Below are 104,810 nucleotides of genomic sequence, written 5' to 3' on the forward strand. Positions count from 1 at the left end.
CACAGGTACGTACACGCACACCCACACACACATACACACACACACACACACACACACACACACACACACACACACACACACACACACACACACACACACACACACACACACACACACACACACACACACACACACACACAAACACACACACACATAGTATCTTATATAAGTTAGGACACACACATACATACACCCATTAAGAAGACAGATGACATGCACGCACATACAGTCTTACTTCAGTGCCTTATAAGGATAAGTATCGCTATCCCTAACCCTAACCCTGTCTAATACACACACACACTCACTCACACATGGACGCGCCCCTCTACCACGCACGGACATCTGACCCCACACACATGTGGACAGTGGGAGCGCCTACATACATATACATGTATATACATGCCCCAGAGCCTTACCACGAGAACCTTCCCACGGTGTACTAGAGAGAGTAACAGCCCGTCAGACTGACCATGTAAACGTATCTTCAATAAACCCCATCTTTAATGTTACCTACTTTTGCCTGACTGACTGCCTGACTCATTTTACAGCCACTATTCGTCTCCAAGGCCATACTTAAAGATACCACATCAACATGGACTTCCACCACACTGCCAACAGCCCGCTCCTCCCCGCCCCCCCCCTGCTCCCCCAGCAAATCAAACCTTGCAGGTACTGTAGTTGTGGGCTACTCTGTAGCCCACAACTACTGGATGTGACACATACTAACCACTGCAGCCAGCAGTGATTCAAACATGACATATCAGCAGGGGTGCACATAGCTTTTTAGGTCTGGTACGCAGAAGAGCACCTGGACATGTGACTTGGTGCGCATGGCGCCCGTCCCGTTTTGTCAATGCGGGGGGGGTCAGCCCGGACAGTTTTGTCAACGGGGGCGGGGGGGTTCAGCACGGTGCCCACCGGACAGTTTTGTCAACGGGGGGGGGGGGGGGGGGGGGGGGGAAAAGGACGCTCTGCTTCTAAATTCCGCCGATTTTCGTCGTTTTTTTTTTTCTCACGCTGTTACATAAAGCCCCCAAGGTTGGTGCCCTGTGCTGCTGCGCTGATTTTATCCGCCAGATTGGGACGTTCACGGCATATTTTGCAGGTGCGTTCATCATCGGTGACGAGTGCCTCTAACAGCCGCTGCTGGCTGCGTGCACGCTGCGAGGCAATGCGAGGCGATGCGAGGCGACGCGGGTAGAGATATTATCTCTACCCCTGTGCGTAATGGCTGTACATGGGGCCGACGGGTGCTTTAGAGTGATTGTGTGAGTTTGGCTTCAGGAAGTAAATTCCTAGCCTCGATCTCCAGGCTTTTATTTTTTATTTTTGCTAAAAAATAAAAGCTTGGAAATTCCTGTCCCAGCTGTTGGTGCGCAAAAGCGCCTCGCGTCGCCTGATGTGGTGCGCATTTTTTATTTTGGGTGCGCATGCGCACCTGCGCACCAGTTATGTGCACCCCTGCATATCAGATCCACCGCCTCCCATCAGTAAATTGGTTAAATCAGTAAACCAGTAAATGTGTACCAGTATCATAAAAAATAGTTTGTAGATCTGCTATTTTTGAAAATAAAATGTGCGCAAATCTTTGAATATATATATATATATATATATATATATATATATATATATATATATATATATATACATTTTTAACTCAAATCTTTCGCGCAGAAAAATACATATCATTTTGGGTTGTCCTGACATGAAAAACAGTGGACCACTGATATTATAGCAACATAAGTATGTTTTCAAAAAAAATGTTAGGATTTAGAAGACATTTGTAGAATACCAAAGATTTGAGTTAAACATTTTCGCTTTAAAAAACAAATATATTCAAAGATTTGCACACATTTTCACGAAAAAAAAAGCTCTACAAGCTCGTAGCGTGGCGCTATGTTTTTCCGGAAATTAACGCCCTACTTGATCATACTACAGCGTCACACAAAAGCATCAAAAGTAGCAGATCCACAAGCTCGAAACTTTGGACATAATGAGGTTGATTTTGGACATAGTGATACTGTATGTCATGTTTTCCCCCGACAGTTTTCATTCCTTCAGTCTAATACTCACCCAGCTTGTCTCCTGGTGTGATGCTAGTTATCACGCTGCTCTCCTTGTGTATGTTCCTCAAGTATTCCAGCATCTCCAGGGCTAAAAGTTGTTGGTGGATAAAAGTAGAGACATAAAGGCCTTATAATAAAAAAAAAAATGGTAAAAGCAGGAATAATAATGGTAATACCGTTTCTGACTCTGGAACAAAAAAAAGTAAACTTACCCTTTACATAGGAAGCCCCTTCCAATGATGTGAACAACAAGGCAGGCAGCAGGACCACTTGCTATAAAAGAAGGCCTTAAAATTATGACAAGTCAAGCCCCGGTCAGACAACAGCGCCAGACGCATCAGAAGTGTTGGCTTCCCAGTGGTGTAAAGTAACGAAAAAACATCACATGGATGCACCTGGGACGTATCATCAGTGTTGTAGCCTGGGGTCATAGGATGTTTCGGGTCTCGCAACATACACCCTCACCCAGGTGACCCAGCCAGGGTTGATCAAGCCCCGACTTACGTCCCAGGTAGCTACCCACGGTCAGTCCTAAATAGGGAAAGACAGGGCCACTCAATACGCTTGTCCGAAACTACTCTGCCAGGAATGGGGGAGAGCGGAGGCTCTGGCACGTGGAGGGGCTAGGCTCTGTGGATGGCCTCCTGGCCGGGCTCCTCCTCCGTCTCACCAGGTCCAGGACCTGAGCGTTGCACCAGACTCCCCTGCTCCAAACATTTCTCCAAAGTAACTAAGTACATTTACTCAAGTACTGTACTTAGGTACTGTAAAATGTTGAGGTACTTTTACTTTACTGGAGTATTTCCAATTGTCTATACTTTTACTCCACTACATCTCTACTCTACTCTACTACAATTATTTGAAAACCTTAGTTACTTTGCAGATATAAATGATTACATTATAAAATATACATTAACCACCCTATTCTATTTCTAAGCTATTTGAAAATAGCCGATCTACAAGCTCACAACGCGTTGTGAGCTTGTAGATCTGCTATTTTCAAACATTTTAGTACTGTTACTTTTGGTACTTTAAGTACATTTTGATACCAATAGTTTTGTACTTTCACTCAAGTCAATTTTGAATTTGGGACTTTTACTTGTAACCGAGTACTACTACATTGCAGTATTGATACTTTTACGTAAGTAAAACATTTGAGTACTTTTTCCACCACTGTGGCTTCCCCGCTCACTTCCATTCTATGAGAAGAACGGGGTGAAGCGTCGACCTCGTTGTAGGGCGTGAAATGTCGGGTTCAACATTGATGAACCTTGACCGCGCGCCAAACCAATGGGACAGGCGTTGACCGCACTTGGCAGCCATTCCGCTTGTAGTTCTCTTTCAGCAAGTCAAACAAACTACGCACCACGACTATGCGTGCACCTCATGGTACCACAACGCCACAAGGGCCTTAAAAACAAGGCTCCAGACATCCCAAAACAAACTGGTAAGGCTACTTCTTGGCCTTACATCTACGACTCATCTAACCCATCAACAGGGTTAAGGACAGAGTACAGCAACTTGCAATAGGCCTGGTCTACAAGATACACTACACTAGCCTCGCGTGGCCAGACAATATCACACGACACACTAAAGTGAAATACAATTTTGCAAAGGCAGATTCGTCTGGAACCAGGCTAACACTACACCACAAAGACACCCATGTACCTGTCAAAGTACTTCAAAACGTAAATGAAGTTCACAATCACAAGGTAGCTCCACTGATCACGTTCAACCCAGATTTGGCACTAACAAGGGTTTGAATTTGTTCTCCTGCTATGCCAGTGATTCTCAAACTTTTTCATGTCAAGGACCCCCAAAATTATATGTATTTGGCCGCGGACCCTCATCTCAAATATTTTGTTCCAGGGACCCCTCAGAAGCAAAGATTTGAGTTACAAATGTTCGCTTAAAAAATGGATATACGTGAGACTCAGGTCTGAGTCTCAAAGAAAGATAAAGTCAAATACTGAGTAGAGACAGATAGAACTTTAACCTTTTATACTTTGGCTATTCAAAAAATAGCAGATATACAAGCTCACAGCGCACAGAGTGCCGCGCTATGAGCTTGTAGATCTGCTATTTTTTTTAAATCGTGAACATTTGTGCGAACCTTTGAATACGTATATCCATTTTTTAAGCGAACATTTGTAACTCAAATCTTTGCTTGTAACCTCATTTCCTAATAAATACCTCTTTTTGTTATAACTTTTATAACTTCGTCAGTACCTGCATTTTTGCATTTTTTTCTGTTTTCAAATTGTTTTTATGATGTTCTGCATAGTAGTGTATATCTGACTGTCATTAAATTGAGTACAAAGGACCCCAATGGAAACAAACCATAGGCTTTCTTGGGTTTTAAATCCTTTTAGCATACCTTGTATTGAACTGTAGTGTCCTGTGCTTTTTTTTGGCAAACTGCTAATAAAGTATTCAATCAATCAATAAATCAATCAATCAAAAACTAGAAAACCAGCACCATTGCCGCGGGAAGTAGGGGTGCCTAGGGGGCTGCAGCACCCCCTAATTATTTTTTTTTAAACATAATTAACACATCGGGTGCCGAACACGGTCTGAACCGTGTGTTTACATAGTAGCGCTCCGGTGCCGAACACGGTCTGAACCGTGAGTTTAGTCTTTTTGTTTTTTTCGTTTTTCTCCGCGCGGGCGGGGCTAGAGCAGCTCTGGGAGCACCCATTGTAATCCTGCGAAGGAAGTGCCAGATCGCTCACCGGAAACAAAAAAATTAATCCCATCCGCTTCCTGTCTATTTCCTACTTTGAAACGCCTATATCTCCGAATCTGTTTCCTGTGGGGAAAACCGGTCATGCGCGATGCGCGATCCCCCCCCGTTGTAACTCGCGAGGGAAATGTTATGGTTCCAGGCTGTAGCCAGGCTCATGGCACAACATGAATCGATGCTTTTTTTGCGTGGATTTGCTTGTAACGCTTTAAAGCTTTAAACAGCAAAGCACAGTCAATGGGGAGAATGCTGGCACCCACGGTATGTTGTTATGAAAAAATGCTGGCACCCGATGTGTTAAAAACACTTTTGCATAATGTACCTGTTGTTGTTGGTCGTTATTTGGGGGGGATTTAGTGCAATATGTGTTCTGGAACCGAATGAACCGAATTAAAGTAACACTTAAACCCTCCAAAAAAGTAACAAACCCGGAAAAAAAACACAAATGTTCGCACGCGACCCTTAATCTAAAACGTCTTCCCGTGGCCCTGACCAGCACTGCTGCCATCCGCTGCTGACACTTCCTACGTACAGCCCCCGCAAGGTAACATGGGAAATGGATGCGTTTGTTGGATCGGCTTGCATTTCAGACAAGTCTGACCATATACTGTAGCTTCACAAGCTCACAAACACGCACAAACACAGCCTCTCATGGATAATGATTACTTGATTACCTTCATATCGGTGATGGTCGTTCCATGGATTTCTTCCATCTGTTTGGCTAAATCCTGCATCATGTCGTGAAACCTGGAAGTGTAATAATAGCTGCCGGGCAGAGTAGAGGGATGCCATGCATTCTGGAAAACACAAAACAACACAGAAGTGACCTTTAGTAGCCACTTAATCAACAGTCCATGGCCTTAATCCATTAAGACCGGGAACGCATCTGTGTCATTTTTGTATTTCTTTGGCTATTCAAATATAGCAGATATACAAGCTCATAGCGCGGCACCGAGTGCCACGCTATGAGCTTGTAGATCTGCTATTTTTTTGAAAAAATGCAAAAATGTGTGCAAATCTTTGAATATATATATATTTAAACTAAAGCAAACATTTGTAACTCAAATCTTTGCTTCTGGGGATTCTACAATTGCATTCTAAATTCTAAAATATTTTTTGAAATAGCAGATCTACAAGCTCACAAGACGCATTGTGAGCTTGTAGATCGGCTATTTTCAAATGGAAGTAAACAAACTGTAAATACTCCAGTAAAATCTAAATTGTACTTAAGTACAGAACAGTACTTGAGTAAATGTACTTAGTTACTGTCCACCACGACTTTCCTTCGAGGCAACCACACTTGCAATTTCCTGAAATTGCACCTTTCTAGTTCCTTTCTCTTACTTTATCCAACCTTCCATAACAACACCATGTAACTGATATACTAATTCATGGTAATAAAATGTGAGTTGAGCAAACCCGTTGACAGTTGACACGCTTCCCTTTTTTTGTGGTATTTCTCAATCTTAAAGGAGTAGTTCACCCAAAAAAGTACTTATTTTCTATCAATTGCACACCCCATGAAGCAATGAATTCATGGAGATGTTTTTGGTTTATCACAATATTTGCTTTCTTAAGCCAATAATTTGATAACCGGCTGTTTCTCCGGTAAGAGACACAAAGAGTCTCCTTTGTGTCTCCTCCCGGATACATTAGCATCTTTATTATCATCATCAAATTATTGGCTCAGGAATGTGACAAAAACTAAAAAATCTCCCATAATTCAATGCTTCATGGGATGTGTAATTGATTGAAAATAAGTATTTTTTTGGGTGAACTACTCCTTTAAGCAAGTAAGCTTAACAGAGTTTTTTTTCCATTTTTATGCAGCAGTGTGTCATAGCAAATTACAATGTAGCAGCGGATGTGATCAAAGCCCAGGAGATGACTGATGATCTTGTGGTCGGTTAGAGTGAGTTTGCATACGGTGCAGAGATATAAGCGTCTGTCAGTCTGCTCCTCACTGCTACATTCCACCAGGTGCTCCAGACCTACAGGGATGACAAGGTGCAACAGAGTTAAATAATATATATGACAGGGGTCTTCAACCTTTTCAGGCCAAGGACCCCCTAGCTGAGAGAGAGAGATGAAGCAGGGACCCCCCTCTATATTGTATAAAATTGTATTTCAGATTAAACCTTTTTTGTTTACTTGGTCTGCTCTTTTTTCCCCTCTACACCTATAGCCTCTTTGCCAAAAATAAAATAGCAGATCTACAAGCTCACAACGCCTCGCACTGCGAGGCGTTGTGAGCTTGTAGATCTGCTATTTTTGGCTAAAGTTCTCCTCAGAAAAGGGATGTTAGGGTTCAAGTGGGTAATGTAAAAAAAAAAATCATATCACAAAGATTTGGCGGACCCCCTGTAGTAACTCTAAGGACCCCCAAAATTATATGTATTTGGCCGCGGACCCTCATCTCAAATATTTTGTTCCAGGGACCCCTCAGAAGCAAAGATTTGAGTTACAAATGTTCGCTTAAAAAATGGATATACGTATTCAAAGGTTCGCACAAATGTTCACGATTTTTCAAAAATAGCAGATCTACAAGCTCATAGCGCGGCACTCTGTGTGCTGTGAGCTTGTATATCTGCTATTTTTTGAATAGCCAAAGTATAAAAGGTTAAAGTGGTTACAATTATTGTGATGCTACAACATAACATATTTAGCTGGGGACCCCCTGGAACCCCCCCCCTGGAACCCCCCCCCCCCCCCCCCCCCCAAGGACCCCTGGGGGTCCCCGGAACCCACTTTGAGAACAAGTTCTTTAAAAGTCCCTCATAGATGGTTCTAATGAAAACATTAAAGCAATCTATACTACCATGGAACAGCGTATAACAGACCCCGACATTTCAGATCAACAAAGAGAGTGTGTGTGTGTGTGTGTGTGTGTGTGTGTGTGTGTGTGTGTGTGTGTGTGTGTGTGTGTGTGTGTGTGTGTGTGTGTGTGTGTGTGTGTGTGTGTGTGTGTGTGTGTGTGTGTGTGTGTGTGTGTGTGTGTGTGCATTCATTCATAAAAGAACAAACTACATATACAGTATGCCCCGTACGTACACTCTTCCTGCATCATGAGGTCATTATTCTGAGATGCAACCACTGACCTAGAAGAGGATGCTTCCTGTTGGGGGTTTCCAGGTATGTCTGTATGGTCATCTTTTTTGGTTTCGCAGCTGTGGGGATAGATGGAGCACATACATATACTGTGTATATACTGTACATATATGTGGATAGATGGATCACAAATATTGGAACACAAGGCTGTTGTTGATGACAGAATGTATGAGGAAGGATCTCTTACTGAAGGGTTCGTTCAAACTGCATAAATAATGAGGCAGCTCATCAACTGACCTGTGGTCTGCTTCAGAAGGTTGTCATTTTCACCCAGAGTGGCCATTGCTGTCAAAGAGTGAGAAGAATCATGACTTCATTTGTATGGCTCAACAGTTCAAGTGATAGTCTTTAACCCATTCAATCAGGGAACGCATACTGTGTCATTTTAGATTTCTTTGGCGATTCAAAAATAGCAGATATACAAGCTCATAGCCCGGCACGGAGCGTCACGCTACGAGCTTGTTGATTTGCTATTTTTGAAAAATCGTGAAAATGTGTCCAAACCTTTGAATATATATATATATATATTTTTAAAGCAAACATGTGTTAACTGAAATCTTTGCTTCTGGGGGGATTCTACAAAACAGTTTTCTGAAAAACACATGTATGTTGCTTTTTAATATCAATGGTTCTCAAACTTTTTCATGTCAATGACCACCCAAAATGATGTATTTGGCCGCCGACCTCAAAATATTTTTTCCAGGAACCCCCCAGAACCAAAGATTTGAGTTACAAATGTTGCTATTTTTTAATAGCCCAAAGTATAAAATATGGATAAAGTGGTTACACAGATGTGTTCCCGGTTTAAATGGGTTAATATTGAAATATAATAATGATCATATTTGATCATTTGTCTCGCCTGCATTGTGGTAGAAATTCATAATTATGTTCTTCTTAGCCAGTGGATAACTGGAGTGGAAATCTATGATCTGCGTTCCATAAACAACTTAAGGTGAGCATCAGTCACTATATGGTGTTGTCAATCTAACAGGGGATCTTCAGGATTAACATTAACATTCTAAATAAACATTATCGTACCTTTGACATAACTGGTGCCTCTCACTGTTTCAAACAAATCTGGAGGCAAGTCCAGAACCTGCACACAGAAATAATGGAATAAAACAAGCTCATGTTGAAACATGTTGAATTCTTATCAAATTCAAGCGCTCCGCACATGCCAACCACTGGTGGGAAAAGTACTCAAATGTTTTACTTAAGTAAAAGTATCAATACCGCAATGTAGAAATACTCTGTTACAAGTAAAAGGCCTGTGTTCAAAATGTTACTTGAGTAAAAGTACAAAAGTATTGGCATCAAAATATACTTAAAGTACCAAAAGGTACTGTACTAAGATGTTTGAAAATAGCCGATCTACAAGCTCACAACGCGCCGTGATGCAACACGTTGTGAGCTTGTAGATCGGCTATTTTCAAATAGTCTAAGTATAAAATAGGGCTGAAGTGGTTAATGTATGTTTTACAAAATTATTATACAATAATACAATAATTTATATCTGCAAAGTAACTAGAACTATAAGTTTTCAAATAATTGTAATGGACTAAAAGTACAATATTTTCCTATGAGATGAAGTGGAGTAAAAGTAAAACATTTGAAAATTGGAAATACTACAGTAAAGTAAAAGTACCTCAAAATTGTACTTAAGTTGTACTTGTAAATGTACTCAGTTACTTTACACCACTGATGCCAACCAACCTGCAGCTTCCCCGTGTGTCGTTCCCAGTTCTTCTTGACGTTGCTGTGGGCCACAGGATCCACCATGGTGTGGATCTTTGAGCTGGGAATCCATGAGAATCTCAGCACGTCTGGGTTGGTGTAGTTCTGGGGAAATAGGAAAGATGAAATCTCAATTACAAAAAGCATTTATGCAAACTGTTGTGTATCTCTGTGTAAACGAGGTGGTCAACACTTACATAGTAATTGCGAAGGTGCTCAGGAGAGTCGAGATGTTCACTTATGTCCGAGACTGGTTTCTCACAGGCGTGACACAGGTAGAACAGGGAGCCATCCTCTGAACCAAAGCACAGCGTCACCAGAGACAAGCCTAGGAGAGAGGCAAATGCCGAAAACAAAACACATGCATGTGTGTTAAAGGGACAGTTCACCCAAACAATAACTTTTTTTCTATCGATTAGTCACCCCATGGAATTCATGTAATTATTTATTCTTGTGCCAAGCCAATAATTTGATGACCAGCGGACCAGTAGGCAGCGATTCCGATAGGAAACACAAAGGAGACTCTTTGTGTCTCCTACCGGAAGTGCTGTCATCAAATTATTGGCTTAGGAATGCGACAAAAACAAAAACATATCCATGAATTCAAGTCTCCATGACTAACGGATAGAAAAATAGTTATTTTTGGGAGATAAGGGGATCTTGCTATGGGTAATTAACCTATTTAGACCTGGAAAGCCTATACGTTCTTAAACCCTTCAATCCGGGAAAGCAACGGTGTCATTTTAGATGTTTGCTGCTAAGTACATAGCAACATGAATTTGTTTTACATTTTTGCAATAAAATGTTTTTCAGAAAACTTTAAGCTTTAGAGGGCGCAGGGACAAACGACGCAGGGACTTTCTACACTTGTTTTGCATTATTTCCTTTATGTTGTTATTTTTTGTCAATAAATGCAAGATATCTCAATATTTTAGTGAACCCATGCAAGGCCTTTCCTCTAGTGCTGCTTTCTGTGAATATAGTATACAGATTACATTCTTTACTGCTTTCTGTTCAATAGGCTCTGCGTGTAGCTGTAGACAATCCCAGGTTTCCAGGTTACCCGTTTCCTCTTCCAGTTCATTTTCCCATAGCTTTGTTTGATTGGCTCAGCAGCAGATTTGAAATGGGAACACGTGACGGTGTCATACTGTGTCTCAGATTCATGCCTGATGCCGAGCCAATAAAACGAAGCAATGGGAAAATGAGGTGGAACAGGAAAACTGGATATGCTACTTTCTGAAAACCTGGGACTACAGTTATGCACTAGAGCCGTGGTTCTCCCTTACATGATTTTTGGGCGGTCCCCAGATGACAGAGAAGTGACAATTTAAGGACTTTTGAGACGTTTTTAATACATCCCAAAAAAAAAGAAAGAATATAAAAAAAAACATTACTGCATCAAAAGTAATCAAAAAACGATTCTATAAAAGTCAAACATCGGCCAAATTGTCAAATAATATAAGAGGCAAAAAATGTTAAAATAACAGATCTACAAGCTCACAACACCTCGCAGCGCGAGGCGTTGTGAGCTTGTAGATCTGCTATTTTCACAATATTTATGTGTGGAACCGAGTCAAACTAAATGTAATGCCTCAACTCCTATACTGTACATTCCAAGCGCTTATCAGGGTCTGGGGTCCCCAGTTCAAATATGATTCTGTTGGGGGGTCGCGGCCTGAAAAGGTTGAGAATCACTGCACTAGAGCCGATAAGCATTGGAATACGCATGCTTCAGTTGACTGAATCCGTACAGTCTGTGGTCTGTGGCTACCACCGCCCATTCTGGTCTAGATACAGTGAACCAAATTGTCGCATACAAACCACTGCATACAAACCACTACTTTTCGCACATTGTGAACAACAGGCAACAGTTACGGTTTCTTTAAGTTTGATAATCTGCTTATTTTCCCCCAAACTCCTGTGCACAACTATACTGATCAACAGTAAAATAACAGGATAAGACGTTTAAAAGCTTTAGCATCTCAGGAAGTATCAGAATATTCCAAGTTCCTTAACCCGCTTTCAATCATAGCCAGGACAAGAACCTAACTGGGATATAACAAATGAGATGTTATTTACCTGCACCAGAGTATAAAACAATAAATGACTATCCCAAATATGAAGGTGTGAGTTGGATGCTATAACATGCATACAGCACACACTTTAATAACCTAATAATGGATATTATTACACACATACACACTTCAATAACATAATAATGGATATTTCTATAACACACATACATACTTAACTAACCTAATAATGAATATTTCTATAACACACATACACACTTTACTAACCTAATTATGAATACACTATAACACACATACACACTTTACTAACCTAATAATGAATATTTCTATAACACACATACACACTTTACTAACCTAATAATTAATATTTCTATAACACACATACACACTTTACTACCTAATAATGAATATTTCTATAACACACATACACACTTTACTAACCTAATTATGAATATTTCTATAACACACATACACACTTTACTAACCTAATAATGGATATTTCGGGCGGTCTCCCAGAATGTCAATGTGATCCAAATAAACTGGAAGAGAGAGTCAGACATGGAGAAACATCAGCAATACACAATACTGTCCATTAACAAGTTTGAATTATACCAGTGATGTGGACATTGCGGTCGAACCTGACACGTGCTGATAATCTGCCCCTTAATCCTTTAAAACAGGGAACGCATCTGTGTAATTTTTACAACGCATCTGTGTAATTTTCCGCTCTATACCTAAAGGTATAGAGCGGATCCTGCTCTATACCTGACTTTGTCCGTGTTCACCGTCAACGTTCTGATTGGTCAGACCCGTCAACGTTCTGATTGGTCAGACCCGTCAACAAAGTGATTGGTCAAGCTTCACGTGACACATGGCTATAAACACATTATAAACACATATCGATGACATAATGTATCAAAGGCGCCGCTACCTTCACACAGGGTGTGATTTTTTTTATTTCTTTGGCTATTCAAAAATAACAGATCTACAAGCTCATAGTGCGGAACTCGGTCAAATATTTAAATATATATATATATATATATATATATATATATATATATATATATATATATATATATACAGTTAGAAAGTATTAAAGTATTCATTATGCAGAATGTCCCATTTCACAAATGTTTAAAAAAAAAAATCACACCCAGTGTGAAGTGGGCGGTGTGTGGTCATCACAACATGACTCACTTGAGAAAAAGGACTTTTTTTTAAGTCCGTACTGCTATTCATAGGGCTTCACATGTGTCACGTGTTTCGCTAGCCAATCACAGTCCTGAATTTGCAAAGTCAGCCAATCACATTACAGCTAGTGGTGATGACACTAGCTGTAATGTGATTGGCTGACTTTGCAAAAGTATAGATTTGCATTGACTGTGGAAGGGTTAGGGTTGTAGACTGCGTTGTAGACTATTGGCCAATCACGGTGCAGGATTGGTCAGTGTCCAAAACTCACTTATAGGGGGCGGTTACACCACCCCAAAAAACAGTGTTGATTTTGACAGCAAATTTTTATTCAGTTTTAGTCATAGTCTTTTGAATCAAATTCCATTAAGTTTTAGTCATATTTTAGTCATCTGAACATTTTTTAGTTTTTGTCTAGTTTTAGTTGACTAAATATCATAAGATTATAGTTGACTAAATCTACAGTTGAATTAGTCGACTATAATGTATTTTAGCTGTGCCTTGATGGCGTCGTAATGGCTGATTTTACACTTGGCTGCATGCTGAAAATAGCTGATCTACAAGCTCACAACGCGTCGCAGCGCGACGCGTTGTGAGCTTGTAGATCAGCTATTTTCGGAGCACAGCACGCGGGCACAACCAAACACTGACTGACTTGTCTTTTAGCTCTACTGGATCTCTTCTCCACTAGATCCCTCCCTAACATTAGTCTAGTTTTTATTTGTTGACAAAATAGTCAATATATTTAGTCTTAGTTTTAGTCATCATAGCTTAGTTTTTATTTTGTTTTGATCTAGTTTTTGCCAGTGAAAAAAGGTAGTCGACGAACATTTTTCGTCATCGTTTCGGTCGACGAAATCAACACTGCTGCCATAATGGTGATATTATATTCATCACTCTTGCCCAGATATAGAAGGGCGGCAGCCTGCACACATCGGTGTTACTACTTGCTTGGCATGCATGGCAACCGATTGTGTTGTGAGTGAGGTCAGACCAGAGCTCTGCTCAGCATATATGAGGTGGGAAGTTACTTTAGACTTCCACTTCATTCCACTGAGACCAGGAGTATCTCTCCACAAGAGATTCAGACAAAGAATACAGGGAGATAAAGAGAGAGGACACATTTTCCAGCTTCAGCAGAGCCTATACAACTCCGTCCCCATCACAGTCCATGTACAGCAGCAGCTTTGTCCGTGAACCGCCACTCCTGGGAGGAGTGTGGTCCCAATCCTCCCAGACTAAGCTCTCCTGTTCCGAGTGTACCTTCACGTCTCAGCCGAGCCACGACGACCTCAACCTCCAAACACTGAGGAACGGACATAATCTGCTCAGAGGCCTGTCAGCAAATAACCAGCTCTGTAACGAGCCGGAAACGAGGAGACACAGACCCACCGAAATCTCAAAGACATCAACGGTATACCGAGATGTTAAACCAACTAGGAGATGTAAAGAAACATCAGGTGATTTACACAGGAGAGAAGAAAACTCACATCTGTAAACAGTGTGACACAAGTTTCAGTAAGTTAAGTCACCTGAAGAGACACCAGCGTATCCACACTGGAGAAAAGCCTTTCCAGTGTAAACAGTGTGACAAGAGATTCAATGTAATCTGAACAAACACCAGCGTGTCCAGTGTCCACACTGGAGAAAAACCTTTCCACTGTAAACGGTGTGACACAAGTTTCAGTAAGTTAAGTCACCTGAAGACACGCCAGCGTGTCCACACTGGAGAAAGACCTTTCCACTGTGAACAGTGTGGCAAGAGTTTCAACGAGTCGTCTGATCCAACACCAGCGTATCCACACTGGAGAATTACCTTTCCACTGTAAACAGTGTGGCAAGAGTTTCAGTCAGTTGGGTCATTTTAAGAGTCACCTGCGTATCCACACCGGAGACAAACCATATTTCCAGTGTAAACAGTGTGACAGGAGTTTCAGTGAGTCAGGTAGTCTGATCAAACACCAGCGTGTCCACACTGGAGAAAAACCTTTCTACTGTAAACTAACTGTGTAACAAGAGTTTCAGTCGGATAGACACTCTGAGCAAACACCAGCGTATCCACACTGGAGAAAAACCTTTCCACTGTAATCATTGTGAAAAGAGTTTCAGTCAGTCAGTCGATCTGAAGAAACACCAGCAGCATGTCCACACCGGAGAAAAACCTTTCCACTGTAAACATTGTGAAAAGAGTTTCATTCGGTCAGATACTCTGAAGACACACCATCGTATCCACACGAAAAACCCATTCTACTATAAACAGTGTCACAAGAGTTTCAGTAGGTTAGATTGTCACACTAGCATTTGTGAAACATGTACAGTATGATCCATAATGATCTCACAGAGCTTTCCAATCCAAGCTGTAGACTACTATCACCGAATCAGGCTTGTGAGGTAACCATAATGCTTAATTTATGCTGCACGCTGAAAACAGATATACAATAGGGGTGTGCCGATATATCGTCCCGCGATATATTGCCATATCAAAACGTGTATATATATATATATATATATATATATATATATATATATATATATATATATATATATATATATATTTAAAATATATATATATATGCTAGTGAAAGGTAGAGGAGTTCTTACTGTATGGTGTGTATAATATGAAATGTGAGCTTACCATAATCACAGTACTTAATCATATTCCATCATATTCAAGGGCTTTTGGAGAGAAATGAGACTCCAATCACTTTCGGTTTAGAGCACTGCAGAGGGCAGGTGTGTGTCTGTGTCCAGCCGATGCTCGTTGACACTCGTTAATGTTACATGCATCAAGTCATATGTTTCTGCACTGTCAAATAGGCCCACATCGAATCTATAGCATCAAAGCCATAGATCTTTTACAAGTGACCCTCTCTGGCGTCTCTCTCACATCTAGAGTCCACCTCACATCTAACATCCACCTCACAGCTACGTTGCATCAGTCATCCAACTGATATGGTGTTAGGGACCCGGATGTTTTGCGACCCATATGCAGAACTCAACATCAAAGTATACTCAGGAGACCAAGGTTGACAATAAACGACGACTTTACTTAAATCATAATAATGCAAACAAACATAGGTACACCTCAAACAGAGGGAATTACATTACAACGGGGAAACACAGGGACCAAGGAACAAGCCCCACAACAATACAATGATCCAGCACAGAGTGAAGTCACAGACAGTCTTAAAGATGGAGTGCCATGATATTTTTCAACCCTAAAACCTGATCATAAGGTATTATTATTATGTAAGGATTTTTTTTCAAAAAATAAAAGTGTACAGAAATTGTTTAAAAAAATGTTTTTATGTGGACACGCCTCCAGTTCATTAAGTATGCCTGGTTCTCACCTTAGCACCTCCTCCACCACCTTAGCACCACCCACCTGTCCTAGTCCCTCCTCCTCCTCATGCCCACACCTGTTGTGTCATGATAATGAGGGGGAGGGTATGTTTTTTGGGGGCTCTGTGATGTCACTATGCCCCTGTTTTTGGATTGGCACGTTTGACTCTCAAGGTTTCAGCCTCCAGGAAAAAAACTCCAAATAGTCAGAGAAGACATGAAACACCATAAAACCACCAGCGGGGGCCTTAATGAAGTTCTATCAACCTCATAGACACATGAAAAACAGAAAAAGTGCAAAAACATGGCACCACCTCTTTAAATAGTCTCTGAGGCTCGTTAGCCAACTAGGCACGGCTGCCACCCGCAGCTGAGTCCATTCTATGGACTCCATATCTCTATCTGCCATTCCTTGTCCGTTTTATGGGCATGTATGGAGATCTCTGTATATATCTGTCAGTCGTTGTCTCGTTTATGGCCATATATGCTGACTGATCTGTTAGGGCCTGATGCCACGATGACACATTGAGGTTAGAGAACACAGTCCATATTTGGCTGTAGCTGCATTGGAAAGTCGTTATATGGTTATGGCTGATCATGGTGACATGAGCTTGACGATTTGGTCCGTCCGCTTGCCCATCCTCCCTTAAGGTTTTTTTTTTTTCACCACGTGACTTCCATATTGATTGATGAATTGAAACAGCTTCACCCCCCCCCCCCCCCCCCCCCCCCCCCCTCCCCCCCGGGAGGCATGCGTCGCGTGTTTAGGCCTAAAAGAAATGGTGGGCCACCGGCTTCGAATGCTATCAACGCATTGAATGGGAGATTATCACGTTTTATCAGACCATTGAATGGGCGAGTAGGTGACGAGTAGGCGATACACGGACCTACCCGCGATTTGTCAGGTACATAACTCGGTACATAACTCCAACGGCGCTGAGTAGGCTCAGGCGAGCGTCGCACCGCTCAGGACGGCAACTCGGTCGCTTTAGCTCCTGCTAAAAGATCAGCCGGCCAGGGTGACGGCTTGTGTTGGTAGCCGTACACATACTCGCACACACACACACACACACACACACACACACACACACACACACACACACACACACACACACACACACACACACACACACACACACACACACACACACACACACACACACACACACACACACACACACACAGTGCTGCCCCCCCCCCCCCCCAACAGCCAAGCAGGTGCCATACTAGGCCATCTGCAGTGGGGGAGTCGCCAGATAAATGGCCCTGGGAATGGGAGTTAAGGTAGGATGACCTTCAGCAATCACTGGAGCCTTTCACTGCCAAGACAAGGCAGGACTACACAGGATGTCTGACTCATTAATAATAACCTTGTAAACCAGAAGAATATCCTATTGCATCTCTCTGCCTAATCATTCCTCACCACAACACTTTCTATCCTCAAAGTGGCCCGCACTTTCGACTCTAGCTTAGAGGAAGCTTTTATGACAAAAGTCATTAAATAACAGCCGCTCCTTGATACCAGCACAGAGCAAGGTTATAGCTGAATTGTGTTTACAATTTAGACAGTTTAGCAGATGCTCTTATACAGAGTGACTTCCAATAAGCAATGTAAACACAAACATTTTGGTGTATGGGGAAAAAGGAGCAGACTAAGTATAGAGCCCTGGGAGACACCGGTTGGTGAAGAATATAGGATAACAGAATGCACGCTGTTTGTTTTTGGCAGCCTAGGACATGTCCATAGGTTGGCCATAAAGAGGCTTCCAACAATTTGGGAAGCCAAAAAAAGCAGCTTAACGGCTTGCAAAATTCGGTGCAATCTCTTCTATCATTGGTAGCCCCCAAATAAGACGCTGTTACTTATACCGCTGAGGGGTGTCTGGGTATTTGTCCAGGATTTGCTGACTACTAGACTAAAGTAAAATAACCTGTTTTCCAATGCAGTTATTAGTCACAAGCTCTTGTTAACACTTTTCATTAGTTACATATTCATAATAAAAAGACTTAACCAATTTCAGAAGCTTGTAGGTCAGCTATTTCCGCTACCTTTACATTATGTAACACTCTTGCACGATCAAGTAGCACATTGAAAAAAGAGAAACACATACAAATATGAAGATGAAAGTTTTCTGCCTGACAGCAAAGCTATCTTCTGCATGTGTCTCTAACCACACAACATCCGCAGCCTTGTGAGGTTATCTCGCTTGGCATCTTTGAGCGGAAGTGGGAGTTGACGCCTATAATGGAACATTCTACACCCGTACAAAGGTCAAAACATTTGTCTTGTGTCACCAGATGACAAACAGTAGAAAGCCATTTGCTCTTTCATGGAAACATAACACCTCGACTGCAGAGAAATGCAAAAATATTGACCGCACATAGTGCATACTTGCTCTATCTATAGTACTGTATCTGTATACACAGAACAATAAAGGTGGCACCACATGGCAACCAAAACTGGTTATTCAGAGTGATGCCTGAATAACCAGTTTCGGCGAATGTTCGCCGAAACTGGGAAACCGTCTTTTGTTTTTTCGGCGAACGTTCGCCTATAAAAACACACCCCAAAGTGGAATGCTAGCGTTTAAATAGTGAAAGGCGCCTCAAAGAACCATTATGGTTTAACCATGAGGAAGAACTGTGTTAGAAGTATATACTTTATATTGTTATCATGTTGTTCACCTTTTGCCTTTTGATTTTGTTCTGACCATTTGAATATCATAGAGGCAAGATGAAAATGGCACAGGCCTGGTATGTATTGTTTTGGCACAGCTTGGTCGGGGACACAAGCAAGTGACACAAGCAAGTTCCCCTCTTATCTTTGTGCACAACTAGGCTCTCTCCCTACTTTCCCCTGAGAACTATCGTACCACCACCCTAAATATTTAACCCATAGAGACCGGGAAAGCATCTGTGTAATTTTCTTTGGCTATTAAAAAACAGCAGATCAACAAGCTCATAGCACGGCTATGAACTTGTAGATCTACTATTTTTTTTTTATCGTGAACATCTTTGAATATATATATATATTTTTTAAAAGCGAACATTTGTAACTCAAATCTTTGCTTCTGGGGATTCTACAAATGTCTTCTAAATCAGTTTATTTTGAAAAAAATGTATGTTGCTATAATATCAGTGGTTCTCAAACTTTTTCACGTCAAGGACCACCCAAAATTATATGTATTTGGCCACGGACCCCCATCTAAAAATATTTTGTTCCAGGGACCCCCCTCCCCCCAGAAGTAAAGATTTGAGTTAAAAATGTTCCCTTGAAAAAATATATATATTCGAAGATTTGCAAAAAAATGCAAGATTTTTCAAAAAATAGCAGATCTACAAGCTCACAGTGCGGCACAAAGTGACACGCTATGAGCTTGTAGATCTGCTATTTTTGCATAGCCAAAAGTATAAAAGCTAAAATCTAACATCCTGACACAGATGCGTTCCCGGATTGAATTCAATTCAATTCAATTCAATTTTATTAAAGTGTCAAATCACAACAAGTTGTCTCAAGACACTTTACATGTAGAGAAGAGACCCAACATCCCACCCTGAGCAAGCAATTTTGCGACAGTGGCAACGAAAAACTCCCTCTTAATTCAACAGGAAGAAACGTCAGGCAGACCCTAGGCTCTAGGGCGGGGGCCTTCTGCCTCGACCGTGTTGGGGGAAAGAAGAGAGAGAGAAAGGGAGAGACAGAGGAGAGACAGAAAGAGATACAGTGCAAGCAGTAACAATAACAATAATAGCAAATATAATAGTGTAAGATACTAGCATATGATAGTATAATATAGTACAGCAATAGTGTGTATGCAGTATATAATGGAATAATATAAAAATGAATGGGTTAATATAGTTCTCCCCTGAGCTCATGTACTAAAATCATACAATGTGAAATGTCTCTGAGTCTGCTTGCATCATTCAACAATTACTAATTGATAAAGAATTCCACAAAAGTCATCTCTCTTGGCCTGGGCCGTAGCGTGACGGTCCAGGCACCCTAGGCTGCAATGCCAGCGTGTCGCGGGTTCGACTCCCGTTCCCGGCGACCTTTGCAGCGTGTCAACCCCCCATCTTTCTCCCCATTTCCTGTCAGTCGACTTTCCCTATCCCTCTCTAAATAAAGGCATAAAACAAAACGAAAAGAATAATAAAAAAAAATAATCTCTTTAATCTCCCTCTATGTCAGTGGTTATCAAAATGTGGGTCAGGATCCCTAGGGGGGGTCACCAAATATATATTATCTTTTTTTTTTGGGGGGGGGGGGTCCCCAGATGATTTGCTTAATGTGCAACAGTGTTTTCTCACTCAACAGTAAACAAACCAACATACAGTATAAGTGTATACAAGGTATCTGCCCACTGCTAAAGTGACACTTTAAGGATTTTAAAGACCTTTTTAATACCTCTAAAATGAAAGAAATAATTAAATAAAATAAGACCATTAGTGCGTCATAAGTAATCAACAAACTATACTATACTATACTAAAGCAGGGGTCTTCAACGTTTTCAGGCCAAGGACCCCCTAGCTGAGAGAGAGATGAAGCAGGGACCCCCTCTATATTGTATAAAATTGTGTTTCAGATTAAACCTTTTTTGTTTACTTGGTCTGCTCTTTTTTCCCTCTACACCTATACCTCTTTGCCAAAAATAGCAGATCTACAAGCCTCCTCGCAGCGTGAGGCGTTGTGAGCTTGTAGACCCCCTAGGGGTCCCGGACCCCCTGTTGAAGACCTCTGCTTTAAAGAATGGTCAAACATTGGCCACATTGTGAAATATTATATTACCGATCCACATGCTCACTACATGCTTTGAGTGAAACAAAAATGTAGTGCCTCAACTCCTACAATTCCAAGTGCTTGTCATGCTGGGGGTTCCCCAGTTCAAATATATTATTATTTTGGGGGGTCGCGGCCTGACAAGTTTATGAACCACTGCTCTATGTCCTCTCTCTCTGGTCTCTATAGTCCCTCTCCTACCTGTTCTGCTGTCACTGTCAAAAGAAAAGAAAAAACACAGAAAACATGGAAGCTTACCATGTCCTTGGAACACCTCTGAAAACATCCAGCAAAACATCCAGCAAAAGAGCATCCAGAAAGAAAGCAAAACAGAACAGAGGTCAATTCAATTACATCTTGTGGTCAGTACAGTAGAGCTTAATGTAAACATGAACTATTGTGTGCTCACATTTCATGCAAGGCAGATACTGACATGTACTGTAGCTGTAGAGGAAGTGATGTAATACAATGTCATTTAGTCCCTTTGATGTCACAGGTTTAAACAAAAGTAATGCACTTTTTTAAATAATCAGATTCAAGTGAAAAGTGATTATCCATCAAGCCATATTTAACATGTATGATGCCTTCATTTGCCCTGGGTGAGGGGAGTGATAAAAGGACAGAGAGGGTGATCAGCCCTAGGGCTGATATGACAGTAGCTGACCAATCAGCACATTGAACTGTCACCACGAGTGACCTCTGACCTGCAGAGGGAACTGTCAGACATGGTCACTGAGTTGGTCAAATGTTACGTTCTCTACTTTATGACTGAATAGAACTATGGATAGATAAACATAATGTTATGTTCTCTTCTCTATACAAGAAAGGTAGCATGCAGAGGCTTAACGTGGCCTACAATGATGCCCTGAGGATACTACTTAAGGATAAGGATAATTCCTTTAACAGGTCCGTTCATGAAAGTGAACAGTATTATTGAGGATATAGTCAATCCAGGGAAGAGCTGTCTCTTGTACTCGTCCAGGCTACATAAACACTGGAGAGTCAGATTCTATGTATGATTTTATGTTTGTTTTATTTTTCATTTATTGTTTAATTGTGTGATGTTGATGATTTGTATGTACTATATGGACCCCCTGTGTGTCTGGAATAAAGTTTTAATTGAGTTGAATTTATGACTGAATAAACATAATGTTATGTTCTCTTCTTTATGACTGAATAGAACTATGGATAGATAAACAAATCATCTCCTATATGGCTAGGACTGAAACGCCATCCTCCGGCTGGATAACCTTGGGCAATGATGAATGCCTTGTCTAAATGCTCTATTATTTAAACATTAACATTACTGTATCTTGGAAGCACAGTAAACAAGAGATGACCTACCTTTCTGAAACAGTTCCGCCTTTTCCTGTGGGTAGAGAACAAGAGACGGGTTTAGATTTAGAAATGGTTAATTTATGTGCCGTTTCTCAACATTAATTTCTGGGTATTTCTCAATCTCAAGAATACCAAAACAAGAGAAGGGAGTAAAGGAGAGCTCAAACGCCCCTTCTCTGGGGCCCAAGGTTGACAGTGTAGAACTGGCGTAATTTCAGGTTAGTCAGAGCTCATAAATATCACATTTGAAGTGGTTTCTTACGAAACGAGACGGAGACCAAGATACTCTTCAAAACGTAATGATTTATTCACAAACTGCAGTGCCTTGATTTCAGTGTGGACCGAAACCAAGTCCAGTATTCAGCAGGCGACAAACTTTTATACTGTCCCACACAACGGCACAAATGATCCACATCACACGTCATCAAACACATGTTTCCGCCTTGCCCTTTCTACACAGATTTCACTGTCATCACATCACAACTTACATCCTCCAGTTTTGGGCCTAAAACCTTTGGCAGAGTTATTAATATATGGAGTATGGAGCCCTGTTATACATTTTCCTTCAACCATCTGTGCCTCCTCATCCTCTCATGGTGGTCTGACTAAGACAGGTGATCCCTTAGGTGCTATTAGGGTGGCGTTCTCGGGGCCCTTCCCTGCTACCGAGCATTCCTACTATATGCCTACGTGATTATCTGCTTGACAGCGATATATTCCATTATTACATATAGGGCTATATATGGTTCAGTTATTTAGCTGTCGACCCCCCCACGGCCAAACTGTGGCCTTGCCCAGGCCTGGAATTTCATAATTTAAAGGGTAAAGCCCTTGCCCCTAAACTAAGCCCACTTTGTTTTAGTGCCCAGTTCTCTCCAGAGCCCACTTTGTTTTGTTTGTTTGTTTTTTGGGGGGCTTTTTATGTCTCTATTTAGAGAGGGATAGGGAAAGTAGGCTGACAGGAAATGGAGAGCCCACTCTGTTTTAGTGCCCTGTACACATGCAGGCTGACCTCTGTAATCCCACTAAAGGACTACAAAGTACCAACACAAGCAGATGATAATTAATGGACAGATAGTCGGAGGTTGATGTAAACCAGACATGGCCAAAGTCTGGCCCGGGGGTCAATCGTGGCACGAGGTCAGATTTTATATGGCCTGCAACATCCTTCAACATCCACTTCAGCCCTATATACATTTAGTTCATTTGAAAATAGCCGATCTACAAGCTCACAAGGCGTCGCCTTGTGAGCTTGTAGATCGGCAATTCATTTTTGGATTTTTTTTATACATTTGGAAACTTGTGAAATGGGACATTCTGCATGAAAAATGTGAGTACTTTCCACCACCATCTGAAAGTTGGTGAAAGTTAAATACAGAGTTCCGAGAGGATGCATTTTGTCTATCAGTCTCTCCTTCCCCTGGTATAAACACCATGCCGGTGGCACCTTATTTACATTCTCTGCTAGGACTCTACATTCAGACGCAAACATAACAATGTGTAGCCTATCTATAGGCTAATGAACTGATTCAGAATAGCCTACAGTGCTATACCTAGGTACTAGTAATATAAAAAGTCTACCTCAACATAGTACAGTAGGCCTACTTGAGTAATGTATAGTTACTTTACATCACTGCTTTCAGATCACTGTCACACTTCCTGACATTTTCATTTCATTTCAACATTCATTGCTCGGCTAAAGTTTCAAACTCCATTTGGGTCTCCCAGAATAATAATAATAATAAACAAATATGATATTAATATTATCCTATACATACCTGTCGATGTTCCTCGGATCTCAGATGTTTCTTGTAATTACCGATAGAGGGACAGTCCACAAGACACACCTGACAATGTATTATAAAATAACAAATTATAAAGTAATAAATGTCAATTTTCAATGCATTAGGCATTGATTTAGCAGACGCTCTTAATCCAGAGCAATTTACAGTAAGCAGGTAATTACGAGGTAATAAAACATCAAATGCATAGAAATAGTCATCTAGGATCAGTGGTGGAAAAGTAATCAAATGTTTTACTCAAGTAAAAGTATCACTGCAATGTGGAAATACTCTATTAAATGCAATATGTTAGTTACAAGCTCACAACACGTCTTGATGCAATGCTTTGTGAGCTTGTAAATCTGCCATTTTCAAAATATTTATTTATACATTTTAGACATAATAACTTGTGAAACAGGACCTTCTGCATAATGAGTACTTTTACTTTTGGTACTTTAAGTATATTTTGAATACTTTTTTACTTTCACTCAAGTAAATTTGGTTTTAGACTTTTACTTCTGCATTGCAGTATTGATGCTTTTACTTATAAGTAAAAAGTTTGAGTACTTTTAGTTTTTCCACCACTGCAGAAAAAAGCGACAAGCCTAAATGTAGTGCAGCCTACCTGACAGAACAGTCCTGGAGGAGCCATGCTGAATACAACCAAACTGACCCGAAAAAAATCACTTTCTAAACGGATTCGACATGGAAGCTGGTCAGAGGAAACTCCCTAGAGAGAAAATCCATCAGTGATTAAAAAAAAAAAAAATCCTGGTCGCTCTTTACTTTGCAGCTCTCTCTCTCTCTCTCTCTCTCACACTGGCCTTGAGGACCAGACCAGACAGTTAAACGGAGAACAACAGCCTCCTGTGGCGGTTCATTAGTTTAATGATGGGAAATACAAGGGGGAGTGTCAGGCAGTGCCAGCTAGCAGCTGGTCTAGCCTTGAAACATGACTGTCGTATCATTACAGTCATGGCGCTACTTGTTCCTGGTTTTTGAAATGTCTACATTTACAACTCGTACATCTACATAAACGTTCAAATTTCGAATATAAAGTACTGACCCCACGGCCACGGAGGTAACATGTTAAAACGCCTGGGTCTAAGTACCCGTATCTTCCGTATTGTTCAATAAAAAGCATTTTACTCCCATCGGCGGCCATCCTTTTCATAGTTATAATGTATCAGAGTGCAGTACACCTCCCAACCAATAAGGTCGCGTAGTTGAAACGTATTGAGAAAATTCTGAGAAAATGGCCACCGATCGGATTAAAATGTTTTTTATTGAACAATACGGAAGATACGGGTACTTAGACCCAAGCGTTTAAACTTGTTACATCCATGGCCGTGGGGTCAGCACTTTATATTGTAAATGTAGGCATTTCAAAAACCAGGAACAAGTAGCGCCATGACACTGGTGACAGACGAGCGTCATGTGAACCATGCCTACAGCTGGACCAGAGCGTTTTATTCAGCCATACAGGCGCGCTGCTCTGCTTATAGACCGAACATGTACACTGCCGTGCGAGGTCTCCAACTTTAGTAAAAACAAATAAACAAAACTATTTCGCAACTTACCGAAACAAAGGCAGTTTTGTGTTGTTGAAAGTCTATTATCCAGGGTGGGAAGCCTCTCAGCACCCCACCTTCTCTGTATAATACGCTTTTTGGGCAGAAAATAAAATGTGTCCACCAGACGGAAATTATTTTATTTACTCCACTGCGCCCTCTACAGATCTGGTGAATATACATGACCATTGACCAGATCTGTGGAGGGCACAGTCACAGTGGAGTAAATACGTAAATAAAATAAAGTGGAGTAAAGGGGGAAGTTGGTCAGTCAAATTTGAGGCCTACTGGAGTACTTGCTTAAAAGTACTTCTATGCAAAAGTAGGCCCTACATTTAAAAAAAAAACTTCAAAAAGTAGGCTGCAAATTACATTTTCTTTTTAATATCAATGCATTGGTGTATTAAAATTTAGCTACTTATTCCTATATTTTCCCTCACATAAATGTTCAAAGAAATCAATATTAGTGAAAGTAGCAGATCTAAGCTCTGAGCATCATTGATGCTGCTGAGCAAGAGCAGAGTGCAGGACTCATGTTCATGAATATATTTCTTCCATGATTGGTTCATTGGCATCAATTTAAAAACAAACAGTGCACCTTAAAAACATCAACATGGATCAAGTCACAAAAACGCCACGGAAATGCAATTTGTATTCCTTTTAGGCTATTGATTTATCGATTATTGATTATACATGTAGTATTCATCTTACTTCAGTTATATTAATATATGACGGTATGCTGATGTGTCTGAATGTAATGTCCCAAGGGAAGTAAATTAGTCTGATAATGTCTTATGAGTTTAGTACACCCTCAGTGTACTTATTAAGCAGCAGGCTCATACAGCAAGGTCAAGGACAGCAAGACGACGAGTTATAAGGTTTTATGAACGGAAGGAGAATGTTTCTCGTATCAGGCGTCAGTATTCTGGCTAGGGCAGTGGCTATGGCCTCGGCATATAGCAGTGGGTCTTTTCAATGAGAATGGAATACATGTTTATAATTGGTTAGGGTAGTGTCGCCGCTCTTGGACGCTGAGCAGCACATTTCATAGTTAGGTGGAATTGACCTTCCATACTTTAGGGCTGATAACACATCTTTTGGTCAGACAGAGGAATGTCAGTCCTCAGAACTATCCTAACAATGTGTATGTATCCTTGTAGAATCTTTATTTAAGCTGCCCCAACATCCACATCGATGTCAGACTCCCGTTGCCTTCCGAGACAACCGGACCCTGTCCACGTTTCCTTCTTCCATCTCCTTCCATCCCTTTCCCTCTCTGTTCTTTACTCTTATTGTTCATTATATTACATAGGAATTATTGTCATCTTTTGTATTGAATAAATCTTTTAAAATGCATATTAGTATCAACTCTTCATTCTCTCACGAGGAAATGTTCAATTTCCACAACAAAAACAATTAACACCCAACCAACAGACAAATCAACAAAGTAAACAAAAGAAAAAACTAAAATATTATAACAATAGCAACAACAATAGTCAATTGTAAATCTGCAGTTCTGCGTGTTTCCAAGATTCAAGAAGTTTTTATTTGTTGTCACTGACTTGTGACTTAGCCTATATATTTCTTGCTTTAATATTATTAAAGAAGTAGTGAAATAGTATATCTCCAAGCTACAAGATCTACAAGCTCGTTTTGAGCTGGTAGATCGGCTATTTTCCTCTAGATTGGGTCACAGGGAGACATGTTTCTCTTTTGGGTCTGGCGATAAAAGGTTTGAGAACCACTATGATCCCAGCTGTGAAAGGCTCAGGGTTTCACAAGGTGTAAGAAACAAGTAAAAATATTTAATCAAGATTCAAGATTTTATATTGTTACATCTAAGGGGGCTACAGGCTACAAAGATATATTACAATATGTTTATTGTAATGTAATTTATTTTGTATTGTTTGCACACAATAGGGAAGCCTGGGTTAAACAATGTGTAAAGAACTCAATCTGCACAACATAAGAGACATCTAACATTCAGCAGTCTGTATGTCCCATTTATATCAAGAAAAAAAGGTATGAAAGTACCAACAATTTCACTTTGGTATACACAATTCAAATATCCATTTAATGGATTGATAATAAAAAATATTTTAAAAAATAACATTTTGAAAACGTTTCGACAATACCTTCTGGCTCAGTAACATAAAACAAAGTATATATGGCTCATTTTAAAACCTGCCTAGAAAACCAACCAAAATATTCATTCAGGGCACCTGTATTTGCTTAAAGGGTCATACTGTACATAAATCATACATTGGAAAAGTAATTCATTTTATAAATCCATCAACCTCTCAGGCATAAACTAAAGCTAATTTTTTCCCCAGCTTCTTTGAAGTATGGCTGACCTCCATCAACCTGAGTGGACTTCCCTAACTTATCCCTAAGTCCAGCAGCTCTTCTTTCATCAACACCTGTGATGCTTCAGTCCCTCCATAACATTTTAAATGTATCCAAGTCCATTTACAATTTGGATGCAGTGCTAATCTCAAGACACACACACACACACACACACACACACACACACACACACACACACACACACACACACACACACACACACACACACACACACACACACACACACACACACACACACACACACACACACACACACACACACACACACACACACACACACTTCAAAAAGTGTGAATAACACATAAGAGAGAACGTTACCCGGATCATTATTACGGCTGCTGTTGTCTTTGCAAGTCAAGCCATGCTTCTGGAGTGTGCATCGGGTACAATACTCCAGCAGAGCCATCACTGTAGTTTACATACTGAGAGAACACAGGGTGCTGCTCTGGAGCTCGGGACTCGCCGGCATGCCCAGTTCCGTACGGATATCCATGTGGGAAATAAAAATTCTGGGTGAGTTGACCGTAAGGATAAACCGGGGTGCCATAGCCTGCAGCTGGCAGGGAGTCACTGGAGCTTACCGTTGTTAAGGTGGGCTGGTTGATGCTGTAGTCAGAACCAGTAAACTGCTGTCTAGTGGGGTTTGGGTTCACCGCGGTGACGGGACTACCCATGTATGGAGCGACCCCGATGTTAAAAGGAGGATATGCACTGGCCTGCATCACTTGAGCAGTGTTGTTTGGATTAGCGACTGTGGCTGGGGTCGTGGCCAAATTGCAGCTGAACTGAATAGCCTGGTCTCGCCAGGGCTGTAGCTCAGTGGAGCTGACGGCCCTGGCTGCAGGTGGGTTGGAGGAAACGCGACAGTCTTCACCTTCTGGATTGGCTGCTCTGTAGTAGTTTTCCAGAGACTGGTCATCATCACCGATGACGTCGGTAGCTCTGCTTTCTGGCGTGAACTGCCGGTTCTCGTAGTCCCAGATGTCATCGTCTGCAGGCTTTGGCTGCGCAAATTTCCGCTTCAACACATTGGCACTTTGGTTTGGTTTGGTGATCTGGATTCGACACTTTGAGTCCAATTGCATCCTGGGCTTCACGAGACCTACAGATGTTTGGGTGGATGTCGATGTCATGGTCACAATCTCAATGGCATTTTCGGGGCTTGCTCGGCTGGGAGAGACGTCCTTCCCTGATTGCTCGGCTCGCATCAAAGATGTAAAATGTCTTAAGTCGTTCATGTCGACGATGGATGTTATCGGTTCACTAGAGGGCAGATCTTTGTTGGCTGCGGGGGACAGGGGGACAGCGGCCACAGCGGTCAACTTCAGCAGTGGTGGCGAGGCTTGTTGAACCTTAGAGAGGGTGGAGTGAAGTTCAGGCTCTGGCTCGCGATTAGCCAGTGAAGAATCTATGAACCAAGGGGTGGTTGACGGCTCAGTAGATGCAGCTGAGACTGGCTTTGTTGGAGAGCATTCAAGGTTAAAGTTAGAGGAAGCCAATATTTTAAGTGAGTTCAAGATCTGCTCTAATTTAGGTCGAGGCCGCATTTGTGAAGGTTCACAGAGCGGCACTTGAGACACTAGAGCTGTAGGTGCTGATGTGCTTTCTACTTTCACTCCGACATTTTGGTGTTGGGGAGAGGGACACCTGGACTGTGGCTCACGTTTAATCAGTGAGGAATCTATGAACCAAGGTGTAGTTGATGGCTGAGTAGATGCTGGATTTGTTGGCGGGCATTCAAGGTTAATCTCTAAAACTTTCTCACCCTGGATTTGTGAAGGCTCACAGTGTGGCACTTGAGAAACCAGAGTTGTAGGTACTGATGTGGTTTCTACTTTCACTCTTGTCACTTGGTGTTGGGGAGAGGGACACTGGCTGGCAAGTGACGAGACGTTTAAATAAGGACCTGAAGGGCCGTCACACGTGCCGCCACCATCGGGTGAATGTGAAATTCTTCTCTGTTTGACTGTCTCTCCATCTTCATTCAGTGACACGTAATCCAAACCATGTTTCACTGCTTTCCTCATTTCTGGGGGGGGAGGAAAAAAAAGACAAATATGTTGGAATACAATCCAGACTTTCACACACACCCAGAGACATATTCATTACACAAGCCTGTTGAACATTATATATATATATATATATATATATATATATATATATATATATATATATATATATATATATATATATATATATATATATATATATATATATATATATATATATATATAATATTTAAGTGTCAAATCACAACAAGTTGTCTCAAGACACTTTACATGTAGAGTAGAGACGCGACAGTCCCACCCTGAGCAAGCAATTTTGCAACAGTTCATTACTTCCATACAGCTATAGTGGGAGGATTGCAGCTTTATCAGTGTGACCTTGTGTTTATCTAACTGAACACAGACGGCCTGCAGGCTCATTCATCTGTCCATTACTGTGCACTGTATATCTTAGTTAACAAAAAAAGTGCCTGAAGTATAAATAGTCTGCGAGTCTTTTGCCACCTTGGAACTAACTATAATAGTACAGTTGATCAAAACAGTAGTGTTTCAGGACAGCAAAACAGGTTGTGTTGCAGTCAGCGTCAGTATTTACCAGTATGTCCAGAGAAACAGGGGTGGGTGTGTTCTTCCTGTTTCACCTCCTGTTTAATGGTGACTGGAAACAGCAGAGAGACAATTAGACCAATTAGACAAGGTTTTATTCACCTGTTTCCTAGGCTGTGTGTTTTCCACTTCCTGTCGATTTCATTGGATATCATTGGTCATCTGACCAGTTTCATTGGATTTCATTGGATCAAATCGACAGGAGGTGGAAAACACACAGCCTAGGAAAGAGGTGAATACATAGACATATAAAGGTAGACGCCTCCTCCCACTCTGGGGCGTCTGTATCTGCGGGCGCCATTTTTGGGAAGGCAAACTGCCTTTCAAAGTGACTACTGGCCAATCACAGCCCCGTAAAAATACATGCTGTGATTGGCCAGTAGTCACTTTGAGTGGCAGCGTGCCTTCCCGAATATGGTGGCCACGGATACAGGACGCTCCAATGAACTGCAGCGGCCAATGAGGTATCTAGGTTTCTAAATCTATATGGTTTTATATTCAACATTCTATGTGTTGGGAGTAATGTTGACCTCACACACCTGTTTTGATTGAGTTGTGAGTGTTCAGGGTTGTGAGACGTTCTGGGTGTGGTCTGTCTGATATCTGCTCTGCGACCGGCTCAGTCTTCACTATGGCCACGCTGATTGGAGTCGTCTCAGTCAGACTCCTTTTCAAACGTAGGTTTTCTTTGTTGTCCGTCGCTTCTGAATTGGGAGAAACGATAATAAGATTATAAACTTCAACAGTGGCTTCACACAGTGTCATTGTGTGAGGAGGATCTTGTGAGCTCTGCTGGTCTGTTCAACACCAGAACAACGACATGTTGTCCATCTCATTCTAACATTATTCCAGTGGAACATAAAGCTTGTCTGTAGATGGGAGAGGTTCTCACCTGGTGGTTGTTGGGCGGCAGGTGGACAGGAGGAGGACAGATTCTCTTGTCTCAAGATGTCCTCCAGTATGTGGATGCCTACAGACAACAATCAAACCACTACAGTTACAACACCACTACAGTTACACACCTCGACTACCTTTTTTCACTGAGGAAAACAAAATGAAAAAAAAAAAATGAAATAAAAACTAAGCTGTGATGACTAACACTAAGAATAAATATATTGACAATTTCGTCAACAAATAAAAACTGGACTAAAATGTTAGATCGGCTATTTTCAGCATGCAACCAAGTGTAAAATCAGTCATTTCGACACCATCAAGGCACCTCCACAATACATTATAGTCGACTAAATCAACTGTAGATTTAGTCGACTATAATCTTATGATATTTAGTCGACTAAAACTAGACAAAAAATAAAACATTTCAGATGACTAAAATATGACTAAAACTAAATGGAATTTTATTCAAAAGACTAAAACTAAATCATAATTTGCTGTCAAAATTAACACCGATTCAAGGACCATAGCTGTGAATAGACATGGATATGTACTGTAATGACACCGATGTGGTTCATTAAAACTTGTTAGGTAAAAAAAAAAGGAGAAAAAGATGAAGTACCTTCTCTGAATGGAGCCACTCGGACACGATGATAGGAGCTCTTGTCAAGCGGTATAACCTTGACAAGAAAAAACGTTACACTAGTTAAATCGTACTGGCCAGTTAGTTTAACATAAATATAACATTATAGTTAACCCATTAAGACCGGGAACGCATCTGTGTCATTTTTAGATTTACTTGTCTATAAAATAATAGCAGATCTATAAGCTCATAGCGCAGCACCGAGTGCCGCGCTACGAGCTTGTAGATCTGGGACTTTTTGGAAAATCGTGAAAATGTGTGCAAATCTTTACAAATGTCTTCTAAATCCTAACAGTTTTCTGAAAAACCTATGTTGCTATAATATTAGTGGTTCTCAAACTTTTTTATGTCAAGGACCCCCAAAATTATACGTGTTTGGCCGCAGATTCCCATCAAAATATGTTGTTCCAGGGACCCCCAGAAGCAAAGATTTGAGTTAGAAATGTTGTTCCAAAAATAACATGTATTCAAAGATTTGCACTTAATGTTCAAGATTTTTCTAAAATAGCAGATCTACAAGCTCATAGCGCGGCACTCTGTGCCGCGCTATGAGCTTATATATCTGCTATTTTTGAATAGCCAAAGTATAAAATAATGGTTATAGCAAAAAATCTAAAATGACACACAGATGCGTTCCTGGTCTTAATGAATTATGGCCAGACTCAGATATACAAGTCTTAAAGTGTTATCTTTGCGCTTTCAAACTAGTTCCGTTGCAGTTTCACCACCTGTAACACAAGGGTGAACCTTGACTTCATGAACGATCAAAACGGTTACCTCAGCATCCATTTGGTAAAACTGCTCCCGTTCGGCGACTCTGTTGATGGCAAGCTCAAAGCCTTCCATCTTCTGTTTCTCATTCCACGCCTCCATGTTCCTGATTCCAGTCATTAAATGAGGGAACTCCTTCCACTAACACAAACATACAGAAGACAATTTAAAACCGTAGCTCAACACAGCCACTGCTCCATATTTTGTGCATTTTTAGACAAATGTGTGACATTAACACACACAAAAAAAAAATTTCATTACATGTAATACCATCAGAGAAAAGACAGAATATATTCTTTTGAAAATTTTAACTAAATACATTTTAAAAACACGGCCCCCTCACACATTAGAGGGACAAGGGATGTGTGTTTTCACTGAGTCTAGCATGGTTACAATGGGTTTATGTAGTAAGAGGGGACTGCCTGATAAAATAGGCTATGAAATGTCTAAATATTGAATCAAGCAACTTGAAAACTGTCTGGGGTGCATGCGAAATCCAGAGAAGACGTTAAAATGACTGCAGAGGTGTTTTAAAGTTAAATACCCCTTGGCTGCAATGTTTTATATTTGTTAACTCATTGAGTGCCTGAATTATTTCTGGCTATTTCTGGCCAGTACGATTTTTTTTTAGGGTTAGGTAAGTAAGTAAGTAAGTAAAAAAAAAAGTGCTTAGGAAGCGAGATACAGCCTTTTTCAGTTATAAGTTAAACAAGGAGTGGATGGAGCTGCAGATCTTCAGATAATGATATCTTGGGTTTTTTATCTTGGGCTTTTTTTTGTTTTTTTTTCAAAAACACGCGAAACACGTTAATGGCACGTTGCACCATTGCGGTAAAACACGTGAAACACGTTAATGGCACTCAATGAGTTAAATGTTTACTTTTGAAAGGGGCATAATGTGTACCATTCTGATAAACGTTCAGTCTGTTGATTTCAGGCGTCTGCGTCTGCGTCATCCTAACAGTATCTGCTTTAGGCTATACTGTAAAAATTTTGTATTACATAAGTAAATAAATAAATAACTTGAACATTTAACGAATAAGGATGTTGCCTAACCGGTTGCAAAAATTATACATAGCCTGCAAGTTAGTTCAGGCAGCATACACTCGAGAGGTTACATGCATGCCCATTCTATGTGGCTGTTTACAGCGTCATGCAGACCCATACAGTACGTCATACACTGACATGGCAATCGGCTGTCCAATTGGGCGGGTTATTTAAGCTCACCTACATCTGTGTTCTGTCCGCTTGTGTGTTATGGTTGTTGTCATGCAGCGTTTGCTCCCACCACCACCCCAGCACCACCAGTGGGCTCTGCTATTGGTTCTGTTCCCCATGGGGGGTTGTTATTATATATCTATCTCCCTGCTCTTAAAGGTTAATGATGGTAAGTCTTAATTGTGCTGAGCAGGGAGGAAAATGTAGCAGAGCCTGAACGCCAAGATAAAATATTACACCCACACATAATATTGGTTCAATATATTAGGTCTATAACATCGGTTCAATCTATTCGTGAGTTATCTGATCAACTTTGATTTTGAAGGCATTTGTAGAATCGGGCCTAAATGGGCTAAGGCAGAAGACAAAATTACAATTAAATGATTTGGTCATGGGGAGACGGTTAATGTTAGACTAGAGCATGTCACAATTATAAGAGTCACTTGGTTAGGTTAGTAAAAATGATAATATGTGAGAAGTACCGGAGAGGCCACTGACCATATACTTGCGCTGGTGATCGACGCTGATGATGTGTTTACAAATGTTTCTGAGTTCAACATGCTCTTCACAGCAAACACAAATGTAAAAAGGGACCAGTCGCTCATTCTTAGATATCTCTCCACACTGGATCTCCAACACCGATCTCAGACCTAGGGAAAACGCACACACACACACACACACACACACACACACACACACACACACACACACACACACACACACAAAATGATTTAACACTTGATACTTGTAAATCCTTGCTGACACCACTGCAACCAAATCTCACCACCACCAAGATTTGAGCAAATTGTGCATAAGGGCAAAAAAAAAACAACTCACCTGCGACTCGCTTTCTATCAGCCTCTGACATCGCTTTCAGGTAACAGGACAGACGGCTGTCAATCGTTATTCCTGTGAGTGACAGACGTGAAGTGACATCTTGAGGTGCATTCTGACTTGTACCAGAGTACTGGGGAGGCCAGGGTCGTGTGCCAGAACACAGAGGAGCTTCTTGCCTTGAACCAGAGTTCTGAGGAGCCTGCTGACATTCCCTGGAATCCTCAGAAATCCCTTGTTGCTTAACAGAGTCCGAAGCAGCCACTGGCTGTGTCTTGGTGTCACGTGGGGTCACTTGCTGTGTCTTGGTGTCACGAGGGGCCACTTGTTGTGTCTTGGTGTCACGTGGGGTCACTTGCTGTGTCTTGGTGTCATGAGGGGCCACTTGTTGTGTCTTGGTGTCACGAGGGGCCCCAGGCTGTGTACTGGAGTCATGAGGGGCCACTTGTTGTGTCTTGGTGTCACGAGGGACCCCTGGCTGTGTACTGGAGTCACGAGGGGCCACTTGTTGTGTCTTGGAGTCATGAGGGGCCACTTGTTGTGTCTTGGAGTCATGAGGGGTCACTTGCTGTGTCTTGGTGTCACGAGGGGCCACTTGTTGTGTCTTGGAGTCACGAGGGGCCACTTGCTGTGCCTTGGTGTCACGAGGGGCCACTTGTTGTGTCTTGGTGTCGCAAGGGGCCCCTGGCTGTGTACTGGAGTCATGAGGGGCCACTTGTTGTGTCTTGGAGTCATGAGGGGCCACTTGTTGTGTCTTGGTGACATGAGGGGCCACTTGTTGTGTCTTGGAGTCACGAGGGGCCACTTGTTGTGTCTTGGTGTCACGAGGGGCCACTTGTTGTGTCTTGGTGTCGCAAGGGGCCCCTGCCTGTGTACTGGAGTCCTGAGGGGCCACTTGTTGTGTCTTGGAGTCATGAGGGGCCACTTGTTGTGTCTTGGAGTCCTGAGGGGCCACTTGTTGTGTCTTGGAGTCCTGAGGGGCCACTTGTTGTGTCTTGGTGTCACGAGGGGCCACTTGTATCTTGGTGTCACGAGGGGCCACTTGTGTCTTGGCGTCATGAGGGGCCACTTGCTGTGTCTTGGAGTCATGAGGGGACCCTGGCTGTGTCTTGGAGTCACAAGGGGCCACTTGCTGTTTCTTGGTGTCACGAGGGGCCACTTGTTGTTTCTTGGTGTCACGAGGGGCCACTTGTTGTGTCTTGGTGTCACGAGGGGCCCCTGGCTGTGTACTGGAGTCACGAGGGGCCACTTGTTGTGTCTTGGTGTCACGAGGGGCCCCTTGTTGTGTCTTGGTGTCACGAGGGGCCACTTGTTGTGTCTTGGTGTCACAAGGGGCCACTTGTTGTTTCTTGGTGTCACGAGGGGCCACTTGTTGTTTCTTGGTGTCACGAGGGGCCACTTGTTGTGTCTTGGTGTCATGAGGGGCCCCTGGCTGTGTACTGTAGTCACAAGGGGCCACTTGTTGTTTCTTGGTGTCACGAGGGGCCACTTGTTGTTTCTTGGTGTTACGAGGGGCCACTTGTTGTGTCTTGGTGTCATGAGGGGCCCCTGGCTGTGTACTGGAGTCACGAGGGGTCACTTGTTGTGTCTTGGTGTCACGAGGGGCCACTTGTTGTTTCTTGGTGTCACGAGGGGCCACTTGCTGTGTCTTGGTGTCACAAGGGGCCCCTGGCTGTGTCCTGGAGTCACGAGGGGCCACTTGTTGTGTCTTGGCGTCACGAGGGGCCACTTGTCGTGTCTTGGTGTCACGAGGGGCCACTTGTTGTGTCTTGGTGTCATGAGGGGCCCCTGGCTGTGTACTGGAGTCACGAGGGGCCACTTGTTGTGTCTTGGCGTCACGAGGGGCCACTTGTTGTGTCTTGGTGTCACGAGGGGCCACTTGCTGTGTCTTGGTGTTATGAGGGGTCCCTGGCTGTGTACTGGAGTCGCGAGGGGCCACTTGCTGTGTCTTGGTGTCATGAGGGGCCACTTGTTGTGTCTTGGTGTCATGAGGGGCCACTTGTTGTGTCTTGGTGTCTAGAGGGGCCCCTGGCTGTGGTCTCGAGACCAGAGGGGCCACTGGCTGCATCCTGGGGTCCTGGGAACTCTCTACCTGAACATCACAGCTCTGTGGACTTTCTGTCTGAACATCACAGCTCTGTGGTCTTTTTGGCTGAACATCACAGCTCTGTGGACTTTCTGTCTGAACATCACAGCTCTGTGGACTTTCTGGCTGAACATCACAGCTCTGTGGACTCTCTGTCTGGGTGTCAGAGGGTAAGGTGTGCATTGGTGAGGATTCTGAGCCAGTGGCCAAACGATCTGGGCTTTGATTTGTTTCATTACCTACGGATGGAAAGAAGGGATGGAAGTGATAGTTGGTGGTTGAGTGCAAATAAACGATGATGGTGGATCAGAAATAGCTAGAGATGACAAACTGAGAACAGGATAATATGGACAACTTAAAGGGTTAGTTCATATGTTTTGAGTATTATCTGTAGGAAATACTTACCATTAATGTAGTGGTTGCAAAGGTATTAATTGATTGCCCGAGTCCCGTGGTCAGAGTTATGGTCCGTTTCTGATAAATATGAAGTAGTTCCGGTAGATTAGTACATTTGGTGGGGGCCGCTCATTAAAAATAAATAAATAAAAAAGACTAACGTCATTTGTATTGTTGACCTATTTCTACCATATAGAGCAAGTTTCGTTCAATTTCGACCCCTCTGTCACATGGTACTAATGTTTGTGTCCAGAATCACTGCGCCGCGGCAGCCTACTCACGCACAAAATATATGACACAAAAAATAGTACCATGTGACAGAGGGGTCGAAATTGAACGAAACCTTCTCTATATGGTAGAAATAGGTCAACAATACAAATGACGTTAGTTTTTTAAATTTATTTATTTTTAATGAGCGGCCCCCACCAAATGTACTAATCTACCGGAACTACATTCATATTTATCAGAAACGGACCATAACTCTGACCACGGGACTCGGGCAATCAATTAATACCTTTGCAACCACTACATTAATGGTAAGTATTTCCTACAGAAAATACTCAAAAAATATGAACTAACCCTTTAAGACATCCTACAGTATCCTCTTTTTTAGCTTTGCATCCATAACCTATTACTTAAATTGATAGTTCACCCCAAAAATAACCCTTTTTCTATCTATACATCACACATTTAGCCAACCATTTAAACTTGAATTCATGTATATTTTTTTGTTTTTGTCGCATTCCTACAGTATAAGCTAATAATTTGATGACCAGCGGACCGGTAGCAGCGATTCCGGTAGGCGACACAAAGGACACTCTTTGTGTCTCCTACCGGAACCGCTGCTTGTCATCAAATTATTGGCTTAGGAATTTGACAAAAACAAAACAATATCCATGAATTCAAGTCTCCATGGGGTGACTAATCCATAGAAAAAGTAATTTTGGGGGTGAACTATCCCTTTAAAGACATAGTGCCACAATCTATGCCTTTTTTCTCCTGTTATATTACCTAGAGATTATACAATCATATTAAAAATTAAAAGAAAGTGCTGAAAATGTTACACAAATTAAAAAATAAAGAGTTAACAACAAGAAGAACAATTACATGCGCAAAATAGGGAGACCAGGTTTAAAGTGATTTAAAAAATAATAATACTGACCCACTACATGTCCATTTGTTGTGGATTGTGAAGTTTCTACAGGTCTGCTCTCACAGGTAGATGTGGGAGACACGGCTGTGGCCAGTGAGGGAAGCAGCTGTGTGTCATCACCATTTGACATCATGGAGGTCTGCATATGGCCGGTCATGGAGACATCTTCAGTAGTTTGACAGGTAGTCAAGGTCGTGTCGGTTTTGGTGGCAGTCATAGATGTCTCTGCAACGTTGCGTTTGGTTGAAATACTCCAAGCGGTTTCGGAAGTGCTGGAGGTGACTTTGTTTTCGGGGGAACCTACAGCATCAGAGGCCCTGGGCCCTGCCACAGTCGGACTGGTGGTGACAGCTTTACCTGACGTGCTCGTAGCTTCAACGGCAGCCTCAAAATCTTGCCAGAGAGCTTCCCAGAGAGTTTCAGAGAAGGCTGGATTTGCACTTGGTTTAGAGGTGGTCGTGGATGAAGAGGGTTTGGAGATGGTGGATTTGGACACATCTACCTGTGTGTGTGTATTGGCATGTTTTGAGTTGGTTACAAGTGCATCAGAGGTCGACGTAGTGTGTGACGTGACTGTGACAACATTGCCTTTGGAAACAATTTTGGCTGTATCTTCAGTTAGGCAGCTCCTGGACAGTTCAGTTAATTCAGCCACAGTCTTGGATATGAGAATATTTTTGAGGTCTTCATTCATTTCAAGAGAAACAGCCTTTGTTTTGCTTGCGCCGTCTGCTTTCAAAGGGGATTTGGCAGTAACCTTCAGGGACTGGCTTGTGGAGGACTTCATCACCACCACCTTTAAAATAGCACACAATATTATGCAAGTGACTTCTTATTTAACACCTTTCAAATGGCTACATACCATTTTAGACCATGATAACTATTCCCCTCCATTTACAATACTGCTACAGCATATCAAAATCCTGCTTACAAACGGTAAATCGTGGGGAAATTTTAAGTGTGAGAGTTCTTAATCTTTACGTTTTCAGTTTCTGAATCCTAACTTCAAAATGTGGAATACCTTAATGGCATACAATATATCAGACAATGCATGGGTAATATCTAATATGCATCCTTCCTTGGTCACCATCAATAATGGACACTATACTGTCTCCAGCAACCAAGCAGCCAGCAAATGTTCTTATTTTCTTTATGATAGCATATAAAGAAACAATTAAAATTTAAAAAGGGTTCCACAATAAAATAGTGTTACATTATGTGGCCATTTGTAAGTGCAATAAACTTGCTATATAGCTTACATAACACAAATACAACTGTAAACCATGTTAGACATAGTAAACATTTTTGCAAAGTCACAATTTTTAACAACTTTCCACCTGGCGTCCCTATATTGGGCACGACCTTGTTGGCAAAACCTTTAGAACATTTTCAAAAGTATAAAAAATAAAATAGGGCTTAAGTGGTACCACCCATTAAGACCGGAAATGATGACCACATGTGTGTCATTTTAGATTTCTTTGGATATTCAAAAATAGCAGATATACAAGCTCATAGCACGGCACCGAGTGCCACGCTACGAGCTTGTAGATCTGCTATTTTTTTTAAATCATGAAAATGTTTGCAAATCTTTGAATATATATATTTTTTAAAGCAAATATTTGTAACTCAAATCTTTGCTTCGATCTGGGGTCCCTGGAACAAAATATTTTGAGATGGGGGGTCCGCGGCCTTAGCCTGGTAAATCCCCCCCCCCCCTTCCGGAAATCTAATTTGCATTTGATTTCAGGAATTGGTCTGGTCTGCAGACCTACAGTATATGGGCAATTTGGCTGTGGGCTGGGCGGGAGTGACATCCCCTTCAGCCAATCAACAGTTTGTTTCCCCGACCACCAGACAATGTGACGCAGGGGGACTTTAGAAAGGGCCATGCCGAAAATGGGTTGCTTTATTCGGATACATGCATGTCACTGTCCGCCCCTGCCGGCTCTGTCATGATTAATTGACCACATATATGAAGTTAAACAACTAAATTCTATCCGAACGATATCTTAAAAGTAAATTCTGTGCCTCAAAAGTTTGCGAGCATTTTAAAGTTTTAAAACAGAAACCAAAAACAGCAGGGCCGCTCCATTTTTGTCGGCTGCACTCGGCTCCATTCGGGTTCACTCGGGTTCCACCTGATTGGCCTACCTAGGATAAGGATAATTCCTTTTAACAGGTCGTTCATGAAAGTCCTTGCGGTCTTGCTTCCTATGAGAACCTGTGAGCAATTAGGGGTTAAGAGTCTTGCTCAGGGACAAATTTCATTTCATCGACACATATGCTGGCCTGGCCTGGAATCGAACCTGGGGCAACCAGGGCCTCTGGCTCCCTAGGAGGGATCACTAACCACTCAGGTATGGCCGCCCCCTCCGTTATTAATCACAGAACAATGAACTCCGCAGAAACGCCCAGACAGCCCTGCAGGCCAGACTCACTCCTGATATCAAATGGAAATGAGATATCCGGAGGGAGGGGTTTACCAGGCTACCGCGGCCTCAGGTCTTAATGGGTTAAAAGAAGGTAGTAAAACATTTGTTCTCAGAACAAAAAGGTTAGTACGCACATCTCCTTAAAAATGTGCAGGTGCTGGACTCAGAAATACACACCATAGAAAGAAGAGGAAGTCCGCACACTGTTGACGCTCCAGTGACCACAATTTTATTTATATCAACACACACTGTGTGTGCTGTGAGCCTCAAATAAAATTGTGGTCGCTGGAGCGTCAACAGTGTTCCGCTTCCGCTTCTTTCCATAGTAAAACATTTTTTACCTTCAATCTTCCCCATCCCTCATCTCTCTCTACCCGTTGGGCCAGGTCTCGCAGAGAGTTGGCCCTGCTTGGCCAATCATGGCCAAGACCCTGCAGGGCCAGGTCTCGCAGAGACCTGGCCCTGCTTGGCCAATCATGGACCATTTGAGGAGGCAACTTTTTCTGCAAAAAACAAACAAACATGTAGCGTAAGTTACTGTTCAGTTTCAATGAGTGACAATCACATAAGGTAGAATGTCTTTCTTGTTATACATTCAAACACAAGTGGACACAAATTAATCCCTGACAATACAATGTAGTGATACAGTACACTTAAGTCATTAATAAAAAGGTCTAGGCCAGGTCAAGTCCAGCTAAACAGCAGCACTTGCCATTACAAGCAGAATACAATGAATAAAAGTCAAACTAGGCCTGCAGTACATATGCATTGATTACTTTATTAACATGATTATTAACCGGACATGATTATTATTAATCGGACGGATCCGTCTTGATCACTTGACTAGAAAGTTAATATGTACCGATTTGTGTGATGTTTGGACAGCATTTGTAGGAGTAATATAAATGTTTGGAGCAAAACATACTCTCTCGCCATGTCTTTCGGCCTGGTGGAGACAATAAGTTGAACATGTCAGACCACTGGTAAGACTGCTGGGAGCAGGTGTTGTTGTGGTGTATGTGTGTGTGTGTGTGTGTGTGTGTGTGTGTGTGTGTGTGTGTGTGTGTGTGTGTGTGTGTGTGTGTGTGTGTGTATATATGTATATATGTATATATGTATATATATATATATATATATATATATATATATATATATATATATATATATATATATATATATATATCCGGAGGGAGGGGTTTACATATATATATATATATATATTATTTGAGCTCAGCTGAACTTTGCATTCAATGCTTTTGCTCCCTTCCATAATGCTCAGATAACATACTATATCCTGAACACCTCATAATTTGCCATTCCTGGAACACAAACAGTAAGCACTGGTATGGTTAAGCCCATTTCATACTCTGTCAGCATTACCATTGTATGCAAAGTATATACATTAAGCATTAGAAAGAGTTCCGTTGCCACCACCACCACCACAGGCTCTGATACTCACTATATAGTTGTAGCGGTGATCTGCAGATATGATGTGAGACATGTGTTGGGAACTGACGAGGTCGCTGGAACAGCAGTGACAACGGAAATAGTTGCGGGCGTTGTCCTCCAGCCACTGGAACTCTGTCATCATGCTCAAACCTGGACCACAGTGTCACAGAACATGTCACATACTAAACACTATGGCAAGTAGAAGATGACAGTCAATGCTCAAGTTATCTGAACCCAAACAAGCTTCTCTTGGCTACTGTAAGTTGTTGGTGTGCAGTTTGTGATCAAAACAGCAATGATGCCCTAGCCCGTAGCACTTGCCCTAGCCTTGACGACCTTGCAGGCTTATGCAAAGGCTAAAATGTCATTTAGATAGCGTGTGATGTAGACAGATGCCAGGTCATTTGTTGACCTGGTATCCTATGTGTATAGTTTCAATGTACAGATTATTGATGTACTAAATGAATGTGCCAACGTGATCTTTAACAGCGTGAGGCGAGCTGTGATTGGTGTTGCAGCAAAAGCGGTTTACGTTAAGTTAATTCAATCAATTTAAGTGATCATTTCACCTCTACAACGGTATGTTCTAACCAAAGAGTCGATACACTTATTTATATATATATATATATAACACAGATATATTTATGCATAACTGTCAGGAAATCTAGACCATCTGAGTAAGGATTGTTTGCTACACTGTACGATGGTGTCGTACCTGCTCAGAGCTTGTAGATCTGCTATTTTCATATTTGCATGTGAGCGAGACAAATTGAACACATCCGTTCAAGGATGCATGTCATGACATACAGTATGACCTCAAATCAGTGATTGCTTCCACATATTTAAGATATCTCGCACAACATCGCAAAATAGTATACTTTGCTGACTAGAGGAACATCCCACAATGTTATAAACCAGACATTTCAAGACAAAAGTACATTTGAGACTATACAAAAATGAGAGAGTATGCTGACCAATGACTGGCTCTGTTCTTTCAGTGTTGTTGAGGTACTGCCACAGGGCTGTGCTTGTAGCTGTGGGGTTCATGGTGTCCGCTGGAGTGACCTGGGGGTGACACCTGTCGGTTGGTGGCTGAGCTTGATGCAGCTGGACATCAGCATTGAATGGCTTGTCCTGGGCATCAGAGATGAGTGTATTTGCCTGGGGTTGACAGTCAGATGTAGACGGAGGGGTTTGAAGGCCCTGGGGATGGGTGGGGCTGACCTGGATGCTGTGGGTCACCTGAGAAGCAGCTGGGGCATCTGCAGGTTGAGGAGAAGCTTTTGGTTCGAGTCCATGTAAAGTTTCTTGTTCAGCAACGGTCTCTTTTTCTTTCCTTAAGGCTGTCAACACACAGAGCACGATGGAGAAGTTCAAACACCGACTGCTTACATCAGTTGGTGGAAAATAAAATGGGCTTAGGAGATGTTTTGAACACTGTCGGGCTGCATCTTGCATTTTATTATTGTCTCTTACCAAATTTGAGCTGCAAGGTAAAATACCTTGTCCCTTCCCGACTCAGACACCCAAATGCTTGAGCTCAGCCCCTCTGTCTTCCCCAATAACTCCCCTGCCCCACGAGGTCCATCCACATCCAATACATTATTTCTATTCTTAGTTCCATCTTGAAAGTTATGGAAAATATAGTTTATGAACAGGTTGAAAAGTATCTTGCTGAAAAACAAACTACTACTGTGTCATAAAAAAATGTGAATCCTTACTCTCCTTCAAAACCGCTCTAAAAGAGCACTTACAGGTGGATGCAATTCGGAACTGGCCCCTGTAAAAGGTCCAAGCCTATCACCAGTGACATTGATGTGCATAAGTCTGTAAATTACATTTAGTAACAGGCTATGCTTTATAAATCTTTATAAATCGGTTTTGATTCACATTTCAAACCACCTACAATAGGGATGTGGTTCAAATCTGATTAGGAAACATTTGTTTCCATGTGTGGGTTTTTTTTTTTACAATCAGACTTGATAAAAGCCAATCTGATCAGGTTAGGCCAAAAAAAAAAGGGCTTTGATCTGCCGGTTTGAATATAGCCTAAAATAACATAACGGGAGCCTACTGTACCTATCCCATGCAGCATAGAGGGGTCCTGTAGCTCCATCATGTCCTCGATGTCACGGTCCAGCTGGGGAATGTTGGGAGGAAGGAGGTCATCTGCCCCGTACCTCTTCCCTATGGTGCAAGGAAACGGACAACAACCAGGAGAGGCAAGGTGAGGAGGATGGGTGTGATACAAACATTAACCTATAATCTATACAGTAGTTTTGTTTCATCTGACTCATAAAGTAACTCAGAGACCTCAAGACCATGCGACCTGCCAGGTCCTGAACTCCCTATAGTATGGAAAAACTTCCCCAAGAGGAGTATAAAATAGTAATATAGTATAATATAGTTCACACTGGTACAAAATAGAAGAGACATACAACAATATAACTAATTAAATCATTCTCCCATAGAGGAGGGGACAAAATTTGTCCCCTCCTCTATGGGAGAATGAAATCGGAAGCCTTTCAGTAGGGTTTTCACTTATCAGCACTCACAACATTTACTTTTCCCATCAACCTTGACATTGGGCGCCTCTGTTGAGAGTATCGTCTTGTTTAGCATTTCACTGCCTTATCTGGGTTGCACAACAGGGCCAAAGATTTGCCCCGTGGCCTTTGTAATACAGAATGAACCGAGCTGAATAAGAACAGTATGACAGGACACTGATCTCATCCTGTTGAGATACTTCTGTACACCAGATGCTTAAATGGGAAAAAAGCAACACCGCCACCAGAGTAGACCAAATGATGAAGAATAAAATAACTCAGCAGATACACACCTTTGTGATTTTCACATTGATCACGTGTTTTTGTCTCCACTGCCACATCACTCAAAGCCTCCGCTGTTTGGCTAATACTGCTTATGTCTCCTGCTTTGTCTTGTTCTTCTATGGAGAACCTTTGGGTAATACTGCTTATGACTCCAGCTTTGTCTTGTTCTTCTATGGAGGACTTCTGGGTCTTCTTACAGGCTGAACTTTCCTCTTCATCACCGAGTCGTTGTCTTTTACCCGCCACCTCCGGCCTGGCATGTTCGCTCCTCCGCCTTTTCCCAAGTGTCCTGCTCTCCGCTTCGGCATCACCGTCTTTCCTGACCCTTGGCACGGTGTCCTTGCCAGTCGCACCGCTTCTTGTTCCGGCCTCTTCCCCCACATCACCCTTTCGGGTTTCTTTCCCTTTTTCTATCCGCTCCTCTGTACTTTGTTTCAGAGTCTCTTGGTCAGCTCTACGTTCCACAGAGGTGTTCTGAGTGGGACACTTCTTCTCACCAGGTTTATGGACACGGGAATCTTTCTCTGACGCGGCGTCCTTTTCCACTGGAAAGGGCCTGTACTCTGTTTCGGTGTCTGTCGCGACCATTGAGGTGGCATCCTGGCCAGTCGCACCGCTTTCTGTTCCGGCCTCTTCTCCTGCGTCACCCTCTCTTTTCCGGGCCGTCTTCTGACTCTTAGGGCTCACCTTTTTTAACCACGCAAACTTCCACGTAAAAGGCTGGCCCGTCGCATCGACTTTTTCAGTCTTTTGTTCTTCTGTACTTTGTTTTTGAGTCTCTTCGTCTGCTCGACGTTCCACAGAGATGTTCTGAGTGGGACACTTCTTCTCATCAGGTTTGAGGACACAGGAATCTTTCTCAGGCACTGCTTTCTTTTCCACTGGAATGGGCTGTGGAGTGTGGACTTTTTCAGTCTTTTGTTCTTCTGCACTTTGTTTTTGAGTCTCTTCGTCTGCTCGACGTTCCACAGAGCTGTTCTGAGTGGGACACTTCTTCTCATCAGGTTTGAGGACACAGGAATCTTTCTCAGGCACTGCTTTCTTTTCCACTGGAATGGGCTGTGGAATGTGATCCTTCACATCTGATGGCTGTGGAGTGGGATCCTTCACATCTGGACGTTTTTTGTCAGCATCTCTCTCAGGCATCTTGGTCATTTCAGGACTCGTGTTGCTCCCAATGACATTAGCAATCTCCTTCAGAGTTTCTGTAGGGACTGAGAAACAACATGAGGCAATATAGGCAACTGACACAAAGGCTAAAGAGTTAAAAGGAAACAACAAAAATAAGTTATTTTAATACAGTCATGTCGAACAAAAAACAAATTAGACTTGCGGCTGCATGGCGAATATTATCATTTATCATTGGAGCGTAAAAAACAGTGTATTATTTCCCTTAAATCTGTCCGTAAGCCAACGTCCAAGTGGCATTTATCACAGGATCCTATACAGATCCTATACGCGTTGCAACGCGCTGTGAGCTTGTAGATCTGCCATTTTCAAATAGCCAATGCAGCCAGATCTGCAATCTTATCTGAATGACTGTTAAAGCAGTTTGTTTAAATAAAATAATAATAATAATAATAAATTAGTTAAATTTGTTAAAATGTTTTTTTTAGTGTGTTAAATATACATTGTGGAGTGGATACATATGTTCAGATGCCTGTCAGACGGTCAGACAATGCTGGGTGGATGTAGCCAAAGTCAACAACTGCCTCCGACCTGTCGTGAGATCTGAACGGGCCGTACGCTGAAGCCAAAGTCAGGATATATTGATGAATATAAATCGCCGTACGCCCATTATTTAGTCTGCACCGCGTTGATAAATGAGGGCTACATGTGGGCCAAAACATTTGACTTGTCTTACCCAATTTCTCTCCCACTTTTAAAACAGGAAGAAGCTGTCCTTTACCCTCAGACCTCTTTTTCCTTTGCAGGACGGTGACAGCTGGAACAGAAATGTGGAGCTAAATTATATAATTATTGTACACCATGAGAGACCCTCCAGGGCAAATTGATATATATTTGGCCCCATCTGAAAATATGTTGTGCCAGGACCTCCAGAAGCAACGATTTGTTAAAAATGTTCAAGGACTGTTAAGGAATTCTGAATACCTAAAGTATGCATTTCATTTAGAAAAATGTAAGTGATGTATGCTTATGTCCTTGTAACCACAGTTAGTGTGTAGTTATGTTAGAAAATTAGGGGTGTGCCGATACACTAATTTCACGAAACGATACGATACGATATTTGGCTCACAACTTCGATACGATTTCGATACGATACGATACGCACTTTTTTTATTATGAAAATAAATAGGGGAGAAAAAAAGGAAATGCAAACAAATAATTCTGTTTTTGCATTATTCAGACATGCAAACTTGTAGCTTTTCAGCCGTTTTGAATCCAAATAGGGCAATAGTGTGACACCTGAGCCGAAAAAAAACCAACATGTTGTCACCCTTTTCACCTCGGGGCTGTTTGCATGCCTGATTATTTTGATTGGTTGAAAAAAAAAAAAAAAAAAAAAAATTTCAAAACGATATTTTTTTTCCCAAAACGATACATATCGTCGCGAAAACGTATCGCGATATATCGCGGGACGATATATCGGCACACCCCTATAGAAAATGTATTTCTTTTAAATGACCTGAACCTTTGACCTGTAACCTAGGGGCCTGTACTACCATGTGTTGTTGTTGTCAATACAAGAAGGAAGCTAAATGGGTGATGAGCTTATACTGTAGATCTGCTATTTTTGAAAAGCCAACACTAAATTCTAAAATGAAACAGATGCTTTCCCGGTCTTAATGGATTAAACACAGTTGGTCCACATTTTTATGACCACGTAGGAATGACATTTACGTCAAGGCTTGTGGAGTGTCTAGTATATAACTTGCTCCAGAAAGCAGGACCTGGCAGATGGACACGGGATCTTACCTTGCTACATCGAAACTGTAAGTCTATCTCCTGTTTTAGTACTACAATAATAATCACTCATTCTTTCAAACCTGAGCTGTTGTCATTGCCTTATTCTTGTCTTATCTGTTTCTGACTGAGTGCCCAGACAGACAGACAGACAGACAGACAGACAGACACCCAGGAAGAACGATTGGCCAAAAGGAGACCTGGTGCTACTGTAGATAAGGTCAGCAACTCCTAACAGACAAGGTGCCACCTAGTTGGAGGTCTGTGCTCTATTGAGCATATTGTTTGGTTAAACCATGTTTTGAATACAAAACGCAGCACTTTCTCTCCCTATGCCTATAACCACACTCACCGTTTCTATATGTATATGGAAAGATGGGGATGCTCAGTGTCACTTTCTGTAAGATAGAAAATAGAGAGATTGAGTGTTGAAACAGAACAGATTGCTGCATGTACTTTGTGATATCTACAAGAGTGTACCTGATGTGTAGAGTGTACTTAATGGGTAGAGTATACTTGGTGTAGAGTGTACACTTGAGGTGTAGAATGTACCTGTATACAACCAGTGGAGTGGATTTCCGCTGCCTGCGTTGCCAAGTCCAGCAACTTGTCAGGATTTTCCTTTGCTTCACAATCTAGTGAGCCTGGGTGGGCTTTTGTCTGCACACACACACACACACACACACACACACACACACACACACACACACGCACACACACACACTTCACTACAAAGTAGTCCCTGGGACAGCCAGCCACAAACCTAGAATAAAAAAGAAGGATGGATTACAGGGGCGTGTCCCAGCGTAGTACCGGGGTATTGCACATGCGCAGTAAAATCCTGCCTGAACATACAAAAAGGCTCAGTAGATGGCAGCGTGTGACCCTTAAACGGTAGTGTTTGTTTTGTGTCACTTCAGTAGCCACGGAGACCTGCTGAAGATCTTTATTTGCTGAAATTAAATGTTAATATGGCCAAAACAAGTAGGCCTATTTAGTGCCATAATAGGCACAATTGTGTGGCATATCACTGAATGAATATTAGCCCAAAGTTATAGAAATCATTAAAATTCTCATCTACTGATGCTTTACTGTCAGGTATTTTGTGCAAATTGAAGTGCTCGAGATTCAGATGTGCTGTAGTGTGGTAATAAACAGCATCGTTTTTAATTACACAATAACCATGACCATACATATAAATAGAAATACTTTTAAATAGGAAAATGTTATTGCTCCGAAATTGCATTTGGAACAACATACAGAGTATGACAACTAGTGTAGGCTACTTTATTGGATTTGTAGCCCACATATTAAGACTATATTTGGAGTCGCTGCATAGAAGAGATTAGGTAAAAAAAAAAAAAAATATATATATATATATATATATATATATATATATATATATATATATATATATATATATATATATATATATATATATATATATATATATATATATATATGTGGCCTATGCGTTTAGATATGCTCACAGTATAAAAACTTATATTCGTCTTCAAAATGTATTTTTATTTGTTGATTGTGAACACCACATTATATTAATAACTTGGATATGGGGGTTTATGTCACTTTGTTGTTGTTCTTTATAACTATGTAAGTCATTTAGTCCACTTGTGTATTAGAATTACAAACCTCCAGCTGTTTAGGTGCTGAGTGGAGAGAACAACAAACACACACCTCGACTGACTGAGAAGGGATCCCGGGGGTTTTTATGTAGCGCCTCTGCTGGAACACTCCGTCGTGCACTTCCTGATAACACTGCGCATGTGCAATACCCCGGTACTACGCTGGGACACGCCCCTGTAATCCATCCTTCTTTTTTATTCTAGCCACAAACCAGGATGTTGTGCAAATGAACAGTGGTGAAAAAGTACTGAAATGTTTTACTTAAGTAAAAGTATCGATACTGCAATGTAGACATAGTCCGTTACAAGTAAAAGTCAGGAATTCTATATTTACTTGAGTAAAATACATAAGAATTGGTATCAAAGTGTACTTAAATACGCAGAATGTCCCATTTCACAAGTTTTCAAATGTATAAAATGCATCAAAATCTTTGGGAAATAGCCGATCTACAAGCTCACAATGCGTCGCATCGTGACACATTGTGAGCTTGTAGATCGGCTATTTTCAAATGGCCGAAATGTCTGAAGTGGTTATTAATGTATGTTTTGTAATACTCAAAATCTACAAAGTAACTAGTAAATAAAGTTTTTAAATAATTGTAGTGGAGTAAAAGTACAATATTTGCCTCTGAGATGTAGTGGAGTAGAAGTAAAAGTACTGAAAATTGGAAATACTCAAGTACAATTTTGAGGTACTTTTACTTTACTGAAGTACAGTACTTGAGTAATGTACTTAGTTACTTTACACCACTGCAAATGAATGGAAGCTACTGGGGGTGTAGCGAGTGGTTACGCGTCGCAGTTTCTCCCTTGTTTTAAAGTGATTTGTAAAACCTTGCACATACACAGGACGAAAAGGAACTCTCCACCATAGGAAAAACAAAATCCCGAACGGCAATACATCCATGGATTAGATTATAATACATTAAATATAAGCGCATGGTGAATATTGTAAACAAGACGGCACAGTGACACTGAAACAAGCGGTCCTCTTTGTATGTTATCGAGTGGTTTAGCACGGGACTCAGCTAATCAGAATCAAGGATCACGTGTTTTATCGACCACAACCACGATTCATTTCATTGTATTTGTTCATATTCGTTAGTACAGCTGATCAAAGGGGCCATGTCAAAGCCTTTGACCACTGATTTCAGCACGTTAACATTGTGTAATTTGGGCACTGTTAATTGGCATAACTTCCCAAAAAATGTTCTCTAAATCAATCAATCAAGCAATCAATAAAAGCATTGAGGAAATACCTCTTGCACCAATTGTTACAAAAGGATAAATGTGGCCCTTTGAGGATGTTATTTGTACTAGACCATACCCGGTCGACGCATCCGTGGGGGGATATGCGCACATGATCTGGCAACCCGGGAGGAAGTTCGTCCCATAGCTGGGCAACCCCGTAACCATGGCGACATTTTTTGACACAAAAGCGCTAATAAGAAGATGAGATTTGATGAAATTGAAAAACGGGCTTCACAGTTAAGTTCAGATGGTAATGGTCAATAACCTGACCCTGCCAGATGGGGCGGTATTGAGTAACCAGGTTCCTAAGCTGTGAAACAATGTGTGGAGCAAGCTTCTTGGATCTGGTAGCGTCAGGTTAAATGGTCAATGGCTGTGTGCAAAATCAGAGCAATTGCTCCAGCCACTGAGGAGAACCGGGTAGCTTCACGTACTCACGTACTCACCTACTCACCACTACAGACAGAGGTTACTAGAATTATAGTAGGATGTTCTCACCAGAAAGTTTTTGACGTGTTCAAAACTGTATACGTGGGAGGAGAATTCGAATTCTTGAAGGTCCTTCTCACAGAGTAAACATAAGGATCTCCACGGTCCAAAGTCAGATTTGTGTCGAACTAGAAACTGCACACCTGGCAGGGAAAGAAGACAGACATGTACTGAGACAATTGGACAACAATAATCAAGACCAGTGTTCCTTAAAGTGTCCAGGGACCACACCCTCTAGGACGCGGAGATCTGCACACTTTTCTAGTTCTAGTTATAATTACTGTATATTTATGTTTATAGTGCTTGTTGTCTACAGCCCTTTAGAGTGTTTGCAGTGGTACTCACCTAGCTGAGGATATGTGAGGCTGCTCTGCAGCTCATCAAGTGTGATGATCTTTGGAACTATATACATACACACAAAAACAGAACATGTCATTTTAAAACAACGCAAACATTATTTAGATCAGGGATGTCAAACTCGTGATCCGCGGGCATTTTGCGGCCCACGGAGAGGTCCAATGCAACATTTTAGATAATGAACGTGAGGCAAGCGCACAACCTCTGTTTAATTAAAACCACTAACCTTCATACGTCCAGTCAAAGCTGAAGTGCTCATCTAGAATCTTGCAGACTGTCAAAGAATAATTAGAAACCTTTAGACAGTTTAAGACAGTGGGGTGGAGGTTGTTCCTCAGACAGACCCTCCCTGACAAGCTCCAATATGTTTGAGGACATGGCCAGTACTCACCTTGCTGATAGTCATCACTGAACATGCTAAAAACCCTGCATGGGAGATCAATGATCTGGAAAAGGTCAAAATGAAGACGTGTGTCAAGTTTTACAGACTTACTGCAGTACATCACAGTCCTTAAAGCACATTGATCCTCATGTAAGGCTGCACTACATTTGCCATTTTACCTTGAGCATCATGTGTTCAGGACCTTGGGCATTCTCCTCCTCCCAGGCCAATGATTTTAGGTCCTTCGTATCCTCTTTTCCCTTCCAGGCAAATGGTAATCGAGCAGGATTCTGGTGCATCTACAGCACAAATTCAATCAAAAGAGAACAAACAAAAGCCCCGTGGTGGTGTTATTGTCCAACTATAATGACAACGAATGAAATAGAAATTCCATGCTCAGTTTGTGGTGTAGTATGTCAGTGGTTCTCAACCTCTTCATGCCGTGACCCCCCATAATAATCATACTTGAACTTGGGACCCCCCCTCCCCCTGACAAGCACTTGGAATTGTAGGGATGAGGCCTTCAATTAAGTTTGACTCGGTACCACAGATAAATATTGTGATAATTGCAGATCTACAAGCTTGTAGATCTGTTTTTGCCTCTTTCTAATATTATTTGACAATTTGCCCAATGTTTTACCAGTTTTTATAGTATAGTTTGTTGATTACTTTTGATGCAGGAATGGTCTTTTTTTTTCTCTCTTTTCTTTCTTTCTTTTTTTTTTTTTAAGGTATTAAAAATGTCTTAAGTCCTTAAATTGTCATATGGGGACCCCCCCCCCCAAAAAGTGATCAAAGATTTGTACAACATCAAATATAGGAAAATAAAAGCTACAATTAACACAATTAAAACCCCAAGGCAAGACCTTTCAAATGATACAATTAACCCTGAACAGGGCTACACATCCACGCAGGAACAAAGTGCTGGTAAGCACATTTACTGTGAACCTTTTAAAACCTCTCAGAGGAATTAGCGAGGCTAGGAAAGACTATTTTTTCCCTCCCTCAGATTTAGTAACAGTTACCACGCAAGTGTTGATTTCGTCGACTAAAACGATGTCAAAAAATGTGCAAGTGTAAAATCAGCCATTACGACGCCATCAAGGCACCGCCAAAAAAATAATTTAGTCAAATGTAGATTTAGTCGGGTATAATCTTATGATATTTAGTTTAAAACATTTCAGATGACTTAAACTAAACAGAATTGTATTCAAAAGACTGACTAAAACTAAAATTTGCTGTCAAAATCAACACTGGTACCACCTAACGCAGCCCGGCATTTGATCCGAGGTTCAGGGAATTTCTGATCAAATCAAGTAAGGGACATGGACTATTTCAGGCCGGCCCCAGGGTCTGGCAAAATGTTAAACCATGAAAAGTGAGGATACTGTGCACATGGGGTCTCTTTGATGCTTTTGATTGATTCATTAGTACACACACACACACACACACACACACACACACACACACACACACACACACACACACACACACACACACACACACACACACACACACACACACACACACACACACACACACACACACACACACACACACACACACACACACACACACACACACACACACACACACACACACACAATTTTACTCAGCTCACCAAATCAAAACAGACATGCAACCTGAACACAAACGGAGCAGAATCAACGGACTCACCAGAGTGTGTTTGATGTGTCCTGGAAGAGTCAGATGGTCTCTGAATCTGGAGGGAGGGAACAACCTCTGGCAAACCAGGCATATGCATAAAGCCTTGTTCTTGCATTGAGATCGGCTCCTGACACACGTCACAATATGAAGAAGACCTTGCCAAAACAAAATGCTCCATTCATTATTATTTACAGGACAACAGTCATTTGTGTTTGTAACTGTGGAACAAAGTCACTTTTCATTAAAATGGGTAAAAATAAATGTCAATGTAGCTCTTGAATGGCGTCACATAGTGATTATATAGATAACTCACCGATGACCGGTTCAGTCCGCTGTTCATTCTTGATGTAGTGGCATTCATTCAGGATTTCATTGTAGATGAACACTGAGATAAAAGCAAACATCGATTAAGCTTTACAATTTACAGTCAATGACAAAATAATTACATATTACTAGTTTAAGCAGCACTCCTCCACTACTACAGGATCTCACTTAATAATAATAAATCATACCTCGTCCATACTCCAGTTCATCTACTGTGATTGTAGAACCGAGGGTTAAGAACAAACAAGATGCATCAATGTCACATACAGTACATGTGGTTAACAACAGACCATGAGATAACAGGGTAATACTGTAGTGTTTCAAAATTGGCCTAAAAAAACATCAGGAGACCACAAGGGGAGGTAAATGTAATTTTCCCATCTCTTTTGTACATATAGTGTTTGTATTTGTTGATGGCATGTTATTATTGTGTTAATTTGTTTATGCTATGTTGATGAATTGAATACATAGGACCACAATGGAAACAAGTTCCCTGGACTTTTCTAGTGTTACTGTACCACATGCCGTTCACATTTCTGACTAATAAAGTATTCAATCAATAAAAAAAAGTACCTTCGTTCACAAAGATTGTCTTCATGTTCTGTGGACAGACAGACGGACGGACGTTTTATTGGGACACATTTCCTCAAGTTCTGGTCAGGTCAATTAACCATTAATATTCTAACTTGTGAACATATGAAAATATGGCTCACCTGCTGGTGTTCGCCTCCTTTCACGTGAGCAAAATATTGCCAGGGCACCGTGGTCTCAAAACTACAGACCTGATCGAGAGTCAAAATAAGTTTAAAGGAAGAGGCAAGCAAGTACAATGCAGCAATGGTGTCAAGATGATTTTCATATTCATATTCACCTGGCAGCGCAGTGCGCAAAACGATACTGGATGCTTTGCTGTGCAAAAAATATATATACAAAACATGAAAGCAATATGAGTATGCATATATTAAAGAACCAGATGGTAACAATATATGAAAATTAATAGAGAGGTTTGACATGTGACACAGAGTGTGCGTGCACACGCACACACACACACAAACACACGCACGCAGATATTACTATATTTTTTAATGTTTTAGGATGGCTATGTTTTATTACAAGGCCGGTCGGAACGATGCGAGTTAAGAATGCATGTCCCACCCGGCTATGCAATACATGTTGTGCCATGATACCCATTGTAGTGAATTATTAAGAACTGTTTTAAATGTACGTGTCTATGACTTTCATGTTGCCATATTTGTAACCGTTTCAGAAAAGCAATAAGCCACGCGAGGTCTCAGTTTACCTCCATTTTATAAAGGCTGAGAGGGTCAGAGACACTCGTCTAGTGCATTGGTTCTCAAAGTGGGGTCCGGGGACCCCCAGGGGTCCTTGAGGGAGTTCCAGGGGGTCCCCAGCTAAATGATAGATTAGGCACCAAATGGACCCTTATGGGTCTGTAACTCTGAGAGTGTACAAATGGAACCAAATGGACCCTAACGGATCCATTTGGTTACATTTGTACACTCTCAGAGTTAAATCGACATAGATTTTACTATATAAATTGTGGTCCAAGTGATAGAAATGCCATTAAATGGGGGTCTGTAGCCCTAATGCATGTCAAACTGGGGGTCCTTGAAATTAAAATGGTTGAAAATCACTGCTAGAGCCGTAAAAAAACTTCTCTTATGGGGGTCCCTGGCATATCTTTTGAAATGGGGGTCCGCGGGCTAATAAGTGTCAATTTGGGGGTCCTTGACATGAAAAGGTTTGAGAACCACTGATCTAGTGTCTCGTGTGAGTCGTGTCTACCTCCGCCTCTCAGCCATTATAACATATTGGCTAAACTATGACCTCTAGTCATAGTGGCTTATTTCCCTTTAATCTTTTTTGATATGCTACAGTACTACAACACTGCCAAATAGCACTGTTTATCGGTTTCACAGTCTGTTCATTTACGCTTCTTTTTCACTCTTGTCTCCCAATACGGAGTCGACACATGGGCGTACATGTGCCCATAATTACACACCGAGTTCTCCGCCACCTGATCAAAAACAGGGGTATGCTAACTTAGTATGTACAGACAAACGTAGAACAAGGTGTATGCAACCATTTTGTTTGGCTGGGCAAGATTATATTTCTTTTTTTAAAATATTTGTTATTGTCTTTTTGCCTTTATTGATAGATTACAGTAGTCTGACAGGAAATGGGCAGAGAAAGAAGGGGAGTGACACGCATGCAAAGGTCGTCGGGATCGGGAGTCGAATCCGCGACATGCTGTCAGGCAGCCTAGGTGCCCGGACCGCTACCCCAGCCGTCCGGGCCCAGGCTGGACAAGGTTTGATATGACGAACTTACATGTTGGTCCTGGACCTTCGCCTGCTTCGGCCTGACAGTTAATTGCCAGATGTCCTTTCTGTCCACATCCGAAACACCTTTCTACCTTCTTTCGCTTTCGTGATCCTGGGAATATAATTTCTAAAGTTAATTTTACTTTATTTATATATTATGCTCATTTACTAAGGCTATGAGTATCGGAGTGGGGTTCAAACTGTTCTACCACTGGGTGGACTTGAGAAGAAGTGGGGTAGGTAACTAGGTATAATCCTAAAGGAAGAGTATATCAAATAGCGTTCTGACGGTGAGGAGAAGGTCAGCCAGAGTGATGAGTATGAAGCTATATACCACAGACTGTAAAATTAATGGACAAAGGAAGCCCCATTGGTTTCTACAGACTGTTTTGAAGCCACTTTTGAATTAAAATCCGCCATCTTTGAACTTCCAGTCCCGAAATGAAACCGGAAACGACTGCTATTGGCTGCAACTGCAGCCAGGGCGGGTAATCCCTCGGTAGAGCCAGTAGTAGCAACAGAAGCATACTCACTTTTTCATAAATAAAAAATTAATGGGACCATAATTTACTAAACGCATATCATGGTAATTGAAAGAAGACTTTAAACTAGTGACTGAAAGCATAAAGTATTTATGCCAATGTTTATTAAGGTAATAAAATCAAGTGTAAAGTCCGGCCAAAAACCCATTCGCTTGCTTCGGCAGCCAGCAGGGGGGAAATCATGGGGGAAATGGCAAAACTAGCAGCCATTCATTATGAACTGTCACTTCCTATATGGCCTCAATTTAGAAAGAGGATGCTAGCCCCTTGCTGTATACCGATACAGTGATACATTGGTAGCCAGTGGTACATACATACATACTGAAACATCCGTCTCCAGCACTGTTTCCGATTCCTCCTTCACTCTGACTGTTTTCCCCACTGATCTGGTCAACATCTACAATGACTCACTCTGCAAGCTGGTCACTGCCTGGACCAGCTTGCACTCACTCAAACACCATGTGTCTCCTTCACCCACACTGTTATACTGATTAACTGCACCTCCTAAAAATCAAAGGGTTGACAGTTAGAAAGGGTTGCCAAGAAAACCGGTATCACCGTCCACAATGACATCTAATAAACAACACCTACAGCTCTACAAAGATGCCCTCAACTCCACCCGCTCTTCCTACCATTCCGGAATCATCCAGTCTGGCAGTCGCAACCCCAAAGTTCTCTTCTTCGCAACCTCAAAGTTCTCTTCTCGGTGCACCCCAGGGCTCGGTACTTGGCCCTCTTCTGTACATCCACTACATTCTCCCCCTCAGACAGTTCTTTCGCCACCATGGCCTCCGTTTTCACTGCTACGCTGAAGACACACAACTCTACCTCCCCTCCGAAACCATTAATGCTACCACCCACTCTCACCACCTGCCTGACCTGGATGCAAACAAACTTCCTGAAACTCAACTGCAATAAATCATTGGTCCAGATGCCCTCACCACTCATAACTTCTCCCTGAACATTGATGGCTCCATTGTCACCCCTGCACCCAAGTCCGCAACCTTGGTTTCATCCTGGATCCCACCCTCTCCTTCCAGTCCCACGTCAACCAGATCACCAAAACAGCCTTTTTTCACCTCCGCAACATTGCCTGTCTCCGTCCCACACTATCCCAAATTGCTGCAGAGAGACTCATCCATGCCTTCATCACATCCAGACTTGTCTACTGCAATAGCCTCCTATACGGTGCCCCCGCCAAAGTTCTCAAGAAACTTCAGTTTGTGCAAAACTCTGCTGCCCGCCTGCTCACCAGAACCCGATCCAGAGACCACATCACACCAGTCCTCCACGACCTCTACTGTCTCCCAGTCAAACACAGAATTTCAAAATACTGATCACCACCTACAAGGCCCTGAACAACCCGCCCCCCCCGCAACCTCTCTGACCTCCTCAAACGCCACGCCCCTTCCCGCTCCCTTAGGTCTAGTGATACCAACCTCTTGGACATCCCCAGAAGAAAGAAACGCACCTGGGGTGACAGGGCTTTCTCGGTTGCAGTCCCCTCCCTTTGGAACTCACTCCCACCTCACATCAAAGCCGCCCCCACCCTTGCCCTGTTCAAATCCTCCCTCAAAACCCACCTTTTCAGACTAGCTTTCCCTCCCTAATTCAAATCTCCCTTTCTGCCTTTTATTTTGATTTTTGGGCGGTGCAACCGCCCCTATATGTGAGGTTTGGACATCGACATTCGCTGCACTGTGATTGGCCACCATTGTACCCCCCCACCCATTGCACCCCCCCAACCCTGCGTTGTGATTGGCCACCATTGTACCCCCCTAACCCTGCACCGTGATTGCCACAATTGTACACTGGTTGACTCTATTCAGGACTGTGATTGGCTAGTGAAACACATGACACATGTGCATAGCCCTATAAATAGGACTAAGCACTTAAAAAACAATTATGCTTTTTTAAGTGAATCACACCGCCCACTTCACACTGGGTGTGATTTTTTTTCTTTGCTTAGTTTTTAGCCTTTTCAAACAGTTTTCGCTTCTTTTATTTGAATTGTGGTAAAGCGACTGAGTAGCAAGAAAAGCGCTAAATAAATTCGATATATTATTATTATCTCCTCCTACAGTAGGTATGTTTCTTCTCCCGGCTTTCTCAATCTCACGCACGCACACGGACACACACACACCTTTATTTGGCTTGGAGACTGTAGTTGGAGCCTCTGTATGGGTGGGATGATGTGCTGTCATTTCACCACCAGGGGGCTCAGCAGTAGCTTTAAAATGATAAAAGCAGAACGATTGAGATTTAAAAAAAAACACAAATAATAGCTACAGTATATTATATTATAAGGATTCCAAAACACAGGCAAACATCAGCAGCCAGTCCAAATTCTATCAAAACATTGCTTAGTTTGTTTATCTTATAACAGGACTTTGGGCATCCCCGTTTCCACAGGACTTTGGGCATCCCTGTTCTGGGATGAGGCCAGGATGTACACTCAGGCAGTAACCTGAGAGTCACTGCAACATTCACTAACATTTGTATGTTCTAAATTGGTGTATATTCCTCTCAAGACAACTTTTATTCCCATTATATTGACGTGAAATAGACATTTTTAAAACATTATGAATGAATGTGCCGACACAGTTCTCAGAAAAACATGGCTGCCTGCCTGGAAGTTGAGACCAGTCATGCACTGGTCCAGTGGAGAGAGCACTAGAGTACGGCTCATAAGCCATAGTTCCATACATGTACAGTATTCTTAGTATGATGCATGTGTTGTTTTTATCAGCCTCCTCTCCGCCTCCTGGTGGCTCTGACACTTGCTTTGTGGGCATCGATGAATCAGTCAGGAGGCCGTCCCACATTAACATACGTGGATGTATTCAAGAAAGACGCAGGAGCGCAAAGCACCAACGAGCTGGCCAGATGTATGGAGAACCGGGATGACTGGAAGCGACGATGGAGGGCTCGTTTAAGGACGACCCAGAGAGATGTGCTTTTTGACCTCCCAATTGAGGTCCCACCGCTTTATTTCTTCCTCAGCGTTGCTCTGAATGCTGCAGCGGAAATATATTTACTGCTTCTTTGATATGCCACTACTACACTGTTTATCAGTTTCTGTTAATTTATGCTTCTTTTCCACTGTTGTCTCAGCAATTTTGAGACAAGGGAGGGAGGAGAGGGGGCGGGATTAAATGACTATCTATGACATCAAAGTCAAGGGGCCAATCCCAGATTACCTTTCAGCCTAATTATATAAAAAAAAAAAAGACCACAGAAAATCCACTGAATGTTCAAAGTTCAGGTTTTTGGGGTGTAATTGAGGTCATAAACCCCCCCAAAAAACAAAAAATAAAAAAAGTGAAAATGAATGTCATAGAACCTTTAACTTATCTATGGACAAACACAGAACAATGTATATGTAAATGTGTGTGTATTATGTACAGTATGCAACCATTTTGTTTACAGTCTGCACAAAGTTTGATACATATAGGCCTTTTTTGTGAGACCATTGGATGGGAAACTTACATGCAGGTCCTGGACCTTCACCTCCTTGGGCTGGAGGGGCTGAGGTGGGACAATTCTTTACCTCACCTCCTTGGGTTGGAGGGGCTGAGGTGGGACAATTCTTTACTTCACCTCCTTGGGCTGGAGGGGCTGAGGTGGGACAATTCTTTACTTCACCTCCTTGGGCTGGAGGGGCTGAGGTGGGACAATTCTTTACTTCACCTCCTTGGGCTGGAGGGGCTGAGGTGGGACAATTCCTGAACCAATGTCCTGGCTGTCCACATTCGAAACAGTTGTTCTTTCCTGTGAATATCACTTTCACTCCTGTGGTCAGACAGAATGAGCAGTATGAAGCAAGGCAGCACTGGCTGGTGCTCTGTAGGATGACACAACATTCTTCCTTTTTCATCTTTCACCCTTTTGATCCTTGTAGATCAAAATGGTGAAAGATGAAAAGGGAAGAATGTCGTGTGAAATTCAGAGAGGAGTTAAGACAGGCAGTGAAGAGTTGCTGGATAACTGGACAAATACTGCAGACGTGGTAAGGGAGAGTGTTAAGACATAACTTGGGGTGCCCTCGGGACAGAGTAAGGAAGACAAAGACCTTGTGGTGGAATGAGGGAGTACACTGTTGGGCCCGGAATGATGCAAGTTGGGAACGATGCAAATTGGGAATGCCCGTTCTACCTGATGTACCCATTGTCAAGGAACCCATTGTACCCGTCTGTCTTTGTCCCATCTATGCCTATATATCGAGATCTCTTTATCTATCTGTCCTTGTCCCATTGTAGATGTCCATATATGGGCATATCGGGTGGATCGGCAGTTCTGCACAACTGCAGACCGACTTCATGCCGGGCAATGCACTCCCTCGGGTCCATGGCATAAAGCATCAGGGCCACTCACCATAAAGGAACACAGCTGACTATAAATGAACAAAATAATTAACATCTTGTACATATTGTATCAAGATGGAAAAAACAATCACATAATCTCTATTTCTACATACAGGTATACAGATATTGCTTAAATCTAGTTTACGTTGTCACAGGTTTTGTCTGGCTTTTCACAAGGGTATGATAGAATCGACTTTTCTGATCTGTGGGCCTCTCTAACCATGTTGTTCCTCTGGTAGAAGTCTACAGATTTTACACTAGTATGTCCCAATCCTGTATTTAAATTTAATACCACTTTTTTCATAGGAGTGGTGTTTTTATGGCCAAGTGCAGACAGCCTGGTCAGTCTTTAGTTCTTTAAATCAATTTGCATGCCATTTGTATTGGTTATAGAATGTACACAATACGTATGCCTGTATTTCTACCAGTTGATGGCATATACAAACCTCACCAGTCCAGGCGCAGAGGGCCAGGTCGGATGTTACTACTTATTCTGTACTGCATTTTCTTCATCCTTATTGTGGTGCTGCTATTTATGACAACGGAATTTCCATCAGCATCAATAAAGGCCCGTCTGCCTGTCTACAGTATGTATCTTAGCTGTATATCATCCAACATACGTATGATATGATAGATACTGTACTCATGATTTCCTTTAGAGACAACATCTCATCATTGTTGTCTTGATTTCTCGCTACACTGCTTTACTTTGGTTTTAGGGTTTCCCAACTTTCAAGGGCTGTGGGTTGAAATCCACTCTCACCTGTTGAGTTGGGACAATACCTTGCCCAATGTCCTTTCTGACCACATTTCCAACAGGTGTCTGCAGCATCCCAATCTGTCCATCCTGTGTAGGAAAAACACATATTAGGTGATCTATGATCGTTTATCATCGTCTTCATCAGGCCAGACGGCCGAAGGCTGCATACTTTTGTTTTCGCGCAGTGTGTGTATGCGTGTGCAGCTACTGTAATCTGGCACAGCTGGACCAATAAATAAAACTAAAACAATAAAAATTTGCACGCACTCTCCCAGTAGGCTAAGGAAGAACCTCCACCCCAAATGTTTCAGACAAAAATAAATAGAAACATAAATCAAACGCAGGAAATGGGGCTAGATAGGGCAAACCATCCTCCAGCACAACCAGGCAGGCCTTAACCTGGAACCTAAAAGGCGAAAAGAAAGTAAGGAAGACCTGGAAACGGCTAGAAAAGAAGAAAGTCGCCCAACACTGAAGCAGCTGGAGGAAGTTCAAGAATTACCAATGCTCCCCAAAGAGTAAAAAGGCTTCAGTCAAGTTAGTTTGGCACACCAAATCACTTACATCACTTCCCTTAACCTAAACATACAGAGATTATAAGGCCCTTATCATTGGATAGATTATTTGCACACAGTGCGCGCACGGCACATATTGAGAGAGACTCTCAGTCCAAGCTCAACAACCTGTACTTCTTACAACACCCATGTTCTCTGGCTGTAAGCACACACCTCCTCTGTACCTCCCACATCCATGTCCCTCGGCTCTACGTTGCCCAGGCATCCTCTGTCTGCACAACAGTCTGAGTCCAACCAAAGGCCTTGCACCTGATTGATACTTTGTGTCATGCCCTGAACATGGCAGCGTAAAGGAAAGTCATGTTTAATCCATGTGGCAGCAGGAGGGTGTAGTGACTGTGGTCTCTTGCTGGGCCCAGCCCGACCTAATTACCCAATGTGCTGCAGGTGTGCCTGTGAGTTGGCAGAGCCACTCCTGTCTCCCCCAACTGCAGACAACACCTAGACCGTGCCCCCCCTGCCACCTTCCAGTATTATCTCATATTAACCGATTGTTTACCAGAAATGGTAAAATACTGTTTTTCACACTTTTAGAGCATATCAGTGGTCATCATAACATTGACCAAAAAAAGAAATAAATCCATGTTTGTATGTTTTGTATTTGTTTTGTATTTTTATGTGAAAAGTCCCTAAAAGTCAAACGCAACGTACTGCGTGATGATGACATATGCAAAGCCCTTATGAATATATATGAATCATGATTTAATTCACCTGTGCGATTCCCATAGCTCATGTTCCTCCACTCGCACCGGATTTTCCTTTGGGAGACACTCTTGGCCTGGGCTGCTATACATGTTCTTTATTCAACTCAAGATGACGGCCAGACGGAGCATTACTAGTTTTAAACTTAAACAGTAGTTGAGAAATAAGCAATGTTGTACATAAACGTGCCTCAGCATTGCCCATCTCTCTCTCTCTCCGTCTCACTGCATGAGACACAAACAGCTCTGGGCTTTGTGTATGTGTGTGTAGAGCCCTCAATCCCATAGCCCGAGGGATGGGACCGTCGGCTGAGACTGTGATTGGTTAAGGCAAAACTCGCCTCCGTTTCAGGGCCAAGCATAGAAAAAAGGTTAGCAATAAAGAAATTTCATTTTAAAGTGAGTCTGCCGTGTACATAAGATTATAAATAGTTTCCTGACATTTTGTTTTACTCTGACATTCCAGAGTGGTCCTTAGGGAGTATGCCAGAGTGGTCTTTGCATGTACCCTTTAACCTCTTAGATTAGATTTATATCCTATAGGCAGGAAACAAGGGAACCAGGAGACCTGGTACTGCCAGACCCCTAGTGGTTGAAATCTGAATGGCCGGACTTCGCATGACGTGTCATGCGAAGTCACGTCATGCGAGGTCCCTTCTATGCCCATGTATGGACGAAAGGGGGACAAAAAACTGACATGCCCATGTATGGACGAAAGGGGGACAAAAAACTGACATGCCCATGTATGGACGAAAGGGGGACAAAAAACTGACATGCCCATGTGTGGACGAAAGGGTGACAAAGCCACATGTAGGCCGACCCCTACATGTGGCTTATAGTGTGCTGAGTTATAGTGTGCCAAGTTTGGCCACACAAAACCAAGGTCATAACCAATAGCATCCCCCAAGGATATCTGCCAGCTCTTAATGGCGTGACCAGTGTATAGAAATATAAAATATTGTTAAAATATTCATTTTGGAATTTCCATTTTTGCTAAGCAGCTAGCTAGTCTTCCAAAAATGTGGATTCTAGTAGGACTAGTAGTAAGCACACACACACACACACACACACACACACACACACACACACACACACACACACACACACACACACACACACACACACACACACACACACACACACACACACACACACACACACACACACACACACAATGAGATACTGAACACACATCATAGCACGTGTTCTAAAAGGAACATAGCTTCTCATGTGACCCATATATTATACCAGAGGTGCTTGGGTAGTCCTGCTGGTCTTCTGGTGGGCCGTAGGTGCTTGGGTAGACTTGCTGGTCTATTGGTGGGCCGTAGGTGCTTGGGTAGACTTGCTGGTCTATTGGTGGGCCGTAGGTGCTTGGGCCCAGCCAGGTGTTTGGGTAGACTTGCCGGTATCCCGACGGACAATAGATGCTTGGGAAGACTTGCTGTACGCCAGGTGGACGGTAGATGTTGTTTGTGTAGACTTGTCCCATCATGCTTGGGTAGACTTGCAGGTCACCTGGTGAACAGAAGGCTGTTAAAATGGTGGCTCACCGGTTTGACTGGACAATGGGCAAAAGCAAGCAGTGAAGGAGCTATTAGTCACCATTGGGTACAGTGGGCTGAGCCTAGAGTTTTAATCGGTCCTGAACAGTTGAGCCTGGCCCGGCCCAAGCCCGACAGAATTCTGTCCAAACCCGGCCAGAGACCAACTTCGATCACCTTTTATTAAGCCTGAACCCAATTTCATCCCGACATATTTTCCAAACAGTAGCAGCAGCCTTTTTTTCACCTCTACATTAAATATTTGACCGTATTGGTTATTTTTTTAATGAGCAGTTGTGCTCATTCAGTTTTTCAAAGTATTTGGAATACCAAATAAAGGAATACATATCATCTGCTGCTGGCAAAAAAATGGCAAAATTGCAACTAATGCACACATTTTAGGGAAGTTGAAATGGTGGCTACATGGAAACTGCACAGTAGAGATGCGCAGATCGTGCTCATATCTGCGGTTGCGGCGGATATCCATGGGACAGACGGAAAAATTAAGTGTTAATCACTTCATGTGCTCGATCTCCAACGGGTATAATTGGCCGGGTGCTGTGGCGTGTTTCGTTTGATTTCTGAGTTGCTGAGTTGCCAACAGATCGGTGTGATAAACGAGCTACATCAGCATTTTTCCCCACAGATTATCTGAAAATCTGGTGCCATGTTTTTGCACTTTTTCTGTTTTTCATGTGTCTATGAGGTTGATAGAACTTCATTAAGCCCCCCGGTGGTGGTTTTATGGTGTTTTATGTCTTCTCTCGACTATTTTGAGTTTCTTCCTGGAGGCTGAAACCTTGAGGGTCAAACGTGCCAATAGAAAAACAGCGCTTTAGTGACATAGTAAAAACATACCCTCCCCCTCATTATCATAACACAACAGGTGTGGGCATGAGGTGGAGGAGGGACTAGGACAGGTGGGTGGTGCTAAGGTGGTGGAGGAGGTGCTAAGGTGAGAACCAGGTATACTTAATGAACTGGAGGCGTGTCCACATAAAAACATAATTTTAACAATTTCTGACATTCAGCGTCTCATAGAACTGATAGCTGAAGCTATATCCGTGCGGTTGTGGGCATGTGGCGAATCTATATCTCGAAGAAATAATTAATTTGGGTGGATGGCGGGCATATGATTTAGTTGTAGAAGTGGATTTGGGTGGCGTCAGAGCCCATCCTGGCATCTCTACTGCACAGTCAAATCCTCAGTGTTAATTTAACGCTGTCAGACTTACAAATGTATGAACACCAAACATTTTACTGTGTGTGTGATAACAGATTGAAGCCAGGCCTTAACTGTACCCTTAGCTGGTGCCCGGGCAGGGGCAAACGTACCCATCTGGCAATATAGGCGACCGCCTGAGGCTCCAGGGCCTCATGAGAGTTCCTCACATTATTTTAACATTATTTTTATATTAATAAACCGTTTTTAATTCCAATTTAGGCCCTCAAAAATCATATGCAAAAATGCCCCAAAAGTGCTTATTTTAAATAAGCATCAATGTGCCCCAATCACCCCCCAGTCCACAGGCAGTAGACTATGTACGACTAGTAATCACATGCCATGCTATTATTTCATGTCTGTAGATAGAAATGTTACTGCATGCATTGCTACCAGTAAGACTCCCTAATCGGGAGATAAGCGACCGTAGGTCACATGCCCCGAGTTACGGCATTTTATGTGAGCTGCAGTGGCAGGGGGTCCTCCACTGGGGGCGCCACCACTTTTGCATCCGTTCTGGAGCACCAGGAGTGGGTGGTCCCCGGGAATGCCCCGTGAGCAGCCCCGTTGGGGTGGTCATTTGGTAATTTGTCCACATGTGCTCATTTTTTACACTTGGGGGTCCCCGAGGCAGCTGGGGGTCCCTGGAGCTCCGGGGGTCCTTGGAGGGTGTAGTTTGGCAGGTAAGGAGTGTGTGTGCAAAATGTGGCATGGATCGGGGCAATGGGTGCGGAGATATGAGCAGGGCAAAAGTGTGACGTGTGTGACGGAGTGACGGAGTGACGTACGGACACCTGGAGCAGCTTTCTGTAGTAAGTGCGACCTACGGTCGCAATTATTATTAGGGTAAGCTTACTGGTGGAGTGCACTCAGTAGAGCGTACTGAGTGCACTTTTCTAGTGAACGTCAAAATTATGAAAGACTTATTTCATTTGTGGTAATAAAAACCCAGCTAAGGAGACCCCTCCCTGAAATAGACAACCTAAAAGGTTACGGCAAAAGCCTAGATCCCAATGCAGGTTTTCCACATTTGTCTTGGCATAATGCTGAGCCAGTGTTGATTTTGACAGCAGATTTTGATTCAGTTTTAGTCATAGTCTTTTGAATTAAACTCTGAATTAGTTTGTCATATTTTAGTCATCTGAAATGCTTTACTGTTAGTCTAGTCTTAGTCGACTAAATATCAAAAGATTATAGTGGACTAAATCTACAGTTGATGTAATCGACTAAAATGTATTTTGGCGGTGCCTTGATGGCGTCGTAATGGCTGATTTTACACTTACAGTAGTTGCATGGTGAATAGCCGATCTACAAGCTCACAACGCGTCGCAGCGCGGCGCGTTGTGAGCTTGTAGATCGCCTATTTTCAGAGTGCAACACACACGAGCAACCAAACATACAGTAAAATGACTTGTCTTTTAGTTTTACTGGATCTCTTCTCCACTCGTCCCTCCCCAACATTATAGTCTAGTTTTTATTTGTTGACGAAATTGTCAATATATTTTAGTCTTAGTTTTAGTCCTCGTAGCTTAGTTTTTTTTACGTTTTTATTTTGTTTTCGTCAGTGAAAAAGGGAACGTTTTTCGTCATAGTTTTAGTCGACGAAATCAACACTGCTGCAAGCTTACCACATGTGTCTGTGCTGGATAGAGACTGGCTGTTGGATGGTCCCTTAACAATCAGGGGCTCCTGAAAAATAAAAGAAACATCAAAAACTATGAAGTGGTTGTTCGTTTGACAGTGATGGCTGCCACCAGTGTATTGTTGAAGAGGTATTCAACTTACGAAGAACAAGAACTCTGGATTCCTCTGGGCTGCAGGACAATCTCTAAACTCAAGCAAAAATTCCCTTGTGCAGGAAATTCTTCCTAAAACAAAAAAAGGTATAAAGTGTTCCCATCAACCAGTCATCAATTCAACATCAGGGTCAATTCCCTATGATCTGATGAATCTAACTTTTATACAAAGATATTTTACATGGCTGCTTTGGTTAGTGTGCCACTTGTGTTTGTCATTATCTTCGGCAGGGGATCATCCATTCGATCCTGTGTGTGTGTGTGTGTGTGTGTGTGTGTGTGTGTGTGTGTGTGTGTGTGTGTGTGTGTGTGTGTGTGTGTGTGTGTGTGTGTGTGTGTGTGTGTGTGTGTGTGTGTGTGTGTCTGACCACAGTTAACTTTTGCATTCAACTTGATGATCAGTGTCATGATTCTTGTGCACACTGACAGCAGGCAAAACACCTCAATTATCAAATATTTTTCAAATCGTTCAACAACTATGTCACTGTTTTCACTAATAATGTCAGAGTAATCCCTACTCTACGGCCAAGGCTATGGCATTAGCCATAGACATAAATATGTAGAGGGCAGCGATTCAGGAGTCCCGAGTAGGTGTTGGCTAGTAGTAGTCCCCACTCTCGCATCGCATAGACATAGGAATTGTATCATAGGAAGTGTTACCGAAATCCCTGTGTCCTAAATGGCTGAGAGGACACCATGGATCTAAATGTTTTTAAAAAACATGCTGGACTCCGTACTGATCATTTTGTATTTATTAAAAGTAATAGATGCAGTATACTTTGTACATGCCAACTCACACATGCAACATCTCGGAACACCAAGAGCTGCTCAGCCACATGAGCTCTATTTTACACTTTGTTGCACGATGGTGTTGCACTGCAAAAATAGCCTATCTGAAAGTTCACAACGTGTTGCATCGGCCTCAATTTCGATTGATGCCTTGAAAAAAAAGAAGAAAAAAAGAAAAGCTAACATGTTTATATGTGAAATGGTCTGTACAATGTATATTGCTGTCTAAATGTAGGTCCTTTTTGTTCTGTAATGTAATGTCCACGCCCCACCGTTGCCATGGTGATGTCCTTGAGTAGTGATCCTCAGCAACCGAGCTGATCTAGCGCCGTATACGAGCAACTGGTTTGTCTGTGATCCACTCATATACAGTAGCACTGACAAAGGTCCTACGACTGAAACATTTGCAACTTTTTTGTACCTCTCACTTTGAGCACAGAGCACTTTATGACCATGTTAAAATAAAATAAATACTATTTTCTTAAGTCTCTGTCTAAGGAGTCTTCCTTAAGTTTATGCAGAGAGCGAGTCTTTTTCTGGCAGTTTTCCTTTACGTTTTCGAGACCACCGCACCTGCAGTCAACCCTGAACAAAGGACAAAGAAGGGCGCAACAGTTTACCCTGTACTTTAGTGCCAATCAACTGAAAAATGCTACCAGACTATATATCTCAATCACATTTACAGCAGGGAAAAGAAGAGAATAATCAGATGATTTGTTATGCACAGGGAAGTGATTTTTTTTGTGAGCCACAAACCAAGACATTTACAAATAAACCAAAAAACACTCACTTCTTTTTGTTTCGCTTGTCTCAGTGTCAGAGTGATGTACTGCCACTTCCTTCTCTGTTGAAAGAACACTTTCTTTCATGGACACTGGGTCATGATGAGAGGTGATGCTGGCTTTGACCCCGTCAGGGACATGAACTGAAAAGAACACAGTAGCTTACAATATTACAATACAATTCTTAGATGGTTAGGATCTGAGACGGAAGGAGATAAGTATGTAAAGGTTCTCTCAGAGGAACAAGGGACGGGGTGTGAAGGTTCTCTCATTCCATCCTATATTAAAATTGGCTAATCATTCTGACTCAGCCATAAACAAACCACGGCCACGTCACTATGACAACATAAACAAACCACAGCCAAGTCACAATGACGCAATAATCATAAATAAACCATGAGTCAGCTCCATATATGGGCATATGACAATGTACAAATCCCACATCGCATTCTTAACACCAGACCACAAAGTAATCAAAAATCGTGATTTTCAATGTACTGTAATTGTGAAACTTTGCAATTCATTTCAACATAATTATTTATCAGTTGTTTCACCTTGTCCACGTCTACTGAAAATTACACAAGGGTCTATAACCGCAACATCGCATACAACCCAACATCTCGTCACTGTTGTAAAACTTATACAATGCATGTTAATGCTGTCACTTCCACTGTGTCCACTGATTGCTTCTCCTGTCATACAGAACCTAGAATTGACATTCTTTATTGCAGGGGGCCATTCTGTGGTTGACAGAATGGCCGAGGTGTTGCATCTGTTCACCTTAAGTGCCTCGTCTCGTTTCTATTTCACATGTCTAGCATACATAGTCGACCTTCATCTGCAGTATTCTTGGAGGCCTATCTTGCAATCTCAGTGGGGCCCATGCCATTTATTGTGTGCAAACAGCTCAACAGGCCCATCTGTGCCATAACTTCCTGTGTGCCATTCTACCTGGCAGTTTCCATCAAACTGCTGTCTCGAGAGACAGGAAGAGGCCCCATGTTCTCGCGTCTGCCTGAACTTGCAAACCCACAGTTCATCTCATCTACGGCTCATTTCACCCTCTTATGAACCCTTTATCTGTGTAATTACTAAAGCCACGTGACTGCCACTGTCTTAAATGCAACATGTATACTCTGCCTTTCTCTGAATAAACCAGAACATATTGAACTCACAGACTTGTTTGGAGTTCAGTTTGTTCCCGATGCATCGTTCTTCTTTGCTGCTATACTGAATCATCAGACTGGGTTCTCAACTTCTCTCATCCTCATCATTCTAACAGACTCCGGGGCGGATAGCAAAATATCACTACTATTGCTTCTTGTTTATTTGTTGGCTTGTGGTCTTATATTGGAGAAATGTCAATTACTGACTCTTTACTCAACCCAAACCTAACCCTAACTGTACGTAACTTCAGTGGTCTAGTTAGTCATATTTTAGTCATCTGAAATGTTTTACTGTTGTTAGTCTAGTTTTAGTCGACTAAATATAAGATTATAGTCGGCTAAATCTACAGTTGATTTAGTCGACTAAAATGTATTTTGGCGGTGCCTTGATGGCGTCGTAATGGCTGATTTTACACAGTAGTTGCGTGGTGAAAATAGCCGATCTACAAGCTCACAACGCGTCGCAGCGCGACACGTTGTGAGCTTGTAGATCTGCTATTTTTCAGAGCGCAACACCGAGCGCAACCAAACATAAAATTACTTGTCTTTTAGTTCTACTGGATCTCTTCTCCACTAGTCCCTCACTAACATTTTAGTCTAGTTTGTATTTGTTGACGAAATTGTCAATATATTTAGTCTTAGTTTTAGTCAGCATAGCTTAGTTTTTATTTCGTTTTTATTTTGTTTTCGTCAGTGAAAAAAGGTAGTCGACGAACATTTTTCGTCATAGTTTTAGTCGACGAAATCAACACTGCTGCAAGCTTACCACATGTGTCTGTGCTGGATACAGACTGGCTGTTGGATGGTCCCTTAACAATCAGGGGCTCCTGAAAAAGAAAAATACATCAATAACTATAAAGCGGTTGTTTGTTTGACAGTGATGGCTGCCACCAGTGTATTGTTGAAGAGGTATTCAACTTACGAAGAACTCTGGATCGCTCTGGGCTGCAGGACAATCTCTAAACTCAAGCAAAAAAGTTGTGTAGGATATTCTTCCTAAAACAAAAAAAGGCATAAAGTGTTCCCATCAACCAGTCATCAATTCAACATCAGGGTCAATTCCCTATGACCTGATGCATCTAACTTTTATACAAAGATATTTTACATGGCTGCTTTGGTTAGTGTGCCACTTGTGTTTGCCATTATCTTCGGCAGAAGATCATCCATTCGATCCTGTGTGTGTGTGTGTGTGTGTGTGTGCGTGTGTGTCTGACCACAGTAAACGTTTGCATTCAACTTGATGATCAGTGTCATGATTCTTGTGCACACTGACAGCAGGCAAAGGACCTCAATTATCAAATATTTTCCAAATCGATCAACAACTATGTCACTGTTTTCACTAATAATGTCAGAGCAATCGTTACTCTACAGCCAAGGCTATGGCATTCAAAAACACTCACTTCTTTTTTTTTCACTCGTCTCAGTGTCAGAGCGATGTACTGCCACTTCCTTCTCTGTTGAAAGAACACTTTCTTTCATGGACACTGGGTCAGGATGAGAGGTGATGCTGGCTTTGACCCCGTCAGGGTCATGAACTGAAAAGAACACAGTAGCTTACAATATTACAATACAATTCTTAGATGGTTAGGATCTGAGACGGAAGGAGATAAGTATGTAAAGGTTCTCTCAGAGGAACAAGGGACGGGTGTGTGAAGGTTCTCTCATTCCATCCTATATTAAAATTGGCTAATCATTCTGACTCAGCCATAAACAATTAAACCACGGCCACGTCACTATGACAACATAAACAAACCACAGCCAAGTCACAATGACAACATAATCATAAATAAACCACGAGTCAGCTCCATATATGGGCATATGACAATGTACAAATCCCACATCGCATTCTTAACACCAGACCACAAAGTAATCAAAAATCGTGATTTTCAATGTACTGTAATTGTGAAACTTTGCAATTCATTTCAACATAATTATTTATCAGTTGTTTCACCTTGTCCACGTCTACTGAAAATTACACAAGGGTCTATAACCGCAACATCGCATACAACCCAACATCTCGTCACTGTTGTAAAACTTATACAATGCATGTTAATGCTGTCACTTCCACTGTGTCCACTGATTGCTTCTCCTGTCATACAGAACCTAGAATTGACATTCTTTATTGCAGGGGGCCATTCTGTGGTTGACAGAATGGCCGAGGTGTTGCATCTGTTCACCTTAAGTGCCTCGTCTCGTTTCTATTTCACATGTCTAGCATACATAGTCGACCTTCATCTGCAGTATTCTTGGAGGCCTATCTTGCAATCTCAGTGGGGCCCATGCCATTTATTGTGTGCAAACGGCTCAACGGGCCCATCTGTGCCATGACTTCCTGTGTGCCATTCTACCTGGCAGTTTCCATCAAACTGCTGTCTCGAGAGACAGGAAGAGGCCCCATGTTCTCGCGTCTGCCTGAACTTGCAAACCTACAGTTCATCTCATCTACGGCTCATTTCACCCTCTTATGAACCCTTTATCTGTGTAATTACTAAAGCCACGTGACTGCCACTGTCTTAAATGCAACATGTATACTCTGCCTTTCTCTGAATAAACCAGAACATATTGAACTCACAGACTTGTTTGGAGTTCAGTTTGTTCCCGATGCATCGTTCTTCTTTGCTGCTATACTGAATCATCAGACTGGGTTCTCAACTTCTCTCATCCTCATCATTCTAACAGACTCCGGGGCGGATAGCAAAATATCACTACTATTGCTTCTTGTTTATTTGTTGGCTTGTGGTCTTATATTGGAGAAATGTCAATTACTGACTCTTTACTCAACCCAAACCTAACCCTAACTGTACGTAACTTCAGTGGTCTAGTTAGTCATATTTTAGTCATCTGAAATGTTTTACTGTTGTTAGTCTAGTTTTAGTCGACTAAATATAAGATTATAGTCGGCTAAATCTACAGTTGATTTAGTCGACTAAAATGTATTTTGGCGGTGCCTTGATGGCGTCGTAATGGCTGATTTTACACAGTAGTTGCGTGGTGAAAATAGCCGATCTACAAGCTCACAACGCGTCGCAGCGCGACACGTTGTGAGCTTGTAGATCTGCTATTTTTCAGAGCGCAACACCGAGCGCAACCAAACATAACATTACTTGTCTTTTAGCTCTACTGGATCTCTTCTCCACTAGTCCCTCACTAACATTTTAGTCTAGTTAGTGTGGTTGCCCTAACAGGGCAACCAGACTATAGTACTCTATACACTTTATTCCACTTCAAGATAAACAATATTTCGAACCGCATCTCCTCCCACAGTTTTTATCCCCTAATGTTGTGCCATATATCAAAATGACCATCTAAATCGGGAATCGTGCGCTTGTATTTTGCTAAGAGATTGGTTAAATAGTTTAATTGATATTGATTTATTAGTGCATTAAATTCACCCATCCACTTTAATGGAAAAGTGAAAAAACTCAAATTCAAGTATTTTTTTCTCAGAAACCGTAAGAGCTAGAGTTACCAGATTTGGAGGGAAAATTCATAATATTGTCCGAAATTAATGAAAAAAATATCGCACCATTCGGCCTCATGGTGGCGCTATAACAGCCCCCTTTACGTTTTGGCCTGTAACTCTTGAACCGTAGGTCCGAAAATCAAAATTTCTTTTCACCTGGATTCCTTGGGTCACTACGCATCTCCCCATATAGGCCACGCCCATTTGCGTCAGGATAGATTTTTTGATATTGATTTATTTGTGCATTAAATTTCCCCATCCACTTTAATGGGAATTGCAAAAACTCCCATTCAAGTATTTTTTTCTCGGAAACCGTAAGGGCTACAGTTACAAGACTTGGAGGGGAGGTTAATAGTTTTTTGCAAAATTATTAAAAAAAGAATCACACCAGTCGGCTACATGGTGGCGCTATAACAGCCCCCTTCACCTTTTGGCCTATAACTCTTGAACCGTAGGTCGTAAAATCAAAATGTCTTTTCACCTGGATTCCTTGGGTCCCGACGCATCTCCCCATATAGGCCACGCCCATTTGCGTCAGGATAGATTTTCCGCCATTTTGAATTTCCTTCAAAACACACTTTTTGCTCCTTTTCCTTCAAATTTTGTCCTAATCTCACACAAATCGGTACACATGATCTATGGACCCATGCGGTAAAGATATCCAAACAGCATTTTGATTGTCCTTACCGTTCGTCCGTAATTGGCTTCCAAAATTAGTGGGAGGGGCCCGTTTCACCAAAAATGCCAGAAATCACGAACGAAACGTCCGGTCAATCCCAAATTTGAATCACATGTCGAGGGTGCTTTACTCAACAAATTCCCAAAAGCATTTCCACTTTGACCCATAGGGGGACCGGCGTTGGCGCAACCACACTCTGCAATTTCCCCGGAATTGCGACGCGTCTAGTTAGTGTGGTTGCCCAACAGGGCAACCAGACTATAGTACTCTATACACTTTATTAGTGTGGTTGCCCAACAGGGCAACCAGACTATAGTACTCTATACTCTTTATTCTTTCTTTATAGATAAACTTTTTTCAAACCGCATCTCCTCCCACAGTTTTTATCCCCCAATGTTGTGCCATATGTCAAAATGACCGTCTAAATCGGGAATCGTGCGCGTGTATAGGGCTAAGAGATTGGTTGAATAGTTTAATTGATATTAATTTATTAGTGCCATTAAATGTCCCCATCCGCTTTAATGGAAAAGTGAAAAAACTCAAATTCAAGTATTTTTTTCTCAAAAAACGTAAGAGCTAGAGTTATCAGATTTGGAGGGATAATTCATAATATTGTCCGAAATTATTGAAAAAAATATCACACCATTCGGCCTGATGGTGGCGCTATAACAGCCCCCTTTACGTTTTGGCCCGTAACTCTTGAACCGTAGGTCCGAAAATCAAAATTTCTTTTCACCTGGATTCCTTGGGTCACTACGCATCTCCCCATATAGGCCACGCCTATTTGCGTCAGGATAGATTTTTTGATATTGATTTATTTCTGCATTAAATTTCCCCATCCACTTTAATGGGAATTGCAAAAACTCCCATTCAAGTATTTTTTCCTCGGAAACCGTAAAGGCTACAGTTACAAAACTTGGAGGGGAGGTTAATAGTTTTTTGCAAAATTATTAAGAAAATAATCACACCAGTCGGCCACATGGTGGCGCTTTAACAGCCCCCTTTACCTTTTGGCCTATACCTCTTGAACCGTAGGTCGTAAAATCAAAATTTCTTTTTCCCTGGATTCCTTGGGTCACGACGCATCTTCCCATATAGGCCACGCCCATTTGCGTCAGGATAGATTTTCCGCCATTTTGAATTTTCTTCAAAACACACTTTTTGCTCCTTTTCCTTCAATTTTTTTCCAAATCTCACACAAATCGGTACACGTGATCTATGGACCCATGCGATAAACCTATCCAAGCGGAATTTTGATAGTCCGTACCGTCCGTCCGTAAATGGCTTCCAAAGTTAGCGGGAGGGGCCCGTTTGACCAAAAATGCCATAAATCACGAACAAAACGTCCGGTCAATCCCAAATTTGAATCACATGTCGAGGGTGGTATACTAAACCAATCCCCAAAAGCATTTCTACTTTGATCCATAGGGGGCGCCACGAATGCTCGAAATGTAACCGTTTGATGCAAAAACATGATTTTTGGGGGATCAATCCTCTCAAAAAATGAAACGCAGGCGATCTCAGGAGTGACGTGACGATGTAATTGGCGCAGTCTCCGACGGTATTCCTCCCGGCGTATTACTGGAGTCCCGACCGCGTCGGCGCAACCACACTCTGCAATTTCCCCGGAATTGCGACGCGTCTAGTTAGTGTGGTTGCCCAACAGGGCAACCAGACTATAGTACTCTACAAAAAAAAACTTCGGACCGCATCTCCTCCCACAGTTTTTATCCCCTAATGTTGTGCCATATATCAAAATGACCGGCTTGAACGGGAATCGTGCGCTTGTATTTTGCTAAGAGATTGGTTGCATGGTTTAATTGATATTAATTTATTAGTGAATTGGGGAAAAGTTGGGGAAAAGTTGGGGAAAAATGGCAAAATAGAAAAACTAGATTTCAAGTATTTCTTTCTCAGAAACCGTAAGAGCTAGAGATACCAGATTTGGAGGGAAGGTTCATAATTTATTGCAAAATTATTCAAAAAATAATCACACCATTCGGCCTCATGGTGGCGCTATAACAACCCCCTTTACGTTTTGGCCTATAACTCTTGAACCGTAGGTCCTACAATCAAAATTTCTTTTCACCTGGATTCCTTGGGTCACGACGCATCTCCCTATATAGGCCACGCCCATTTCCGTCGGGCTAGATTTTCCGCCATTTTGAATTTTCTTCAAAACACACTTTTTGCCCCTTTTCCTTCAAATTTTGTCCAAATCTCACACAAATCGGTACACATGATCTATGGACCCATGCGATAAATATATCCAAACGGCATATTGATAGTCCTTACCGTTCATCAGTAATTGGCTTCCAAAGTTAGTGGGAGGGGCCCGTTTTACCAAAAATGCCAAAAATCACCAAAGAAACGTCCAAATGTCACAAAAATCGGTACACATGATCTCTGGACCCATGCGATAAACATATCCAAACGGCATTGTAATAGTCCTTACCGTTCGTCCGTAGTAAAGGTTAATTGATATCAATTTATTAGTGCATTAAATGTCCCCATACCCTTTAATGGAAAAGTGAAAAAACTCAAATTCAAGTATTTTTTTCTCAAAAACCGTAAGAGCTATAGTTACCACATTTGGAGGGGAGGTTCATAATTTTCTCCGAAATTATTTTAAAAAATATCACACCATTCGGCCTCATGGTGGCGCTATAACAGCCCCCTTTACGTTTTGGCTTGTAACTGTTGAACCATAGGTCCTAAAATCAAAATTTCTTTTCACCTGGATTCCTTGGGTCACAACGCATCTCCGCATATAGGCCACGCCCATTTGCGTCAGGATAGATTTTCCGCCATTTTGAATTTTCTTCAAAACACACTTTTTGCTCCTTTTCCTACAATTTTTTTCCAAATCTCACACAAATCGGTACACATAATCTATGGACCCATGCGATAAAGTTAGCCAAACGGCATTTTGATAGTCCTTACCGTTCGTCCGTAATTGGCTTCCAAAGTTAGCGGGAGGGGCCCGTTTTACAAAGAATGCCATAAATCACGAACGAAACGTCCAATCGATCCCAGATTTGAATCACATGTCGAGGGTGGTTTACTCAACAAATCCCCAAAAGCATTTCCACTTTGACCCATAGGGGGCACCACAAATGCGCAAAATGTAACCGTTCGATGCAAAAACATGATTTTTGGGGGGATCGATCCTCTCAAAATGAAACGCAAGCGATCTCAGGAGTGACGACACAATGTAATTGGCGCAGCCTCCGACGTTATTCCTCCCGGCGTATTCCTCGAGTCCCGGCGGCCGCGACACGCGACCGGCGTCTGCGCAACCACACTCTGCAATTTCCCCGGAATTGCGACGCGTCTAGTTAGTGTGGTTGCCCAACAGGGCAACCAGACTATAGTACTCTATACACTTTATTAGTGTGGTTGCCCAACAGGGCAACCAGACTATAGTACTCTATACTCTTTATTTCTTTATTTATTTATAGATAAACTTTTTTTCAGACGCATCTCCTCCCACAGTTTTTATCCCCCAATGTTGTGCCATATATCAAAATGACCGTCTAAATCGGGAATCGTGCGCTTGTATAGGGCTAAGAGATTGGTTGAATAGTTTAATTGATATTAATTTATTAGTGCCATTAAATGTCCCCATCCACTTTAATGGAAAAGTGAAAAAATTCACATTCAAGTATTTTTTTCTCAGAAACCGTAAGAGCTAGAGTTATCAGATTTGGAGGGATAATTCATAATATTGTCCGAAATTATTGAAAAAAATATCACACCATTCGGCCTCATGGTGGCGCTATAACAGCCCCCTTTACGTTTTGGCCCGTAACTCTTGAACCGTAGGTCCGAAAATCAAAATTTCTTTTCACCTGGATTCCTTGGGTCACTACGCATCTCCCCATATAGGCCACGCCCATTTGCGTCAGGATAGATTTTTTGATATTGATTTATTTCTGCATTAAATTTCCCCATCCACTTTAATGGGAATTGCAAAAACTCCCATTCAAGTATTTTTTTCTCGGAAACCGTAAGGGCTACAGTTACAAGATTTGGAGGGGAGGTTAATAGTTTTTTGAAAAATTATTAAGAAAATAATCACACCAGTCGGTCACATGGTGGCGCTATAACAGCCCCCTTTACCTTTTGGCCTATAACTCTTGAACCGTAGGTCGTAAAATCAAAATTTCTTTTTCCCTGGATTACTTGGGTCACGACGCATCTTCCCATATAGGCCACGCCCATTTGCGTCAGGATAGATTTTCCGCCATTTTGAATTTTCTTCAAAACACACTTTTTGCTCCTTTTCCTTCAATTTTTTTCCAAATCTCACACAAATCGGTACACGTGATCTATGGACCCATGCGATAAACCTATCCAAGCGGAATTTTGATAGTCCGTACCGTCCGTCCGTAAATGGCTTCCAAAGTTAGCGGGAGGGGCCCGTTTGACCAAAAATGCCATAAATCACGAACGAAACGTCCGGTCAATCCCAAATTTGAATCACATGTCGAGGGTGGTATACTAAACCAATCCCCAAAAGCATTTCTACTTTGATCCATAGGGGGCGCCACGAATGCTCGAAATGTAACCGTTTGATGCAAAAACCTTATTTTGGGGGGATCGATCCTCTCAAAATGAAACGCAAGCCATCTCAGGAGTGACGACACAATGTAATTGGCGCAGCCTCCGACGTTATTCCTCCCAGCGTATTCCTCGAGTCCCGGCGGCCGCGACCCGCGACCGGCGTCGGCGCAACCACACTCTGCAATTTCCCCGGAATTGCGACGCGTCTAGTTTCCATCTTTATAGATAAACTTTTTTCAAACCGCATCTCCTCCCACAGTTTTCATCCCCCAATGTTGTGCCATATGTCAAAATGACCGTCTAAATCGGGAATCGTGTGCTTGTATTTTGCTAAGAGATTGGTTCAATACTTTAATTGATATTAATTTATTAGTGCCATTAAATGTCCCCATCCACTTTAATGGAAAAGTGCAAAAACTCAAATTCAAGTATTTTTTTCTCAGAAACCTTAACAGCTAGAGTTATCAGATTTGGAGGGATAATTCATAATTAAGTCCCAAATTATTTAACAAAATATCACACCATTCGGCCTCATGGTGGCGCTATAACAGCCCCCTTTACGTTTTGGCCTATAACTCTTGAACCGTAGGTCCGAAAATCAAAATTTCTTTTCACCTGGATTCCTTGGGTCACTACGCATCTCCCCATATAGGCCACGCCCATTTGCGTCAGGATAGATTTTTTGATATTGATTTATTTGTGCATTAAATTTCCCCATCCACTTTAATGGTAATTGCAAAAACTCCCATTCAAGTATTTTTTTCTCGGAAACCGTACGGGCTACAGTTACAAGATTTGGAGGGGAGGTTAATAGTTTTTTGCGAAATTATTATGAAAATAATCACACCAGTCGGCCACATGGTGGCGCTATAACAGCCCACTTTACCTTTTGGCCTATAACTCTTGAACCGTAGGTCGTAAAATCAAAATTTCTTTTCACCTGGATTCCTTGTTAGTGTGGTTGCCCAACAGGGCAACCAGACTTTATTTATTTATAGATTAACAATTTTCGAACCGCATCTCCTCCCACAGTTTTTATACCCTAATGTTGTGCCATATATCAAAATGACCGTCTTGAACGGGAATCGTGCGCTTGTATTTTGCTAAGAGATTGGTTGAATACTTTAATTGATATTAATTTATTAGTGCCATTAAATGTCCCCATCCACTTTCATGGAAAAGTGACCAAACTCAAGTTGAAGTATTTTTTTCTCAGAAACCGTAAGAGCTAGAGTTATCAGATTTGGAGGGATAATTCATAATATTGTCCGAAATTATTGAAAAAAATATCACACCATTCGGCCTCATGGTGGCGCTATAACAGCCCCCTTTACGTTTTGGCCCGTAACTCTTGAACCGTAGGTCCTAAAATCAAAATTTCTTTTCACCTGGATTCCTTGGGTCACTACGCATCTCCCCATATAGGCCACGCCCATTTGCGTCAGGATAGATTTTTTGATATTGATTTATTTCTGCATTAAATTTCCCCATCCACTTTAATGGGAATTGCAAAAACTCCCATTCAAGTATTTTTTTCTCGGAAACCGTAAGGGCTACAGTTACAAGATTTGGAGGGGAGGTTAATAGTTTTTTGCGAAATTATTATGAAAAGAATCACACCAGTCGGCCACATGGTGGCGCTATAACAGCCCACTTTACCTTTTGGCCTGTAACTCTTGAACCGTAGGTCGTAAAATCAAAATTTCTTTTTCCCTGGATTCCTTGGCTCACGACGCATCTTCCCATATAGGCCACGCCCATTTCCGTCAGGATAGATTTTCCGCCATTTTGAATTTTCTTCAAAACACACTTTTTGCTCCTTTTCCTTCAATTTTTTTTCCAAATCTCACACAAATCGGTACACGTGATCTATGGACCCATGCGATAAACCTATCCAAGCGGAATTTTGATAGTCCGTACCGTCCGTCCGTAAATGGCTTCCAAAGTTAGCGGGAGGGGCCCGTTTGACCAAAAATGCCATAAATCACGAACGAAACGTCCGGTCAATCCCAAATTTGAATCACATGTCGAGGGTGGTATACTAAACCAATCCCCAAAAGCATTTCTACTTTGATCCATAGGGGGCGCCTGGAATTCTCAAAATTTAACCGTTTGATGCAAAAACCTTATTTGGGGGGATCGATCCTCTCAAAATGAAACGCAAGCGATCTCAGGAGTGACGACACAATGTAATTGGCGCAGCCTCCGACGTTATTCCTCCCGGCGTATTCCTCGAGTCCCGGCGGCCGCGACCCGCGACCGGCGTCGGCGCAACCACACTCTGCAATTTCCCCGGAATTGCGACGCGTCTAGTTAGTGTGGTTGCCCAACAGGGCAACCAGACTATTGTTATTGATACACTTTATTCCACTTCTTCAAGATAAACAATATTTCAAACCGCATCTCCTCCCACAGTTTATTTTTCCCAATTTAGTGCCATATATCAAAATGACCGGATTCACCGGGAATCGTGTGCTTGTATTTTGTTAAGAGATTGGTTGCATAGTTTTATTGATATTGATTTATTAGTGCATTAAATGTCCCCATCCGCTTTAATGGAAAAGTGAAAAAACTCAAATTCAAGTATTTTTTTCTCAGAAACCGTAAGAGCTAGAGTTATCAGATTTGGAGGAGAGGTTCATAATATTGTCAGAAATTATTGAAAAAAATATCACACCATTCGGCCACATGGTGGCGCTATAACAGCCCCCTTTACGTTTTGGCCTGTAACTCTTGAACCGTAGGTCCGAAAATCAAAATTTCTTTTCACCTGGATTCCTTGGGTCACTACGCATCTCCCCATATAGGCCACGCCCATTTGCGTCAGGATAGATTTTTTGATATTGATTTATTTGTGCATTAAATTTCCCCATCCACTTTAATGGGAATTGCAAAAACTCCCATTCAAGTATTTTTTTCTCGGAAACCGTAAGGGCTACAGTTACAAGATTTGGAGGGGAGGTTAATAGTTTTTTGCGAAATTATTATGAAAATAATCACACCAGTCGGCCACATGGTGGCGCTATAACAGCCCACTTTACCTTTTGGCCTATAACTCGTGAACCGTAAGTCGTAAAATCAAAATTTCTTTTCCCCTAGATTCCTTGGGTCATTACGCAGCTCCCCATATAGGCCAAGCCCATTTGCGTCAGGACAGATTTTCCGCCATTTTGAATTTTCTTCAAAACACACTTTTTGCTCCTTTTCCTACAATTTTTTTCCCAATCTCACACAAATCGGTACACGTGATCTATGGACCCATGCGATAAACCTATCCAAGCGGAATTTTGATAGTCCGTACCGTCCGTCCGTAAATGGCTTCCAAAGTTAGCGGGAGGGGCCCGTTTGACCAAAAATGCCATAAATCACGAACGAAACGTCCGGTCAATCCCAAATTTAAATCACATGTCGAGGGTGGTATACTAAACCAATCCCCAAAAGCATTTCCACTTTGATCCATAGGGGGCGCCACGAATGCTCAAAATGTAACCGTTTGATGCAAAAACCTTATTTTGGGGGGATCGATCCTCTCAAAATGAAACGCAAGCGATCTCAGGAGTGACGTGACAATGTAATTGGCGCGGTCTCCGACGGTATTCCTCCCGGCGTATTGCTCGAGTCCCGACCGGCGTCGGCGCAACCACACTTTGCAATTGCCAATTGCGACGCGTCTAGTTAGTGTGGTTGCCCAACAGGGCAACCAGACTATTGTTATTGATAAACTGAGATAAACAATATTTCAAACCGCATCTCCTCCCACAGTTTTCATCCCCCAATGTTGCGCCATATGTCAAAATGACCGTCTAAATCGGGAATCGTGTGCTTGTATTTTGCTAAGAGATTGGTTCAATACTTTAATTGATATTAATTTATTAGTGCCATTAAATGTCCCCATCCACTTTAATGGAAAAGTGCAAAAACTCAAATTCAAGTATTTTTTTCTCAGAAACCTTAACAGCTAGAGTTATCAGATTTGGAGGGATAATTCATAATTAAGTCCCAAATTATTTAACAAAATATCACACCATTCGGCCTCATGGTGGCGCTATAACAGCCCCCTTTACGTTTTGGCCTATAACTCTTGAACCGTAGGTCCGAAAATCAAAATTTCTTTTCACCTGGATTCCTTGGGTCACTACGCATCTCCCCATATAGGCCACGCCCATTTGCGTCAGGATAGATTTTTTGATATTGATTTATTTGTGCATTAAATTTCCCCATCCACTTTAATGGTAATTGCAAAAACTCCCATTCAAGTATTTTTTTCTCGGAAACCGTACGGGCTACAGTTACAAGATTTGGAGGGGAGGTTAATAGTTTTTTGCGAAATTATTATGAAAATAATCACACCAGTCGGCCACATGGTGGCGCTATAACAGCCCACTTTACCTTTTGGCCTATAACTCTTGAACCGTAGGTCGTAAAATCAAAATTTCTTTTCACCTGGATTCCTTGGGTCCCGACGCATCTCCCCATATAGGCCTCGCCCATTTGCGTCAGGATAGATTTTCCGCCATTTTGAATTTTCTTCAAAACACACTTTTTGCTCCTTTTCCTTCAAATTTGGTCCAAATCTCACACAAATCGGTACACATGACCTATGGACCCATGCGATAAAGATAGCCAAACGGCATTTTGATAGTCCTTACCGTTCGTCCGTAATCGGCTTCCAAAGTTAGCGGGAGGGGCCCGTTTTACAAAGAATGCCAAAAATCACAAACGAAACGTCCAATCGATCCCAGATTTGAATCACATGTCAAGGTTGGTTTACTCAACAAATCCCCAAAAGCATTTCACTTTGACCCATAGGGGCCGCCACAAATGCGCAAAATGTCACCGTTTGATGCAAAAACATGATTTGTGGGGGATCAGTCCCTTCAAAATCAAAAGCAAGTGATCTCAGGAGTGAGGTGACAATATGATTGGCCCGTTACATTTGTGGGAGGGACCTGTTTGACAAAAATGCAGATGTGAAAAATGCAAGGCAAAGGGTTCTATTTTAAAGGGTTTAAAGGGTTATATTATACCTCTATGGGTTTTCCTTACACATTATATTTTTTACACAGATCGGTGCAGTTATAGGTAAAAACATGAAACGGCCTGTTATAGCGCCACCACAAGGCAGATTTGAAGTGTCATTTCTTCCTCGGCCTATTTATGTGTTTATGTTTAATGTGCGTGCAAAATTACATGGAAATTGCATGCTGTGTCCATGATTTGAGGCATTTTGTTCAAAACAGACACTTTGGAAGCCATTCTTAGCCAATAAGGATGGAATATGAACAATCTGAAAGACCTGTTTCGTTTAATGACTAGAGATACTGTGTCCCAATCTGTGTGATGTTTGGATCAAATCTGTAGGATACTGCCATAAAAAATGGTTTTGCAAAAAGCTGCCTCCTGGTGGCGCTATAACAGGCCTATGTGATTTGGGGTTCTGAATTGGCATCCAGGGAGTGTGTGTGCACAGTTTCGCTACGATCAAGCTAACAGTGCATGCTGGACATTAGCTGTTCACAGACAGAGGGGGTGAAGGACACACGGACGGATGGACGGACTGACAGACAGGGTGCAAAACATAGTCTCGGCCATGCCTTTTGGCTTGGCCCAGGCAGCAACAAAGCATCATGCTGTGTAAAGTAAAACACAAAAAAAGACTAATTCAGGTGCCCACTCGTCCAGGTGCCCAGTTGTCCTGGTGCCCACATGTCCCAAGTGCCCAGTTCCCAGTTGACCAGGTGCCCACATTTCCCTAGTGCCCATGTGTCGCTAGTGCCCTCCTGTCCCTAGTGCCAAGATGGTTTTGGTGCCCAGTTATCCCTAGTGCCTGATGCGTTGTAAGCTTGTAGATCTGCTATTTTCTAATGATACATTTTGTATACATTTTATGCATTTGAAAACTTAAAATAATTACTACTTTTACTTCTGGTACTTTAAGTATATTTTGATGCCGATACTTCTGTACTTTTACTCAAGTACATTTTCATTACCAGACACAGTGTTGGGAGAAATTAGGAATGTTAACTGCCTTCTGTGTTTTTTTTCTTCTTCTTCTTCTTCTTCTTCTTATTATTATTATTATCATTATTATTATTATTACCCTTATTATTATTATTATTATTATTATTATTATTATTATTATTGCTGTTGTTGTTTCGTTATTTTACTTTTTGGTTATAAAAAACAAAATAACTACATAGAAATATTTCAGTAAAAATATTTATTTAAGATTCATGTAAGGATCATTTTCAGAGGTTAGCAAATAGCCTAACTTCTTTTTTTTTTTTTACTTTTACTTTACTTTTATTTTTATGCCGCTGTTCTATCATGCAGACATTCAGTGTAGACGGCTGTTTATCTTATTATTATTATTCATATTGGTATAACATGATGATTGTTTTCATAGACCTGCTTGCTTATTTCTCTCGCACAATGTGCTTCAAATACTGTGTTTCAGGCCGGATGACGTAACGACACACGCTTAACGTTGTTGCCATGTCCGCTTATTATAAGCGAATTGTGGCTACTTTTTCTCTCAAGTTGCTCGTCAATATTGGTGGTTGCGACTTTTTGCCATTGTTTCTTAAAGTGCAGTTTCTTATCGCAAGGAGTTGTGAGCTTGTTGATTGGCTTTTTTTCATATAGCCTCGTTTTTAAAGGGCGAAGGGCTCGCTTCATAGACCTGGTTGCTTGTTTCTCTCGCAAAACCTGGCAACCCTGTGAAAGCACATTTTGAGACAAACCGCCCCCCTTCCCCCCTTCTTCTCAGATCTTTGTTTTGCCAGCTGGACACATCGTGACGAGAGGAATTGTAAACGATTAAACTTCATTTACATTTATAGAATATCACTGATCTACATCTTTTCTTCCGAGGAGTTTCATTTCGTCGTCTTTTGTGTGAGGTGAGTAATATAATTGTTAAATTATATAGTATATCCGTCCATTAGCTGATATGCTAACTTTCCAAGCTAACGTTGCATCATGGATGAACTGCAAATGGTGCTTGCACTTTTCCCCGTTTTGTTCCGTACGTCTACTTAAACGTTCACATTTCAAACAAAGTTTTGCCCGATGGCCACGGATGTTACAGTTATGTACGATCCACCAGAAGTACCCGTATTTTCCGTATTGTTCAATTAAAATACTTTTAATCCGATCGGTGGCCATTTTCTCATAGAGTTCGATTGTATCAGAGTGCAATACACTTCCCAACCGATAGGGTCACATAGTTGAAAGCATGGCGGAAATGGTGAGAGACTGGCCACCGATCGGATTAAAATGCTTTTTATTGAACAATAGAGAACATACTGGTACTTCTGTGGGCCCCTACATAATTGTAACATCCGTGGCCATGACATAAGCACTTTATATTTGAAATGTGAACGTTTATGTAGATGTACGGGCCATAAATGGACAAAGTGCAAACTTCAGGTTGAAGTTAAGCCATGTCTGACATGTTTCATGGCTAGTTCTGTAGGCGAAACTACGTTTGTTTTCGGTGTCGGTGAGACATCGTCTCACAACACAATCGACCATATATCTGTATCAATTCATTATATATAACACAAAATGTAGCTTTTAATCGACTATGCATTTGTTTGTTATATATTATGTAAAAAAAAACATGTGATTATTAAAACTAGCCACTAACAAGAGTTCTCCTGTAGGACTTAAGTGTGTGTGTGTGTGTGTGTGTGTGTGAGAGGGGGAGAGAGAGAGAGAGAGAGCATGCGTGTGTTTTGCAATATTTTTACATTGAAACGTTTTTTATTGAAAAGTACCAGATCTACAAGCTCACTTGTGTGCTTACAATAAATGAGCTCAATGGAAAAAGCACATTTACACTACTGAATATAGCAGATGTACAAGCTCATTTGTATATCTAGATCTGATGTGGTGTGAGCAACTGTCTATGTAAATCAATAAATGTATCTTCAGGTTAACTTTGTCTAAAATGAATATTTTTCTAATTCATTTGCAGGTTTGGTGGAGATCCTGTGTGTTGGTGACAGCAGACAGACTCTTCCAGACACTACTGCAAGACAGGTTTGTTTAATATACAAACCTCACAACATTTGTAATCATCTAATGTTGCCATTATGGAAATGGTCTTGGGGTCAAAATGGCAGATCTACAAGCTCATAGTGTAGCATTCGGTGCTGCGCTATGAGCTTGTAGATCTGGTATTTTGGAAAAATTGTGCAAATCTTAGAATATATATAATATAAATAGTTTGAAAAACACGTTGCTATATCAGTGGTGCTTTTCCATGTCAAGGACCCCCAAAATGTATTTGGCTGTGGAGCTCATGGCGCTGCATATTATTTTTTACAAGTCACCTTGTAGATCTGCTATTTCTGCTTCTCTCACTATATTTTATATGTTTGGCAAATATTTGTAGATGCCTTTGAATACTTTTTTTAAAGCATGAGGCACTACACTGTCTCTCAGCATTCTATGTACAGTATGTGACTACCTTGCTTATATAACAGATTCAGCTTTTAATTGACTTTGCTTGTTATATTTATTCTGTTAAAACTTGTGATTAAGATGGACAACTAGCCTGTAACAGGAGAATTTAGGACTGAGATGAGGTGTGTGTCTGTGTACACACACACACACACACACACACACACACACACACACACACACACACACACACACACACACACACACACACACACACACACACACACACACACACACTTGGTGCCGCACTATGAGCTTGTAGAACTTCTATTTTTGAATAGCCAAACAAATCTACAATTGACACACAGATGCATCCCCGGTCTTAAGGTGTTGAAAGCAGTTACTGTGTTCACCCAGAAGGAGTATAGTAGCAGTAGCACCCCTACTGACTGTAAGACTGTTTGCATACTGGTACTGTGGTGTAGTTAACTGGTATAGTTGCTGTGTTTTCACCTTTTGGATGCAATATATTATTTACTATAGCACTTTACTGTAATGGCTGCATGAGATCACTGTACTGTATCTATAGCTGCATGCATGAGACCACTGCACTGCATCTAGAGAACACTGTGCTGTATCTACACCACTGCATCTTGCTATATGAGACCACTGCATATCTATAGCTGCATGAGATCATGTTCTGTATCTTCACCACTGTACTGCATCTATTAGACCACTGCACCGTATCGACAGCTGTATGAGACCACTGTACTACATCTAATAGACTACCCACTGTATCTATAGCATGCTGTACTGTATCTATAGACCACTCTAGTGCATCTGTAAACCTCTCTAGTGCACCTGTAGACCACTGTTGTGCATCTGTAGACCACTCTAGTGCATCTGTAGACCACTCTATTGCATCTGTAGACCACTGTCGTGCATCTGTAGACCTCTCTAGTGCACCTGTAGACCACTGTTGTGCATCTGTGGACCACTCTACTGCATCTGTAGACCACTCTATTGCATCTGTAGACCACTGTAGTGCCTCTCTAGCCCATTCTAGTACATCTGTAGACCACTCTGTTGCATCTGGAGACCACTGTTGTGATATGTAGACCACTCTAATGCATCTGTAGACCACTTTAGTGCAGCTGTAGCCCACTGTAGTGCATCTGGAGACCACTCTAATGCATCTGTAGCCCACTGTAGTGCATCTGTAGACCACTCTATAATGCATCTGTAGACCACTCTAATGCATCTGTAGCCCACTCTAATGCACATGTAGACCACTCTAATGCATCTGTAGACCACTAATGCATCTGTAGACCACTCTAATGCATCTGTAGCCCACTCTAATGCATCTGCAGCCCACTCTAATGCACATGTAGACGATGTGGTGTGAGCAACTGTCTATGTAAATCAATAAATGTATCTTCAGGTTAACTTTGTCTAAAATAAATATTTTTCTAATTCATTTGCAGGTGTGGTGGAGATCCTGTGTGTTGGTGACAGCAGACAGACTCTTCCAGACACTACTGCAAGACAGGTTTGTTTAATATACAAACCTCACAACATTTGTAATCATCTAATGTTGCCATTATGGAAATGGTCTTGGGGTCAAAATGGCAGATCTACAAGCTCATAGCGTAGCACTCGGTGCTGCGCTATGAGCTTGTAGATCTGGTATTTTTGAAAAATTGTGCAAATCTTTGAATATATATTCTATAAATACTTTGAAAAACACGTTGCTATATCAGTGGTGCTTTTCCATGTCAAGGACCCCCAAAATGTATTTGGCTGTGGACTTCATCTCAAAATGTTGTTCCTGTTCACACGATTTTGAAAAGCATGGCACATACAAGCTCATGGCGCTGCATATAATTTTTACAAGTGACCTTGTAGATCTGCTAATTCTGCTTTTCTCACTATATTTTATATGTTTGGCAAATATTTGTAGATGCCTTTGAATACTTTTTTTTTTAAAGCATGAGGCACTACACTGTCTCTCAGCATTCTATGTACAGTATGTGACTACCTTGCTTATATAACAGATTCAGCTTTTAATTGACTTTGCTTGTTATATTTATTCTGTTAAAACTTGTGATTAAGATGGACAACTAGCCTCTAACAGGAGAATTTAGGACTGAGATGAGGTGTGTGTGTGTGTGTGTGTGTGTGTACACACACACACACACACACACACACACACACTTGGTGCCGCACTATGAGCTTGTAGAACTTCTATTTTTGAATAGCCAAACAAATCTACAATTGACACAAAGATGCATCCCCGGTCTTAAGGTATTGAAAGCAGTTACTGTGTTCACTCAGGAGTATAGTAGCAGTAGCACCCCTACTGACTGTAAGACTGTTTGCATACTGGTACTGTGGTGTAGTTAACTGGTATAGTTGCTGTGTTTTCACGTTGTGGATGCAATGTATTATTTACTATATTCGTTACCGTTTCAAAGTATGCTTTAATAAGTACCTGACAAACAAACATGCTCACTTGTGTGTGCCTAATTGTCTTGAGGTCAATCCAGGGCTAGTGTTTAAGGAGGCATTGCCAATATCCATGGCTTGATTTACTTATATTTTGATAAGTGCTAGGCATACCTGAATTTTGTATTAACCCTTTAAGACCGTGATCGCTGTCATTTTAGATTCATTTGGCTATTCAAAAATAGCAGATATACAAGCTCATAGCGCAGCACCAAGTGAGTTTGTAGATCTGCCATTTTTGAAGAATCTTGAAAGTTTGCAAACATTTTTAACTCTGATCTGTGCTTCTGGGGGTCCCTGGAACAACTTATTTTGACATATGGGTCTGCAGCAAAATACATATCATTTTTGGGGTCCTTTGCGAACATTCTAACTCCGATATGTGCTTCTGGGAGGCCCTGGAACAACATATTTTCAAATCGGGGTCTGCGGCCAGATGCGTATCATTTCGGGGGTCCTTGACATGGAAAAGTAGAGCACTAACACACGTTGGCAGCTTGTAGATCTGCTATTTTTACTCTTATTGTGTGCCACTCCAGTAAGATGAAGTAGGCAGTGGTTTTCAAATTTGTTGATTTGAAGCACTTGTATGTCAATGTACGGGCCGTAAATGGATAAAGCGAAAACACCAGGTTGAAGTCATGTTTCAGAGCTAGCTCTGATCATTGTTTTTCTTAACATAACACCTTGCTTTTGTTATTGCGAACGCAGCGGAAGGAGGTGCGCCTCCTTCATTGCTGTACCACAATAACCTACCTGACCTGGTGGAGACCTGTGCTCCTCTTTTAGGGCCCAAGCACTGCACAGTAGTGCAAAGTGAGCTTACTATGAAACCGTGCTCGGGTTGTGTGTCTGTGTGTCTCTCTGTGTGCACTGTCTGTGTGCAGCCGCACCCCCATGTGACTCACTATTTGAAAATGGCAGATCTACAAGCTCACAATGCAACGCGTTGTGAGCTTGTAGATCTGCTGTTTTCCAATTCTCTCCTAAATTGGCAGACATCTGTAGCCATGACATAACAAGGCATTATACATATATATTTGAAAATGGCATATCTACAAGCTCACTGTGAGTTTAATGTTTGGAAAATAGCAGATCTACAAGTTCACTGTAAGCTTGTTGCCTTATTTTAAATAGCCGATCTACAAGCTCACTTGTCAGCTTGTAGATAACTTGTGAGCTTGTAGATCTGCCTTTGACAGATATGTATTTCTGTCTAAAATACAATATTTTTGCTTAAAATTTTCAGCTGTGGCGTGGCTGTACACCAGACCTGATATCTTGGCCAACACAGCTGTGGACTGAGGGGACCATCCCAGACTGCACTACTGCAAGGTTTGTTTAACATAACATGACACATGTGATTGTCTTGGGATCAGTCCATTGTCCCTTTTTAAGGAGGCATTGCCAATATATATACTCTGTAGCTTAACTCTTTGACTGCCATATCAATAGTGTAATAGTGTGCCACTGCTGCCAGCAAAAAACAGTGATTTTACTGTACCTTTTGAAAAATCACGGAATCATCTCTGTGACTGCAGTCCTCAAGGAGATCCGCGCATTACATGCACAGGGTTATCAATATTCCCAGAGGGGTCCCAAAATTATTTTGTTGATCCCCAGATTATTAGTGCACACTTTATTGTCTCCACCAGGCCGGAAGGCATGGCTGAGACTATGTTTTGCACTCTGTCCGTCTGTGTGTGTGTCATTCTGTCTGTGGACAGCCAATCTTTGGTACCGTTGACTTGATGGTAGTGAAACTGTGCACACACGCTCCCTGTATGCTATAGCAGAATTCTGTCCCAAATTAGTCACATGGGGCTCCTGGTTATGCCACCAGGAGGCCAATTTTTGCAAACACACTTTTGACTGCACTACACATGTTGTTCAAACATCACAATAATCGGTACACAGTATCTCTATTGTCATTCAACGAAACGGGCTCTGTTTTGAACAAAATGCCTCAAATCATGAACACAGCGTGCAATTTCGGTGACATTTTGCACACACATTCCCACTAGGAAGAGGAAGAAATGCCACTTGAAAAATGTCAAGTCAGCCTCATGGTGGCACTATAGCAGGTCGATACATGTTTTTACCTATAACTGCACTGATCTGTGTAAAACCTTGTATGCACACTCCCTAGTGGCCAAGAAAAAGCCTTTGCCCTGCATTTTTAACATCTGCCTTAAGTGCAATCAGGTAGCTGACTTGTGTAAAACTATTATTTTTCCCTATTGAAACTGCAATGATTATATTTCCCCCAAATGAATCTGGAAAATGAGGGCCGAAACGTACTCAAAAAGTTGTGCAACTTTGCACACACATCAAGTGAAGAAAAATTACGTATTTTAATCTTCTCAAAAAGGGGCATGGCCTAATCGCTCAATAGCGCCCCCTACAAAAGTTCATGCTTCAAGCCCAACAATACAACTTCACCTACATGCATGAAAATTGTTACAAACTTGTATCATGTCCCAACTTATGAAAAAGTCTCTTGGAGCCATGACCAAAACCAAACCGGAAGTTGGCCATTTTTTATTGGTAGTGGCGTTGTTGTGCATTTCATGCCGTTTTCACAGGTTGTACTTTCACTGACTCCTCCTACGCGGATTATCGGATCCCCCTCAAATTTGCTCACACACAAAAGACGTTAACAATGAAAAGTTATCAAAAGCTTGTGTAAAACGGCGTGACCACGGCAAAGCGTCCAACTTCAACGCCAAACAGGAAGTGAAAATAGCCGATCTACAATTCCTACTGGCTGGCCTTTAAACAGCCATAACTTCGGTTTGCAACAAACTACAGAGTACAATTTTGGTATGTGGACTAAGACCACCAATAGGGACGAGCTGTCATTTCTGAAGCCCCACCCCCTCTGTCTTCCTATTGGCTGGCCTTTAAACAGCCATAACTCGAGTTCGCAGCATACTACCCAGTAGAAGTTTGGTATGTGGACTTAGACCACCAATAGGGACGATCTGTAATTTCTGAAGCCCCGCACCCTCTGTCTTCCTATTAGCTGGGCTTTATACAGCCATAACTCCAGTTCCCAGCATCGAATATCTACAACATTTGCTAGGTACACTTAGACGGCCAATAGGGGCAGGCTGAAATTGCTTAAGCCCCGCCCCCTCTGTGTTCCTATTGGCTGGGTTTTAAAAAGCCATAACTCCGGTTCCCAGCATCAAAAACCCACAAAACGTCCTAGGTACACTTTGACGTCCAATAGGGACAGGCTGAATTTGATAGCTAATTTAGCCTAACTTTTCAGCTGATTGCTATACAGGCTTGTATCGTAGATGTATACAGAACGTCGACGACCCGGTCATCGCTGCGTGCAGCTTTAATTCTAGTTACATACTGTTTCCACACATTTTAAAAAGGTAATGACTATGTAGGATCCAATTTAGTCAAAGCTGTCAGCCATTCTTATTCAAAAAATTCAAATGAAATAAAACAAAATGGTTACACTATTACTCTACAGATAAATGGTAACAGTAAACAACAGTAAAAAAAGTTTGCAACAGCAAACTTATGAATTAATCCTTTATTTTCCCATACTGCTAAACCTAACCTAAGTGCCGTACTTAGATTCTATGGTGTACTCATCATATACATAATCTTTGGTATACATATATTCTTATGTAATACTTTCTCTCTTTAGTTATACTTTTCTAATTTTTTTGGTTAATATTGTATACAATCTTGAATGGCTAAGTTAAACAAGGGAATGTCAACTATTACAAAACTCAAGTCTGTTATAGCCATAATGGCATGAATGATAGATGGATATGAATAAAACAAGTGCCATACATACAAATGCAGCTGTTATATTCTTAACATACCAATAATGCACATTATGGAAAGATGAAAAAACTCAACAGTCAAAGTAATTACTTCATATATACCGATACTTGAGCAGATCTAAACAAAGATTTTCATCAAAAATGTGCCCTTTAAACAGCCATAACTACAGTTCGGAGCATGCTTAACGCCCCAAACTTCGTAGGTGCTATATAGCAGTGTAAAACACTTCAAATGGCCATGCTTCAGTGACCAATGCTCTTAGCAGCGCAACATAGGACTAGGTTTGAAGGCTGCGCAGCAGCCTGAAACTCTACTGTCATAAAATGGCACACACGGTTTTTACTCAAGAATATAACGGTAGAAAAAATATATATTAAAAAGTAATTATATTGTGAAACTATAGCGCTAGTCTGAAATTGTTCTATATTTTTTTCTAGTGTTCATCGGATCGGAACAGCTCTTCTGGTGACTTTTTAACGGTAAGTAAGTCGATTCTAGATGCCTGGAGTGATTTTTGACTAATGCTACACTAGTGTTGAAGGTTGTTTTTTGGTAAAGACTGTACATTTTAATAAAAGTTCAGATCAAAAACTTGCTGACATCATGCCTGGTCGTGGGAAGAGATCTAACGCTAAAAGGAAATTCTGGGCTTCTAAATTAGCCCATGCAGATGCACCAAACAGTTGCACAGTGGTCAATGAAGGAACACAACATGCACAGTCAAATGTTGAAGACAACATTGGCGAGGCCATGGACCTTTCCAACAATGACCCTGTACAACAAGCATGCACCCCGCCACCCTCTGTGAAATCTGTGCAGGCATCCAAAAGCCAAAATCATCATAGGTTTTCCAAAATGTCAAAGAATCGGCAGTGTACATGCATGGCTCTGACATTTTTGGCACACCAACATGAAGGTCTTGACTTGAAGATGGATGATCTTGACAAGATACTAGACAGGGGAGACAGTCTGTATAAAAGAACAATAGAACAACTAAAAAGACAAAATCAGTTTCAGTCATGCCTGCTGACAATGGAGGAAGTACCTCTAAAGGTCGAAACGGAACACAATACGTACTCCGTGAAAAAATCGAACGTGGAAATGGGATATATGAGAGCTGAGGGAGAGCCCCACCGACAGCATTGGTTCCTGAAGCTTCAGGAAAGACTTAAGTGTCTGTCTGAGGACGTCAAATATGCACTCCTAACAGTATCACCATTCACCATTGCTGTTTTTAGAGACAGGTCTGGAAGATATGGACTGTTTGACTCTCATCAGAGAAGTGCTGATGGCCTACCTTTGCCTGGAGGAAAGGCTGTAATGATGACATTCACTCAGTTGGATGATCTGTTCGCTAAGATAGACCAGCTAATTGACTTCTCACATGAAAACACGATAGACAAAATGCAGTTTGACTTCATGCCAGTGACATTTGAACAGACAAATGCTCGGTCACCCCATCTGTCAACAGTGCAAGTTCATCCTGACAACCTGCATCACAAAGAGCCTGTTGATCTAACTTGTCAGGATGAAACAAACACTGGACCTCCAATCACCAAGCATTGTCTGCAGGCTGGCCATTCACTGTCAACACAAGTGATGTCAGACACTACAAATGAAGGGGCAAACAAAATAGGTAACCAACGAAAACGAAAATTAGCGAGGAGACAAAAGGACCAACTAAAATCTGATACCAAGGAAAAACCTTGGACTCCGAGGAAGGAATACATGAACAAATATATTGCCATGAGATGTATAACGGATACAAAATTCAGGACAAGGCAAAAACAATTTAAGAACGCATACTTTAAAAGAACATACAATGAAGATTGTATGTTCAGAGGGCAGCATCAGGTCAAAAAAAAGGCATATGGCAAAAAGAGGTTCAAATTAGATGAGGAGTTCAGAGGGCAAAAACAGGTCAAAATTAAGGCTTATGACAAAAGAAGGTACAATGAAGATGAGGAGTTTAGAGAAAAGCATCAGCAAAAACAGAAGGGATATAGAAACAAGAGGTTCAAAGGAGATGAGGAGTTCAGGGAAAAGTTCAGGGAACGCATGAAGTCCTATATGGCCCGCAGATGCAAAACGGACCCGTTCTTCAAGATGCGCTGTGTGATGCGACGTTCAATGAGGATAAGAAATAGATACAAGGACTTATGTGATGAACTGCGCAAACTTAGCAAAGCTTTAAAAGCGAGGAAAGATTTAGATACTGCGAGGAAAGATTTAGATACTGCGAGGATAGATTTAGTTACCGCACCCCAACAGAATGAGCTAGTACAAGGCGCTATAGCGAGTTTCCAGAAAGCCACAAAAGATGGACCAACTAAGGTGTGCACAACGTGCCATCGGGCTCTTTTCGCTAATCAAGTGTATGTTTGTCAAAGGTCAAATTACACGATCAAACCCGCAGTGGTTGCTGCCTGCTTAACAGGCAAATACCTTCATTCGTGTGATGATCAATGTGGAGGGCCGAAAGATTGCGCTGTACCCTTAGAAAGGCGAACAGAGTGGATTTGTCAAAGCTGTCACAAAAGTGTAGAAGTAGGTAGAATGCCACGCTTGGCTGTCGCAAACAACCTGGGACTAGCCCCCATTCCTCCAGAGCTCCGCCAACTCAATGTGCTGGAAAGACAAATTTTAGCAATAGACATACCGTTTGCCAAGATTCTCACACTTCCTAAAGGCAAACAGAGTGCGATACATGGTGCTGTGGTTTGCGTGCCAGCAGACGTGGCAACCACAGTAAACACGCTACCCAGACGGCTCGATGCATCCTGTTTGTACAGAGTGAAGCTGAAGAGACGTCTGCGGTACAAAGGCTATCATCTTTTTCACACTGTCAATATGACCAATGTGTTATCGGGCTTGAGTAAACTCATCGAGACACACCCCGACTACAAAAACATCATAATCCGAAATGATGAGAGCATCAACGATGCAAATGTGGAGGGCCAGCTTGAAGAGCTACCCACTGTTGAATAGACAGCCACAGATGAAGTCATGGACAGTTGTGATGAGGCCGAAATGATTGAAGTAGCCGATGCTACTGAATCTTTCGACCCATCACAGGGAGTGGATCAACATCCACCCACTGCCCAAGATGAGCAAGATGCGCTGAGACCTGGACATGGCTTGGACGGTTGCTTGCAACCGGATGACATTGGACAAGAGACAATGACATACGGCGATGGCATTTTCTGCCTCGCCCCAGCCGAAGGCAACAGGCCTGTCAGCTACAGCACAGTCCCAAATCTCGAAGCAAAGGCCTTCCCTGTCTTGTTTCCATCTGGCGAGAACACGTTAGATCGGAAGAGAAAGCTCAAACTGAGCCCAAGCAGGTACTTTAACGCAAGGCTTTTCAGTGCCGATGATCGTTTTGCGAGAGACCAAAGCTATCTCTTTTTTGCCCAGTTTGTTACAGAGACCCACACGGCCAAAAGCACCATCTCAATTCAATTGAGGAAGGGCAAACCCTTTAGCAAGGATGGTCGCAGGATCACTAACAAGATGTTGCAGGACAAGCATGAAGTCGAGAGACTGGTCCGAAACCGCGATGCAACAAGGTTCATGCAACCCCTGAGGGGGACGCCAGCCTACTGGCAGAAGACCATGTTTGATTTGTTTGCCATGGTCCGTCAGTTAGGCCCACCTACCTTCTTTTTGACCTTAAGTGCTGCCGAATTCAGATGGCCAGAGGTCATAACGGCAATAAAAGCACAGCAAGGCCAAATAGTGGATTTTGACAAGCTTGACTGGAACGAGAAATGCGACATCCTCAGAAGCAATGCAGTGACTACAATGCGCATGTTTGACAAGCGAGTTGCTCATGCGTATACAAAACTGCTGCGATCTAATGCTCACCCGCTCGGTCACGTCATAGATTGGTTCCATAGAATAGAGTATCAGGCCAGAGGTTCCCCACATGTTCACGCCTTATTGTGGGTAGCCGACGCCCCCAAACTTGGGGAAGACTCGGACGAGAAAATATGCGAATTTGCGGACCGCTACATTTCGTGCCAGCTGCCTGATCCAAACGAAAATCCTGTGCTTCACCGAATTGTCCAAGAAGTTCAGATGCACAGCAGAAACCACACAAAGTCCTGTAAGAAAGGTAACAGGACATGCAGGTTTGGTTTCCCCAAGGCACCAGTGGACTCAACCTGGTTAACTAACCCAGTGCCAGTTGATCCAACGGAAGAAGTCACGGATGAAGACGAAAGTGGCGCAACAGGAGGAAATGATCCTTCATTTCCTCCTGTTGCACCCCTTTCGTCTTCATCCGTGACAGACGAAAGTGCAAAGAATGGTACCGAGGGCATAGGCAAACAACAGAAGGCAAGAGCACAGGCTTCTTTGGCCAAACTCAAACCTCTGTATGATCTACTTCTGGACTTACCATCAGAAGTGACCGACCTCTCAGAGTTGCTGGCAAAGTGCAATTTGACTCACGAAGAGTACGACAGCTGTCTTGAAGACATGCGAAATGTCCAGGTGCTCTTGATGAAGCGTGGAGTCAAGGATTGCTATGTGAACAACTACAACCCAGTTTTGCTGGAGGCCTGGAATGCCAACATGGATATCCAGTTTGTCCTGGATCACTTTGTTTGCATCTCATACATGTTGTCCTACATATCCAAGGCCGAACATGAGATGGGTGAGATGCTGAAACAAGTAGTCGTAGGCATAGACCCCACGAAAGTGACCGAGAGGGGTGCAATGAACGAACTTGTTCACGCATACGTTAAAAACAGACAGGTTAGCTCTCAGGAGGCAGTGGCCCGGACTTGTAGCTTGTCATTGAAGAAATGCTCGCGCCCAGTTGTCTTCCTCCCAACGGATGACAATGCAATGAAAATGAGCCTCCCGCTCAGCTTGCTGCAGAAAAGACCAGGAGATTCGAACCAAGTGTGGATGTCGAGTCTTCTGGACAAATACAATGCCAGACCCAAAACGTCGGTGTTTCACAACATGTGTCTCGCAGAATTTGCATCCGAGTACAGAATCGTGTACGGTAGCGAAGCAAAAAAGCCAGATTGCCTTAAGCTGTCTGACAACATGGGAACCATTAAAAAGCGCATGAAAAAACACGCGGTAATCAGATACGCGAAATTTTCGGAACAGAAAGACCCCGAGAAATACTTCGGCACCTTGCTGAAGGCTTACCTTCCGCATCGCTATCAGACCACACTGAAAACCGTAGACTTCCCCACCTACAAGGACTTCTACGAGTCTGCGTCGGTGAAAATACCTGGGCAAAAAGGGACTTGGCGCGCGAATGCCATCGTTGCGGAAAACAGGATGAAATATGAAAGACATGCTTCTTCGATGGAAGAAGCATTACAGGAGTTCATGAAAAATGGCCCCGCGGAAGATGCGTGGGCCAACATTGCCCCCGAAAATGAGCTCGAGCGGATGGAATGTCTTGCCGAACAAGATCAACATCCACTTGCGGACGACGAACAAGACGACGTCCCAGAGTTCAGTTGTCAAGAGGTGGGTACAATTGTTGCGCACAGGGTGTCGGCTCCGCAAATGAGCCTCGATTACCTGCGCTCATTGTGTCGAAACCTCAACCGGACTCAAGCCTCCATCTTTCACTCGGTACGTGACTGGTGTTTGAAGAGCGTACTTGAGAAAATTGACAAACCCGAACCCTTCTTTTTCTTTGTCACTGGGGGTGCTGGAACTGGCAAATCCCATCTGATTAAGTGCATCTACGGTGAGGCAACAAGGATTCTCCGTCGACTCTCCAGACTATCTGAAGAGACGGATGCATCCATGCCCACGGTGCTGCTGTCTGCGTTTACAGGAACTGCAGCATACAACATCGCGGGAAACACATTGCATTCCCTGTTGAAGTTGCCCAGAAAACTGAATCCACCCTACATAGGGCTGGGAAACAAATTAGATGACGTGAGGGCAAAGCTGGGAAATGCGGAGATTATCATCATAGATGAGGTCTCGATGGTTTCAAAGGCCATGTTTCTTTACATCCACTGGAGACTGCAAGAGATCAAAGGCAGTAAGAGGCCATTCGGTGGCATGTCGGTACTTGTAGTAGGCGACTTTTACCAGCTCCCTCCAACATCCAGTGGGAAACCGCTCTGCGTGCTCGAAGAAGGCACACCGGACCTTCTGCACCAACACTTTCAGATGATCACGTTGACCGAGATCATGCGACAGAAAGATGATGTGCCCTACGCACAGCTTCTGAATAGGTTGAGGGTCAAAGCGAAGAAAGATCCGCTGAGTGACACAGACAAAGCACTCCTTGCTCAACGAGTGACATTGCCTCACCTTTGTCCTAAGGATGTTGTGCACATCTTTGCAACCAACAAAGAGGTGTCTCAACACAACGCCAAATCTTTGTCTGCGCTCCACAGCCAGATTGTCAACATACCCGCGGAAGACTATAGGCAAGTTGATAACCACAGGACTCGACTTGCCAGTCCCCGTACAGGAGATCATCAGGATCTTCTTGACAACTTGCAGGTTGCAGTAGGCGCCCCAATCATGATCATTAAGAACATAGATGTGGAGGATGGCCTTGTGAACGGGACATTTGGCAAGATTGATAGTGTAGAGATACAGGTAAACAAGGACGAGAGTAGAGTAGCCAAGCTTTGGCTTGTAGTAGACAAGCCTGGAGCAGGACAGAAATACCGGAAAACTACACCTGGCTCTGCACAAGTGTACGTCGAGAGATACGAGGACCACCTGAAAGATAAAACGCTTCGTAGGCAATTTCCCATCAAGTTGGCATATGCTTGCACAGCTCACAAAGTCCAAGGCATGACTACACAGTCTGCAGTGGTTTCCTTGAAACGGATCTTCCAACCAGGCATGGCCTACGTTGCCCTCAGTAGGACAACGTCATTGCAAGGTTTGCATATAATTGACTTCGATGCGAAGAAAATCTATGCTGATCCTGCAATCACAGCTGCCCTAGAATCCATGAAGACCGCCTCACTGGACAGTTTTATGCCACTGTTAAAGTATCGAGAGACGACAGGCCAGGCGCAAACACTCGCGATTATACATCACAACACGCAAAGTTTACCGGCACACATTCGAGACATCAGGCAACATCACGAACTAACCCATGCAGATGTCCTGTGCTTGACCGAGACTCATCTCACCGGCTGCAATGTGGCTGACAGTCTCCAATTAGATGGATACACCATGTTCAGCCGCAACAAGCACATCTCGTACTCCAACCTTCCTGAACGTGCAGAACAGGATGGCGGAGGCGTCGCTGTGTATGTGAAAGACCATTTCCAGGCACGTGAAAAGCGTTACATACACAATGTGACCAACCTCGAGTTTGTGGTCGTCAAGATAGAGTCCCCTGTCAAGCTTCTGATAGCTGCAGTGTACAGACCACCACGTTACGATGACCCGTTCATGGACAATCTTAAGGCCCTTCTGGACGCCTTAGAAGTGATGGACCACCATCCCATCGTAGTCTGTGGTGATTTCAATGAAAATCTACTGGCCAGTGTAGGTACTCCGATAGCAATGCTGCTCGAGTCCAGAGGATACACACAACTGATCAAGGAGAAGACTACTGACAAAAACACGCTGTTGGATCACATTTACATCTCAAGACCACAGCAATGTCTACAGTCTGGAGTATTACGTACATACTACAGCTACCATGATCCTGTGTATTGCGTATTATCCTCCGATCAGGACTAGTGCATAGCCTGCAAGACAAGCTTGCAAACACTGGAACCATGTAGACCTTAGTTAGTTGTAGAACATCGTGCTCTTTCCCACCAAACGCATTCTGACCTGCTATATTCTAATATATAATATATCCCATCTGCCGCACTCAATAACAAACGGATTGCGAACAATGGAACCTACTGATGCTTGGATTGGACATAAACAATTGTTATTAATAGTGGTCACCAGAGATGTTGTCGAGACGGCAGGAACTATTCATAGCCACACGCTACCTCATGCTCTGGTGCCACTCCAGTGTAGGTACTCAGATAGCAATACTGCTCGAGTCCAGAAGATACACTGTTCAAAAAACACGCACCAAACCAAGCCGTAGGGCCATCTTCCGCAGGGACATTTTCATGAACTCCTGTAATGCCAAACCGAGCCGCAACCCGCGCACCAGACCAAGCTGCGACGCGCGCACCAAACCGAGCCGCAACCCGCGCACCAAACTGAGCCGCGACCTGCGCACCAAACCGAGCCGCGACACGCGCACCAAACCGAGCCGCGACCCGCGCACTAGACCAAGCCGCGACGCGCGCACCAAACCGAGCCGCAACCCGCGCACCAAACTGAGCCGCGACCTGCGCACCAAACCGAGCCGCGAGCCAAAATACCGACGCGTGACACGTTGTTTTCAGATCTACTGATGCTTGGATTGGACATAAACAATGGAAGGATGGCAAATAGTGGTCACCAGAGATGTTGTCGAGACGGCAGGAACTATTCATAGCCACACGCTACCTCATGCTCTGGTGCCACTCCAGTGTAGGTACTCAGATAGCAATGCTGCTCGAGTCCAGAAGATACACTGTTCAAAAAACACGCACCAAACCAAGCCGCGACCCGCGCACCAAACCGAGCCGCGACGCGCGCACCAAACCGAGCCGCGACCCGCCCACCAAACTGAGCCGCGACCTGCGCACCAAACCGAGCCGCGACACGCGCACCAAACCGAGCCGCGAGCCAAAATACCGACGCGTGACACGTTGTTTTCAGATCTACTGATGCTTGGATTGGACATAAACAATGGAAGGATGGCAAATAGTGGTCACCAGAGATGTTGTCGAGACGGCAGGAACTATTCATAGCCACACGCTACCTCATGCTCTGGTGCCACTCCAGTGTAGGTACTCAAATAGCAATGCTGCTCGAGTCCAGAAGATACACTGTTCAAAAAACACGCACCAAACCAAGCCGCGACCCGCGCACCGAGCCGCGACCCGCCCACCAAACTGAGCCGCGACCTGCGCACCAAACCGAGCCGCGAGCCAAAACACCGACGCGCAACACGTTGTTTTCAGATCGTTATTTTCAGTGCGACACAAGCATACATCATTTGAAGGAAATCACACTTTTTAAGAAGAAAACACCAGAGCAATAAATACTGCCGCAAACATCTGCTTTTTTTAAACAAATATCTCTGTTCCGTTAACATTCTCTTCCCCCTTCCACAAAGCGTTGTTGTTCTTTAGGGATACTGCATTAGGATATAATGTACACAGTCACACACACACATAGAAGATATGGAGATTGGAGATCAAAGAAAACAATAGAGGGGGGGGGGGGCGTGTAATTGGGGACCCATAAAATGTTTCTGGGACCCATTTAAATGACCACCTGTGGGTCCCGGGACCCATTACATTGAAAACCTAGCAACATCACTGCAAATCTCACCTTTTTTGTCTTGTTGAGTATTATTCATATTGTAGGATTCTTTTGTCTTATTCATATTATAGCATTGTTTTGTCTTATTCATATTGTAACATTGTTTTGTCTTTTTTCATAACTATTGATTGTGAAGCATTTGTTTGAAAAGAACACTAACACTTGTTTCCCTGTTTTTCAGAAGCCGTCCAGCACTGACAGATTTGTTTTGCCTTTAACCTTTTTCTACTTTTCAGGAATGTTCTTTGTGAATGATTGTCATATTTCTAAGATAATTGCATTCCATTTATGTTGTGGCTCGTGAACCGGTAGTACCCAATTTCTATAAACACAATATTGGCCATCCCTGAAATTAATAACAAACTCACACATAAATTAAACAATTCGAACAAATGCATAACAAACTATTTTGGATTGTATACTGCCTTTTCATGACCCACTACCTTATATTTACATGTGCATGTTGTAAATGTTTAACTCACCATTTGTTTTTAGGGCTGTAAGACTGTAACACTTATTAGGACTAAATTATTTTATAATTCATTTTGACAAAAAAATATAATTTTAGTCAAACAGCCAATATACACGCATTAAAATAGGACTTAATTTCTTAATTAAACTAGTAAATGTAATCCCAAAATAATTATGGAAAATGTTACACATTGATTCATTGATAAATACAAAATTAGACATCTACAAAATACACTTTGAGATAATTCACTTAATCAATATAGTTGCAGCCCTACAATTTTACCTATTTTTCAGCATGTTAAATGTTGTTTAATAATATATTAATATATTTACCAGGAGCTTGCTTGATCGCCTTTTTTAACAAAGGGGTCGGTGCAAGAATTTTTCCCTGTGCACTCCTAAATTGGCTGAAATAGGAGGCAGGTTTTTTGCTTCACCCTGGAAAATATTAAATTTACTTAAAAGTTAGAATATAATTTTGGATAACAACAATAATAGTAGTTA

General features: G+C 42.2%; 2 protein-coding genes and 1 long non-coding RNA gene across 3 annotated transcripts in view; 1 reads left to right on the forward strand and 2 right to left on the reverse strand.

The window, feature by feature from the left end:
• The window catches only part of LOC311062162 (uncharacterized protein), a 112,304-nt gene extending 87,386 nt beyond the window's left edge, over positions 1 to 24,918 (reverse strand). Inside the window, exons 1-14 of the mRNA XM_084081000.1 lie at positions 24,745 to 24,918; positions 24,117 to 24,185; positions 22,345 to 22,369; positions 21,259 to 21,276; positions 12,173 to 12,226; positions 9,849 to 9,979; positions 9,631 to 9,756; positions 8,956 to 9,013; positions 8,155 to 8,202; positions 7,908 to 7,976; positions 6,661 to 6,800; positions 5,484 to 5,606; positions 2,279 to 2,339; positions 2,074 to 2,154 (exon numbers count right to left, since the gene is read on the reverse strand). Coding sequence (XP_083937126.1) covers positions 2,074 to 2,154; positions 2,279 to 2,339; positions 5,484 to 5,606; positions 6,661 to 6,800; positions 7,908 to 7,976; positions 8,155 to 8,202; positions 8,956 to 9,013; positions 9,631 to 9,756; positions 9,849 to 9,979; positions 12,173 to 12,226; positions 21,259 to 21,276; positions 22,345 to 22,369; positions 24,117 to 24,185; positions 24,745 to 24,771 — 1,030 coding nt within the window. The 5' untranslated portion in view covers positions 24,772 to 24,918. The remainder of the gene's footprint in view (positions 1 to 2,073; positions 2,155 to 2,278; positions 2,340 to 5,483; positions 5,607 to 6,660; positions 6,801 to 7,907; positions 7,977 to 8,154; positions 8,203 to 8,955; positions 9,014 to 9,630; positions 9,757 to 9,848; positions 9,980 to 12,172; positions 12,227 to 21,258; positions 21,277 to 22,344; positions 22,370 to 24,116; positions 24,186 to 24,744) is intronic.
• Positions 24,919 to 38,961: 14,043 nt separating this feature from the next.
• Positions 38,962 to 73,396, reverse strand: LOC311061217 (uncharacterized protein; the record flags this gene model as incomplete). Its single annotated transcript, XM_084079771.1, has 30 exons — positions 38,962 to 39,090; positions 41,468 to 41,596; positions 42,553 to 42,692; positions 43,517 to 43,885; positions 44,622 to 44,729; positions 45,382 to 46,587; positions 47,238 to 47,318; positions 48,651 to 48,696; positions 48,851 to 48,958; positions 51,691 to 51,824; positions 52,027 to 52,083; positions 52,265 to 52,312; positions 52,430 to 52,484; positions 52,600 to 52,719; positions 54,098 to 54,243; positions 54,402 to 54,473; positions 54,986 to 55,013; positions 55,126 to 55,194; positions 55,284 to 55,321; positions 56,765 to 56,869; positions 59,443 to 59,529; positions 60,789 to 61,091; positions 62,427 to 62,510; positions 64,948 to 65,217; positions 68,094 to 68,154; positions 69,881 to 69,975; positions 71,765 to 71,825; positions 72,439 to 72,533; positions 72,950 to 72,963; positions 73,347 to 73,396. 30 exons carry the CDS (start codon positions 73,394 to 73,396, stop codon positions 38,962 to 38,964), a joined length of 4,308 nt encoding a protein of 1,435 aa, XP_083935897.1.
• A 13,076-nt stretch (positions 73,397 to 86,472) lies between these two features.
• LOC311061327 lies at positions 86,473 to 104,249 on the forward strand. The gene is made up of 6 exons (XR_014602381.1): positions 86,473 to 86,608; positions 87,688 to 87,752; positions 89,600 to 89,664; positions 91,870 to 91,955; positions 94,871 to 94,912; positions 104,017 to 104,249. It is a non-coding gene; the product is annotated as an uncharacterized lncRNA (long non-coding RNA).
• The last annotated feature ends 561 nt before the right edge of the window (positions 104,250 to 104,810 follow it).

The sequence above is a fragment of the Gymnoscopelus microlampas genome (assembly GCF_963454915.1).
Source record: "Gymnoscopelus microlampas genome assembly, chromosome: 15".
Lineage (NCBI taxonomy): Eukaryota > Metazoa > Chordata > Actinopteri > Myctophiformes > Myctophidae > Gymnoscopelus > Gymnoscopelus microlampas.